Raw genomic sequence first — 144179 nt, forward strand, 5'->3', positions numbered from 1 at the left:
AATGAATTCTCATATTTTATTGAATTCAAGATGTCATCAAATTTATGAGATAACAGTATTTTATATTGTATCAAAAAACCTTATAGTGGCTGATTATAATTAAAGATGCTATCAATTATGAGATAAATTCCAATATCATGAAAATATGTGCTTCTTGGAATTAATGAAATATGATATTCCATTAAATTCTGCTCTTTTCTAAATGTACTAATCTTTAGAATATTGTGCATTCCTCCCACCTACCCCCTATTTATTGGGGTACTTAGCCAGCTTACTAGATCTTCTAAATTTGATTTTCAAGTATTCTACTTCTTCTCAACTATGTATATCCATAAGTATCATGAAAGAAGAGAGGTAACTGAAAATGCCATTTAAAAGTAGTAGATTATAGGGGCACCTGGGTGCTCAGTCAGTTAAGCAGCTGCCTTCAGCTCAGGTCATGATCTCAGAGTCCTGAGATCGAGTTCTGCATTGGATTCCCTGCTCAGTGGGGAGTCTGCTTCTCCCTCTCCCTCTACCCCTCCTGCCTGCTCGTGCTTTCGCACCCTCTCTTTCTCTCTCTCTCTCTCAAATAAATAAATAAAATCTTTAAAAAAGTAGTAGATTGTAGATGACGAAGAAGACAGAGCTTTACTTGAATATGATCTTCTATAAACACCCCCAAAGACATAGAATAAAGTTAGAGAATGCACAGGCTTTAGTTTGCTTCTTGGCACAAAATAAACCACTTTGGCTTCATTCCTTTGCTTACCCTCAGCATTGATAGCCGATCTTAACAAAGTCAAGATTCCCATTCGAGTGGTTTCATTATCACTTCTCATTTGTTCATCAAAAAATTCCATCAGGTCTGCAGGGTTGGAATGGGCTGCAGGTTTAAGACATACTGGAGTCATAAGAACTCATTTTCACCTTAGGTAAAATACTTGTGAATGGGAAAAGCAGAATTCCATGAAGATTGTCAAAGTCACTCTTTGGTTGGTAACTAGATTTTATTACATCGATGTATCTTTAGTATCATGGAATTAAGCAGTTTGGTCACTAAGAGAGATTTATATACCGCATTTGTTCATACCTGTGAATATGACTTTATTTAGAAATTAGGTGTTTTTTTGTTTGTTTGTTTGTTTTTTACAGATGGAATTGAATTAAGGTAACATTATTAGGGTGGGCCCTAATTCAGTATGAGATGAGAAAAGGAGAGGAGATAAGGGGAGAATACCTTATGAACATGGAGGCAGAGATTGGAATGATGCTTCCCCAGCTGTGGAGCTAGAGAGCTACAAGAGTAAGTCAGGGAGCAAGGAAGAAAGAGAAAAGGTGATTGGAGTAAAGCGGTTTGGGTTTGAAATTATTAGAGATAGAGTGAAGTAGTTAATTAGGTCGGGCATAGAACAGAGGAAAGAATAGAAACAGAGGGACCAGTTAGTGGAGAACTAGAAATAATAGAAAGGTAATGCAGTGAAGTAGTAGAAATGACATATTTGGGAGAGGGTGGAGGTGGAGGTATGGGAGGTATGGGATTGCTCTTGTCCTTACTTTTCAGGGTCTATGTTGGAACATAATTTGTATACTGACTCTGAGAACTTGGTGCCTCCTCTACCACCTGCACCAGGTATTCTAACCAGACAATGGGTGGGACTGTGATGTGAGAGCAAGAAAGAAGGGGAAAGAGTGAAGGAGAGAGAGAGAGAAAAAAGGAATAGATATTAAGAAATGACCAGGGAGAAAAAAGCATGACTTTGGGTTTGACACAGTCTCAAATAATCTCAAATACCAAGAAAAAAAGCATTTCCTATCCCTAGGATTACCAACTCACCTTGGTGTGCCTAGAAATAAATCCATCCATATGTGGCCAATTAATTTTTGACAAAGGAGCCAAAAATATATAATAGGGAAAGGATAGTCTCTTCAATAAATGGTGTTGGGAAAATGGACAGCCACATGCAAAAGAATGAAACCAGATCCCTACCTTATACCATATACAAAAATCAAATCAAAATAAAGACATGAATGTAAGACCTGAAACCATAAAACTCCTGGAAGAAAACATAGGCAGTGAGCTCCTTGACATTGGTCTTGGCAATGATTTTGTTGGATCTGACAACAAGAGCAGAAGCAACAAAGGCAAAAATAAATAAGCGGTACTATATCAAACCAAAAATCTTCTGCTCAACAGAAAAAAAAACACAAAACCATTAACAAAATGAAAAAGCAACAGATGGAATGGGAAAAATATTTGCCAACCATATATCTGATAAGGGGGTTAATTCCCAAAATATATCAGAAATTTTCTGGTTTTAGAACTGAAAGTTCTACCCCTGCAAGTCCATTAGTTCCAGGCAAACCAGGATGATTGGTTGCCCTACCTGTTGCGCTTCTCTTGGGAATGGGAGGATAGGGAGAGGCACAGGATACCATGAGTTGAAGGTATAGTGTGTGTGTGTGTGTGTGTGTGTGTGTGTGTGAAATAACTAATATGATAGTTTGCACAGCCTTCATCACTGTTGTCATCATCACTGGGAGACATTTTTATTAAAAACCCTCTGGATGCTGGATCCTACCTAGAATGAGGAAACAGCTTGAAGCTTCAATTTCATTTTCCTTTACTGGAGGCTCTGGAACTCTGCACACCTGAATGAGCAAGAAGAATCAGGTGGGAGATGTAAAAAACAGAAAACCGGTGGAAATGAAACAATCAGATCTGACAGCAGGGTTTTCTTACCTGGTGGAGTAAATTGATAAAGATGGTTTTTCTCAAGCCCTTTGGAAGGGCCGTGTCATAAAGGACCACCGCGGTCAGTATTTGTTTTAGACTCTAGAATGGAAGTTCTCAAAGGTTAGTTGGAGGCTGCCCGTGAAGCAGCAGGCACAGGATGTGGAAGACAAATAATTATGTTTTTTGTGAGGAGAACAAATCCATAGCCTTCCTGCGGTTACCAGTTTTCTTTAGTGATTCTGGGCCCCCGGCCTTAGTCAGTGCCTCAGTAGTTTGAAAAGAAAATTCTTAACCCCTTTTTTGGAATTACATCCCCCAGCTGTGCCAACCTCTTCTCTACCTCATGTTTCTCAAAAAGTATTTAAGTTTAGATGCCCAAACCAGTATCTCAGTTCTTTAGGACCTCTGGAGACTTACTGTCTTCCAGGCTGGTTGCAGACAGAGTCTATGAATCGGTTCCTTGAGGGTGTGGCTCTTACCTGAGTGACGTGAAAATCAATCTCTTTGTCTTTATACTGGTTCAGGAGCCAGGGTACCTGGTCCAGGGCATAGTCACAGAGGTCTTCCCGATGGAGCAGCAGGCTCACTGTGGGGCCGTGTGCCTTAACAATGGCCAAAGTCTGCAGAGGCAGCCAACAAATACCACTTCTAATACTTCATTGTGCTTTTTGTGCAGTTCTCAGAATACCTGGAGCTTTAGACACCCCCAAACAACTTTCCGCACTGCTTCCAACCAAGAGAGAATTCTTTAAAAAATGTTTAGGTTAAGATCATTGCATGAGGCAGTTATACTTATGTTTGTGTTTTCAGCTCTATCTACATTTATATCTATACTGATACTCATTTCAGTATTTGCCCCTCTTCCTATTTCTTTAACCTTTCTCTACTAGTCGCTTTCTTTCAATATACTAATAAATTGAAAATTTCCCTCATATTAAAAAAAATTCTTCGATTCTATATCACTTTGACCCCAATTCTGTTTTTTTCCTTTCTCCAAAAAAAGTACATGGTGAATCACTAAATTCTCTTCATGAATTTAAATAAAAGCTTGAAATAAACAAAAAGCAAAGCTTTCTGAAAGAGAGGTCTACGTTTGCTATCTCCACTTCCCACCTCTCATTTACTCTTCAATCCACTCTGGCTTCTGTTGACATAAAAAATGAATAAGTATAAAATATAAATGTAAATAGGTTGATTGTAAAAATTTAGAAATCACAAAAGTTACAAAGAAGAAAACACAGTATTTGCATTGCTGACAGTATCTATAGATAATCACTGTTTGGTGTATTTTAATATTTTTTGAATTTATTTGACTTATTCTTTCCCATATTTCCTCTATATGTTTTAATTTTTAAAAAACTAGTGCCATTCTTTAATATATAGTTCTACGTTCTGCTTTTTCTACCTAATATTATGTGATGAATTTTTTTTTTCCTGTCAGCTAAGTTTTGTTGTCTACCAAACCATCTCAAAACTTAGTGGCTCAGAATAACAACCATTTATTTCACTCAACTGTGTGTCAGCTGGATGATTCTTCTAAGCAACTGGACATTTCCAAGCAATGGTGTCTTTCAAGATTATTCTCGGTTGAGCACTGTAACAATAGACTCCATAGATCTCCCTTTACTTCTTGAAAATTATTCTTTTCTTAGTTTCTAAGATCTCATTCTCCTTGCTTAGAACCCTTCCAAGGTTTCTTATTTCCTATTAAAAAAAGTCCAAACTCCTGTGTAGCATTCAAGGCTCTTAATTTGGCCAAGACCAAAACCTTTTCTGGTTTTATTTGTTTCTGCTTCTTTATATCTCCTTTCTCTTCTCCTCTTCCTTTTCTCCCACCAGACTCACTCAAGTGTGCATGTTATCTTGTCTCCAGCCTCTGCTTCAGCAGCTTTTATTGCATCTTTAGGGAATGCCTCTTGCTTGGGTGAATGTCTTTATAGGCTGCAAGCTCAGTTTCAATGTCACAGCCTTTCCATTACACACCACAGGAGTTAAGTGCTTCTCTCTCTCTGTTCCCTCATTACTGTGTGCACCTTCTTGTCACTTGTCTAACTCTTTCTGTGGGAAACTAGGAAAGTACTTGTACTGAATTGTGTTTTTCAGGTGCTTTGAAGAAAAGACTTCTACAGGATATTTTAAAAGTTCCATGTTTGCTAACGATTTAACTACCCCAGCATGTTAAAAAAAATAAATAAATGCTTTGGTAGCTTAAAGCATAGAAAAGAAACTGAACTAGAGAGGGCTAAGAGTTACATCTTTTATAATATAGAAATAAAAGACCTAAATAGGATGTAATTTAGCCCCCATTTAAGTATTATACCGATTAAGCAAGATAGGCATAGGATTCCATGTGCACACACTTTGTAATCTCTTCTGCACGAGGCATTATGATCTTTTGAAGCTCCATGCACATCCTTTAGATGTTATTTTATTTCACTGTCATCTTCATAAACATGGGAAACTTTTGTGGGCTGTTGTTTTTTCTAATCAGTGACTCAACCCAAATATGGGTTATAAGACACGAAATAACAAATTTCTGTATATTTTACTCATCTTCATTTAGTTATTGTTCTTTCCACACGCTGGAATGTCAGTTCCATGAGAGTGGGGATTTTGGTCTGTTCAATCCTTGCTGTCTTCCCAGCATGGGGAACAGTGTCTGGCATGTCATGGGGACTCAATAAATATTAGTTCAAGAATGAATAAATAGTGATTTGAAATAGGAAAAACAAAAGCATTGATAAACCTGATAAAACACAGTCATAGCTTTCCAAAACAACTGAGATTAATGATTACGTCAGAGAGTGGAGGAAGTTCAAGCCGCATGGAAGGAGAGCTAGCTTGGGCATGCTGAGGCCCCCACTCACTTGCATGGGCGAGGTAACGGGGGCCCACTTCTCCATTATATACCGGAACAGCATGAAGATCTTGTCAGATAGTCGGTTGGCATCCAATCTTGGATAGGGGAAGTCTCTCCAGTGGTTGACATACTTGTAAATGGCCTTGCTGAATTTCTCAAGGGCTGCATTTTAAAAACAACCACAGACTGAGAAAAATATAAAGATGGGAGGGACCATAAAATAATTTGAGACGAGTGTACCGATGATTAGCAAATGTGTGATAGTTTCTATAAAATGTTATGACGGTACCAAATAAACATATAAAAAGTATTCAGTCACGTTAGTGAAATGTAAATTAAAACCATAATGAGATAATACAACAAACCGTCTAGAACTGTTAAAATTTCAGACAATGTCAAACTTTGGTAAGACTAAGGTGCAGCTGGAGTTTTCATGTACTGCTGTGGGGAGCATGAATTGATACAAACACTTTAGAAAACTGATACTATTTACCAAAGTTGAATATGTGTTCTCTATGACCCAGAAATTCCACTCCTAAGTATGCAGCAGTTAGATACACAAATAGATAGGCACTAAAAAACTTGCACAAGAATGTTCATATTCACTTTCTTTTTGGGTCATAGCCTTAAACAGAAAACAGAAAATGCCTGTCAGCAGGTACAATGGACGAACTGTAGTATAGACATGTAATAGGATACAGAAGTGAACACGGACTGAGCTTCACACAACAACATGTATGAATCTCACAAATAGGTGAAACTAATCTATGGTGTTGGAAGTCAGGCTTGTGGTTATCCTTGGAAAGGATGGAGATGATAATGATTGGCCAGAAAGATGAGGTGGGATTCTGGGGTATTAGTAATGTCCCACTCCTTGACCTGGGTGGTGGTCAAATGAGAAAGTTCATTTTGTGACAACTCATCAACCTGTACACTTCTGATTTGTATGTTTTTCCATGGGTCTGTTTCAGTTCAACAAAATAAAAAAATGTTGGGCCTGCAAAAATATTTTGGACCACGAACCCATATATATTTGCATCAAATGCATTAAATAATATTATTTGTTCCTTCAGCCCTCATGTTTCACTAGATGATGAAGAAAATTCATAGTTTACTCCTCAATGATACTTCACATGTAAAGAATACTCTGGAAAGATCCCGAGTATCTTAGTGCTGGCCATGTATTGGCTCATTCACATTCCCTTTAGGCTGATAATCTCCTGCTATACTTTGTCATAATCTTGTGTGTGTGTGTTTGTCTTGCACTGGCCGAAAGCAACATGAGGGAAAGGATGTCTTATCTATTGATGGTATCTGAAGCAATGAGCACAATGTCTGCTTATTGGCTGATTGATTCAATGAATAACTAGATGGACAGATGGACGACTATGTAATTTTATACTGTTCTTTAGTGGCAGTCAGGCAAAAGTTGCTTTAGGACCAAAGGGCACTAGATAACTTTATAACACAAAGACAGAGAATCCCTTATTCAATGCCATGATGATTTCTAATTTTATTTCCTTTCCCCTGTTGGGTTGTTGATATTGCAGGTAGAAATGCTATTATAAGCACCAAAGTTTATTTGCAAGAACACAGTGTTAGCTGTGATAGTAAGTGGGGAAAATAAAAAGTATTGAAAAGTGGGCTGATCTAGTATAATTGCTCAAGTTCCTGAGCCAGACTCTCATAGTTCAAATCTTGGCTCTGCCACACACTAGCTATATGACTGCAGGCAAGCTGTTAACTTTCTAGGCCTCCATTTTCTCATCTGTAAAACGAAGGAAAAATGTTACTTACCAAATGGGGTTGCTGTGAGGTTAAAGGAAATGATAATCTTAAAATGCCCAAGGCAGTATTCAGGCACACAGTAAATTCTCAGTATATACCAGATACAGATATTGCTTCCATTGAGGACAGAAAAGAGAAAGTGACCAAAACAGAACAGAAAAGACTTGGTTGAGAGGTAAAGATGACATTCCTGACAGCATGGGCTTTTAAATATTACAAAATAGTAGTGTTGGGGGGTGTTGGGGTGGGGGAGAGGGATCCTAGCAATCACTTTATTTAATGTGTTTAGAGGTGAAAATGAGATGGAGAGAGGGCAGAATCACCTGATGGTTCAGTGGATGATCACGGAGAAGAGTCGAGGTCTCCAGACTCATCCAAGAAGCCTCTCACTGTGCTGTATATGCTGTTTCCTGGAAATTCCAGGGTATTTTCTTCTCTGTAGACTCTTGATTACTCTAGATATATTTCGGTTTGGGGGTAGAGGGAATTTGTGACCCATAGTTTGTTTACCTATTTTCCTTAATTTTATGATTGCTTGTACTTTGATTAGATTGATTACTTATCATTATTACAATATTGCATTATGAAGCGATGCCAACATTTAGCCTACTGCTAAGAGCTGGTGAGCTCCCAGAACCACTGTGGGGGAAGTGTGATCCAACTAAAGAAGGAGGCTCATAGACATGGAGGCTATTTAGGGTAATGGAAAGTGTATAGACCACAGTCACATAGACTTGAACACCACCTCTCCATTTCATTGACTGTCACCACTTTAAGGAAATTGCTTAATTTCCATGACCCTCAGTTTCTTATCTGTAAAATGGGGGGAGGGAGGTAATAGTACTTACCTTGCTTTGAGGATTGAGACAGAGAGAATTATAATTGCTTTGAGGACTGAGAGAGATCAGTCCCTGCAGAGAAACTTCCATGTGGTAGGCACTCAATAAATGGTAGTTATTATTATTAGAAAGAACAGAACTAGAGTAAAAGGAAAAATAAAACATTTGCACAATTCATAGTCTGGTCTTAACAAAGAGGAAACCATAGGGATACCCACCAACACAGAAAACTCTCTTCATCCTCTCCTCTTCGGCCAGCCTGAGCATGGTTTGCATGGTTAGCAGGGTCATCATCATGAAGGGAATACTCTGGGACACTGCCAAGAGGGGCACAAGAGAAGAAAAGCATTATCCTCACACTGGGGAGTTCTGCTCTTCTCTGCATCAGCAAGAAGCATGTCAAGGCTGTGTCGGGGAGACAGATGAGGTGCAGCAGGAAGATACTCTCCTCTACCCCTCTTTTGCCATAATGCCCAGCTGTAGTTTGAGAATCAAGGAGTGGTTGGTTTCAAATAAGGTGATAGCTGCAAAGTCACCCATACCTGTTGTTTGTAGCAATGGCCTATTTGGATAATTGTTTGATTAATGTCCATCTCTCTCACCAGAACTTGGCTGCATCCCCAGGGCTTAGCCCAGGTAATAGATGCTCAATAAAAATCAATCAATCAATAAATATCTGTTAAATAAAGTGTAGAAAAACAATCATAACAAACTCTTACTTCATGTAAGTGTTCAGTCGTTTGCAGAACATGCCTTGTGGAAAAAGGGCTTTTGCAAACACAAAGCCAGATGGAAGGGACAGTGAGGGTGGGAGAGTCCAGCCAAATCCAGAGCAGCATGGACTAATGCCCATCTACGCTCAGAAAGGACTGCCTAAATCCCACTATCGATACTCTTTAGTAGGGCGGAAGGGAAGTATGGTCTCCTTTCTGCTGTCTGCACCATCTGGTTTTAGACGGTGAGTCAGGGTGGATGTTTCCCAGGCAAATGTGGAGATGCTCTCTCCATACCGTAGCTGGCTGCCAGTTCAGCCAGAGCAAGCACGACGAATTCATCTGGTAGTTCCAGGATCCTGAAGTTACTTTGTACTTCATACATCACAGAGTTGAAATCATGTGCAGCAAGAGACACCAAAACCTCACCAGCCAGCATCCTGGTTTCTCTGAGGATCTGAGGAAGAAACAACAATAACAATTAGAGGAAGAACAGGGGGAGTTTTCAGAGAGGTAATGGTCTAGATAATATTCTAAGTTCCCCTGGCTTTGGAATAGAGAGAGACCAAGCTGTTACAAGCCCAGGGGGGAAAAGCCTCTAGAGTGGGGGTCAGTAGCTGCTAAGCAGAGGTAACTTTAATGAACTGTAAAACCAGGTTTTAATAAGGTTCTTGTAAACTTGAGGTTAATACACATTTTCTTGCTAATTGATTAAGCACTATGAACAGAGGATCTATGTTTTATGTGTAAGTGATGAATCACTGTAGTTGAAAGACTGAAGAGAATGGTGAAAGGGAAATGGGACCAGGAGTCTAGACTTTTGGGTTTTAATATTGTCCTGATCTAGTTATCTTTGATACTGGAGGTACTTGGAGGGACTTCTGCTTTTGGTCATGCTGAACTAGGTAAATTTGATCAACTCTCCTGCTGAGGAAAATAAAAAGACCTGGACAAGGTATTAGAAAATATACTCAGAAAAACATCACAATATAGGGTGGAATGAATTACTAAGTTGAGACCTGGAAAAGATTGGGAATCCAGAGAGGTAAGTCCTATATTTGAGGCTACTTTACAGTATTTTGGGAGAATAGACAGAATTTAGGACCAACAAATGGTGACACTCTGGTCGTCTGACTTCTTATCTTTTGGCCTAAGACTCCAAAAGGCTGCATTTAAATGAAAGGTGCACTTGGCCCTCCATGGACTGTAGTCCAACTTGGAATCACAGAAGTGCCCCCACCCCCCCAGATCTCAAGTCCTGAAATTAATCATAGATTGTTAGTACCCTTGGCAGGTAAAAATCCTTTCTGGAAGAAAACACCTTAAAACTCAAATTATTTCTACAAATAATTTTTTCAGATACAGTGCCTAGCATAGGTAGCTAAGTAGGCACATGAAGAGATAATAATTCATATGGAAAGCAAGAAAACTGGGTTCTAGTTACTTGTTCTGTCAATAGATAGCTGTGTTATTTTCAAAAAAATCTCTTCAAGCATCAACATGTTCATCTAAAAGTGGAATGGATAATATTATCTCTAAAGTCTTTTTTTTTTTTTAGCTTTGCCTCAGTTTCCTTATCTGTGAAGGGATAAATAATTGGTACTGTAATAATATCCAAGTTATCATGAAGGAACAAATGAAAGTGATTTGCAATTCAGGCAGCAATGTAGGAAAAGCTTAAAAATGTCTACATAGTTGCATTTGGGTCACTTAAAGACCAGTTACAACCCTGACATTGATTATCATTAAGAATCAAACTTACATTGTTGTCTCTCATGTCCTTAGAGGCATAATAAATCAACCGTTGGACGATTGCATCATCCAAGATGTCACTATTCTGAATAACAGAAGTGAGATGACTATAAAAGTCTTCCTGTGAACATACAAGTTTATACGCAGAATTTGAGTTGCAAAACTAAGGAATCAAAGTGCAAATAAATAACACCTTCAAATTGAGCAATGTATTTCTACCTCACAATGGATTTTATACATCTTTTTTAAAATTTTAAATTCAATCAGCCGGCTTATATAACATGATTAGTTTCATCTGTAGTGTTCAATAATTTATCAGTTTCATATTATAACACCCAGTGCTCATCACATCAGATGCCATCCTTATTGGGGGATTTTATATATCTTAATTGGGGCTTCCTGAACATAATATGCAAACTTAGGAGACAAAAGCTTATATATAAAGCAAAGTTCTTTCTGAAAACTATTTTAACCTGACTACATTACTATGACAAAATCTAATTGAAGGTGGAGGCAGGCTACCTAACATATCAAAGTCTTGAAAGACACTGGAGTAGGGCACTCAGGGGAATGGAAATGCTCATTACCCAAACCATTGCTCCTACCACCAAGAAGTGACTATGGTATTAAGAAACTCACTGTGATTCCCAAAGAGGCTGATAAGCTGCAAAACTGGATCCTAAGGGAGATTTATAAGTCCTTAGCTTTATTCATGCCTTATAGAAAGAAAGTTCTGAATTCTTTTGGACAGAGCTGCAGCCTCGGAATCATGGGGCTTGACCAGGTGCTGTGTGAGAGAGCTCTTCTCAATCTCTTAGGTGGCTACATGGTCTCTGATAGATGAGAGACTGGGGTCCTGAAATGCCCAGCAGCCTCAAGCATGTTGCCTTCAAGGTATCGTGCCCATGTTGAAGGTGGGAAGTAACTCCCTCTACATAAAGGTTTCTAACCTGCAGTCAGGGTTGAGAACCACTAGATTAGGAGATGAAGGTGTAGACCCCGTCCTTCACAGGGAGGCTGCACTGGATCATGCCTAGGAGCATTGTTTTGGAGTCAGACAGGCTTGTGTTCTGGTCATGTACCTGCTCTGGGTCTCCCTCCTCTTAGCTGTGAAATGGAAACGGCCATGCCTACCTCATAAAGTTGTGAGGGGTGACTATAATACAAGTCACCATGTTTGGAAAGCATCTTGGGTGCTGCTTCCTAGATAAGTGTCCCTGGAGGTAACTGCTGTTATTTTACAAAAGGTTGCTGGAGCCAGAAAAGCCTTCGCATCCCAGAGAAATAAATCTCCAATTGTGGAATAGCATCACAAATGAGTAGGGGAGACCTTTGGGGATTTTTATAGAACTCTCAGCTTCTACAGGAGGAGACTCTCATCTGCATGGTTGTAGGTCTGGCCTCCCCCTCTTTCCACATCTGCCTATATAGAAAGGGGGTTCTTTAGCTAGCTTCCAGAATTGGATACTCTGATTCCTCAAAAGCCAAATATTATTTAAACATTACAATGACTTCCCTTATAACTCTACTTTTTGAAAGATTGAATGTTGTGTATGAAGCCAGAGAGAAAAGAAAAAGTCAAGGGAAAGAAGGAGGTATATGAAATGTTGCAATAATTGCATTAGGAAAAGTAAATGCAAAAGAGATTTTTCTCCATTTTCCTTACCTTACTAATATTATCTTCCATGTTCAGCATGCCTAGAGTGAGGTTAATATCTCCAAAAGTCTCTAAAATGTACAGAAAAAAAAGAATTAAGTCTCTGCTGGAATGTTCTTCTATTAATTCTTATGCAAGAGTTATAGAAATTTTATTTCTCTTGACTTCTCTCTCTTTTTCCTTTGCCCCTGATCCCTTTTCTTCTTGACTGTCAGCTCTTTGATGACAGGAGCTGTGTTTTATTCATATTTCATATACTTGACATACTTGCAAATAACAGATACTTAGTATTTTTTTCAAAACCTGAATTAAAGGTGAAGGGGAAGATAAAAGATGCTACATTCTGGGGCACCTGGGTGGGTCAGTCGGTAAAGCGTCTGCCTTCGGCTCAGGTCATGACTCTGGGGTCCTGGGATGGAGCCCCACATCAGGCTCCCTGCTCAGCAGGGAGTCCGTTTCTCTCTCTACCTCTGCCCCCCACCCCCCCCAACTTGTGCTCTTTCTCTCTCTCAAACAAATAAATCTTTTTTAAAAAGATGCTACATTCCTATTTATCCCTCTTGTCATGTAGGTATCACCCTATATATCCTCTCTATCAAGGCACAGCTCTCAGATACCATGAGTTGAAACCCTTCCACCCTACTTGAGCACAAGAAGGCAATGGTGTGATATAGCTGTTTACTTTCATTTCCCTCTCAGCACCTCCTCCATGTCCTTTTCCACACTCTGTCTACCTCTGTTTCCTCTGTCTAACCTTCTGGCCCCAAGTTCATGGAACCTTCGTTTTCTGATAATGATCTAAATTAGTTTGACTTGCACTTTCCAGACATATCTATATTTGAATAAAGCTCATTGGAAAACTGAAAAAAAATATGTGATTCAAAAGAATAGAGCAATTCAGACCACATGGCATATTGGTCAGAGAGAAACCTTTGGAGGTGAGTCTCCAAATCAAGCCACAGACCCCTTTAGCACACTCTTTTTTGGCAAAGCAGTTAGGCAACCATGCTTGAAAATTAGGGGAAAATATTTCCAAAGGACTCTTCCAGTATTTAAGGTTAAATAAAAGACTGTCCTTCTTTGTGTTGTAGGCACTTTCTCCTCAGGTAGACTATATATATATTTTTAAAGATTTTATTTATTTATTTACTTGAGAGAGAGAGAGAGAGAAACAGCATGAGAGGGGAGAGGGTCAGAGGGAGAAGCAGGCTCCCCGCTGAGCCGGAAGCCCGATGTGGGACTCGATCCCAGGACTCTGGGATCCTGACCTGAGCCGAAGGCAGTCGCTTAACCAACTGAGCCACCCAGGCGCCCTAGACTATATATTTTTTAAAGAAGGTAAGGCACCATCATCTCTCAGGCTCCTAGTCTATCATCCCCCCTTTACAATCAATGTGGTTTATTATTTTGGAATAAAAGGAGAGTAGAGAGAAATAATCTTACTTTAGCATACTTTTCATAACACTTTTAAGTTGTACAGACCCTCCACAATGACTCACACCATCCCCCATCCCACATAAACTTATGATCGCACAGACACAAGACACTTAGCTCCTCAGGATCCCATGATGCTCACCTACAGTTTCCTCCATGTCCTGAGTCATGTCTTAGCTGTTTCAGGCTCTCTAAGAGACAGCACCTAAGTATCAGAAATAGTAAGGCTAAAAAATTGAACAAGCAAGTTGGCAAGTTTCTCACAAAAGTTTCACATAAGGTTCTCTAAAGGAAAGTCCCTCCTCCACTTGATTGGCACAATGATCTGGAAGCTTCCAGCGATGGGCTGCTACTGAGGAGGATGATGCTGTATTCTACCACTATGACATTTTCTTGCTTCTGAGCTCCTGTTGACCAACAAAATGGCTGCATCTCACCAAATATTGTCCCTTGGATGGAGAGCAGAGTGTCTGAGAAGGAAGAAATTAGAGACTGGGACTCAAAGCATTTTTGTAGACCAAAGGAGTTCCTCTTCCTAAACTTGGGTCCATTGATCACAAATTTGGGAATGTTTCTCAGTGGTCACTTTACTGGCCTGGTGTTGGTAAAGCCTTTACGGTGATCTTGTTGATTGTTCTACTTGGTGAAAGTCAGTCACACAAACTGGGCATGCTCAGTGGACCGGAATGCCCACCAGGGGCAGTTGAATGGAATGTCCAACTGACAGCAGCCAAGCAAAAGCCTTCTCTGCCTCCCCTTCCTGTTCCCCACTCCCCCTCCACCATTCACTCAGTCTGGGTCTTGGCCTCACTCCAGGGTCAGGCTTTTTTCTTTGATTCCATTCTCTCTTCCTGTTTTCAAATCATTTTTTATCACACCTCTTGGCTATAATGCTTTCAGCTTTACTAGTACAGACCTAAATCTGGTCCCAATGCCCCCAACCCTAAATCTATATGACCACAATTTTCAATGTATGCCCAGACTGACTGGATATTAATGAGGCAGGTGTTAGGGAAGAGGGTGCTAGGAGTCTATAGGTCTGGATGTGAATGGGGCCATGAGAAGGGGCTCATGACAATTCTCATCTTTGACTGCTTCTCCAGTCATTTTCCCTTCATTGGTGAAGTTTATTTCAGATTCATAGGTCAAATCCTTCCAACTAAATCTTTGAATTCATCATTCTTTTTCCAGACAGATTATTTTGCATTGTGTTTCTTATAGAGGACCTCAGCAGGCTTCTGGTTAAGAATATTTTGAGCTTCCCAAGTTAGCATCACTATTTCCCAGATTGTGTCCATAAGTGCTTGGTAAAGGGAATCACCTGTCCTGGTGTCCTTATTTAAAATGTTCATCCCCAGGTCCACCTCAGGCCTCGTAAATTAGAATGAGGGGCAGAAATCTGTATTTTTAATGAGCACCCCTAGTGATTCTTGGGCTTTACTCAAGTTTGAGAAATAAAGTCTGAGAAACACTGTCTGAGCTCATTGCCCCATTACCCACTAGGGGATAATTGAAAATTTAGCAGTTATTTGAAGGGTGTTCATTGTGGTTGGGCAAGAAGAGCAGCTGCTCATCTCCAGTGCCATGACTTGCTCACCCTTGTAAAATAGGGTGAGAATTGGTGGGTCCAAGAGGTACCGAGGCAGCCTGAAATGCTTAACATCTTGTAGGGAAAAATGACATGGCAAATTACATGCTCTTAGAATCTTAAAGAACAATGTGCAATAGAATCAATAATAAGAAAGCTAGCTATTTAGATAATTGCTATAATCAATTTCTTACTCTTTTTGTGAATGGTAACAAATGATTTTTCTAAATGTCTGTATATCAAGGTTTCCTTGATTTCATAGAGATTAGGGAGGTTAGGAGATGATTGATTTATATTGACTTTGTAATTTATTGGGGCAATCAAAACACATCTTTTTGCCAAATATTCTTTCAGATAAAGCAAATCCACCCATCGATCTCTCTTTTTATAAAGCAATATTGCAGATAGATTTTAAAAAGTCAAACTTCAAAACAACAAATTTGCTATCATTTTGATTCCATTTTCCTGGGGACATCTTGTTTCATTTCCCCATTATTTCCTATTTTTCTCTCTACACTAGGTTAACACAATATGGGTTTGATGTCTCCTAAACCCTAGGAGCACTGATTCTCAAAGTTAATAGGATGGCATGTGCTAACTAATGGAATATTGTTTCTAGATATCTGTTCGCAAGGGAGTTCAAGTTCAGCTTGCTAAAGAACTGAAGAATCTCCCTGGGTGTATGGTAACCATTCCCTTTCAGTCTAACTTGACAAGTGATACTACCTAATCCCAGAACTACTGTGCTCCCAAGTGAGGTGTTACCAGACAGGAACATTAATAAGGCAGTAAAGGCAAAATATAAAGCTAGGGGGCAATAGCTATCTATCAATGTAATATCAAAATTTATAGAAATTTACATTTTTGTGGTTTTAGAGCACAATCCCTTTGAATTTTGACATGAATCCTTTTATTCTTTAAATGAAGTATTAGATTCATAAAATATATTTAAAATGAAATTAGGCCCTGCTTTTTTTTTTCAGTCTTTTAAGACATAAGCCTAATCCCTTACACTCTGGTGTATAAAAGGCAAGTAATAGTAGATGATAATTTTTTTTAAAGATTTTTATTTACTTATTGAGAGAGAGAGAGAATGATAGAGAGAGAGCATGTGAGGAAGGAGGGTCAGAGGGAGAAGCAGACTCCCTGCTGAGCAGGGAGCCTGATGCAGGACTCGATCCTGGGACTCCAGGATCATGACCTGAGCCGAAGGCAGTGGCTTAACCAACTGAGCCACCCAGGCGCCCTGGTAGATGATAATTTTACACAGAGCTAATATGGTAGATGATAATTTTACACAGAGCTAATATTCCTGTGCTGTTAGTCGCCTCTTATTTCCTCCCTTCCCTCACTTCCCCTCCTTTCTCCTTCCTGTCCACTCTCTCCTGTCCTCTTCTCTCCTCTCCTTTTCTCTGGTGTCTCTTCCCTTCTTTGCTTTCTCTACTTGTAGTAATTTTACTAAGCATGCTGCATTTTTAAATTGAGAATATGGTTTTAAAGTCATCCCTTCAAGGGACACCTGGGTAGCTCAGTCAGTTAAGCATCTGCATTTGGCTCAGGTCATGATCTTTGGGTCCTGGGATCGAGCTCCTGCTCAGTGGGGAGCCTGCTTCTCCCTCTCCCACTCTCCCTGCTTGTGTTCCCTCTCTTGCTGTCTCTCTCTCTGTGTCAAATAAATAAATAAAATCTTTTTTAAAAATAAAAAAATAATAAAATCATCCCTTCTGGAATTCAGAAGGAGTTTAAGAATTTAAGGTAGAGAGGGAATTTTCAGATAGATTTATAAAAGGGTTTCATTCTCAAGTGATAGATAATTGAAGCCCTTGCAGACAAGTAATTTTCCAGCAAAGTGTTTCCCAAATACCTCTCATGTTAGGCATTTCTAGCTTTGTTACCAACAGGGGTTGGGAGAAGAACACAGACTGGCTTCATAATTTGAGTAGTGAGAGAAAAAACGGGAGCCCTTGACCTCTGAAGACCTTCCCTAGTGGTCTGGCATCCCAGGAATTAGCTTTCTGTGTTCTGGAGCTCATTCAGCCTTTCTCAGAGCTTTTGGAAGGTCTAGGTTTTAACTGTCAGTTACCTCTTAGATGCTCAGGTCATGTTACTATGAAAGTCATCTTTTTGATTGAGGAATTCAGCTTTAATGGCTGCTAGGTAATACAAAGTAGGATACATTCATTCTCTCAGCTTTTCATAATAAATTACTTGGGCCCCATAAGTGCCTAAAGAAATAAATTTTAGAAGAAATAGCCATCTGTATTATATTTTTAAGGATTAAAAGACAATTTTATTACCTCTAGGTGATTATCTTACATTTAGAAAGAAAAATTTTTTACTTTTTTTTTTAAAGAAAGAAAGGTTTCTCTGTTGTCTTTTGATTACTCTTATGATATTAAAAATGCATTTCTAACTCATGATTTTGGTGGTTTCGATGGCCTCTAGATGTGCCATAAAAATATGAGTATTTTCATGTTACTCTTAGAGATTTTTAGAATCCTCCATGTTCAATGAGTTTTATAAAAACTGATTAAATGAAATTGTTCGAAAGCATTTTAGTCAAGAAGTGTTGGTAAAATATTAGGTGAAGTTTCAAATAATAAAATTTCCGGTTACCGTAGCACTCAAATATGAGCTGGGATTTTTGTTGGGAAGGAGGCAAATCATAAGACCATAATTTGGATCAAGGATTGAAAAACAAAACATGACTTTGATGATTGGTCCTAGTGTTAATGTATGTGATCCTTCATCTGCTTCCATAGTGTACAGAGGAGAGCACAGAAGTTCAAGAAGATGAAACTGGAGCCCATGCCAACATTTTGTGCTTACTACAGCAGAAAAGTAGATATAAATACTAGAGATGTTTAGCAATAAAGTTACTTCCTCTAAGCCTCAGTTCCCTCTTGCCTTCTGTAAAATGGTTAGTTGCACAGGGACATGCGAAGGAAGGTGTTGTACCAAGTTTTCACTAAATTATTGTTATCTGTTGTTTTGTTTGTATTGCTCTTGTTCTTTTTTTTTCTTTTAAGATTTTATTTATTTATTTGAGAGAGAGAGAGAATGAGAAAGAGCACATGAGAGGGGGGAAGGTCAGAGGGAGAAGCAGACTCCCCGCCCAGCAGGGAGCCCGATGCGGGACTCGATCCAGGGACTCCAGGATCATGACTTGAGCCGAAGGCAGTCGCTTAACCAACTGAGCCACCCAGGCGCCCTATTGCTCTTGTTCTTGTTGCATTTACAGCTTAACCAAAAAATAGACTAACTAGACCAAATTATTCCAGCAGCATCCTGTCTATCATGGTCTTAAGAGCGTGGTTTCTGGGGCACGTGGGTGGCTCAGTCGGTTAAGCATCTGACTTCGGCTCACATCATGATCCTGGGGTCTTGGGATTGAGCCTGCATCGGGCTCCCTGCTCAGCGGGGAGCCTGCTTCTCCCTCTCCCTCTGCTGCTTCCCCTGCTGGTGTTCTCTCTCTTAAATAAATGAAAAAATCTTAAAAAAAAAAAAAAGATCATGGTTTCTGATTTTAAGAGAAAGTGTTCTTCCGGGACTCTTTTTTTTTTTTTTTTTAAGATTTTATTTATTTATTTGAGAGAGTGAGTGAGAGAGAGGGAGAGAGAGAAAGAAAGAGCACAAGCGGGGGGAGAGGCAGAAGGACAAGCTGAGTCCCCACTGTGTAGGGAGCTGGTCTCGGGTCTCCATCCCAGGACCCTGAGATCATGACCTGGAAGGCAGATGCTTAACCTATTGAGTCACCCAGGCGCCCCCTTCCAAGACTCTTTATGAAATAATCATACTGATGATAATCTAATTGTTAGTTACTCAATTGTTAATTACCCACATGTTAATTACTTCTTAAGCATTTTCTCTCTTTTGTATTATATTTCATAAAATGATATTCTCTAAATCCTCTCTGCTTCTTGGTAGTATATTAATTTTGTAAAAGCAAATATACTGATTGTGTTTCTTTGCTGTTCACAACCTAAAGTATGTAATTTCTAAGTCTGTTTCTATTTATTGATTCTTTCTATTCCTCTCATTGGTTGTTTTCCTGCTTCTTTGAATTTTTTTTTCATTGGATGTCAGACATTGTAAATTATGTTTTGTTGGGTGTTGAATATTTTTGAGCTTTGTTCTGTGACACAGCTAAGTTACTGGGGAACAGCTCGATTCTTTCCAAGCTTTCTCTTGTGTCTTGTGAAGTATAAGGACCAGACAACCTTAATGAAGGGCTACTTGGGTCCTACTACTGAGGTGAAGTTCTTCTGAGTACCATCTTCTGTCCCATGAGTTTTGGCATTTTCCGCTCTGGCTGGTTGAAAATATTGATTATTCCTAGGCCTGGGTAGGCTTTGGGGATCATTACTTTTGTTCTTTTGCATGGTTTTGTTCCCCAGTCTCTGTTCTCCCCACATGTGTGCCTTATTCAGCGCTCAGCTGCAGACTGGAGGGGAATACTCAGCAGATCCCCAGAGCTTTTTCTATTGGCAGCTGCCGCCCCCATCCCCAGCCCTCCCCCCACCACTGCCAACCCCTCCGTGGTCTGCCATAATGACTCTATCCACGCTGCCCTGCCTGGACTCCTAGCTCTGTATCTAGAAGCTTTCTCCAGGAACTAAGGCTGGGCAATCACTGGAACTAACTTCATATTTTCCCCCTCTCTTAGAGACCAATGTCCTGCATGAACTGGTGTTCAGTGTCTGAAATCTGTTGTATCTTATATTATGTCTGTACTTTTACTTATTTGAGGTGGAAATGTAAATCCAATCCCTGTCACTTCATCTTTGCCAGGAGCAGAAGTCTGCCAACATTCTTACATATATTTATGTTATTTCTGTATTGTGAACGGCTGCCAGGCACTTGCTCCCAGGAACGCAAGTGTGTAAGTTAGGAATATGTTTCCTTGCAAAACAAACAAATAAACCAACAAAACAGAAACCCAGGAAACCCTCTTAACCTTAGCTTAAATATACAACATTTTGTTGTTCGTATATGGAAATCCATCTGGAGACAGGAAGCCAGAACTAAAGCAGCTGTTCAGCAATGTTCTGGGTCTAGGTTCTTTCTTTTTCCTGCTATACTATCTGTAGCGTGTGTTTTTGATCTCTGAGTTGCAAGATGGCCTTGCTATACCTCTAGACCTCATGTTTGCATTCCAGGAACAAAGAAGGTAGGAGAGTACAAAGCTTTCTCCATATAAGACTTCACATTTTAAATTTGAGAAGAGAAGGCATTCACAGTGACTCCCATTCACATTTTTTAAAATTATGTTATATTAATCACCATACATTACATCATTAGTTTTTGATGTGGTGTTCCATGATTCATTGTTTGCGTCTAACACCCAGTGGTCCATTCAGTACATGCCCTCTTTAATATCCATCACCAGGCTAACCCATCCCCCCACCCCCCTCCCCTCTAGAACCCTTAGTTTGTTTCTCAGAGTCCATAGTCTATCATGGTTCGTCTCCCCCTCTGATCTCCCCCCGTCATTCTTCCCCTCCTGCTATCTTCTTCTTCCTTTTTTTTTTTTTAACATATAATGTATTATTTGTTTCAGAGGTACAGATCTGTGATTCAACAGTCTTACACAATTCATAGCCCAAAGAAGACATCCCATTCACATTTTGATTGGCAAGAATTTGGCCATTCTTCACTGCAGTGGAGTCTGGGAAGTTATGTATTTTAGCTTCCATGCCTCTCAATAGAGGAAGACAGGGAAGAAAAGGGTTATGAGGATCTTTTGGATAGATAGTCCAGAGTGTCTGCCAGAACAAAAATCAACAACAACAAAAAATATGTTTCCAATATTTAAGGGTAGACGATATTGCCATAAACCCCTATATGACTAGAGATCTGTGGGAGCCAGACAGAGCCATTTATTTCTTATGTTTGATAACATTTTCCTTCTGTGTTTGTGAGCTGGCTTTATGTAAATCATAAATAGTGAATAAAAGTGAAGGCAAGATGATAAAATTAGTTTAGGGTATAACAGATACATTCAAATGGAGACTATACCTCATATTATTGTCCTCATTTGTTTGGTTTAGTCCATTTGTCCTTGTTTATTATTTAATTTAATTTATTTCAGAAACTCGAAATCATTAATTTTTCCACTCTCACTGACGTAGGCTTTTGTGCCTCTTGAGCACACATGAAGAGATAAACGTGCGCACACATGCACGCACACACACATGAATTTTAATACTGTTGAGATGAAATTTATGGTAATACAGTTTCTTTGTTTAAAAAATTCCAGTGTAATGATATACAAGGAGAATTGCAATTAGATTATATGATTAAACAGATGTTTTGGCCTGAACCCAAGATCTCAAGAGGTAGACTCTGAGCATAATTAATAATCTTTAATGTGTTCTTTAAAGGGCTGGGCGTGGTTAGCTTCAAGGCTTTTGTTTTTCTGTTTGAGAGTTGAATTGCTTAGAGAGAAATAGGAAAATCTGATAGCTGGTAGTTGAAGAAGGACTTCGCAGAGAAAAAAGAAATGTCTAAATAGATTTGTTTTTATTTTAAAAATATAGAAAATATCAGACATTTATAAAAGTAGAAACAATTGTATAATGATGCTCATGTATGTTTTCATCAGTGATTTAAATATCAAGTCAGGGGCGCCTGGGTGGCTCTGTCGTTAAGCGTCTGCCTTCGGCTCAGGTCATGATCCCAGGGTCCTGGGATCAAGTCCCACATCGGGCTCCCTGCTCAGCAGGAGGCCTGCTTCTCCCTCTCCCACTCCCCCTGCTTGTGTTCCTGCTCTCGCTGTGTCTCTCTCTGTCAAATAAATAAATAAAATCTTAAAAAAAAAATTAAAAATAAATAAATAAATAAATAAATAAATAAATAAATATCAAGTCAGACTTCATCTTCTTTCCTCTATATCCTCTTCTGTTTCACCATTCATGGATTGTTTAGAAGCAAATCCCAGACATTGCATGATTTCATTCACAAATATTTTAGAATTCTTTTCTAAAAACTAAAGATTCAAGAGTCTTTAAAGAAAAATAGCACAATACCATCATTATACTTAAAAAATTAACAATAATTTCCTGATGTCATCAAATATTCAGAGTTTAATTTCCTCATAGTATCATTTTATTTTTTGAGTTCATTTGCTTTAGTATGAACCAGTTATGGTCTATCCATTGTAATTAGTTGATATCCTCTTAAGTTTCTTTTAATCTCCAGGTTTTAATTGGGATTTTATAAATTTGATTTCTGTGTAAAGAATGATGTATCCTAACTAAATCCTTTCTGTATCCTAACTGAACAGTCAATAAAATCTGTATAGTTGACTCATGCTATCTGGAATAGATTTGCTTTTGGTGCAATGAAATAAATGTTAAATATGGTCTTTTGTTCTGACATGGGTGTGTGTGTGTGTGTGTGGTGGGGTGGGGCGCTTCCCCACACCAGCAAGCGGTTCTTGGCCACTAGCAGAGTCCGAGAATTCAACTCAATTTTAACACTATCTACCCAGACATAGCATCTGATTTCACAGGTAAAGGGCTCAGTCCCAGAAGACCCTGCTCCCCGACCCCCAACTTCAGAGGTCAGTCACAAGCTGGAGTTATATCACCTGCACTTCTGACCAACTGGCTACAGATCTGCTCTAGATCAGAGGTTTCCACAAGCTCTTCTCAGGTTCCATTAATTTCCTAGAGTGGTTCACAGAACTCAGAGAAATATTTTACTTACTAGATCACTGGTTTCTTATAAAAAGCTATAACTCAGGAACAGCCAGATGGAAGAGATGCATAGGGCAGGGCATGGGGAAAGGGCCCAGAACTTCCACGTCGTCTTCAGGCACACCATTCCCCCGGCATCTCTGTGTGTGCCCCAACCCAGAAGCTCTCCCAGCCCTGGCTTTTTAGATTTCTAGGAGTTTTCATTACATCGGCATGGTTGATTAAATCATTTATCACTGGTGATTGGACTCAATCTCCAGCCTCTCTCCCTTCTCTGGAAGTCTTGGGGCTGGGATAGAGAATTCCAACACTCTAATCACATGGTTGACTGTACTGGCAACCAGTCCCCCCACCCCAAGTCACCTCATTAACATAGCAAAATCACCTTTATGACTCTCAACACCTAGGAAATTCCAAGGGTTTTGGGAGCTGTGAACTAAGAACGATGGATGAAGACCAGATGTATATGACAAATATATTTCGGTCATCCAAATGGTCATGCAATTATTATATTGCATATGGTTTTAAGGTTAACACAAAGCAAAATCTACTACCTACCATGGCTTAACAACATGTGGGCTCTATTAGAGTAATTAAATTTACCCCTATTTACAAAATATTGATGTAGTAGAAAAAATGGTACTAAGGAAAAGATAAGAAAGTATGGTTAAAAACAGCAATTCCATACCATTTCAGCTATAAACACTTGCCTTAGAAAGGCAAAGTTACACACGATAAGGAAAAATATTTTAAAGAGCATGTGTGTGCGTATCATATTTGCATTATATATTGGCAAATCTCATTTACAAGTTATAGTATTTAGACAGATTTGTGGTTCTGAAGTTGGCACTTAAATATTTCCCTTGCCTGTCAGGAAGTGTCACTTTTTAAGATTTATTAAATGAGTACCATATGCACACTTAGACAGTTTTATTTTAGTGATTGAATTAACAATTTTCACAAGGGCCATTTTGTCTCAATTTGTGCCGACTGCACTGAGGAGTATCAGGCTTGTCTGAACAGTTTTCTAATGCCTGTGAAACATCCCTCTTTCCTTTGGAAAGTGGTGGAGTAATATGGATGTACGACAGAATCTTCCAGTTGGAGACGCTGTCAGGTGGTCCTATAGGCTGATATGCGCTCTACTATAGACTCCCCCACCCCGCTCCTCACCCTCCTTCCAGTTCTTAGCAGGTGGCAACTTGACCTCTGCTGGAAAACTTCCAGGGGCAGGGACTCTACCGCTTTCACATAGACTCTTCCATTCTGACACAATTCAAATTGTTAGAAGTTAGGTAATTAGGTAATTGATGGAATTAGTGCCCTTATAAAAGAGACTCCAGAGAGTTCTCTCTTCCTACTTCTGCCATGGGAGCATACAAGAAGTTGGCTGTCTGCAACCTGGAAGAGGGTCTTCACCAAAACCTGATCGTGCTGGCAACTTGATGTCGGATTTCCCAGCTTCCAGAATTGTGAGAAATAAAATTTCTTCTGTCTGTAAGCCACCCAGTCTATTGTACTTTGTGAGAGCAGCCCAAACTAAGACAGTGAGTAAAAGAATGCTTTCCCCCCAGAAATGGAGACTAAGGAACTGATCTCTGGGGAGTAGCACTAGAATTTTCACTCAATTTCAAGTTCCCATATTCTGGGTAAGGGAAGTTTTCAATGTATATTTTGCTTCATCATATTGGGAGGACGTGGAGAGTCAGTTTCTAGGGATGGGACAGACAAGGGCAAGAAAGATCAAGCAGGGGTTGAAATCTGTAGCCGGACTCTAGATTATTCTGTCCTTACTGACATTGAGGAACCAGCTATTTGAGCATTGATCCTCAATAAGTCTAGAGATTTTTCTGTAAGTACCCATCACATAGTGCTCTCTCTTGACTACACCACTGAAAGGGTTTTTGTTAAGTGCTCAGTCAAAATAAAAACACACCCTTTATGGTACTCCTAATGAGTCTAAGAATCATATCAATCAAGGCCATTCAGAGAGATTCAGAAAAATTCTTGGCAATCATATCTTTCTTTTCCAAGAGCTTATTAATTATATATTTACTAATCCACCTTAAAAATTTTGGGGGGTATTAAATTATAGTTCTCAGGATCCACCTGAAAATTAAGACTTTTTCTCTCTGCAGTATTTGTGTTGTTTTGCATTTCTCTCATTCTTTCAAAATTCTTAAACACTGAGGGTAAGTTCAGAACCACAACTGCAATTTCTTCCAGCGCACTGACGTGAATCATTCTGCCTTATCCCTTTTGCTTGATAACCTTGAACCTTCCACCAGCAGTTGGATGACTTTCCTGTATCTGCTTCCTTCCTTCCAGCATAGCCCTGAAAGTTCTGTGTTCTTTCATGCGTGCATGCCTTATCACCTTCAAGTTCTGAATATTTCTACACAACGTTTAGGGTCCCTTGCTTCTTCTTTTCTTTGTTTTCTCCTTTATTACATGAACCATGTACATGAACTTTCTAGTTCCCAAATAAGGAGGAAAAAATCCCACCAAAGGGAGAATTTAAATGTTGCTTTCTCCCCTTTATGCTAATTCTTCCTTCTGCACCCCTAATAAAAACCTCAAACAGTAAATTTTCACAGGTAGTACAAGGGGAGGAAAGTATTTATTGAGTATGTGCTCAATAAAATTTAAGACACTGTATCTTATTGCTTTTCATTATTTTAGTATCTAATCCTTCAACAGAACTATAAGGTGAGCATTACTATTCTCATTTCACAAATAAGGAAACTGAGCCTCATAGAAGATATGATGAAAGGGATGTGGAAAGAAAGTTAGTTTTTATATACAAACTTGGTTCTTCTTGTCTAGTTTAAGTCATGTGGTTTAAGTAGATGAAATTTCTCTATACTACTTGCCTCCACATTTCCCATTTGGAACCAATCCTAATTTCTTTCCTCCTGTGTTCTACCCAAGTGCATAAATAGTTCGTTTCAGTTCGAACTTGAATTTTCTCTCTTCAGTCCAAATTTACTCATGTTGTATTTCATTCTCTAAGGTATCATATCCATTTGGCAAGAACAAAATGGAATATTCTGATAACCTTCTCCCTGGGCCTACCCTTGAGGTTCAGTTGTTACCAATACTGGGTAGATCTGTGTATTGCCAGAGGGACTTTTGGAGACCCAATACTCAATCTAAAAGAACAACATTGCAAGTGCAAACTTCTTGATCATGATAAACTAGGTTATATTGAGATTTGAGGGAGGAATATAGTTAAGAACACAACAAGATCTTCAGAGTCTTTAAGACATCTCACATCCTGTGTGTTCAGGAGACATTCCTATTCTCTCACCTTTGGCTTATAGAGTGTTGTCATCTTCGAAATGTTTTCATATACTCCATCTTATCAAAGCCCCACAAGGTAAAGGAGGCCAGCTATTCTTAACTCTATTTTACTGTTGATGAGACCATGTCTTCCACAGACCTAACAACTTCATTTCCTGACTTCAGGAATAATCCCCTTTGCTATTTTTCTTATTAAAACCAGCAAGTGCTCGTGCATTAGAAAATTGAATTATTGAGTATTTTAAAAATTGCGTTATTTTTGCTGAACACTGAGGAGTAGAACAAGAACAGGGTACTTCTGGGGGCTTGAAGGCAGAGCTGAGAATTGAGTGAGTGCTATCCTGGAGTATCTGGATGTGGTGGAAGAGGCAGCCGTGAGCCAAGGGGGCAATTAAGAGGCGGGGGATCTTGAGTGGGACTTTGTAAAATGAGTAGTCACAAGATAGTAACAATAAAATTTAAAAAATCTGTGTGTATAATGAAACTAGAAACCACAGCTCTCTAAAAAATCATGAATAATAGATAATCCAGAGGTGTTACTTTATTTTGTACCTTAATCTCCTGTCAGGGAAAACCTGACTCTTTTCATTTAGACCTAGCAGCTTGGCACAACAATGACAATTTTCCAGTATCCTCCTCAATTTCTGCTGAGCCCTGACTGTTGGGATGTTTTTAGTGAGGTCAATTATCATTTTGGCAACTCAACAAGACTTCCACGAGAGAAGCTGAGAGTATGGTTTGAGACAAACACATCCCTGAGCTGTTTTCTATTATTCACACAGGTTACGTGGATTCTTTGGTCGAAAACTAGAAAATTAATTGCTCTATCAACAGAGCGCTCTGAGAGGTGTCACTGTGGTGCCTGGAAGCTAATGAGCTACCTTTCTGGGTAGCATATTTGTGGGGAATCCCTTAGGTCTCTCCTCAAAACGAAAGATACACAAAGAGAAATGGAGTTGGTACAAGAATGTGAAAGGAGAAGTTTCCTGTGTTCCCCAAGGGCTTGTTTATCTTCATGTCCCCATGGCCAGGGTACTGCCCCACACTCTGTGTCAACTTTGATTGCTCTTCCATCCATTTGTAATTGTGCTTCTATTTGTGTGTTTGCGTGACTGATGTCTGTCTTCTCTTCGTGAAGACAAGGACCATGCGTGCTTCGCTATCCATTTCCATCCTCCATGCTTAGCCAAGTGCCTTGCCATGGCCCCTCACTAGATAACCACTAACCACTTAATGAATAAATACGGGTCATCTGCCTGAGTATCACGTGTGAAGTTCACCCCCTTTCATTTCAAAATGAAGTTTACCCAATACTAATCATGTGGTAAGCAAGGAAAAGGCTAGATCAAATCCTTTGGCCATTTCAGGCGGTCTAAAATTATGGTCTTGTTTTAAATTTTTTTCCCTAAATATCTTTCTTCAATATTTACTGAATAGAAGTAAGGGTGGGAGTGGTTTTTATTAAAGAAGTGTACGTAGAGACAGATTTACTTATAAAATCACATGCACTGACTACAGTGGATCAATTTTTTAAAACTTGTCAAAGTGTTTCCCTTCTAGCTCCATATTACAGAGACTCTGAGTTGTCTCTCCAATTCATCTCTTCTTCTGGAGTATATAGCAATAGGTGTTTAAAGAATACATTCACCAGGGGCGCGTGGGTGGCTCAGTCAGTTAAGCATCTGCCTTCCGCACAGGTCATGATCCCAGGGTCCTGGGATTGAGTCCCACACTGGGCTCCCTGCTCAGCGGGGAGTCTGCTTCTCCCTCTCCCTTTGCCTGTCTCTCCCCCTGCTTGTGCTCTCTCTCTGTCAAATAAATAAATAAATAACCTAAAAAAAAAAAAAAATACATTCCCCAGCTTTCTCTGCCACTAAGGAATCACATGACAATGCTCTGGGCAGTAGGATGTGAGCAGAGGGGCTGATAAAGGAAATTTTCAACTTTTAACGTCTGTGGGCCCTGCTCCTAGGCTCCCAGGGAAGCTATACTTTTACCAAGGTCAGAGTGACTTATCGAACTTCAAAGTAGGGGCTCTATTCCTGCCCTCACTCAGCACACATTGCACATCTGCTTCGTTAGCAAATGAACTAAAAGAAACATTTCAGATTAAAGATAGAAGTCTCCCTAAGTTCTGTTCTCGTACCTCTGAAGCCTGCGACCTGGCACATACTAAAAGCATAAGATAAAGTCTGTAATTTTCTAAAATGTCCTTAGTAGTGGTGATTCTAACTCTTGATGTAGCAAAAAACCTATACAACTCTGTATTGGACATTCCTTCTCTGGAGCTCTGGAGCACTATCTGTGAAGACGGTATATCCTCGGCAGCTGTCCTCGCTTGGGCTCATCCTTCTTCTACTTTTTTTTTTACTTTTAGAAATTCTAAAAGGTTTGTTTATTTTGCAGCGACAATGCTCTGTACAACTTCTTGGTCATGCCTTTAGAAGGGAAGGAGGCAGACCTCTGTTTCCGTTCTCCTCCCTGGAAGCTGGAATGTGGGGATGGTGGTGACTCACGTTTGTCTTGAGAAGAAGGGATCTAGGGATTGTAGAAGAGCCTGTCACAGATGTTGGTGAGCCTTTGTACCAACCAGGACAGCCAAACAAAACCTATACGGACAGAAATAAACTCTGGGCATAACATCTTTACTTATCCAGATTTAACAATCTGGATCAACTTGTTGCTAAATGAGACTGCTCCTGTTTGGTGCAGACAACCCAAAAGTTAAGCCAATGCTGGGAGTAGTGTTTTCAAATTTCTCCTCAAGGGTGCTATCTATTTTTGTTTGTTTGTTTTAAAGATTTTATTATTTATTTGACAGAGAGAGACACAGCGAGAGAGGGAACACAAGCAGGGGGGGCGGGAGAGGGAGAAGCAGGCTTCCTGCGGAGCAGGGAGCCCAATGTGGGGCTCGATCCCAGGACCCTGGGATCATGACCTAAGCCAAAGGCAGAACCTTAACAACTGAGCCACCCAGGAGCCCCGATGCTATCTATTTTTTAGGGTTTATATATGGAATGAGATGTGGAAATGTGAGTTAGCTTATCCTAATGATGACTCAGCAGACTTTACAGATTGACCTTTCCATAATCTGACTCTGGACAAGAGGTTTTTTCCCTAAGAAGAAGAGATTTGATATAAATGGCAGATTATTATCAAGTGAAAAATTAGGTTTTTTACCCTGTGATAGATGGTATTAGACGTTGTCATCATGGGGAACAGGAAATTCAAATGGAAGCACACTCACTATGAATGCCCCTCAAAAAATGCCCAGTAATGAAGGTTGTAACCTACAGACCTGTGAGCCAAACTTAGTTATCAGAGGGTTTTGTGCTTTCTTTTTTTCTTTTTAAGATTTTATTTATTTGTCAGAGAGTGTGAGCGCAAGCAGGAGGAGCATCAGGCAGAGGGAGAAGCAGGCTCTCCGCTGAGCAAGGAACCTGATGCGGGACTCGATCCCAGGACCCTGGGATCATGACCTGTGCTGAAGGCAGACGCTTAACCGACTGAGCCACCCAGGCGTCCCCGTGCTTTAATTTTTTCTTTAAATTTATGGCCAAATGTCTTATTCAGATTTCAGATACAATAATGCTATATAAAATACAACTCCAGAAATCTCTGGGGCATGCAACAACAAACATCTATTTTTCTTGCTCATGGATCTGCAGGTTAGCTGGGGTGGCTCTGCTTCAGGCTGCAGGTCAGGGTTGGGGTCTGCTCTGTGTATCTGTCATTTGGGGATCGGAGGTTTTAGTGACACATTGAAAGGTCTGGTTAGACATGAAATACAACCATCACTTATTGAAGCAAGTCACGTAGCCAAGCCCTTCCTTCGTGGGGTGGGGGATGGTATTCTGCCTCAATGCTGCAGGTATGTAATTCAGAACAATAATGAAATCTCTGTCACAGCAGGATTTAAAAAGGGAGATTTCATATAAAGTTGGGAAATTTTACATAAGAATCTGGATTCTCAAATCTTAAAAACTGGAAGACTTATCACCTCTGAGCCTATATTCCCCTATTGGAAAACTGTTAGGTGGATCTGAGGACAGCTTTCTTTCTTCAGATGGGATATGCTCTTTCAGTTAGCCAGATTCTCCATTCCCCATGGTCACCATTTGTCAGCCCTCTTTCCCCAGCCTTACCCCTCTGACCTTTGGAGACAGTTCACTTTACGACTTGTTGCTTAGCAGATGGGTCAAAATGCACAAATATACCTCAAAACCCAACTGGAAAGTGTTGAGGTAACTTTTTTTTTAAAGTACAAATAAATTTCCAGGAGAGAACTGTGGGGCAGAGATCATTTTGGGCTGGTGGCAAGTCATTAGGATAGAAAGAAAAGTTTATGGAGCTTTTTATTGAAGAGCAAGAATTGGAGCTGAGCCTCTCAGCATGGGTAAAAGTTTGTTATATAGTAAACAAGTCTTATTCAAACAAGTGGACTGCAGGCTCTAAAGAATGGGTGAGACAGAAACATGTTCTGAGTGTTAGAACAAGGTCATAACAAGCAACACGGGAAGATGAACTTATAACTGATCAGTTTATTTTCATGCCGTCCTTTTTTCCTCTTGTAAATGAGCATTAAGTTCTTTGGGGGAAGAGAGATTCTCTATGAAATTGTAGGAATAAAAGATAAAAACTAGTCAAACTTTATCTGTTATGTTTTTTTTGCATCTATCAGTTATTTATTTATTTTTTTAAAGATTTTATTTATTTGACAGAGAGAGACACAGCGAGAGAAGGAACACAAGCAGGGGGAGTGGGAGAGGGAGAAGCAGTCTCCCCACTGAGCAGGGAGCCCGATGCAGGACTCGATCCCAGGACCCTGGGACCATGACCTGAGTCGAAGGCAGCTGCTTAACGACTGAGCCACCCAGGCGCCCCTGCATCCATCAGTTATTTTAAAGTGTAATTTTCATAGGTCGAAATTTTTATATGTCGTCTCCTTTCAGAGTGACAGCTTGCCCCTGTCTCTTAAAAGCACGTCCCCTTTGTCACTGGAATGTGATTACCTCCTCTGAAGTCAACCAGCTGGTGATCCGCGCACTTAAATGCTACTTCAGTGTGTACTGTGGCTGATATTTTAATATTTCAAGAGCTCTTACAGAATATTTCTAGGATTACTTCTTTGACCAAAAGGTTTTCCTTCATTGTGCATAGAAGCAATATTCAGTCTTTTGTAGGTTTCACAACTGTAGGATTGAAAAGAAAAACACAACCCGATTCCTGTTCCGTGCTGGGACAGGGTGTGGGGTGGGGGTAGATTGGTCAGCTACTGCCACAAAACTGTTGTGTAACAAATCATCCCATAGCTCAGTGGTTTAAAACAACAGGTTTACTTGCATAGATCTGAGAATTGGCTACGGGTAGCTGAACTCGGCAGGGAGTGACTGGACTTGGCAGGGCATTCTGCTGTTCTTGGCTATATTCACTCATGTGCCCGCAATTTGCTGGGTTCAGCTGATCCCGGTGGGGTGGATTTGTTTTGTGGGTTTCTTCCTCCTCCCCTGGGCCAGCGAGTCTTTCTCATGGTGCTGGGAAGGTGAAAGAGGCCAAGCTCAATCAAGTAAATGCTTTCAAGCAAATGCTTTCCACCCCCTGCTTGTATTCTATTCATATCCCATTGGCCAAAGCAGGTCACATGGGTTGAGACTGGACTTGAGATATGGGGGTTACGTTGCCTACAGCCAGAGAACTCTAGAAGGGTACATGGCAAAGGGTGTGTATGCAGGAAGCAGTGACAAATCGGGGACCTTAATGCAATCTACCACTAAAAGCTCGATCATACTCTCATTCAACATGTGCACTACAAAAATGAATGGTTTTGAAATTTAAACAGATTTGGATTCACATCTTGGCTCTGCTCTTTATTTTCTCAGTTTTGTCAACTCTAAAATGGGGATAGTAGGGGCACCTGGGCGGCTGAATCTGTTAAGCGTCTGCCTTTGGCTCAGGTCATGATCTTGGGGTCCTGTGATTGAGCCCCACATGTGCTCCCTGCTCAGCAGGGAGTCTGCTTCTCCCTCTGCCTCTGCCCCTCCCCCCAACTCTTGCTCTCTCAAGTGAATAAATAAAATATTTAAAAAATAAATAAAATGGGGATAGTAGCAATACCTACTTCCTGTGTTGCAGGAAGTACTTGGAACCTGGTGGGCACTTAATGAATGTTAGTCCCTTTCTCTTCAAACATGCTTTCTTTCAAATATCTTTTCATTTTGCTTTATGTGGCTGTGATTTATCAGAAGCATTTCGGAATCTCTATCTTTAAAGAAACCCTCACTTGATATTGTTTGGTGGCATAAATCAAATACCTTTTAATCCTGCCCGAGGGATAGAGATGAACATATTCCACCCTCATCATACCTCCCCAGGAAGAGTTCCTTCAATTATTTTTCAAAGCCTGCGCATCGAAACTCTCCTGGCACGAACATTTTTGTCAGAACAAGGGTCTAAACTGGGTTAAGATGGATTTGTGATTTCTAATGAAAGTCGCATAACTCTAAAAATAAACATGAATTACAGACAAACCACAGTGTTCTCTGAGCCTACAGCAGATTGAAGTTTAGAATAACAGAGATGCTGCATGCTGAGAGTGCATGAGGTGATATGTTTGAAACCAAATTGACATCACAGAACTGGATGGAAACAAATTTGTTGTCATGGCAGAATTGTCAAGGCTGTATCAAATTCCCCTTAAACAAACAAACAAACAAAATACCAGAAGGAATACTTTCAGTGCTAAAGAATATAGGCTTTGGCTAGGAAAGGATGCCAGTTTGTGTTATTGAGGCAGAATGGAAGGATGAGCCCAAATGGAAGTTCTACTCAAACTGAAAAAAATAACTCTGGGAATATATCTCCTCTCTACCAGGATCATCAGCCCATTTATCACATTTCCCTTTCTTCAGGCTCTGAAATATTTATTTCCTCCAAGCTGAGTAGAACTGATACAAGCACTTTTATTATATTAGAGATGAAAATTATCCATGATATTTTGTTTAATCTCATCAGCCATTGGAGTATATTTATGAGTATGGAATGGAGGTCACCTGACTTTAAGCAGATTATAGCTATTATCTGGTTAAAGTCAGAATGAGCTCTTCACGGCTTTTTTTTTTTTGGTAATATCAAAGTTAAGCACAAAGATGAGAGTAGAATTTCAGCAACATCCACTAAAAGGGATTAGTATTTATTAATGTGCATATACAATATTATATAAAATTGAAAGCTGTGGAATAAGGAGAGTGCATGTGCATCCACAGACCTGTTTTAGTCTTAGCCATATAAATTAATAACTAATTGGTTTTGGACAAGTTACTAATGAGAATATCTGTCCTACCCTTTCTACAGTTGTTTTGAATATTAAAGGAAACAATACATGAGAAAGTTCTTTTAAAATGTTCAAGTGAAGTACCTATGTCTTTTAGCTGCCATGAAAACGCTCATTCTGGTGTGCTCTTATATTTTTAGGACTTTCGGGTCTTTGGGGTTCCTTGTTTATTTTTTTCAAGTCAACTCAATTTAAAAAGTTACCAAGATTAAACAGTGTATACCGAGGGCTTTAGCATCATTCATCCTTGCGTGACCTAGTCCTGATTTCATAAATAAACAATAAAACAAAGTTCTCATCACAGTGATATTTGTAAAATAAAAATATTTTCAAAATATATATTTTTTAAACCCCAGTTTTGGGAGGGGCACCTGGGTGGCTCACTCGACTAAGCATCCAACTCTTGATTTTCACTCAGGTCATGATCCTGGGGTGGTGAGATAGAGCCCCACATCGGGCTCCTGGCTCAGTAGGGAGTCTGCTTGAGATTCTCTCTCTCTTCCTCTGCCCCTGCCCCTGCTCACTCTCTCTCTCTCTCAGATAAATAAAAGCTTAAAAAAAAAAACACCGGTTTTTCAATAAGGAGATAATTGAATAAATTATGGCATAATCACAACATGGGCATTATAATAATTAAAAAAAACTAATGCCATGGCATAATAGGAGTATTTAACTGGTGTGGCACAAGTGCTAATATGTACAATTGGATGCACTAAGCTAGCTTGGAGTTTCTGGAAGCCTCTTTTAGTGTCATGCATATTCCTCTAGTTTCTGAAATGTGAGGGCGTCTAAGGGCCCCAGGGGTGGAAGCCAAGGCAAATTCAGGAGGGATATATGGAAGGCTTGGGGCAGCAACCATTTCTAACCACCATGGAAATATTTCAATATTTTAGTAACTGAAGTGGCTGGACTGTACTTTCCGGCTTAATATTAGCCCATATGTGAACTCAAAAGGATAGAATGTAAAAGTGTATGTATAGTATTATTGTATTAAATGGTATTTATATATAGGAAAAACACTGAATATGATGTAATTATATTTTCTTCTTTAGTTTTGTCATATTATCCAAATTTTCTACAATGAATTTTTTTTTTTTTGGCAATCTGGCTATTTTCATTTTTTTGCTATGACAAGCTAGAAATGACACGAACTTTTCCCATGTCCTCATGTAAAATGTGCAAGAATTTCTCCCAGTTATACTCTTAGATGTAGAATTGCTAGATAGTAGGGTATCTGGCTGCTCAACTATACAATATAATTCCACAGTATTTCCCCAAGTCTCTTAATTATACCCCATCAGCTGCATATAAATGATCCCACTGACAGCTATTCCCTTAAAGTCGGTATTGTCAGATTTAATTTTTCCTAACAATATGAGGTACGTTTGTTTTTCATTGTGCTCTTGATTTGCATTTTCTCATACATTTATGAATGCCCCTTTCTGTAACCTTATACAGGCAGATGTGGAAAGAGGGGGAGGCCAGACCTACAACCATGCAGATGAGTCTCCTCCTGTAGAAGCTGAGAGTTCCTACGAAAATCCCCAAAGGTCTCCCCTACTCATCTGTGATGCTATTCCACAATTAGAGATTTATTTCTCTGGGTTGTGAAGGCTTTTCTGGCCACAACAACCTTTTGTAAAATAACAGCAGCTACCTCCAAGGGACACTTATCTAGGAAGCAGCACCCAAGATGCTTTCTAAACATGGTGACTTGTATTATAGTCACCCCTCACAACTTTATGAGGTAGGCATGGCTGTTTCCATTTCACAGCTAAGAGGAGGGAGACCCAGAGCAGGTACATGACCAGAACACAAGCCTGTCTGACTCCAAAACAATGCTCCTAGGCATGATCCAATGCAGCCTCCCTGTGAAGGACGGGGTCTACACCTTCATCTCCTAATCTGGGGGTTCTCAACCTGACTACGTGTTAGAAACCTTTATGTAGAGGGAGTTACTTCCCACCTTCAACATGGGCACGGTACCTTGAAGGCAACATGCTTGAGGCTGTTGGGCATTTCAAGACCCCAGTCTCTCATCTATCAGAGGCCATGTAGCCACCTAAGAGATTGAGAAGAGCTCTCTCACACAGCACCTGGTCAAGCCCCATGATTCCGAGGCTGTAGTCCTGTCCAAAAGGAAATGTTAGATGGGGCGGGGGGGTTTAAGTGACAGTTAAGGTCTGAATCCCCACCAGCCCCTATTCTATGTAAGATTCACCTTCCTGCCTCTCTCCTTCTTCCCCCCTCTTTCTCTTCCTCCTCCTCTCACGTTGTCCAACCCCATTACATTTAAACGTTCCTTTCTATCTTCCATAAAAAAATAAAAAGGTGTTGTCACCTTGAAACCCCAAAGGAAAATAAAAGATCTGGAGCTCTCTAATTTCCTTTTGGTGTTTATCTTTTTTATTGAAGTTTTCAAATATACACACAAAGAAGAGAATATGTAATAAGAAACACACACATACCCTATGAGTCTATCAATCAGCTTCAGTTCTTGTGTTTTTTGTTTTTTTTTTAAAGTAATCTCTACAGCCAACATGGGGCTCGAACCTTAAAACCCCGGGATCAAGAGTCGCACGCTCTACCTACTGAGCCAGCCAGATGCCCCTAGCTTTGGTTCTTACCAACATTCTGGCATTCTAATTTCATCAAGCCCTCTCCACATATAACATTTGATTTTACTTTTTTTGTTTGAATATTTAAAGAAAATCACAGATATCATATCATTTCAGCTGTAAATATTTTAGTTTGTATCCAAAGTCTTCTAAAAAGTTTTCAAGCGTTATTCCTTAGGGTATTTGATCTAGTGGTTGGAATGTGAGATAACAGAAGCAAGAACTCAGTGGTTTAGGAGAGCTTTCTCAAACATGGAATTTAACACCCTGGCAAGAACCCCAGGGAATCGGGCAATTTAACTGCCGTGGTGGTAGTTAGAAGCCCACACTGAATGAAACTGAAATGCTTGAGTTGCTAAGGCAGTTTCTAGAGAAAGCAAAAAGGTTGAGGGAAGTGAACATCTCAGAATAGATATATTATGTGAGGTCAGTAGACCCACTGGAATATTGTATTATGTGGGACACCCCATTCATTAAGACCACCAATTATGGCCAAGAAGGGCAGCCATTGAGAATGTTGTTTACAGCCACCATCAGAAGAGGGTAAGAATAGAGGAGCAAGAGGCTGGGGACAGTTGCCCAATAAAATGTCATCATGATCCCTTGCTCAGCCAATTTTTCCTTGCTGAACCAATTTTCAGATCCGGAATTCAATGAGTCACAGGGGGCCAGGTCAAAAGGAAGGACCTTACAATGCCACAGCAAATATATACTGTAAAAATACCTCCAGTCCTTCCCTAGTGGGACTGAGAGCCGTTCACCTGGGTTACTATGCACTGGGGAAATAAGAATGTCAAAATATTTTGAGGATTATGGGACACAGAGTCCGAGTTGACATAGAGCCTCATTGGAGCCCCTCTGTGAGAGTGGAGACATAGGAGCTAGGTAATAACTGAGTCCTGGCCCAAGCCTGCCCCACAGTGGGTCTTTTCCTTGTCACTGAGTATATAATTGGAGTTGACACACTTGGCAGATGGAGTAATCCTCACATTGAGTTCTTGGCCTGTGGGTTAAGAGCTACAATGATGGGGAAGGACAAATGTAAGACTCGAAACTGTGTTAAATTGCAGACAAGATATTATATATAAGACAATCCTGGGGAATGGGGTATAGATATTAGTGTCAAACTTAAAGATCTAAATATCCATGGGTAGTGGTTCCTATCATATCCCTTTAATTAGTCAACCTGGCCCTTGTAGAAACATGATGGATGCTAGTCAGTGTAGACTTGTTCACTCTCATCCAGGGAGCAGTTCCTGTTGCAGCTGCCAACCAGATGTGGTATCTTTGGGAGAGCAGAGTAATAATGTCTCAGGTATATACTGTGTGGCCTTTTATTTGGCAAATGTGTTCTCGTCCATTCTCAGTAAAATAGAAATAATTTGCATCCATGTGGACAGCAGTTCATTCCAAGTTTTGGCCCAGGACCATGTTAACTCTCCTGTCTTCCATCATCACTTACATCAGAGATCTTGACCACCTGGATCATGTGGATATCACCAGAACACCACACTAATCCATGACACTGATGATATGCTGCTTGGGCAGGATGCGCAAGAGGTAACTGCCCTATGAGAGACCCAGGTTCTCCAGCAGGTGAGAGAGAAATATATGTTTGCAGGGATCAGACACCTCAGTAAAGTCTGTAGAGGTTGTAGTCAGGGATATGTCAGAATATCCCAAAGTAAAAGACACATTGCTGCACAATGGCTGATGGTCCTCCTCAGCTTCGGGAGGCAGTGTGTTTGATACCTCGTAATTGTGCTTCAGCCCATATACGGTAACATGGAAGGCTATTAGCTTGGACACAAACAACCTTGCCCCTTGGGCCAAATGATCCAGCCAACACCATGTCCTTGAAATGTATGTCTGAAGTGAAAAAAGATTCATTATGGAGTTTGCAAGCCTCAGTGGAAGAATTACAATGCAGGCCTTTGGTGTGGTGGAGCAAGACTGAGCCACTCGCGTTGGAGAATTATACACTTTTTGAGAAAAAGCTCCTGGAGAGTGACTGAGTCCTGGTGGAAGACTTGACCATGGGTACCAAGTGACTGTGCACCCCTCATTTCCTACTATGATCCGGGTTCTGTGAGATCTGCTGCATCTAAAGCCAGAAGGGCCAATAGTCGGTCAGAAGATGGAAATGGTACATGGAGCATTGAGACTGTAGAGCTCAAAGTGAGACATCCAGGATAGATTAGGTGGGGTGATTTTATTCTGTGGGGGCAGGAGAAATACAGGCAGGATGCAAGGGATCCACCTGGGTCTGGTTTTTATTCCCTTACCCATTATAGTTGTGAGTAGACAAATGCAGCAACACTGTCCTTAAGTCCATAGAGTGTAATGTAAATTAATACATTTACCTGTTGAGGAGGGTCTGATTACCAGGGTCTCAGGTCTCTCAGGAATGGGTAATATTAGCAAGTGAGCACTAAAACCTGCATATGATCGCTGAGGGGGAGGGGAATTGAAAATGGATGGTGAGGGGGCAACTGGCTGGCTCCATTAAGCCTCTGACTCTTGATCTCAGCTCAGGTCTTGATGTTGGGGTTGTGAGTTTAAGCCCCACGTTTGGCTCCATGCTAGGTGAATGGATGGTGAAGGAGGAAGGAGGAAGGCAATGAGCACAAGTTGTGGCCCCAGATTAATGGTAAGGACAGAGGCTGCCTGGTCCTTCTTCATGTTTACCTCAGGAATAAAGGCCCACAGGAGCTGCTCTTTGAACACGTGGGGAGATGTGGATTGATACACGACGAACGGTGGACTGTGGCATCTCAGAGGTAAGTTGCTCAGATCTTTCTTTACGAGAGAAGCTGCTGCAAGGAGCGTAGTTAGCAGACAACCCCCAACCGCTTTGGGATGGGTCACTGCATTTAGCCTAAGGTCGTTCTTTGGCTGGGCCACTCCCAGCCACAGGTACTCGAGGCAGGGGTACAAAGAGCCAAGCCTCTTTTGTCCACGGTGTGACTAGGGGAATGGGCAGTGTGCCCTGGGCCCCACCTCAGCCCGGCTCAGACCTTCTCAGAGCCGCTTTGCAGTCGGAGGGTCTTCCTGTGCATCCTCCTTCCTTTGGGGTATGTCTTCACAAGTGTGAAGGCTTTAAAATTTATCTTGTGATTAGCCTTCTAGTTGTCCTTGTCTTTATTCTTGATTCGTTTTTGCTCCTTTTGACTGCCTCTACATTATATCTTTAATCATTGCACCTCCATTACCTTGTTAGTTATATGCTTTTTTTTTTTTTACTATTAATTAGTCAGTATAGATTTAGAGGTTACAATCTGTATCCTTAAATCGTTAAAGTATAATATAAATTAATACCTTTACCACTCTCTGGACACTGCAAGGACCTTAGGACATTTTAACCTCATTTATCCACCTCTCAAATTATGTAATGGTGTTTTCATATATCTTCTCTCCGTTTTTCTTCATATTTTATTTTAATCCTCACGCAAATGATTATGTAGGCCATATTCATTTACCCACATATTAGCCTTGCCACCTCAATCATGTTCTTTCTAGCTAAAGAAAACATTTCTTTCAAGGCACATCTGCTAATGCTGAATTCTTGGAAAATATTTTTATATCACCTTTATTTTCAGAAGATATTTTTGCCGTAGAATTCTAGATTAGCAGGTGTTTTCTTCCTGTCCTTTCAGAATATAATTCTTATAACATTGGCTTCCCTTATTTCTGTTTAGGAGTCAACTCGAAGGTTAATTGTTGCTCCTGAAGGTTTTTTTTTTTCTTCTTAACAGCATTTAAGATTTTTTTCTGTCTCTGATTTTTAGTCTCTTGACCATGATGGACCTCCATGTGGTCTAATTCAGCATTATTCTTAGGGTGTAGCTCTTAAAAGCTCAACCAAAATCTGGGATATTTATCAGGGCCCCTCTTTTCGTGTGGTCTCAGAACTCAACTTGTGGTAACCTCCCTAACTGCTATAAGGTTTTGCTCAGCTTCTCAACCTGTCAGCTGTTATTTTCAGAGCTGGCAAGTACCTCAAAAAGAGGAGCTCACTTCTCTGTGCCTCTCTCCTCTGCCTGGATTTGGGTACCATAGATCCCCATTCTCTTTCGGAGCTCCCTGATGCTTTTATACAAATTTTATGAACAAATCATCCAGATGTCCTAAGTGTTATCAGTTGGAAGTTTCGTCTGAAAAAAACCCCACTGCCATTGCCGGAAGCAGAGCTCCCACGAGAGACCCTCAGAGTAGTGTGCGGAGCTGTGGAAATATCACTCTTAAAAGCTTCTAGGTATGGGCTTGTTTTGGTTTGTTCTGTTGTGGATGACAAGTTTTCTTTCTGAAAATTCCCGTCTTACTTTAACTCAGGAAAATCATTAGCCATGTTCTCCATTCTTTAATTTTAGAAGAATTATTAGGTATATGTTGGAGCTTCTCATCTATTTTTTTAAAAGATTTTATTTATTTATTTTTTCTATGGAGATTTTAAAGTCCTTAGAAGAATGTTTTAATATTTGATATTATTTTGGATAACATCAAAGCGATATCTCCTGTTTGTGAGCTTTATGATATTTATTTTTCTCACGTGTGCTTTTTATTTTATTTTATTTTTTACCAAGGATGTATTTACGTTGACATTTAATCACCCCAATCTACCCAATTTACCTTAGAGTCTCCTTGGTGTTGTACATTCTATGGGTTTGGACAAATGTGTGATGGCACGTACCCATCATTATAATACCATACAGAGTATTTTTTACTTCTCTAAAAATGTGCTCTTCCTGTTCATCTACCTTCTCACTCCCCCCATCCCAGCAGCCACTGATCCTTTTATTGTCTCTATAGTTTTGTCCTTTCCAGAATGTCATGTTGTTGGAAAATATACAGTGTGGAGTCTTTTCAGATTGGCTTCTTTCACCTCTTTCACTTCTTTTATTTGTCAATTTGCCTACTGAAGGACATCTCAGTTGCTTCCAAGTTTTGGCAATTATGCATAAAGCTGCTATAAACACCTGTGTGCAGAATTTTGCATGGACATAAGTTTTTAACTCCTTTGAGTAAATACCAAGGAGTGAGATTGCTGGATTGTGGATAGGAAGCATATGTTTAGCTGTGTAATAAACTGACAAACCATCTTTCCAAGTGGCTTTGCTAATTTGTATTCCCACCAGCAGTGAATGAGAGTTCCTCTTGCTCTATATCCTTGCCAGCATTTGATGTCATCAGTGTTCCGGATTTTGGCCATTCTAATAGGTATGTAGTGGTATCTTGTTTTAATTTGCATTTCCTTGATGATATATTATGTGGAGCATCTTTTCATATGCTTATTTGTCATCTGCATATCTTCTTTTTTTTTTTTTTACTAGATTTTCCAGATTTTTTTTAAAAGATTTATTTATTTGACAGAGAGAGACACAGCAAGGGAGGGAACACAAGCAGGGGGAGTGGGAGAGGGAGAAGCAGGCTCCCGGTGGAGCAGGGAACCCTATGTGGGGCTCAATCCCAGGACCCTGGAATCATGACCTGAGCCGAAGGCAGACGCTTAATGACTGAGCCACCCAGGCGCCCTTAGTTTTTCCAGATTTTTATTTAAATTCATGTTAGTTAACATATAGCATAGTATTGGTTTCAGGAGTAGAATTTAGTGATTCATCACTTACATACAGCACCCAGTGCTCATCACAAGCGCCCTTCTTAATGCCCATCATCTATTTAGCCCATCCTCTGCCTACCTCCCCTCCATCAATCCTCAGTTTGTTCTCTCTAGTTAAGGGTCTCTTATGGTTTGCCTCCCTCTCTGTTTTTATCTTATTTTATTTTTCCTTCCCTTCCTCTGTGTTCATCTGTTTTGTTTCTTAAATTCCACATATGAGTGAAATCATACAGTATTTGTCTTTCTCTGACTTATTTCACTTAGCATAATACCCTCTAGTTCCATCCATGTCATTGCAAATGGCAAGATTTCATTCTTTTTGATGGTTAAGTAATATTCCAGTGTGTGTGTGTGTGTGTGTGTGTGTGTGTGTGTACCACATCTTCTTTATCCATTCATCAATTGGTGGACATTTGGGCTCTTTCCATAATTTGGCTATTGTTGATAATGCTGTTATAAACATTGGGGTGCATGTGCCCCTTCGAATCAGTATTTTTGTATCCTTTGGATAAATCCCTCATAATGTAATTGCTGGGTCATAGGGTCATATTTTTAACTTTTTGAGGATCCTCTCTACTGTTTTCCAGAGTGGCTGTGCCAGTTCGCATTCCCAATCAACAGTGTAAGATAGTTCCCCTTTCTCCATATCCTCTCATGTGCTTTGGAAATTTTTATTTGAAAGTTTCTCTTGTGTAGGATTTATGCGTATGGGTGCATGCATTTGTATGTGTTTTCTTTCTCTTTTGCTATACACATGTCTCTGTGTTAGTATTTTACAGTTGGCTTTACCCAGTATGCTGGAGTCCTCATTGTGGAACCAGACCTTATCTTGGTAACATGGATCTATTATACTGGGAGAATATCAAAGATTTATTTTCTAAACCAGCAGGTTAGCTTGACCCAAGTTTGGGATCTCAAATGCAGTTGCTCTCTCTAGATAGGATGAGCTTTTTATTTTTATTTTTTTAAAGATTTTATTTATTTATTTGACAGAGAGAGACACAGCGAGAGAGGGAACACAAGCAGGAGGGAGTGGGAGAGGGAGAAGCAGGTCTCCTGCTGAGCAGGGAGCCCGATGTGGCGCTCGATCCCAGGACCCTGGGATCATGACTTGAGCCAAAGGCAGATGCTTAACGACTGAACCACCCGGGCACCCCTAGGATGAGCTTTTTAAAAAAAGATTTTCCTCATGGCAAGACATCTCTGCTCATCTCTGTATTCATTTAGACCCTAGTTGTCTAAAATATATGTAGCATTATAGTTTTTAATCAGCCACATTCTGATTTTATCCTGAAGCTCAGTAGGTCTTCGGTCCTAACCCAAATTTAATTATCTTTTTGGTTCATAAATATCTGGTTAAGATCACTTTAAGTACAAATATAACTTTAAAAATATATGCAAATAATTTGTTTATCACTGTTATGCATTTATAATGAAGTTTTTTATTTAATGGGTAATCTTATAATACTACTTTGATTAGAATGAAGTGTTATTATTATCAATGGTAACACTAGTAACTGCAGAAATGGAGTAATGATTACAGTGTTGGCTCACCATTAAGCTTGCCATCACCTAAAAGCCTCAGATTTTTTCATATGAACTGTTGCAAAGTCAGTAATTGATTTTCTACATGCACAACAATATTTTTGATGTCCATTTTTTTGTAAGCAGATGGAAGAAAACAGTCATGTTCATGTGAACTCATTAAAGCTATTGTTTATAACAAAATGGGGGGGGGAATAGATTAACCAAATTGTCCACTTTTATTAAGAAGTAGGGAAGTAAATTAAGTCACAACAGACACCTTGAGAGCCAAAAGTGAATAAATAAATAAAATGTTATGAAAACCATAGATACAAAAATGATAGTAAAAATTCTGAGATATTAACTTAATGATTGTCCTGTGGGTCATATGCTTTCAAGATATTGCATTGTTATTTAATTATTTTGTTTTGTGGGTTACGTAATGGATGGATTTTTATCCTTTCATTAAATACATTTTCAAAAATTAAGCATATAAAAGACATCGGGCATTTTGTCAAAAGCACACTACATTGATATCCTGCCAAATTTGATTCTATATTAATGCATTTATAAATTACAAAACTGGCAAGAAACATTTAAGCTGAATGGCTTCCCAGCTGAAACATAAACAAAATAAATATTTTCTTTAAGCTTTAAGCAATTTCAGGAAACAGATACAAAATAGTTCTTTCTACGCAACAGTTTTTTCCCATGGGTTTTTTGTTGAATACCCACATATTCATACATCACTGGCAGCTTCTACTTTGTGATCATCCTTTTCTTCCTCTTTCTGTTGTCTGTTTCTTAGGTGATGAGGTTAAGGGTTCCTGTCATGTATCTCAAGGGAACAATAAATGTATCAGCCAAGATAATCCAATTAATTTATTTGGATTTTAGTTGTAAAAGGTTGAATTAACCATAATTTCCAGATCACAGTACATTATCATCATTGGTTTAGGCATGGCCTTCCTGTTTTGTTTTGTTTTTAAAGAGAGTGCACATGTGAGTAGGGGGGAGGTGAGTGTGAGGGAGGGGCAGAGGGAGAGGGAGAGAAGGAGACAGAGAATCTCAAGCAGGCTCCATGCCCAGCTCGGAGGCTGACCCCGGGCTCCATCTCATGACCCTGAGATCACAACCCTGAGATCATGACCTGTGCTGAAATCAAGAGTCGGGAGCTCAATCGTCTGAGCCAGCCAGGAGTCCCTAAGCATGGACTTCTTTTAGCCCCCCCCCCTTTTTTTTCTTGTTTATGGAATAAAATTTTCATTTCTATTTCACATACAAATATTTTTGGGATTAGAATGTCATTTCCACTAAGTGGCTGAACAACAGTAGAGTCCTTGAACTGGCTTACTTCTCTTTTGGTTATGCTCAAAGGCCAAATAAGGTATGTTAAAGAACAAAATTTCAACAAGTATGTTTAAAGATCTAATTGGCTTTATTCAAAGATTCATGGTTCAGGCAGCATCCCGTCTGACAAATAAAAAGGTTGTGCAAAATGGAAGGCTTTTATAGGCAGAAGTGGTACAGGATGAGAGAGTTATTAGCAAAAGAAAAATGACTCTATTTGGGGCCTGTTGTTTCTTTTTAATGGATGTTAGCAAACATATTTGCATCTCATTAGCAGGAGTTGGTACACTGCATATAAATGTGTTCTAATTGGCAGGCAAGCGATTAAAAATATTTTTAAAATCAACTCTGAATACCTTTAGGGTTGATGAACCCTGTGAGTGCATCAGAAGAGCCCTTCTTCCCATTCTCTGTGATCATAAAGCTTGAGCTTCACCCATCTTTCGCTTCCTGGCTTTGAAGGCATTTGCATTTGCTGCCCATGTTTAAAGCCTCAAAATTAGTATTTGACTGCTCCTGAAAATTGGACTCCTAAACACAAATATGTCTATGTAATGTCTGTGTGATTCAGACAGATGTAATACTATTGACAAGAATTCCTAAAGGAAAGTTAACTTAGTATGGTAGAGTACTGGAATGAGCATCAGGAGACTTGGATTCTAGTCCTTGTTTTGCTACTAATGAGTTGGTAACCTCAGGAAAGCCTCTTAACTTCAGTGAGACTTCCCTCAACTCCCTAACCCACTCTGCTATCATTCTACCCAATTTTGCTCAAGTCAGAACCTGAGGACCATCTTTGGTGTCTTTCTCTGATCAATTACATTCAAACTATCAGCAAGTCCTAATGATTCTACCTCCAAGTCCTAATGATTCTACCTCCAAGTCCTAATGATTCTACCTTGAATCTAGCTACTTCTCTCCATATTTTCTACCACAATTCCAGTCTGTGCTTTGAGAGAGGAAGTGGCCATGTGCCTGAGGCCATTCACTTCTCCAATTTTATCACCAGCGTCCTGCACAACCCAAAGATCCCACAGATTTCTCTTTCCCGCAGTAGTGGTCCCTGCCTGTGTCTAGCCCCGACTCTTGGCCTCTCTCTAGCTGATGTGCAAGATCAGCATGTGCTCCCAGGAACAGAGGCAGAAGCTTAGCTCACCTCTGTAAGATTTCCTTCTCTGAAACATTATCCTCTTTGGTCCTTGTTATTTCTACAGTCCTTTTATGCCTCAATATATGATTTTTAAATGTGTTCGGTTTTTCTTTTGGTTTTCAGCAGCGTCTTCGTCTCCAACCTCCTTGAAAGTAGAGGTCAAATGAGCCTCCTTTTTTGGAGAAGCTCCAGACTCTTTCTCAGCTCACCTCCAGGCTCTCAGCTCACCTCTTTACACGGGCGTTCACACTGTCTGCTCTTTTCTCCCTAAGACTTCACGTGTCCTTGGCTTCTTACAGCTTCTCAGTTCTCGTCGCAGTCTGTAATAACTTATTTATTAGTAATTCATAATTTAGCTTTTGTCCCTTTCATGATAATCTATGCTCCGTGAGAATCAGAATCATGTTTGTCCCTAATAATGCTTTTAGTAAGCTCTCAATTGAATGAATAAATAAGTACTGAAATGAATTAGTGAATGAATAATTCAAAAATTAAATTGGGCTTTGTTCTCTTAGGGAAATTATTTACTTAGTTTTTTTTTTGTCCTTGGTAGATGACTCCCAAATTTATGCCTCTAATCCAATATTTTCTTTATCTCTCTTATGCTTTTATTTTAAACAATTAAATGTATTTTGATCACTCGCTGTGCAAATAGCTCTGTGCCAATTATTTTTAGGTATATTAAGGTTTTTGACATAGCTCCTTTCCTCATGTATATTGTGATCAATTTTAGTAGACATAATTAGTAAAGCTTATAATATCCTTTAGATAAGATGCTTAAGCATACAGTAAATGCTTAGTAAATGTCAAATATATTATTATTACCTCTGCTGCTGTTGTTATTTAAACAAGCACCCCAGGTCAGGAATACCTAAAGTGCCTTCTGGGAACTGATTTTGGCTGGTTTTCATGGGACAAGGAGCCTATGACAGATGTGATGAACTTTGTCACTAATTTCATTGCTTGATTTAGCCTACATTTTTAGTTGTTGTAGCAGGACTTTGTGGATGAAGGAAGCAACTTGTTGATTTACACTCTGGTGTCAGCTCCTCATCTTCTAGAAACCACAATGAATAATTGACAGACACTTAGCGTGGCACTCTGTGAGCCAATTTCGGTACAGGTGGTGGTGGCACCATCTCGGGGATCTTGGGATCCACTGCCCACCCTTTCCCATGGCACGTTCTTCTCTCTCTCACTCCAGTCTGTCAGGACTCTTGTTTTTCTCTCTTTATTTTTCCTCCATTTCTCACTGTTCAAGAGCAGTAAACAGTTTCAATATAATGGGTAGGAGTGAAACACTTCACTTAACCAGTAGCTGTGGATTTCCGCAATTCCTGAGCTTGCAGCTACAGTGCGGTCGACCAAGCTGGAGGACGTGGGCACCGTGTCTAAAGGAGCAAATGTGCAGGAGAAGTGCAGGTGGCCATGGGGTCTGATTGTAGGGCACGGGCCTGGGAATGGTACGGAGGCTTTCAAGCCCATAGAAGCAAAGCGGTGACGGACAGGGTCCGGACCAGGGCCAGTGTTCAAGGACTCAGAGCGAGCACTATGATTCCTGATTTCAATTGCTTGCCTCAGCTCCAACCTGAAACTGTTCACCTGATTGGGTTTTTATTGAGTGTGTGCTACCATCTAAGTTCTGGAGATTATAGTTTAGCAGGTCTGGTTGGAACTTAGGAATTAATATTTTATTTTATTAAATGTTTTAAAGTTTGAGTATAGATGACACAGAAAGTTATATTAGTTTCAGGTATGTAACAGTGATTTAACATCTCTCTACATTATGCTGTGCTCAGCACAAGCATACCTATTACAATATCTGGGAATCAATATTTTTAAAAAGATAGCCAAAAGATTTTTTTTTTAAAGATTTTATTTATTTATTTGAGAGAGAATGAGAGAGAGCACATGAGAGGGAGGAGGGTCAGAAGGAGAACTGGACTCCCCGCCGAGCAGAGAGCCTGATGCGGGACTCGATCCAGGGACTCCAGGATCATGACCTGAGCCGAAGGCAGTAGCCCAACCAACTGAGCCACCCAGGCGCCCCAATATCCAAAAGATTTTGATGATTCCCACGTTTGGGAATCACTACCAGGGAATCTCTTATTGTTTCAACAATGTCTCCACTATCTGAAGGAGGTGTCATTACTTTATTCCTTTATGCTTCCGTGTGTATTTCCTGAGAACAGAGACATTCCCTCCCATAACTACTTTGGTTGTCGATTCCTGCACAACAAACCAGCCCCAACTTCATGGTATAAAATAACCGCCACTGTGTCTTGCTTACGGCTTCTGTGGGTCAGGAATTTGGAGTGAGAACAATGGAGATGGCTTGCCTCTGTTTTATGCTGTCTGAAGCCTCGAGTGGGAAGACTCAACATTCTTTATTCACGTCTGGTGTCTGGACTGGGATATATCAAATCTGGGCTCAGTTGTAACTGTTGCCCAGGGCCCCTCTACGTGGACTCTTCACGTGTCATGTGTTTCCTCACAGGATGGTGGCCTTAGTGTCATCGGCTTCTATCACGGCAGGTCAGGGCACTAAGAGGAACTGTTTTTGTGAATCAAGTAAAAGCTTCAAGCTTTCTTTTAGGGCAGTCTCAGAAGGTACATAATGTCACTTTTGCTCTACTTCATTAGTGGAAGCAGTCAGAAGCCTGCCAGAATTCAGGGGTATGAAATTAGAACCGACATTCCAATGGAAGAATGTCAGATAAGATGCAGCCATCTTTATAATTTCCACAATAACCAGAGTATAATTAGAAAATCAACAAATCTAGCATCGATACAGCTCAGCCTGCTCCTGGGTTCTTAAGTTAGTCTGGCTAGGTGTGACATCTGTCTGCCTTTTACAAGGTGTATGAAATTTGGCAAGTATCTCTGGTCTCTGATCCTTAATTTCCTCATCTCTAAATGAGGCCAATAACACCTATGTCTCTTAGAGTTTCTGGGAAGACTAAATAAAAATAGGTTGATGAGTCTGGCACCTACTAGTGGCTTAATAAGCTTTAGATCTGCCTTTCCCCTCAGAGAATTAAACATGACATCAGGTGCTCAATAGGTCTACAATTAATTATTGTTAACTTGGGAAGCTTTAGAGGTGATTTTGGCTTTTTAAGAAATAATGACGAGATTCATTATGAACTTAAATTGTCGCCTTACTAGGTTCCATTTCTGAAGGTTCATCTTTCCTTTGTTAGATGCACACTAAGTATATTCAACTAAGAGAGGATACATTCCTTTTAAAAAAAACAAACAAATTTTAATCATTTTAAAATAAAAACCTATGCTACCAATCTATCAATATCACTAAAGTACAAACCTCAAGAACATGATTAATTTCTGAATCAGGATACCTTTGGCTAAAGGTAGCAGAAAACACAACTCAAGTCACAAAACAGCTTAAACAGTAGAGAAAATTTATTGTTTTATAACAAGAAGACCAGAAGCATGGACACTCCTTAGTTAGGTAATTCAATGGCTCAATGATTTCACAAAGGATCCACAAATGGTTCTTTCTATGTCTCTACTGGCGCCTCTTCCGTATGTTGGCCGAGACTACAAATGAAAATCCACTCATGGTGCCCAGATGGCTACAGTAGTTCCAAGCATCATGTTCAGACATGGCAACCTTCAGAAGAGACCATTTCTTCCTGTGAGCTCCTGAAGCGTGGGCCACTCCTTCTCTGAAACCCTGTGGAAGATGCTCCTTCATCAGCCTTGCATCACCTGCACGTGTCTAAACCTCACGGGATGGGAAAGCGAGCCCCAGTGACGGACTTACACCAAGTGTGGTATACTTTTTGGGTCTGGTGTTAGGACTAGAACCAGCCTTCTCTGAAATACTGGCTGTTGGCAGGAGGCTGAGTAGATTTTTGTGGGGAGAGGGACAATAAATAATACCTGCTACTATATACTAGTTAGATTTTTTTTTTAAAGATTTTATTTATTTATATGATAGAGAGAGACAGCGAGAACAGGAACACAAGCAGGGGGAGCAGGAGAGGGAGAAGCAGGCTCCCCGCGGAGCAGGGAGCCCAATGTGGGACTCGATCCCAGGACCCTGGGATCATGACCTGAGCCGAAGGCAGACGCTTAACGACTGAGCCACCCAGGCACCCTATACTAGTTAGATTTTAAGATATGTCCAAGCATTGGAAATTGGAATGAAGGATCCATTTTTGTATATCTGCATCATTAGTAAATGCTCAAGGTTATTTAGCATGCAGTTTTGATAAGCAATTGGTGTGAAATATAATAGGAATGATTTGGTAATCAAGAAATATAAAGCAGATTTAATTAACTTTGAATAGCTCTTTAAAATAGCAAATGTTTCAAAAAACTAATTACCATTTCGAAGATTCTAAAAAATTTCCCCAAATATAGTAAGGAGTTTCTTATAAGAGTATTCACCATTTTTGCATTTTTATTTCTTTTTAGTCCTAGCAGGTAAACTCTCTATGGAAGAATGGATTTTCTTTGTAACTTTTTCTCCTAATCAATTTCTCTATAAAATGATGGATGCAATTAAGAATGTATTTAAGAACTAAATATCATCACTCCCCTTTCCTAATTTTAGTTTGTTTCTGTATTTTTCCCCAAGCAAAATAGTAATAATAGGCTATATTCAAAGCCATAGTAATCCCTACTTGCCCAGCTATTTACTACTAATTACCATAGTGATTTCTATTTGCCTTCTATGGCACATAGAAAACTGAATGTTCTGGAATGCAATTTAGGGGGTGAAAGAGATCAGCTTCTAATGTCCTCATGTCATTTGTTACAGTTAATATCAGACAGGTAAGCTAGGTAATGAAGTAACAAACACCCCTCACTCTCCAATCTCAGGTAAGTTTATATTTTGCTCATGCCACATACCCATAGAAGTTTGATGAAGTATAGAAGACGCTGCTCATGTTAATGACTCAAGCACTCAGGCTGATGGAGCAGCCACCATTTCAAATGTGCTACAGGGAAAGGGGAGCTCTCGGGGGGGAATGACAGCAATTACATGTTTTGTCCAGAAGCTACACATGGCACCAATTATATAGCACCCCGACCCATGGGGATCAGGTAGTATGATCCTACCATGTCCCTAGGGAGATGAAGAGCCTGCAACACTGGCGAGCAGTAATTCTGAAAACTGCAAAGATGTACCAGTGTGTATCACTGCCTTTCACAAGAAGGGAAGACACGCCCCAAGGCAACAATTAGTTTTCAGTTATAAACAAAATGGAAATGCTTCAGTTAGGGTGGTACTCTATATCCTGGCCTTGTTACCAATACAGCTTCATGAAAGACAACTAATTCTGGTCTTGGGGCTTTACCCTCATGTTAAGGATAACATTTTTAGGTTTTCCAAATCTCTACTATGTCACTGCATACTAGGAGGGTGGATCAAGTGAGTAATCCATGGAGTCTACTTCTAGCTACCCAGTCTAATTTCCTCTTCACATTCTATTCCTGGGTCTTCTGTTCACAATGCTTTGATATTGTAGATTGTTGGGTTTTCAACTACAAACACCAGGCCATCTCCATTTATTTGGCATGAAGTGTGATTCATTCTAAAGAGAACCAAAACCTTTATCATTGATGTTGATTATCATAGTCATGCCTGCATGAGCACAGTGAACAAGCACCTATCATGAGCTTAGTCAGATATGGAGTCTGAATACTCCAGCCATTTCTCTTTTCTGAGCACTCTAAGGAAGCCAGTGGCTCCTTTGTAAATCAGGCTTCATGGCAAGATTGGCAACAGAAGAAATGACTCATATGATAAGAAATAAAGGGTGAAGTTCAGCCACTCTTTTCCATTGGTGTTTAATAATAATAATAATAATATCACCCAAGTAGTTAAACACACATTTCATTCTGGACTCTTTAATAGTTGTTTTATGTGTGTGTGTGTGTGTGTGTGTAAACTACAGTGAGTTGTCTGTTATTGTCCCTATTTTCACATGAAGATACTGAGTCTCAGAGGTTTGTCCAAGTTCAAGTGGCTACTCGGTGTCTCCAACTGTTATCAGACTTTGAAAAGTTAGGCCTGACTTTATTTTATTAACTTTCCAGTTTTTTTTAATTCCATGATGTTATCTGTACCTGTAACTTTTTAGTACTAACTCATTGCTTTCTATTTTGTATAATACTGGTGTAAGTACACCTTTAAAATCTTCCCAGTCTACCGTAAGTACCTCCAAAAATCTCTGCATGATTGCTGACCTAAGTCTCAGGAGTAGAAAATGTTTGTGAGTGAATGAACGAATGAATGAATGAATGCGTGTGAGGCTCACATGTCTAGTTGAAAGCCAACACCCACCTCCTATGGGCAAGTCCAGACGCGTGGCGCTGGCTCAAACTCCAAAGCCCGTTTGCCACCAGTATGTCTATACAAACAGAATTAACTATCTTTTCACCTAAGTAGAAGAGAAAATTTTTAGAATGACTTTCATGCCCAATTATAAAAGAAAATACATGCTGGTTGTAGAAGATCTAGAAAATGCAGAAAAATATAAATAAGAAAATAAAAATAACTCCATATTCTAGAGGTTTGTTTTCCCAATCACTGTTTTTAAAGACATTTATACACACACAATTTATATAGCTGGAATCATATGTAGTATTGTAGCCCTGTTTGTCACTTTCCAGTATGTCCTTTAAGATCTTTTTCAAAAGATACTTGTCTGTGGTCTCAGGCTGTTCCATCCTATGGAGGGGCCATAATTTATTACTAGACATTCAGGCGCTGTCATTTTTTGCTATTATAAATAATGTTGTTATGAACATCTTTCTATATAAATCTTTGTGAGCACGGCCATCTGTCCGTTGGAGTCCCTTGATTGGTGACACATACCTGTGCTAACTGACATTCGACACGGGGAACTGAAGCTGTGCTCTATAACCTGTCAAGAAGACAAATAGGGTAACAGTGGCCTGTCTCACTTTTATAAAATGACATGGATACAACTATAATTTTGCAGGCCATTTGTTTGGTTAGAAGCTTGATGCCTCATTGATTCCATATGCAATGTATTCCAAAAGAATGAAGGTGACCTTAGAGACAGCCAGCCATTTAGTATCCAATTAATCAAGCTTCAGGATGTTTGGTGCCCAACACCAACCAGAGACATCATGATCCATCAGATGCTTGTGACTCAGAATTAGAATTTAGAAAGGGCTGTGGATTAGGTCTAGCTTGTGGGTGCCCTTCTGGAAAGAACAGAAGAGCTCAGTCTTTAAAACTAAAGGAATGTCCATTGCGGGAGGCTTTTGTAAAAAAGAGGAAAAACAGTAACATATTCTCAAATTTAGTGAACTTTACTGAAGACTGTCAAAAGGGGAAATCTTTAGTTAAGCTTGAATGTCACCCCACCAGAGGACTGGAGTTTTAAAATCACAGTCTTAGAATTCTGCTTCCAGGACATCTGAGAGATATAGCATGTCAATTTATAAAGTTCTTTAAACTGGGGTTTTATTTATTTTGTCAATTTCTTGCAGAATCAACAAAAATTAAAATCCAAATATATAAAAAAAGGACCCAGTTAGGTTTCCAGTTATGGAAGCTACAAGCATGAATGCTTAGTATTCATCTCCAATAGTCTAAGAGGATAAGCTTTTACCTTTGATCAGGAATTTATTTAATCTCCTAGGACAGTGTTGGACATTCTAGGTCCAAATTCCAGGTATTTAATATGCTTCAGTTTTGCTCTCTGCTTCATGATGACAATTTAATCTCCAGCTCTTAACATTGTACTAAATTGCTATATTAATATTAATATCAGAGTGTGAAAAATTCAACTGGTAAATGGTATGCAAATTAGCCTAATGCAAACTTTAGTGCACTCAAAAAATCCTTTGAAACAAAGGTAACTAAAGTGGTAAAAAGATCAACTAATCATCATTAAAGGGAAGATTGTTACAAGTAAAAGTAACATACTTCAAAGCAAACATGACTGATTTTAATCAAGCTGGTACAAACCTTTGATTATATTGTGGGGTGTAAACAGGAAACATTCCACCCCAGTCACGGTGCTATGGGTTGAATTGTATCTGCAAAAAAAAAAAAGATATGTAGAAATCCGAGCCTCTGGTAGCTGCGAATGTGACCATATTTAGAGAAATATGGTCTTTGCAGATGTAATCCAATGAAGATGAGTTTGTTAGAGTGGGCTTCACCCAGCATGATTGCTGTCCTCAGAAGACAATACAGATTTGGGCAGATGGAAATGCACGGAAGGAAGACAATGAAGACAGCCTTGTCCTGATGGAGGCAGGAACTGGAGTGATGTGCCTTCAAGCCTAGGAACACCAAGGATTTCTGGCAAACACCAACAGCCAGAAGAGGCAAGGAAGAATTCTCTCCTCTGGGTTTCAGAGGGAACATGGCCCTACTGACACAGTGATTTCAGATTTCTGGCCTCTGGAACTGTGAGACAACTTATTTCTCTTGTTTTATGTCACCCAGTTTGTGGTACTTTGTTACGGCGGCCCTAGCAGACTAATACTCCTAGCTTTCACTTTGCTCTGCCAAATTCCATTTTTCTTTTTCTCTTGCCTTAATTAAATCTGGGAAAGATCACATAGATTTCTGGTCAGTTTCTCTTTTTAAAAGTTAGTCCAGTTTAAGTCTCCAATCTCCTATCCAATTGACATCTCGCCTCCTTCCCTGTCTCCAGTCAGCCAGGCTCACGCATCAGAGGGCTTGGGGTGGGGAAGGCAGGCGGGTTGCTCTGGCACCTTTCCAACCCCTCCTAGAGGTGATGGGGAAAGGCAGGTCTCATTCTGGGACATGCCCTCCATTTGCTGGGGCTGGGTCTCTGGTGCTGGAAGCAAGGAAGTGGACTAGGATAAATGGCAAGGGTTGTTTGCTGTAACAGTCAATGATGGGGTGTCACCTTTGACTCGTTCTTTCTGTGTCAAGGCGACCTCTATGTTTCCTTCATTTGGTGTTTTGCTTTACTCCTACCTGCTCAGGTCCCCAGAACTTCCCATGAGCTAGAGTCTACCATGTCTCCTTTTGGTGCTTTCCACAGAATCGTGTCCAAGATGCAGAATGGCCTCAGAGTGACTGTCGTTCCTCTTCTCTGTGTCCTTCCTGAGGATCCACGAGAACCACCAACATCCTCTAATCTCTATGTCTTGGGACTCCGATGGAGAAACCTAGTCATGCCCTCTGTGAAAATGGTGAGGGCCTCTATCAACAACACCCTGCCTTCAGCACCCTCTAGGCAGGAAGTGGTCTCATGCTCAGGAAGGGAGAACCCTCCACACCCACCCTCATCAGGATGCACACCTGCTAGAGACTCCTCCTGCAACCTGCTCACAGGCGTCAGCTCGAAGACTGCACAAGCATCCCACCAGCCAGCCGGGGGCAGCACCCGTATACTTGTTGCTGGTGCCCCACACCCTACAGAAGATTCTCCCGGGGCTTCAGTTGCCTGGCTTTGGTGGATACTTTCTGCATCCTCCTCCTTCTCACTGAGGGGAGGGAAAGGACTTAGGCAGAGAATAGGACTCTCTCTATGAACACTGAACACTTGGCTGTGGGTTCCCATGGCCTCCCTCCCTCTTCCCCTGGCCCCCCAGAAAGATGTGGGGCAGGTGTGAGATCTGGGGAGAGAAGCTCCAACTCAGTCCTGAGGAAAGATTCTTGATTCAGTTGAGGACATGGGAGTACTGAATGTCTCTTTGCTCTCAGATTTGAATTACTAACTGATCTCAAAACCTTAACCAGCCAATCTCCAAGCCTGTGAGTGGAAGGAGATTTCCTTCCTCTAAAACTCAATGGGATTCCCACCTAGTGGAAGGGGCCGTGCCTCTTTGCCCTCACACTTTGTCTTGGGAGTGCTGCAGGCATGATGCTGACAAGATGGTACCACTTTTGTGAGATGGGAGGGGATGGCATGACCGGAAAAGATGGGTTACTGACTCCTGGGAAAATAAAAATTCCCATTCAATTGTTGTTACACCAGGAAAATGTTTCTGTTCCTAGGTTTTTTCCTTCCTCTTACTTCTCCTTTGATATTGCAAGATGTTTTAGATTTTGCTAACATGTTATGATGAATGAGATGGAGGAGGAGTGACATTTAATGTGTCCACACCTGATGAGGGTGCTGCAGGTGGCTGTGCGTCACCGCCCCCTTCTACTGAGTGGGATTCCATTGAGTTTTAGAGGAAGGAAATCTCCTTCCACTCGCAGGCTTGGAGATTGGCTGGCTAAGGTTTTGAGATCAGTTAGTGAATCAAACAGAATGAGCTGTTGGATGACTCCATTTCTAAACTCTTTTCAAAATGTGACACTCCTGATGATCAGTACTACCTGGAAAGTTGTTAGAAATTCTCAGGCCCCGCCCCAGACCTACTGAACCAGAAACTGGGGGCAGCTTGCAGGCATGTGTATTAATTAGCAAGCACTCCAGGTGAGTCTGATGTACATCAGTATTGAGAACTGCTGTTCCAGAGATGTTTCTCTTCACCAATAAAATGGCACCCTAGCCTCTCTAAGAAATGAGTGTCTACTTGGTATGGCCTAACACAGAAGACATAATTTAATTTAAAAATTATTCCTTCACAATTTTCTGATGATTTTTTTTTAAAGATTTTATTTATTTATTTGAGAGAGAGAGAGTGAGAGACAGAGAGCATGAGAAGGAGGAAGGTCAGAGGGAGAAGCAGACTCCCCGCTGAGCAGGGAGCCCGATGCGGGACTCGATCCCGGGACTCCAGGATCATGACCTGAGCCGAAGGCAGTCGCTTAACCAACTGAGCCACCCAGGCGCCCTTTTCTGATGATTTTATTTTCCATCCATCACATACTTCAGCTCAAAAGCTTTGGGATGCGCTTTAGCTGAGGCAAGGAGAATCTTTTTTCCTAAGAGTATGGAACTCCAGAAGTTTAGTAACTGCCTTAAGGGAAGCAATTTCCACTTGTTTCCAATCATCCTTGCTGTGATGTTTATTACTATGAAGGGTTTCCTGGCATAAGATGATGGGACTCACCTCTTCTTGCCTTATTTTCTCCATAGCAATTATCATCATCAAACATACTATATATTTTATATGCTTATTTTATTTTTTGAATGTCTTCCTCCACGTGAATGTGGGCTTCATGAAGGCAAAGGATTTTGTCTTTTTATTCACTGCTAATTCCCCAGCATCTTAAACAGTACTTGGCACATTGTAGACATTCAGAATTATCTGTTGAATGAGTGCATGAAGAAAGGATGGGTTTCAAGAATGTGTTTTACAAGTTGTTGTAGGTTTCTGTTTATTGATTAATTGAAGACAGTTACGGTTTTTGTTCTTAATTCTATTTGTGAGAATGCTTAATATTATAGGCTTCATAAGGTCCTCAGAAGCCCCATCATCTTAGAGCAATGTGAACAGAAGAATTTACTGGATTGATGTGAAAGAGTTGTTACCTGGGTGTACACTACAGAACCTCATGGGTTGGAACTGGATAGGAAAGGCTAAGGCAGGAGAGGCAGGGTGAATAATTATATGAAAGTAACACAAAAGAATTCATGTCTAACCTCTGGGCACGCCAGTCTGCTGTTTATAGGAGGATGCCCTTTTGTAGGAATTATTTTTGGACAGTAAATCTGTTTATCAGTAATTGTTTTAGGCTGAACACCTGCCAGGATACAGTATTTCCACTTTCCTGTTGGCACATCGTATAGCTCCTACTTCACAGATGCTCGCTGTTTTCTCACTCGATCCCATTTTGACGCAGTAGAGTTGGCTTCTACCCTTGGAGCACTGGGGAGGCAACAGGCAGACACATTTGGAAACAGAGGCTGAAACGAGAGGGAGGCAGTGTGACTCACCACAGTACTTCGGGGTTTGATTTTACCTAGTTTGTCCCCAGAGCAGCAGGCACTTTGGTGGCAATGTATTAGAAAGCTGGAAAAAAGGCAATGACCCAAAAGATCCAACTGTGGTCGAATGGAGTCATCTGGATGGAAGATACTAGAATGCACTGGTAAGCCAGTAAGATTCAGCAGTTGGGCTGTCTCTGACACCTCCCTCTTACTCACTGCCCACATCCAATCAGTCACTACGCCCCGTCAATCCCTTTCTGCAATGTCTTCTGTCTGTCCTTGCTGTTATTTCTCATTGGCACCAACCGAGAACATTTAGTTACCTTCTGTTGAGAAGATGCTATGAAGCCACATAATAAGCCAAGTGCTTTACATGCTTTATTTCATTTGATCCTCATAACAAACATACAAACTCTATGTTATCATGCTCATTCTATACATGCGCTTATGAGTGAGCTTTAGTGATTGGCTCATGGTTCCACAATTAGTAAGTGGTAGAGGCAGGTTTTAGATCATAAATGACTCATAGGCCTTAATTCTTTAACATAACTCTACACCACAGTTACTGATTTCTTTCTAGAATATTTCTGGGTGGGTGATTCTTTTATGAGGCCTGGTTTCAAAACCACCCCGTCACTTCATAATTCATATAAATCTTGCATTCATGAAATCATTTTAAAATGATTACTTGAGATAAACTTACCAAAGCCAAGAATATTAAATAAATTCTGAGTAAAGGGATATGGGCTCATTTATACACATATATATTTTAATCAAAGGTCAAGGTCCTCTACAGTTTGACCTCAAAATCCCTTTGCAATGTTGTCTTTGTCTGCTTTGTCTGCTTTCTCCATTCCAGGTAGAGTAAGTCTCTCTCTGCTTCCCAAACAAGACCTCAATGATGTTCTAGTTTTTGTCCTCTTGCCCATGCTATCCCCTTCTTTTGCCACGCTGATGTGCTCCCTCCTACTTTCCCCCACATGTCCAGTTTCTATAGGTCTTACGTCCTCCATGAAACATTTCATAGAAACTTATCCCCATACCAACTAAACTTTAACTAAAGTTTTAATTAAACTTTAATAGTGTAAATTTGTTAGTACTATATCTGACGTTTTTATACTTTCTTGTTAGTTAGCTTTTCATATATGTCTTTCTCTCAAGACAGTTATAAGTGGTTTGTTTGAGAGCTCATTCATCTCTATGTCCCATTTACCTCTTAAAGAGGTGCTCAATTAATTCAGCTTCATCAATTGATTTTTTAAAAGATTTTATTTATTTATTTGAGAGAGAGAGAGAATGAAAGAGAGAGAGAGAGCATGAGAGGAGGGAGGGTCAGAGGGAAAAGCGGACTCCCCGCTGAGGAGGGAGCCCGATGTGGGACTTGATCCCGGGACTCCAGGATCATGACCTGAGCCAAAGGCAGTTGCTTAACCAACTGAGCCACCCACGCACCTCATCAGTTGATTTCAATTCTGAATTTCGGATATAGGTGTAAGTATTCAAAAAGAAATGTATTGATAGATCTGGGATAAGTCTTATTGCCAAAATATCTGAGTCAGACTGAGAATCAGCAACGATGTCATGAAGAAATAGCTTCTTTAGGCAGATATCAGTTCTTTCCCATGTGTCTCAACCAATGGGAGAAAATAGGGAAAAGAAGTGGGAGATACTCATAGGCATGTGGACTTCCTGTCTTTGGTAGAAAACATTTCATGAAAGAGCATGCATTCCCTTGTAAGCCCTCTGTCAACAGCTAGAGAAGATGCTAGTTGTGGAAGGTCTTGCTCATTGTTGTAAACAACAGAGTTTAGTGAAGGACACAAGATTGTTCCACCTCTGGAGAGGATGTCCACTCCCTGGGCTTTTGGAAAGGCCATGGTCACCATTCTTTTAGGATGGTTATGGCTTAAATGCTCTTAGCAAGATTATTTTTAGACTACCAGCACCAAAAGGCCCTTCCCACCACCTCTACTAATGCATCCTTCAGCACTCAATTCTCATGCTACCATCCTTATGAAACCCTTCCAGGCCAGAAGATTTTTATCTCTCTCACAGTTCTTATTACATACTGGCTTGTATTAAAGTTATTCATGCAATTATCATGAAAAGTTACTCCTTCAGTTACTATGAACAATTGGAAGGTACACATCTCCTTTATCTTCAGAGTCTTCATCATACCTTGTACAGTGACTTCCACATCTTGGATACTAAATGGATGTGTGCTGAATAAATTTCCCCCTTCTATTAGTTGACGGTGGATATTTTTGAAATTTAGGCAAAGCATTCAGTGTCCATAAAAATAGGCTCCTTAAGAAGCCATTCGTGTTCTAACTTTTGAAAAGTGAACTTAATGTTATTTTGAAGTTCCATTTTAAACTTTCTCTTATTTCATTTTAGATAGAGAAGGAAAAGAGTATAAAGTACGCAATGTAATCAAGAACACAGTTTAACCAAGGTGACCTTCAATTCAGCTCAAAATTAATAATATCCCAACTTGCCATGAGTGGGTTGGGTACAAAATTCATTTCTAGCTTTCTCTTTCTTCATAAATGCTGTGATTTGTACACTGATGCTCTTCTGTAGTGCTACTGAACAGACTTCTCTGTGACATTGACTTTTGCTCACCAATTAGAGAAGACTGGCCCAGGCAGACCATACCTTTAGGGGCAAAAATGCTTTCAGTGTTCTGATTGTGTGCAGGATCAAAGAATCTTTTAAATGACTTAAATCTCTTATTACAAAATGTTCACATATTAGTTTGACTACCCCAAGACATTCTGCTAACTTGAGCAATATTGATTAAATATTCAGACTTTTCAGTGTTCTTTTTTAAGACAAACTTAGACTCCTGGAGACTGTAGGATTTAGATATATGTACAGCAAAGAGCTAATAGTAAAGGCAGATTTTGATGAAATTGTAAGCTAGAAATTATTTGCTACTCAGACAGATCTGAAAAGAATAACTTGTGGAAAAATAGCGAAAAAAACTCTTTGCTATAGAAGGTTCCATGAAGATCTTTTCTCCATGATAAATATGGAAGGATGGAAACTAAAACTAAATACATCCCCAAATACCTGATCTACCTATTATAGCACAGACAGGGACCATTTTATCCTGTTTCCTTTTATCTTCTGTGTGCATTTTTGACAATAATGTTCCTACACTACAATTTTCAAAGAAAAAATTTATATTTTAAATACAAAATGATATTCCATAATACTTTCAGCTCTTTTCTACCACAAATATTCTTTCTTTTTTTTTTAAAAGATTTTATTTATTTATTTGAGAGAGAGAATGAGATAGAGAGAGCATGAGAGGGGGGAGGGTCAGAGGGAGAAGCAGGCTCCCCGCTGAGCAGGGAGCCCAATGCGGGACTCGATCCCGAGACTCCAGGATCAGGACCTGAGCCGAAGGCAGTCACTTAACCAACTGAGCCACCCAGGTGCCCCCCACAAATATTATTTCTAAGAGACATGTCAGTTGGGTAATGGTGTTGGTCCGGCAACAAAAAATGAGTAGTAGAGTTTAGCTATAAGATGATTTGATACTGATCAGAATTGGGCAACTTACAGAAAATAGAAATGTAATGCCACTTCCTGAGTATCAAATTGACAGAGAAATAAAGGAGTAACTACTCCAAGCATTGGTGAAAGTATGGAAGGCAGTTTTAATTATACATTGTAGATAGGAAATATAATATGGTAAAAACATTTCTAGAAAGCAAGTTGATACACAGTACCAACAAAGACTTTATATTTGGAAATAATATTTACCTAGAAATTTCATTTTCTAAGGTATATCCTAAGGAAATAATCTTAGATTAAAGATTTATGTGTGATAGATTTGTCTATTACAGCACTGTTTGTAATAGCAAAATATTGGGAAAAATCTAAACACTTAATAGACGATTAGTGAAATAAATTACAGAATGTCCAATAGGCTTTGGCAGACATTGAAAATTATGTAGCAGAGTAATATATAATGACATGAAAATAGTTTCATGATATATTAAGTGAAAACAGCAATATGTAAAATAAGATGTAAAGGATAATACTTTTTTTAAAAAAAATTGTAATATAATCAGGGCCACCCCTGAGATATATAAGACCCTGGAAAATTTTTTTTTTTAATGAGATACCTCTCTATATAAACAAGTACAGTCACTCTGAATTAGAGTGTCAGCACCATACTAGCAGTCCAATCTCAAGCAATCTTGGCAAAGAATACCCTGCTGGCTGGTGGCTCACCAGGCTGCTTTCTGGGAATGAGGGTCTGGCTCTGAGCCATGGATGACTCTACAGGCATGAGACCCGGAGCTCTTTGGAACAGTTTGTTGACCCCATGCATGGTGAAAGAGAAGGAGTATAAGGTCAGAGAATGTTCCACAAGGGAGAAACAGTGCCTGAGCCCATGAGAAACCCCAGTCTGGGCTCAGAGTATCCTACCTGATTAACACTGCCAGCCTTGGCTAGTCCCAGGCACTGCAAGAGGACTTAAAAAATTTTGAAGAAGATGCTTCTGGCAATTAGTATCCATGAGGAATTCAGTTTAGGCTCAGGGCACTCTAGCTACATTGTCCTAGCCAGTCCCAAATGCCAGAGGAAAACTTAGACAATTCTGATGAAGGCCCTCCAAAGCTGGGGGTGGGGAATGGTGCCTGAAGTATGAGACTGGGACAGGTGATTTTCTACTGGAGTCTAAGGCTAGTACTGATTGTATATGCATTGAAAAATAATTAGGAAGATTCACCCTAAAATTATGAAAGTAGTTATTTCTAACAGTGAGTGGGTTATGTTTTTTCCTTTCTATTTAAATAACTTTATAAAATTTTTTACGATGTAAAGGAATTATTTTTGATTAAGGTTTTTGTTTTATTTTGTTTTTAGAAAGAGTATAAATGCAAATAAGATGAACTAGCTGCGATGAAGGTTATGTGTGAGCATTTCTAGTACGTGGTCACCACTGGAGCTTACCTGAACATTTTTCCCAGTCGTAGCAGGTATCATAGCCACAGGATTCTTTCTTTGTGCTATTGGATGAAAGTTTTCTCCTCTCAAGACCCCATTCTAGCTGTGGACCATCTTGGCAGGAGCCAATATGTAGAAAATGGAGTTGCTGATTATTTAAACATTTCTCTGCCAAAAACTTACAAGCAGATGAAGTAAAGTAATGGCTCGTGTCTGTATCAAACACACAGAGATCTTCTGAATAATGGCTGCCCAAGAGAGGAAAGCAAATATTTATATATGAAGACTAGAAAAAAAGAGATGGCAGGCAGTCAATATAATATGTAAACTTACCACCCAGTTTTCTTCCCCCGCTCCCCCCTGCCCCCAGCTTCTCTTCTTTCAGTTCTTCATCTCATTTTACATGCTCTGCAGTTCATGTTTCTAAAATTTCATCTTAATCTTGGTCTTTCCCAATTGTCTTTGAATCAAAGTCTGAATTCTAAAATTCTGGTAATCAAGATCCTCCACAATTTGACTCCAATTAACTTTCCTTTCTAGAATTATTTCCCTTTCCTTCCTAATCTCTATCACCTGACAACTGTATTAATAATTTTTGAAAATTATAAGATTACTTCTCCTTTGCTGGCATCCCATGCTCTACTCAATCATCTTTGCATTGTCTTTCTTCTCTGCCTATGTGTGTCCAGTTCAATTCCTGGCTACACTTTGAAGCTAACCCCTGGTCAAACTGGTCCATGTAGTCTGTACTGCCTCAGAACTCTGTAATACTCAGTAATCGCAACACTAGAGTCTTATATCATTACATAGCTTTGCAAATGTACTGTGATTGAGTGCATGAGCTTTTATGTCATTCCCTGGGTAACTTGCTTAATCTCCCTAAGTAGATGATGGGTCCTGCTCCCAAGAGGTAACCAGTGGCCACAGTCCTTCTTTTGCTGAGAGGATAAAAGGTCCTTGATTATTCTAAATTTGAGTTTCTTCTCAGATGTCAGTTTTAGAGTTCACAATCAGGGCATCAGTGTGTAAATTTATCTCCAGGAAGTGAAGGCCTCTCTCTATGTGCAGAGAACTTAAGCCGTGGGGCCAGTTGCTTCTCACAAACACCTTCAATGCTGTGTAAAGGAGAACTGAGGACTACAGAAAGAGGCTAGAGAGGTAGGGAAGAGCTGAAACTCAGTTCCAGAGGACAGTCTGCATTCTCACAATTTGGTACTGCAAAGATAAAGGTTCCCTCTGCGTTAAATGGGCACTATGAGAGTTGCACGTATTCCCCAGAAGGCCTGGATGAGGAGACTCCAGCAGCAAGAAGTTTCACGGAGGACCACTTCTGGTGAAGACTGAGGGGTGTAGAGAGGACCACCTTTGTGCTGAATTATATTTGTGGAATTATACGGAAAAATACCCTAGAGTTTTCCTAAATAAGTAAGAAGTCCCTATAAGTGTTTGTTCCCCTGCAGCACGGAGGAACATGAGAGCTACTTAGTGTTAAAAGTGAAGGGTAACAACTGGGCACAGTCTGTTGTCTTCCTATCCCAATGTTCAGTCTTTCTCCTCCTCAGTCATAGGACTCTAACTTTATTCATAGGGCCTATGCATCCAGCCAAAGAACTGCACTTCATAGCCTCCCTTGAAAGTACATGTGGCCTTATGGATAAGCAAAGGTTAATGAGATGGAAGTGAGTGAAGGGTCTTACAAGAATTTGCCTTAAAAAGAGGGAAAATGTCCATTGTTGATCTTCTCCCTTCCTGCTCCTGCAGCGCGATCTCGGACCATGAAATAACTTTAAGGACGGTAGAACAAGAGCAGTAATGAGCCTCAGTCCTACCTGCAATGAGAGAGTCGCCATACTAGCCCTAGATTGCCTACCTCTGCATTTATTTTGTGAGATAGAGAAACAAAATTTTATCTTCAGCTAACACTGTTTTGAATTAAATTCAATTGCAAGTAGCCCTTAAATTAAGAAGCACCCTTGACTGTCCTCAGTTTGTTCACATAAAGAAAATGCAGTTAGGGGCGCCTGGCTGGCTCAGTCAGAAGAACATGTGACTCTTGATCTCGGGGTTGTGAGTTTGATCCCCACATTGGGTGTAGAGATTACTTAAAAAAATATAAGGCAGTTAGAACAACAAAAAGGAGATAGCTGTCTAGTCATGGCAGTCACAGGGGGATGTATCATTTTCATTCTTCATTCTCTCTACCCCAGCATGAAAAAATAAACTGACAAAGGGGTGTGTATATGTGTGAAGTCTGTGCTCATACTGCTGTCTCTATTCTAAGCTTTTGGAGTCATAACCTTGCCCTGTGTGTAGGGGGAAGAGGAAGGCTTTGAGATAATGGGTTCAGAACCCATTATGGACAGGAATAGGTCTTCATGAACAAAACTGAAAGTTTCTTGATAAACAAATGCCATGCAAACTTAGGGAATGGGGCTGAGAGATAATTAAGAAAGCTTGCTACCCTGTGGGGAAGAAATCAACACAGCACAGGGGGTATTAGTTATGTGAAAAATTAATATGTTTCGTGTTTGTGCTCCAAGAAGCTCAGCTCCTCTGTCAAGCTGGTTACACTAGACTGGTTTTCCCATTTTCCAAATACAGTCCATAGAGCATCTCTCACCTACAGTCTTCTTCTGGAGACATGCAAATGCATTCAGATCCCAACTGTTTTTGTCCTGGTTGACAACGGCCCTTTAATTTTGTCAAAACATCTGAAACGAAAGAAAAGGGGTAAAGAAGAGTGCACAGCATGTATTCCAAGTGGCAAGTTTGGACTTAGGAGGAAAGGCAGTGGTGAAAAGTTCTCACTTATCACCTGCAGTCCGGGCATTCATTTTGCCTTTTCCAAATATGCTGTCATGAAGTATTCCATCTGAAAAGTCCTTTCTAGCTCTCATGAGCTGTCATTTTCCAACCTAAAATTGCTGTTAAGTTCAGAGAACTGAAGAGAATGGGATTGGTGAAATTTCTGTTCATTTGTTCTTCAAATATTTACTGGGCGACTAAGATACTCTCAGCACTGTGTTAGGTTCTGGAAATAGTGGATTGAGTAAAATTTCACCCAGATTCTATGCTCACAGAGCTCAGAGTTTTGTAAGGGCAGAGTGACATTAATCAAACACACGCATACAAATAGAATTGCTCATGTTATTCGTGCTATTAGAGAGAAAGCATATAATCAAGAAAACTGACGTCGTGAGGAAGGCTAGGACTGGGAAAATGGAAAGAAGAAAGGGAAAATGTTTGCAGCAGAGGAACCATCAGGCGTGGAAGTTCAAAAGAGAGGCAGCATGTGATTTTCCTGGAACTGCAAGAAGGCCCGTGTGGTTTAAGTGCAGAAAAACAAGAGCATGGAACAAGATGAGGCCAGAGAGGTGAGTGTGTGTCAGGCTGTGTGGGGGCTTACAGCGCTTTTGAAAGATTTTTGCCTTTATTTTATAAACAATGAAAAGTCTTCAGTGGGTTTTAAACAGGGGGTCATAGGACAAAATCAGGTCTGGATTCTGAAAAAGAAATTAATTCTGGCTTCTGTGTGGAGAATGGATTTGCTGAAGAGGCACGGTGGCCAAGAAGGCTATGGGTAGACAATCTATGAGATGATTATAGTAGTTCAGGTGAGAGAGGATGGTAATTTGGACCAAAATGTTGAGTTGGAAATGGAGAGAAGTAGATAAGGCTGACATATTTAGCAGGTTAAATGGATGAAATTGCATATTGTGGGTAAGCTGTGAGAGCTGCAAAGTATGATTCTTAGGTTTCTGGCTTGCATTAGACAATAGACTTTGGTGCCTTAACTGAAATAGAAAATATTATAAGATGCTTAGTTTTAGGGAGGCAAGGGTAATGACTCAAGAGTTCTTCTCTGCATATGTTAAATTTATGGTATCTTTAATTTCTTTTTTAAAAAAGATTTTATTTAATTAATTAATTTATTTGAGAGACAGAGTGCACAAACAGGGGGAGCAGCAGGTAGAGGGAGAAGTAGGCTCTTTGCTACGAAAGGAGCCCACTGTGGGACTTGATCATGGGATCATGACCTGAGCGGAAGGCAGAGCTTAACTGACTGAGCCACCCAGGCATTCCTAAATTTATGGTATCTTGAAGACACTCAAACAAACTAGATCAAAACAGATACATAAAAATGTGGCTATTTGGGTTTAAGCTCAGCGGAGAAGTCTGTGCTAATGAATTAAATTTGTTATTATTCTTTGGGGACTCCTTGACGCCATGGGTGTGGGTGAGATTCCCCAGCAGGAAAATGTAGCATAAGGTGAGGGGACAGATATGAGCCTGAAGAACTCCAACATTTAACGTCCAAGCACAGGCAGGAGGCTGCCAAAAACAGAGAGCAACAGCCAGAGAGGTGGAAGCTAAACAAGATGATGTCGTATACTGGGAGCCACAGAAAGAATAGGAAGAGGAAGGTCAGCACTGTTGGATGTTCCTAAGAGGTCAAAGGAGATGAGGATAAAATAATATCCATTACTTTTAGCAGTACAGATGTCAGTGACGATGGTGAAAATTGTTCTTTTGGGCTAATGCCTCGAAAGTCAGATTTTCTTACAAGAAGAATCCATGGAGTAATGCAACTCCTAAATGGAGCTGTTTATCCCTGCATGATATTCTAGGCACTAGTATGTTATGGTGGGAAAAAAAACATAGAAAGAATGAAAACAAGAGTGGTCCCTTGTTTTGCATGAATGTAAAGGACATTGTGAAAACAGACATCAATCAAATAATCATAGTAATGGTTTTTTTTTTTTTTTTTAAGATTTTATTTATTTGACAGAGAGAGACACAGCGAGAGACGGAACACAAGCAGGGGGAGTGGGAGAGGGAGAAGCAGGCTCCCGGTGGAGCAGGGAGCCCAATGCGGGGCTCGATCCCAGGACCCTGGGATCATGACCTGAGCCGAAGGCAGACGCCCAACGACTGAGCCACCCAGGGGCCCCAGTAGTAATGGTTTTATACATAAAGGCCATGATAGGTATTTTGAAGAAAGGGAACATGGTTCCAGAGACTATATAACAAAAGACCCCAACTGAGAAATATGAGGAAAGATCCACGAGGAAATGAGGCTTGATCTAAGACAAGCAACTCAATAGTGTGTATGTGAGCAACGGAGATTAAAGTAGAGGGAGTAACACTTGGGTATATTATATGGATGGGGAAGTCTTGGTTGTCTTGGCTTACATGAAGATCCATCCAGAGGACATTTAGACTGGTTGAACTGGACCTAGAGCTGACTTCCTGAGCCTATTGCATGAAACAAACTTCCCAGGACTGAATCTGACTAATCCACAGAATCACAATGGGCTTCCGGAAGCAAGTAATCATCGAAGGATGGCAGTAGGCAGCTATAGCTAGATATTCTGCCACGTTAAATGGCTGAACAGGAGGCCAAGCTCACGGTTGCTCCTTTTAGCCTACCAGGCAGAAGGTTTGATGAGGGAAGGAGGTTTATGTTAGAGGCAAAAATAACGATTTTAAAAATTGGCAGGTTTTCTTCATAGCAATGAATTCCATAGCATTTCCTACTCTCATTCTCTGTCAGGAACCTTATTCCTTCTGGCGAAATCGGGCCCATAACTTTCCTGAACATGGAGACCTACAGCTGCTGGGAAGGCCTCAGATACTAAGCTTTTCCACTGACATGGGATTATTTTCCTTTGTTGTAGAGCTATACCTCTTTGCGCTTCGGAAATAAATCCACACTTAGGTCAGGGAAGGACCCCCAGCTGTACATTGTTTCCAAAGAGAACCAACTTTCAAGCACTTGGCACTACTGATGGGAAGTTGTCAATGATCACATGCAAGGAGCCTGCCCCCTCCAGTGTGTCAGGTGGAAGTCAGAACCGGCTGTCAGCTGCCCATACCACCCGGCACAGTCAGTGAAGGACATGGAAATGAGAACATTGTGATCTTTGGAGTGCTGGGGTCGAGGGGATCTTCGGGAGGTGTCAGTTTCTCGGAGGAGGAAAAAGTAACCATGGAGGCATGTACCATCTCATCTCCTCAGGAAGCCAGACCTTTTTCATGTTGAAATAATTAAAAATCTTTTCCTAACTAAGGATGGCCTGAAAGCCTCTTTGTCTGTCTCACAGCTCCCACACACTGAGAGGAAAGAGTGGTCAGTTTTATTGATGATTTTCTCTCTCTTTCTGACTCCCCTCATTGATCTTTTTGCCAATGTTGTTGGAGAGAAAATATATGAGATAGGATGTTTATTTACTCTATCTGGATATAGAACATCTCATTCTCTTTCAGATTGGATTATAATTTCAATTTCTTCTCCAAACAAAATCATGGGTGTGTGTGTGTGTGTGTGTGTGTGTGTGTGTGTGTGTGTGTGGACAGTGCTGTTATTTGTATAGAGAAGATACTACCTAAGATGCCCAGAGTATTTTAACTGACAGGAGCTTGTGGTTCCCACCCCCCACCGCCCCAATCAGGGGTCAAGTGAAATCCAGCCACAATATCAACTTGAAATTGTCACAAATTTCCATGATACCTCTTTATCAAGAGTTTTAAGGTTATTTTAATAGGTTAAAATTTTCCCCTTTTCTTCATGCATTATGATAGCCTAGAAGAGGGTATGGAAGGCCAGATGGCAGTGAACTTGGGGAAGGAGTACAGCTGTTGTTCAGTGTTCTCGTTGACCCAAACTGCCCGACCTTGGGTTTAACTTAGGCTCTCTATACCTTCTGCTTTTGCAGAAGCAAAATGGGCCTAATCATATCTGATCTCAGACACATCTCCCAGGATTCTCTCAATAAAAATGAGACCTGCCTTGAAAAAGCATGCTGAAAAAGTTGGAAGATATGAATTAGTGGAAGCCCTTAACTGTCTTCCAAGTTACTGACTCGCCAGACTGTTTTCTCCAGCCTCTCTATGGCAGTTGCCTGATGTTGACCTTCCAGGTTTGTGGGCTCCTCTGGTTAGAGTAGGCAGTGAGACAGTAATGAGCAGGACAGGGATGGAGGAGAAAGGCACCTGTTAGGCATCAAAGGGGAGTGAGGTGTTGTTGTGGTGAGGAAATCCTAGGGCAACAGCAAGCTGAGGTTATGCGGTATCTTCAGATGACTTTTCTCTCATTATACCATTTACATTGTAGTTTTGAAAGATCTTGGCCCCTAAAATCACCGTGACAGTTCTGATCAATCCAAATAAGGAAAGGAAAGGGGTGGTACCTGGATTCCTGGAAAAAGCAGGCTGCCACCCAGAAAGATCCCACCTACTGCAATGAATATTCCTCCTCCAATTACTCAAAATACAATACAAGCTTGTAAACAGAAGAAATCCAGGGCAGTTGCTCGCTGGAGTCTGCCCGTTCTTCCTCTGAGAGTGGACTTTCGCTTTAATAAACTTGCCCACACCGCTCATCTGCTCCTCTGGTCTGTCCTTGAATTCTTTCTTGTGATGAGACCAAGAGACCAAGAAGAGACCAAGAGGCTCTTGCAGTCTCTTTTGGCAACACTCTCTTTTACAGCCTCACGTTTCTGCCCCCACCAGCAGAGCTACAGGTTTATCAGTGCGTGTGTCTCCTAATCTATATATGCTGGTTGTTACTGTAACTGTGAAAATTGAATAACTACAGCAAGTGATAAAATAAAGGAAGAAAGAAGGAGTTCTTTTTATAGAAAGTTGAGAATTTTGAACAATTAAAAGTGATTTGCAAAAATTTTGCTTTAACTGGGGATAAGACTACTGTAAAAGATTATGAAGTATATAATATGAAATATATATGTGATAAAATGTATATGTGATAAATATATATATTATATAATATATAAATATAATATAATATAATTTTATATAATATATATTATATATAAATATATAATATGAAATATATATGTGATAAAAATATATATATTTCATATATATGAAATATATAATATATATATATAAATTTAGAAGCCTTCTCTAGTCAACTTGTTTCAAAAGTGCCTTTAAGTTTTTACCTCTCTTCAAAACAATGGTTCTCAACTCTGCATGCATTCTGGTTAGCTAGAAGAGATTTTAAACAAACACCAAATACCAGGCCCTCCCCAGCTCAATGACATCAGAATTGCGGGATGGGACCTAAGCAGAGGTGATTTTTAAAAGAAGTGCCCCATCTGGAGTTAAAAAAATATTGTTTTAGAGGAACTGATATGGGATAACATAGATGATGAATTATGCATTTGTTTTATTTGAGGAAGAAGTCTTGGAACTCAAACAGAAGACTCTTTAGAAAATAAGAGCTTGGTCCTACATTGGAAAATGAGTGAATAATCGTGCATTTCTATATTTTAAGTTAAAACAAAATGCTTAGGTAGTTAAAAACTAGTATGCATTACTCTTTTTATGGCTCTCCACTTTAACCACATTTTCAGTTTACCATTAATTCTGATTTTATTAGGGCGCCTGGGTGACTCAGTCGGTTAAGTGCCTGCCTTTGGCTCAGGTCATGATCCCAGGGTCCTGGGATGAAGCCCTACGTGGGGCTCCCTGCTCAGTGGAAGTCTACTTCTCCCTCTCTCTCTGCCTGCCGCTCCCCTTGCTTGTGCTCGCTCTCTCTTCTTCTCTATCAAATAAATAAATAAGATCTTTTAAAAAAATTCTCATTTTGTTAGATGTTAAATTCAAATATTGAAGCATCTATTAAAAAAGAAAATTGACCTCACTCTCTAAAGTTTGAAGATATCTACCTGACCAATAACTTCTTATTTGCTATCTGACCTCATCATGACACAGGTTGAAATATAAAACCCAGCCCTTAGTGGAATCTTCTGCTTTCTCCTCCCAAAACACACTCAGGAAATAGCACCACTGTGGATGCTATGCCACCAATCTTGGGGGGCACCATCTTAGCAGACCCCAGAATCCTGAGCTGCTACTCACCTTTCTCACAGGTGAGTGAGTTTGAAATGGGCGGTGTCCAGGAGTCCTCACTGCATGTGTACCTTGATGGCCCAGCAACAGCAAAGCCTTTGGGGCAGGTTAGCTCAATGGATTCACCAATTCCATATGATCTCTGAAATGGTGAGATCGTTAGAACTTCCTGCACAACCGGCTTGAGGCACTGGGTCTCTGGAGGCAGAGAAACATTTTGGATTTGCTTAGTGGAGCAGAATACTCAACATATATAAGCAGACTTTAGGCAGCCCAAGAGGTGATTTTAATGCGACTTACTGCATGGGTGAAGCTTTAATGCCACGTTTTGATCAGAAAACTGGGGGTGGGGGGGTAGAGTTATCCCAGGCTTCCCCTGAGAGACTCCTCCACTGTGACACTCCCTTTAGTTCCATTATCTGAGGTTCCCTTGCTAAGGAAGTCACTCCAGAAACTTCCCACTTTCATTACATTATTGGGACTTTTTCCTTTCAGGACATATTTTTTCCCCTCTTCTCCCTAGTGTGTGTTCCCAAGAGCAAGCCACCACAATGTGGATGACCAGAGGCAGACGTCCTAATTGACACTGGTCTCAACTCTGCTTCATGGGGCTCCCTAATAACTCTTTGGGGTCCCTACTTGAGCCTTCTGGGAATCTTATTTTGACTTTACTGTAGCCTACAAATGGATCTGTGTGGAGCCTACAAACTTCTCCTCTCTTCCTTAGTAAAGGATGTGAACACGCTCTAAGGAGAAAGCTGCATTTCACATAAAATCCCATTTCTGATTCATAAAGAGTGTAAGTATCATTTTCTTGGGACTCATCAATTTGCATGAATTTGGACACCAGGCAAGGCAGAGGTCTGAGGTTCGATGTAGTTAGCTGACTTTTGGGATTTCTTTGTAAGCACATGCTTTGTAGTCCTGCGTCTATGAAGCTAAGATACAGGGGCATGAGAACTGAAATAGGAAGACATTTTGAAATTGAATTTTACCAGATGAATCCTATTCTGCTTCGCTAGACCTTTTCACCAGAGTTACGAAAAAATCATACAAAGTAGTGATCTGAGGGTGGGATTTTGCTCTAGTTATATGGGGCACATTCATTCTTTAGAGCAGTCATGCAAAAAGTCTGCCCGCGTCTCACGTTGGCATTCCACATCTCCTCGCCTCCAGGTCCTGTCTGGTAAACATCTGAAGTACTGGTATCCAATAGTTGTGAATCCAGTAAAGCATGAGATTTCAACTTCTTCCCCAACTGAGTACAGTTTCTTCTCATTCTAGAATTAAAGCAGAAACCAACAAATTATCAATGCCACAAACGATATCCCTAAACACCTCGGGGTAGTCCTGGATTCTTCCCATTCCTTCACTCCTGGATCTACTCAGTCACAGGGCTCCTCTCAATTTCTACTTCTAAACATCACTCAAAGTTCTCTCTTTTCCTTTGCCATCATCACTGCCTTTGTTCATGGCATTTATGATCTCTTACAAGCACAACTTTCTAACTGGGCCCTCTTCTAATCCACCTTCCATATTGCTGCTCTAAATTGATTAAGATTTTTTGTTTGTTTGTTTTTGTTTTTGCTTAGAAACTTCCTCCCCACTGGATATGGCATGGCCTATTACTGCAAAAATTAAAAACCTATATACTTCCCCTATAGTGGTTATAAACTGATAAAATAATGTATTCTATATATGCAGAAAATACAGGGATTTGCTGTGGGGCTAATTGACTACAAATCATTTAAAAGTGTTACTCAAACTATGGACTCTGAGAAACAGACTGAGGGTTCTAGAGGGGAGGGGGGTGGGGGGATGGGTTAGCCCAGTGATAGGTATTAAAGAGGGCAGGTATTGAATGGATGTTATACGCAAACAATGAATCACGGAACACTACATCAAAAACTAATGATGTAATGTATGGTAATTAACATAATATAATAAAATTTTAAAAAAATGTTACTCAATTCCTAGTAACCCAGGGGTCATTATATATTTTCCCAGTTATGTGTAATTAAAGTATAACTACTGTCATGTAGGAGTTCACTAAAATCTTCAAGATAAAATGGGTTTCACACTTCTTAGTGTGGAGTATTAGAGTTAACCCATTTTACCATCCTCACCTCTCACCATTTGCTCCTGTAAAACCTACCCCTCACAGAACAAAACCATCTGCCATTCTTTGAACGTAATATTCTCGCTCATGCCATCATGTCTTTATCGGGTTGTTCCCTCTATGCTCCACACCTTCTGTCTTCCCTTCTCTCAGGACCCAACTCAAATAGAATTTCCTCTGTGAGAACCTTCACTTCCCCAGCTTCCTGAGATGCACCATTCTCTCAGTTCTGGGGGAAACTGGTACAAAGCCCTATTTTTATAATGTGTGCTACCCTGCAGTTTCATTCCCCACCCATGAGTGGCACCACCACTGGAAGATTTCTGCCTCACACATCTTTACAAAGGCTTAATAACTCTGTTGAAAGAATGCAAAACACTATCCTTCTTAGGGGGCAGTAATATAACAGTCTTTTTCCTTACTGAGTGGAAGAAAATTGCAAAGAATTGACTAGGAAGTTATTCTCTGTGAACCGAAATCACAAATTTTGAGGGAGGTGGAAAAAAAAAAACAACTCGATTGTCAACTTTTGTTATTACTTGGCCACACAGTTCAGCTTGTCTCCTGGAAGATGATTAATTTCCTGACTACAGAAAGATTATTCTACGATTGGTTATTACGGCTGTGGCTTTGTTTCTAAGGGAAATGGACTAATGAGTAGCATTAACGATTTCGATGTTTTATTCAAAGGCTGCACATTTCTTCTTGCATTCCTCCCCAAATAAATGATGTTCCTAAGCTTCTGCTTCTATTTATCTTATGAGGCTGTAACCTGTAAGTGCACGTTGCAACCATCACGCTTCCACCAACACATCTGCTAGACTGACCGAGCAAGGAAACTTTACCTAAAGTCACTGTTGCTTGCCAACAGGGATGGACAAGTACCTTCCTGGGCAATGACACGGTTGCTCTAGCCTAGAATGAGGCATAGCTGCCTCGGTCTGGGAACAAGGGGTATTTTGCTACTTGCAATCCCAGAAGGTGCTCATTAGGAAAGATCCAAGTTGTATCACTTGTGAGTAAAAACTACTGTCAGTAGAGATTAGGTCTTTAATAAAGAAGCAAAAGAGAACAAAAAGTAAACTTATTCATAGGAAGGGAAACAGATCATCTAATTTTATAAAAAAGAGTCATTCGAATAATGAATCACTGCTTAAACCCTTTGTGTGCTTTTAAAATTAGAATGTTGATCATTTTAACAGTTTTTGTGAAACTGCCGGCAAAAACAGGTTAAAAAATTACTTGGACCTGACCAAATGTGATTTTGAGGATTATGCTCTAGGCCAGGGACTAGCACAGCTCCTCTATAAGGGGCCTCCGTAGCCCAGAGCTGTGACCCCTCACCTCCGCCACCATAGATAATACGTAAGTAAATGAGTGTGATTGTATTCCAATGAGACTTTGTTAAAAAAAGAAGGAAAGAAAGGAAAACAGATGGCAGGCCAGATTTGGCCTGTGGGCCATAGTTTGCTGACCCCTCTTCTAAAGGACTCTTTCCCACAGCGCGGCTCTGGACCAAGCAGCAACAGTATGACCTGGGAACGCGTTAGATAGGGCAGTTTCCGGACCCTGCCCAGGACTTGTTGGATCAGAAACTCCTGGCATGAGACCCAGCAATCCGTGTTTTAACAAGCCCTCCAGTGCACTGTAGAGTTTGGGAATCTCTGTTCTAAGGACTAAATGACATTACCTCACTCCAAAATATTTCCTCCCCTTAAAATCTTTAGGCAGAAGACGAATACGGAAGGGACATTAGCCCGGACTATGCTCCATAGATACTAATTTACTGGCATTGGAGAATTGAGGGTTATTGATCTTTGATCATAAATATGATACAGTTGAAAAAGATTAATTTAAAGGCTTCACTGAGTTAAAGAACGCTAAAAAAAATTTTTTTAAAGGTAAAATTGATTAGAAGCCTGCCTTCTGTGATCAATTTTAAATATTATATGTCTCTAATTTATATCTAAAACCACTGACCTGTCTGACAAACATATTTAGTTATTGTAAATCATAGAAACATTGTGGCTCAATGAAAAAAGATAAAATTAAAAGGTATTAAAACCACACTGACTGCTTAAGAATTCTACAGGTTTCTAACCTAAGGCATTACAGACTCCACACCTCCTGTGACTAGGTTGCTTCTCTGAAAACATGCTCAGACTCAGAAATAAACCATCAGATCTTCAGATTCTCACAAGTCATCCGAAACTATATTGTGGCCAAGCTCCACTTTCCACTCACATAAGTGGACCCTTAGCTTAGGAACCGGTAGCACCAAGAAATGCAGGCAACCTGCTGTCTTTGGTCTAACAACCAGGTGTGAAGACCTCTCCAGGGAATTCAAGACAGAGGCGTGGTAGAGAGTTTTTAAGTATTAATTTTTAAGTCAACGGAAGATGATTAAACTGGGAAAACAATAACCTTAAATAAAAGAAAATGCATACTTTTTAAATTCTATCTTTTGGATTCCAAACTTGAAGTGAAGGTCAGGATGCCTACCCGGATAAATCCATTTTCCGGAGGAACTGGCCGAGGACACCCGGAATCTGATTCTGTCTCAGGGAGGTCTATTTCTCTCACTTCTTCATCATCACTGACACATGGCTGTCCACTAAAAGGGAAAAGTAAATATGTGTGTATAATGTAACAAATGTGTGTGTGTGTATATATACAAACCATTTACATGTGTATGTGTATGCATATATATACAAGTGAGAAAACATTAGAGAGGAATGGGTAGCACCAGATCCACCAATACCCCACTAATACACTGTGTTGGAATAGGTAAAATTCTGATTCTTTACTCAGCAGTAAGAAAATAAACATTCCCCATCACGCATCCCTACTCGTTCTCCATGATTGAAAACGTGCAGTGCTCCTCTTGCCGCTTCTCGCCCTCACAGGGTTTCCCTCCTTGCTGGGGGGCAGGGTTGTTGCATTCTCGGGTTCTGGATCTCCTATAAGTAACATCACACGTGCTCCAGGAAGACCAGCAGCTCCAGCTCCCATCCACCGCATCTGGAACACAGGAAGCATCCCCGCCCATCCCGGTGCAGCTGAGAGAGTGTGGGGGCGGGGGAGGGGGGTGGAGCCAGGCCGCCTTGGTCTCCTTGCTTTTTAGCTTTGTGATTCTTTGAGGAATATCACAGGGCTATTGTGAGGATTAAAAGAAATTACCTGTGACAAGGGCCTGACACCTTGCCTGATTCCCCTTTCCTGTTCCCACAGCCTGAATAAAATGGCAACAATTATGAATCATTTTCAACTATCTGCAACGTATCACACACACATATATAAATATGCATGCACATAGGTATAAAGACGAACTTCTTCTGAATATATATATCAGATTACTTCCTTAAATGTAATAGAATACATTCCTACCCCCAGGACACATCCCCTTTCTGAGCAGGATTACAGGTAGCCATGAAGATTACTTAACCCCGTATGAAAACTTTGGTGGGGGCTTAACTTATCTCCACTTACAAAGAGATCGTCATTCTACATTATACTACAGAAGAGACTTATAACAAGAGTATCACATACTTTATTTTATAGTATGGTTTATTATTTTATTTATTTTATGTTACAGGCATTGTGTTGCCTATTCTCTCTCTCTCTATATATATATCTATATCTATATCTATATATAAAAACTTCAGGTACATACTGGCATTGTCCCCATTTGATGGATGAACGGATTGAGGCATAGAGGGGTTGGGTGACTTTCCCAGGGTTACACAGCTGGTGGGTTACAGCGGAGCCTCACTCTCACCAGGGCTGTTTGACTTTAGGGTCTAATTTTTCACAGGCTTCTTTTCCTTGTGAGTTTGCATAAGGTGGAAAATAAAACTTTTGTTTTCCTCGACCAACCTAGAACACCTTCTGGAGGGGAAAAGGGGCCTCCCCCCAGGAAGTCACGGATACTCACTGGATTTATAGTCGGGCGAGCGTCTCTCACAGTTGTCTCCGTAGGTGCCGCTCTGGCAAACACACAGACACTCGGTCCCCGAGAGCGTGGCGCGGCCATTATTAGGGCACGGAGCGCACCGGCAAGGGTCAAACCTGGCCGCGTAGTCTCGAAAAGCTTTCCTGAGGTTGCTCCGTCTTGTCACCGCACAGGGGATGTTTCTCACCAAGTCCGTGATGGGAGCAAGCTAAGAGCAGATGGTAGAGAGGAGGTGTGGGCCACCACATCCCTTGGGCATTTGTTGCCATCACTGCTCAAATCTCATGGACGGAGAGGAAAGGTCTGGAAAATCCCACACTTCAAAGGGATTATTGTACAATATAGCATATTTGCCTATTGAGCCAGCGGAGAAAAACCCTCTGCATGAGGGCAGGGAGTTTCTTTTCTTTCCCTTCTAGAGAGGGCAGAGCAGCTATCTGCAGGATTAGCTGGCTTCTCTTGTCCCTAATGTGATGTCTCTGGAGCTTACCTTCCCTGGAATTCTGGTAGGAAGGAAGCCTCACGGGAGGTGTCGCTAACTTGGACTTACATCACGTTATTCAGTAAGCATCAAATGCATGCCTCAAGTCACTGAGAGGGGTGACCAGGAATCAGGCGGCTCATGCACGCTCTGCCAAAACCTCATTAGGTTTGATTCAAGCAGAAAAATCCAGAGAGGGCGAAGAGAGGCTTTCTGTGTTCTTTTTTTCCAGGAACAGGATTGGCTTTTGGTGAGACCAGATGAGAAAATACGGAGTGGGAGAGATGAACTTGCCCGTAGGATGAATGGAAGAATTACAGTAACACATAATGGAGCTAACGCAAAATCAGAGCTCATTTTATTAACATTTTAAAACCTCCAAGGAATGACTATGTAGTGAAGTGTATGAGTCACAGGTGTCCAGATGGGTGGCCAGATCTCATTTTCCCATCATAGCCTGTAGAGCTCAATGTATCTTCATGTTGCATGTAAATTATTCTACTTCATAATAATCGAACTCCTTTATCTTCATTTAAATGAAATGAGCAGAATAGCTTCTTTGAAGGCCTTAAACATGTGCTTGTTTTAGTCGAAACTGGTTCTAAATGGCATATGACAGATATGTGGGCAAAGTACTCCATAAATAATAAAAATTACCTTTTTATGTAATCACAACAAATACAGGACAGGTAATTTTAATCAATGGTGATAGAAACAGAGAGCCAAATGGGTCTAAGATCCCATTTATCCCACAGAGCTATAAATGAAGATTTAGGCGTGCTCATGAAATAAAAAGTTGTAAGAAAAGTACACAAATCAGATTTATTGTATAGATGGGGAGCTGAAGAGCACTACTTAAGGCAAGTTTGAAGAATTGTATTTACTAAATTCCCCTTCCTGAGGGTGCCTGTGTGGCTCAGTCGGTTAAGCATCTGTCTTTGGCTCAGGTCAGGATGCCAGGGTTCTGGGTTCGAGTCCCGCATCGGGCTCCCCACTAGGTGGAGAGCCTGCTTCTCCCTCTCCCTCTGCCTGCCACTCCCCCTGCTTGTGCTCTCTCTCTCTCTCTGTCAAATAAATAAATAAAATCTTAAAAAAAAAAAAAATTCTCCTTCCTGGTATTTTATGTATGCTAAGATTTCTAAATACTGTACCAGAGGATGCTCATTTGAATAGCAAATGCAATCGATGTGTAATTTAACATTTTTAAAAAGGTACATTGTGCACGCACACTAAAGAAAGACTTTTCCTTTATCATCTGCGAGGAAAACGGAAAAGGAATTGCATGGTGCGCAATTTGGGCTGCTAGAGAACCACTTTAGCTCTCTTACCCATAATATTTCTTTCTTTTTTTTTTTTTTAAAGATTTTATTTATTTATTTGAGAGAGAATGAGAGAGAGAGAACACATGAGAGGGGATAGGGTCAGAGGACGAAGCAGACTCCCTGCCGAGCAGGGAGCCCGATGCGGGACTTGATCCAGGGACTCCAGGATCATGACCTGAGCCGAAGGCAGTCGCTTAACCAACTGAGCCACCCAGGCGCCCCTACCCATAATATTTCTGACTCTTACCTCAAAGTCAATCACAGCAGGATTCTCCTTTACTGATTCTAACCACTCGGAAAATTCCTTCTCCGCAGGACCAGAGTTCCCCTTCTCCCACACCAAGGCGGCGGCGTACTTACTCCTCCCGCCTCGAGTCAGGGATATGGATTTCTCTGCTCCCTGCAAAACCGAACCTGCAAGGTATTTCAAGAAAATGACTCCTTTAGCTTTACTGCACATTCAGACTTTAAAGAAAAGCCTATTCGCACAGGAGGAGAAGTAGATGGTAGTCATGTAGCTCCATTAAATAAGTTAGTGAAAAGCAAGAGAACACTCCTCCTCATCCCTACAGGGAGTTTAGTAATAGAAATGATAACAGTGTTAGCAGTTACCTTTTTTTAAGCAACTTGTATATGCTAGGCACTTTGCACTGATTGCCTTAAGTTATTCTCACAACAATCTTGAGAAGTAGGTATTATAAACACGGGCACTGAAGCTAGAGGTAATTTAGCCTGGAACACATGCACAGTTAACTGGGGGTGTGGTGGGGAGCAGCCTGGGGTGTAAATGCAGCCCAAGTCCAGGCTACTCAGCTCCCTGCTCTTGGATGCCAAAGCTCCCGCTTTTGATGTATATCAGCATATGTCTTGGGCTTTCAGAATAACACAGATCACCTGGTTTCTGATATCCAATCAGTTGACTGCCAGGCTGGAGATTTCCATTTAGAGCAGAAAGTTGATAGAATGCTTTTAAGCTTAAAGACAGGTGCAAAAGCACAACTAACCAAAGAGAAAGAAAAAGTTAAACCTCAGGTTAAGAGTTGGCACAATGTTTCTTTAGAAGCAATGACATTTACCGTACACAGCACAGATCTTTTATACAAAATTTCAAAAAAGAAATTCCTATGAACTAATGATGTCTTTAACTAGTAAGGGTAGAAGCTGAGTAATAGGAACATAGTGAGAAATAAAAGCAAATGAAGAGGAGGCTAGTGATATGGGTGAGAGTTAATGGCATTAATTTGGTGTTTATTCTGCAGTACGGATTAGCCATGCCTCCACTGTTTAGAAATTCTATAGTAAGAGTCTAGAATGATCAGCACAATGGGTGAAATACTCTCTCTGTGAAGAAAGTAGTATAATCCCGTTCAAAGTAAGGTTGCATAAGATAACACAGAGGGGTATAAGGAAACATTTTAGAGGTTTTTGTATTTATTTTTCATGTAAAAAAGGAGAGAAATTAGTGTTTGCCAATATATCATGTACCAATGGTCAGTAGCTCTGACACGCTATTCACATTTGGCTTGATACCATGTATTTCATGAATGGGTTGACACGTACGAGTTAATATGATAAGCATGGGATCCTGAAAAAGGAGTGAGCAGTAAGTCCATTTACCGCTGGAACAGAACTAACTTTTTTTTTTTTAATTTTATTATGTTATGTTAGTCACCATACAATACATCATTGGTTTTTGATGTGGTGATCCACGATCCATTGTTTTCGTATAACACCCAGTGCTCCATGCAGTACGTGCCCTCCTTAATACCCATCACCGGGCTAACCAATTCCCCCTCCCCCCTCCCCTCTAAAACCCTGTTTGTTTCTCAGAGTCCATAGTCTCTCATGGTTCATCTCTCCCTCCCGATTTCCCTCCCTTCATTTTTCCCTTCCTTCTCCTAATGTCCTCCATGCTATTCCTTATGTTCCACAAATAAGTGAAACCATATGATAATTGACTTTCTCTGCTTGACTTATTTCACTTAGCATAATCTCCTCATACAGCAATTCAGTAATGTGGCAGGATACAAAATCAATGCACAGAAATCAGTTGCTTTCTTATACACTAATAATGCAACTGTAGAAAGAGAAATTAGAGAAACAATTCCATTTACAATAGCACCAAAAACCGTAAGATACCTCGGAATAAACCTAACCAAAGAGGTAAAAGATCTATACTCTAGGAACTGCAAAACACTCATGAAAGAAATTGAAGAAGACACAAAAAGATGGAAAAACATTCCATGCTCATGGATTGGAAGAATAAACATTGTTAAAATGTCTATGCTACCCAGAGCAATCTATACCTTCAATGCCATCCCGATCAAAATTCCAATGACATTTTTTAAAGTGCTGGAACAAACAATCCTAAAATTTATATGGAATCAGAAAAGACCCTGAATCGCCAAGGAAATGTTGAAAAAGAAAAACAAAGCTGGGGGCATCATGTTACCTGATTTCAAGCTATATTACAAAGCTGTGATCGCCAAGACAGCATGGTCCCGGCACAAAAACAGACATATAGACCAATGGAACAGAATAGAGAACCCAGGTATGGACCCTCAACTCTGTGGTCAAATAATCTTTGACAAAGCAGGAGAAAACATGCAATGGAAAAAAGACAGTTTCTTCAATAAATAGTGCTGGGAAAATTGGACAGCCACATGCAGAAGAATGAAACTCGACCATTCTCTAACACCATTCACAAAGATAAACTCAAAGTGGATGAAAGACCTCAATGTGAGACAGGAATCCATCCAAATCCTAGAGGAGAACATAGGCAGTAACCTCTTTGACATCGCCCACAGCAACTTCTTTCAAGATACATCTCCAAAAGCGAGTGAAGCAAAAGCAAAAATGACCTTTTGGGACTTTATCAAGATAAAAAGCTTCTGCACAGCAAAGGAAACAGTGAACAAAACAAAGAGGCAACCCACAGAATGGGAGAAGATATTTGCAAATGACACTACAGATAAAGGGCTGGTACCCAAGATCTATAAAGAACTTCTCAAACTCAACACCCAAAAAACAAATAATCCAGTGGAACAGAACTAACTCTTGCAAGTGAACAAGTGGTTTAAAAAGATTCCAGGAAGGGGCGCCTGGGTGGCTCAGTTGGTTAAGCAACTGCCTTCGGCTCAGGTCATGATCCTGGAGTCCCGGGATCGAGTCCCGCATCGGGCTCACTGCTCGGCAGGGAGTCTGCTTCTCCCTCTGACCCTCCTCCCTCTCATGTTCTCATTCTCTCTGTCTCAAATAAATAAGTAAAATCTTTAAAAAAAAAAAAAGATTCCAGGAAGAAAATGCATATTGAAGATGATACCAATAGTGCAAACATAAGCAAAACCAACTAGTAGAAGGAAGAACAGATGTTTCTACTTCTTACACAAGCTTCTCGTAAGCCACTACGTGAGACTGACACCAAAGCTGCCCAAAACATATCAAAAATTTCAAGGAGTTTTTAATGAAATATTAATTTTTCATTATAATATGAGCAAGACAATGAAAAATTCTGTTTATTTCATATAGGCTATCTTTCAAAATTTTCTCTTTTCCACAGTTGTATATATTTTTGTGCATAATATATTTTTAGAATACTACATTTATAAAGTTCGTTAGTATTTTTTTAGTAAGTATATTAGGGATATATAGTAAAAAATTTTAATGATATCATTATAGATTTAAAAAGTTTGGAGTCCAGTGATTTAATCAAATGAGCTCAGGATTAGACATAGACAAATTATGTTTTTGTGTGTGTTTTACTCTTAAATGTGCTTTGATTTTAGGCAAATTTTCATCATGATTAATAAACATTTGTTGAGAATCTGCTATATGCCAGGTTGAAGACTGAGAGAAATGTAAAATATGCCTTTTGTATTTGAAGGACTTAGACTCTCAATAAGGAGACAAAATAGGTACATAACTAATATTAGCAAAACTATAGAGAAATAAGAAAGGAAGGAAAGAAAGAAGGAAGGAAGGAAGATAAGAAGGGTGGGTAGGGAAGGGAAAGAAATGTGCACAAAAAGACCATCAAAACAGTTTGGCTTAGTGTTACAGAGTGGTACAGCAATTCAGGATTCCTGAGTTAGGTCCATGGAAGAATTCTGCGATCTTAGGCACTTAGGGAGGGACTATGAAAGGACTCTGAGGCAAAGCTAAGATATGGTAGGGGACAATGCCTTCCCAGAATGGGCAAAGACCTGGAATGAGGGGCGGATGGTGCCATGTTCTGGAGACAGTGCCCATGGACATCTGCTTGAGTTGAAGTTGAAGGTTCAGGTAGGCAAAGAGCACAAAACAGAGAGGATCTGGATGGAAAGTCAAGGAGATTGGACTTCATTCTCTGGGTTTAGAAATGACTACATTCCTTAGAACATTTCATTTTGAGTTGGAGAGTTCACACAATTCAGGAGTATTAGCAATGTGTCACCTGGGTAGCAATGGATAATTGATAAACCAGTGTAGAGACCATTGTAATAGTTTCTGATTTTGCAGTGTCCTCACCTTATTCCTACAAGCTGAAAACTGTGGGTCCATATTTGACATTTTCTCATCTCTTTGTTGGATGAATTTTGTAATTGATAATTGAGCAGGTTTTTTTTTCAGTAAGTACTCAAGAATGTATATTCTCAGAATTCTCTCATGTTTTGAGATGTCTTCCTGTTACCTTTATATAGGAAATTACTTTTTTTTCCTCTCTCAGAAACTTGTGGACTTTATTGTCTTATAGCATTGAATTTAGTTATGGAGAAGTCTAAGGACAGACAGATTTTGTCATTTTTGTTGTTCTGTGGGAGACTTGTTCTTTCAGTCAAGATAATTGAAGAATTCATTTTTAAAATCTTTGTATTTAGTAAATTAATTAGGTTTTGTCTTGAAGTTATATATTTGAACAATATTTCTGATGCATATAATCAAAACAAATTTGTTCCTTTATTTTAGGGATATATTCATACATAGTTGTGTATTTTTTTTCTTAACAGTTTTCCTCTTTGATTTTTTTGGGGATTTCTATTTCAGGAACAAAAATTCCCACAGATTAAGTTATATTTGTCATTTCATTTCCATTAGATTTTCCTTAATAACTGTTAATACCTAAATTTTTCTCTGCATTTATTATCAATTACTTTAAATCCTTCATATATGTGATTAACTTTCTTGGTTTTATTTTCAGGCGATTATACTTTGTTCTTGCAGCATCTAATTTATTTAGAACTATAATGGTGATATTTTTGAATGTTTGTTTGTCTTTGTACCTTGCTTTGAAATTTGCCTTTTCAATTAATTCTCAAAATCTTTTTGTCTCTGAGCACTTGATTTATTGAATTCACATTGTTGTTTAATTTATTGCATGAAAAACTGGTATAGGGCTGGGTGATAGACATTGGGGAGGGTATGGTCTATGATGAGCTCGTGAATTGCATAAGGCTGTTGAATCACAGACCTGTACCTCTGAAACAAAGAATACATTATATGTTAAAAAAAGAAGAAGAAAATAGCAAGAAGGGAAAAATGAAGGGGGGAAATCGGTGGGGGAGACGAACCATGAGAGACGATGGACTCTGAGAAACAAACTGAGGGTTCTAAAGGGGAGGGGAGTGGGGGGATCGGTTAGCCTGGTGATGGGTATTAAAGAGGGCACGTACTACATGGAGCACTGGGTGTTATAAGCAAACAATGAACCATGGAACACTACATCAAAAACTAATGATATAATGTATGGTGATTAACATAACATAATAAAATTTAAAAAAAAGAATCTATATCCATTCTTTGGTTTTATATTACTAGATTATTCATCTGTTTTGCATGTTCTTTTTTTCCTTTTTTCTTTTTTTGCTATAATATGAACGCATAGTTGTCAAACCAATGCTTATTTTGCTTCTGCTTAACATGGGCATATACATGTAGATCATCTATATGGTCTGATATTCAAAATTATCTGTTTATTGTTATAGTAAATATTTTTATCTGTTCCTTGTCTGTCTCCCTAGGAGAATATAAGCTTCATATTTTAGGAGTTTCTGTGATTCTGCACAACCCATCGTTGTTAGCAGGATGAGCAGCCATCAGTCAGGCAAAGTCAGGGAACAAGAGAACTTTACACAGAGGAAGGAGTTGTTTATAATGGCAAGGCACAAGAGAAAGCATGACTTATTTAGGAGACTATATAGTTTAGCTAGGCAGAGAGGGAGAGAGAGAGAGGCAGGAATTTATCTTTAAGGTTTTGTGAAACCATGACATGTTTAAGGCATGAGAACTGCATGATAAGGTTTGCCTTGGAAAAGTTTCCCGTCACAGGAAATGTGTAGAATAGATTGGCAGAAGGCATCAGGAGAGGCAAGGGGACCAGTTAGGAGGCTTCCACGGTAATCCGGGTTGGAATAATGAACAGAGTGCATGCCCATGGAAATGAAGAGATGGGGGTAACTGGGAGAAATATCAAGGATGTAGAGTGATTACTTATTGGATATGGAGGCTAGAAAGAGGGCGAAATTAAGCCAACACTCAGGTTTCTGGTGTGGTTGCTGGAGCCTTATTTACATACTTTTCTTAGACACTTTTTTTTTTAAAGATTTTATTTATTTATTTGACAGAGAGAGACAGCGAGAGAGGGAACACAAGCAGGCGGAGTGGGAGAGGGAGAAGCAGGCTTCCCACTGAGCAGGGAGCCCGATGCGGGGCTCGATCCCAGGACCCTGGGATCATGACCTGAGCTGAAGGCAGACACTTAACGACTGAGCCACCCAGGCGCCCCTTCTCTGAGACTCTTATCAATCTGTATTTTTAATGGTTGTTTATATGTGTAGTTTGTAAGCTCCTTGATAGGAAGGCCTGCTTGACACCCATCTTTACATTACAATGTCTAATATTGAGTTCGGTCCATGGGAAGAATCGATAAATGTTAAACAACCTAAGTATAAGATCAAGAAAACCTTAACTATTTCCCTTGCAAGTAGTGCTAATGATATTTTATTTTCACCCTCCCCCCCCGCCCCGCCCCCCACACAGAGGGCCCTGAGGTAGATAAATGAAATAAAGGAAAGTTAAAAATAGCAGTCAAGTGTCCTTTGGTACTCCGATCACAGCCACCTGTGGACAGGTAAGCTGCTAGGAGAGAGTAAGTACTCTTACCTTCGTATTTCTCAGACATCTTGTTAGTGGTACACCGGTGTTCCACTTTTGTTTTCTTAAAACCAAACCTGCGTTTCTTTGTTTCAATCCGGACACAGTTTCGGATTTCTTCCTCTGTTAAACCTAGGAAATGGAGTACAGACAAAACATCCCGAGAATGCACCACTGACAATTCAGAGAAGAGGGGCGTGAGGCTCTGGGCACTGGGGAGCTACAGATACTCTGTATCAGCTTCTATCTTCTCCAGTTCCTGTAAGCTGGAATGATTAACACTGAGGTTAACAATGTTGTTAACATGACCTTCGGCTCAGGTCATGATCCCAGGGTCCTGGGATCGAGCCCCGCATCGGGCTCCCTGCTCAGCGGGGAGCCTGCTTCTCCCTCTCCCACTCCGCCTGCTTGTGTTCCCTCTCTTGCTGTCTCTCTCTGTCAAATAAATAAATAAAATCTTTAAAAAAACAAAAAAAAAGAGTCTAAGAGAAATATGTAAATAAGGCTCCTGTGTTAACAATGAGGTGAAAGCCCTCCAGATTCAGTGCTTCACAGGCCCTGGGATGATCCGGAACAGAGGAAGTATTTAAGAGTCCCTGCTGTCTCTCCCTTCAGCACTGGCCCTAAGAAGCAAATATAAGGTGGCTGTTTCCCATCCCATGGGGCTCATGTGGGCCTCTCCCTGTTGCCTACACACAAGGAGCCTCAAAGCTTGCCTGTCCTACTGGCCGCAGCCACTCTCTCACCCTGCAAATGAAGAGATGAACACATGTTCTGTGTGGTGCCCCTGTCAGGCCTTCTTTCTGGGCCACAGCTGATTCTGTGAGGCCTGAGTCCACCTCATTTATTCCCCGGTCATCACTTAAAATGGAAATCTTGTTGCTCAGCCCTCCTTCCCTGAACACTCATCCTCATACTTGTCTCCCCTGACTCAGCTGCTCATTCCACCTGTACCTCCAAAACCCTTTTATTTTCTCTCAGAAATTCTGACTTGCTGACCTATGAACTCTTCTCAGTGTCCTCACTGACTATTCTCTTCCTTATCTTCATTCAAGCCTGTACTCCTTGTTTCTCCTGTTGTCTGCGAGGAAGGCGGACACTGCTTCATTCCCAGCCCCGGAGAGCTGGCGTTGATGTCCTCCTAGGTTCCCAGTGCTGCCACAGGATGGGAAGTCTTGTCAAAACCCTGGTACTCCAAGGCTCAGGCCATTCGGCTCTAATGTCTTTAGTCCTCATTGTTCTTGCTTTTTACCAAATCTCCAAGCGTCATTTGTTGAAGAATTTGGCCTCTGAGTTGCTCTTTCCCACTCCCACCCTTGCCTGTATTCTCAATGACTTCAAAATTGAGGCGACACGGTGCAGGGAAACAGGTCTGGCTATTTGTAGGCTGAGTTGGTGCCGCCTATCCGGGGTAATTTGAAGAGAATCAATGTTTCCTTTTTCTTTTTTTTAAAGATTTTATTTATTCATTTGAGACACAGAGATACAGAGAGAGAGAGAGCATGAGCAGTGGGAGAGGCAGAGGGAGAGGAAGAAGCAGACTCCCCGCTGAGTCAGGAGCCCGATGTGGGACTTGATCCCAGGACCCCGGGATCATGACCTGAGCCGAAGGCAGACGCTTAACCATCTGAGCCACACAGGCGCCCCATCCTTTTTCTTAACAGCTTCCTAGGCCTCCTGACCTGCTACCTCAAACACCAAAATTAGAATCCAGATTTTGGTTTTTGTTTTTAATGAAATTTATTTAAATAGAAGTATAGTTGACACAAGAGTTCAGTTTTTTGATTGTTACTTAAAAACTGCCTTGCAAAACACAAGCACACAAGAGATAGAGCTGTATCAGCGCCTAAAGTAACCTTAAAGCAAAGTAGTTCCTCAAATCCTGATATTTAGGGGTGTAGATTACAATCAGCAGAGGAGTGTTTTTAGAGCTTGAGGCACAGCTTGGGTGTGATGTTGAAATTGAATTCTAAAGGCACATTCCACTGAGAAATGAGGCCAAGTAGAAGGGGATGGGGTCTGCCTACTTCATGGTATTTTCAATAGTTTGACACATTTGAAGAGATGCAGTATAACTTGGCAGTGAAAAATTCTTAGTTTAAAGTCCTCATATTTACAAGTTTACCATGCATTTGTAACTCTAACCAAAAAAAAAAAGAAAAGGTCTGGTTTTCTTTTTTGGGGAGGCTGAATAAATGAGTCATTTTCTTCTGGTAATGTTCTAACAAGTATGTCAGTCCACTGTTTAGGCCAGGTTAGGAATTTAAGGCATCGTTCCCATCCTTTTTAAATTTTTTCAGTAGGTTTTTATTTTTTATAAATGAAAATTAAATTTTATGTGTCCAATTTATTAACTATAACATAATTAATTGACTATCAACTTAGTTAATTTCATTTTCTGAGGGCTAATGGAGAATCTTGGAAGATTTGAATGATGAATCCCTCTTATGAGCCACAGTGTCAGTCATGCAGTGATTAAAATATGAAGGCTTCATCGGTGAATTTCTGTATAAGTCTTTCTTCCCCTGCATTTCCTGTAGCTTGCTCTCTGACCTCTACCCAGTTGCTGGATGCTGCAGCACTTGGCCTCTCAGACCTGAGTGTCCCTCTGATGTAGCACAGGGACAAGTATTTCAGAAATGTCCTCAGCTACTCTGATGGGGCGAAGGTCAACAGCGTTAGTCAAAAATGTCATACAGATAAATGGTGGGGCCTGTAATTGTTCTCTAGTTTAGAGTAAGAAATGACTTCTCAACAAAAGGAGTTTAAAATTACCATCTTGTATATTACGATATTTTAATTGTTTAATGTTTTTGCTGTATTTCTGAAATTCTTTTCACCTAGCACACTGAAGCAATGTCAACTTTTATTCAAGCTTTTAAATTGATTATGGGACATCGAACAATAGAGGAATAAATGAAGGATGCAAATAAAAAAGCAATTTAATTTTGTTTTCCTCTTCTTGAGGGAGAAAAGGTACTATGAAATAGTCAGGTCATGTTTTTGAAATTAATGACAAGGGATACAATTCTTATTGAATAAAGCAAATAAAACCTAAGCCTATACTCTAGTTCTATCTTACGGTTAAACAAAGAAAGAAGAAATGGAAAAGAGAGAGGAGGAGGCCAGAATATATATTCACCTAGAGACTGGGCAAAAACAGGTAAGCATACCCACCAGAGAATTCCATTTTATTAAGATTTGTTTCTTTTTTTTTTTTTTTTTAAGATTTTTATTTATTTATTTATTTGAGACAGAGAGAATGAGAGACAGCATGAGAGGGAGGAGGGTCAGAGGGAGAAGCAGACTCCCCGCCGAGCAGGGAGCCCGATGCGGGACTCGATCCAGGGACTCCAGGATCATGACCTGAGCCAAAGACAGTCGCTCAACCAACTGAGCCACCCAGGCGCCCTTAAGATTTGTTTCTGTCTGGGTGTGCTTCACCTTAACCACAATTAAAACTGTGTACCAGTATTATTATTGTGACACAGAGAAATATATATGTGCGTATATATATATATATATATATGTATATATATACTTATTGAATATAAGAACATATATTACATATACAAATATTAAATATAGAAATATATTTAATTGAATATACATATATACACTACAAAGTGTATATAAGTGTTTTATATATATATGTATATGTATGTGTGTATATGAGTATGTAGGTATCTATGGTCATATATTTCCAGTTTCCTATCACATCTCAAACTCCCTTCTTTTCCTTATTATGTGCACCTGTTTCTACCTCTATTTACAGAGAAAGACATGGAAGGTGAGAATATTTCAATAGGAAAGGATAGCTCCTCACTTCATTTTGGTCATGGGTCTTTAACTATTAAAACCCTGGATGGCTGATTAAAGATTCACATAGTCCTTTAACTGACCTGATCGCTAAGCCTTTAGAGGCTTTGCTCTGAATCCATGATGAGTATAGCTGATCAAGTGAGAAACTATTCTCTGGGCTACAGCAGCAAGTGACCAAAATAATTTCATCCCAGGGGTGAGATGAAAACAATCAAGGGTTTTCCCCCCAACCATTTTTGCTCAGTATTAATGTGGTATTCTCATGGCAGAAGATACTAAATTCATCATACAAACATTGCTCCAATGGAACATTAGGGTTAGGCAATGTGGAAAGCCCAGCACAGCATAAATCTTTTGGATTTCAGTAACTCTGTCAGGTAAAAATTTTTTAGGCTCTCTTACTGAAAGTCCTTCTCAAAGACACTTATCCCATCTTCTCTCTTAGGAAAGTAGACCATGAGGGATATCTAGTCACTTAAAATTTGGAATAACTGAGGGCAGCCACATGAAACATTACTATTTGCCATTATGAGATGTAAGAAAGGGATTGACACTCTCTTGACCCCAGGGTGGGACTGATGTTGTCTTTTTAAATAAATTCCTGATCTCTCTCTCTTTTTTTAAAAGATTTATTTATTTATTTATTTACTTATTTATTTGAGAGAGAAAGAAAGCACGGGGAGGGCCAGAGGGAGAGAAAGAGAATCTTGAAGCAGACTCCAGGCTGAGTGTGGAGCCGGTCGCAGGGCTCAATCCCAGGACCCTGAGATCATGACCTGAACCCAAACCACGAGTCAGCCAGTCGACCAACTGTACCACCGAGGCACCCCCTGATTTCTATTGTATAAAAGTCACATGATCAAGAATTCTTATTTATCTGGGGTAATTGGTCAGTTGAGTTCTGGTTACCATACAGTTTCCTAAGCATGTCCTTAAGAGACACATGATAGAATCATCACAAGGGCCCTGTGTCATTTCACAAAGGAGTCTGAAAACAAATTTATCTAAAGGTGCTTAAGCTGTATTAATAATTAGAATTGGCAATTTAAGGTAACAGTTAAGAAACCAAGATTTATTTATAAACCAAGGCTTATATTGTTATTTTACATGTAAGCAGAAAAATATCCCTGATTATATCCCAAAGTATAAAGTTGCAAACTTTCCTCAAAAACTTTCTCATCTGGCTTCAAGTTTTATCACCAGTAGGTACCTATCTAGCCCATGTTAACTTAGTCCCTGGTCAAATCCTTAATTGTTCTTTTATCTTACGCCCTTGGCTTTTACTGAAAAATCATTAGAAGACTGCTAGTGAATTTCCTATAATTATTTTTCTATAAAATTATCTCCTATAAAAATGCTATAAGTAAATTGTCTTTTAGAGTTTAATTCCAGGACAAATTTCATTTTTTCTTGAGATAATAGCATGCATCTCTCTTTTAGGTTACCACTACTGTGTAGCTTATGATGTTCCCAGGTAACAGGAAATTCAGAAACAAACCTAATGTCCAATCAAAGAGGTCAAGTATATTTATTTTTCCTTCTTTTTTGTTCTAATTTTCTATTTTTATTTTATTTGCTTGAGTGTATACCTTTTGGTTGTTCTTCATATCATTTTGGAAATAAAGCAGAGCCTAAAAGTCGATAAGGAAGAATTAAAATAATAGAGTAAGAGAAAAATGAATTGCAGGCAATCGAATCAAGTTGATAAAAAAAAGGGAGGGCTGCAAAAAGCTTACCTGAGTTCCTGAGTTCCTCGACGCTAAACTGGTAGAGGAGGTCATACACGCCACCCAGGGAGCCAGAGGTGAAATAGTGAGTCCCAAAGTCATCGAATATCCGGCTATACAAAGCAAAGTTGTATTCTAGAGGCAGGTGGTTAAGTGCTTTCAAAAAGACATCAGAGAGCTGCAGATCTTTAGTTTTCATTGTGAAATTTAAGACTTTTATCACTTTATGGATCCTAGTAAAACTAGAATCCTAAATGGAAGAGGAGAAAAGAAGAAAAAAAGAAAAGAAAAGAAAACCCAAGATGATTAAAGGTAATGAAGGTTTGAAGTGTCAAGCTTTTAAATGTCATCTATTTATCACCAGCTTCATCCTAACCATAGCGTGCTAACAACTTTAACTCTCCGTGGCATGCTCTCACACACAAAATTAGAATTTTTGTTGTATTTCCCAGGACTTTTTCCTGAGACGTTCACAGTGCTGAACAGATAAGATTATCTCAGGAACGTGAACTGTGTGACCGAGGCCTAGGTTTTGTAGACACATCTACCAAAAAGAGATCAATGATTGGAAAAGTAAATCTTTCACTCTTGAGTGTCAATCATGATTGTGTCCCTACTGAGTGTTTATTTCGAAAGCCTTGCTAATGCAAAACATTGAAAAAGGATTGCACAAATTTTTAATTGAAAGCTATGCAACTGAGATTCAAGTCACGGCTTTGTCCCAAACTGGGAAAAGGCATTTATATTTCTGAGGCTTGAGGTGTCTGTGAAATGTCATCTGGGGCACAGGTGAGGGCTGTGCAGTGGGTGACACACCACACCGCTTTTCAACTCCAAAATGTTATGATTCAAAATTACTTAGGGTTAAAATTAAACAACATTATTTATATTCTCTCTCCTCTACCCATAAATAGGAATATCTGTGTGAGGGTTTTTGGGTTTTCTTTTTTTTTTTTTTAATCATTTCTTGTTCTGTCAGGTTAATTTATGATTTGGTGGTTGGTATTATACCCAAATCTCATTCCATTAAATTGTCCTTCTATATATCCACTGAGTTTTATGAGTATACCCACATATACTGTTCTTTTAAAAAAATTTATATCCTTTATCTACCTCTCAATTTTAGCAAATTGTAGTGTTTGAGTAATAGTAGAGAGAGGAGCATATTTTAGCAAAAGAACTTTATCGTAGCTGTAAATTATTAAATAGCTATTTTCCTGTGTGCTATAATTACAGCATAAAATGGCTGCTAACACAAAAGACAAGAAATAATCACAAGGATTGAAAAGAGTCACCATTCACACTTCTCCTTCTCTCTTCCTTTCTCTCTCCCCTACCTTTTCCCACCCCTGTCCCCTTCTTGCCTTTAACACATTTATTGCTCAGCTACCTCAGATGCTGTGGAAACAGACGTGAACAAGGTAGACAAAGTTCATCCCTCTGAGGAGCTTACATTTTCAGTGTCCGTTAATTCTTTTTCAAGTTTAATACTTGAATTTTTAGAACCATGGCTTTGGAAAGATGGATGGATATTCTACTTTTAGTAAGAAGCACACTCACTTCCAGAGTATCTGAAATGCCTGTTTGGACACGGGCATTGAAATGGATGGCTCAAAATTTCCAGGTTGTTTACAAACTAAATTGTAAAAAATACAAGTAAAACCTTGGTAACTCAACTCAGCACATGTACACACATTGATCAAGTGCATGATGGCTAAAACTGGCTATTTTAGACTAAAAATGACATGACAGTAGGTTTTTAACCATGTATGATCTGTTTCAACATTCTGTGAGATCTTGCTTTATTTTCACCACCTTTTTGTGGGTTCAACGTCATAAAGTAATTCAGAAAAGCATTGAATCTTACCAAGAAAACTAGTATTTTGACTTTGAAATAGATTATCTGCCCAAAAAATGTTTAGTCAGATCTGAAATTGACATAATAAATAAATAAAGCATTAAGCTCCACTGAAGGACTTGGATTGATGTTCAAGTGTGGGGTGCCTTGTTTTCACTATTTGAAGACTAAGAAAGGTTGCAGCAGCATTTTTTACTTAACCTGAGATTTCCTTATTCTGTGGAGATCTGATCAAAAATGTTGGAGATCTGATCAAAAATGTTGAAGATCAACCTGATGAAGTTGACAATTTCGTAAGTAAAAAAATGGTTGTATATCAGCAGTTTCATAAGTTCCAACAGATACTGTGAATAGCCTAAAATGTTTCCACTTTGGGGCAGACTATTAGAGGGTCAAATAACAGCTGTTTATCCACAGATAAGGGTTTTACGAGTGATCTCTAGCATGTCTGAAATATTTATAAACCATTTGTGAAGCAAATCTTAACATTGAAACTGATGTATATATCTATGTCTCTTTGAACATCTCCATTTCCCTGCTCATTATAGACTATATTTTTAAGCAGTTGTTTCCAATCCTGAATGTGACATTAGAGAAAGCTAGGGGACTTAAAAAAAAAAACCAGAATCACATGCCCAACCACAGATATTCAGAATCAGTAAGTGAAGAGAAGGGCCATGGGATGTATATGTTTACTTCCTAGTAATTCTGATTCCAACTTGTTTTAAGCATATAATTTGTGGGGCGGGGGGAATGGGCTAAATGGGTGATGGACATTAAGGAGGGCATATGTTGTGATGAGCATTGGATATTATATGTAAGTGATGACTCACTATATTCTACTCTCGAAGCCAATACTATACTATATGTTAACTAACTTGAATTTAAATGAAATCTTGGAAGAGAAAAAATACAATTTACATTACTCAACCATAAAAAAGAATGAAATCTTGCCATTTGCAATGACATGGAAGGAACTAGAAGAGTATAATGCTAAGTGAAATAAGTCAGTCAGAGGAAGACAAATACCATATGATTTCACTCATATGTGAAATTTAAGAAATGAAACAAATGAGCAAAGGGAAAAAAGAGACAAATTAAAAATTAGACTCTTAATTATAGAGAACAAACTTATGGTCGTGGGGGATGGGATGGGTAGGTGGGGGCGATGGGTGAAATGGGTGACAGGGATGAAGGAGGGCACTTGTGATGAGCACCGGGTAATGTATGGAAATGTTGAATCACTATATTGTACACCTGAAACAAATATAACAGTGTATGTTAACTAACCGGAATTAAAATAAAAACTTAAAAGGAAAAAGAATGTAATTTGGTAAGTTTGAGCGACACTATGCTACCTATAGCCCATTCTAAAGCGCACTAATAATTTATGTTATAAAAGGAATCTATTTTATTCTCTCTTCTTTTATGTGTTCATATCACCAGAGCTTTACTCTTTTCACAGTTTGTTGAAATTATGGATAAATGAATGAATGAATAAACAGATAGCTTGAAGTGTAATGTAGTAGATACGAACAGTGGGCAAAAATCAGACAAACTGATTTCAATGCCCAACTCTGGCATTTACTCACTGTAAGATCACAGGAACCACCTAGCTTCATGGACTTTAGTGTAGTACTTAACACATGGTAGATACCAGATAAATATTTCTTGCATTAAAAATAAATGTATGGGCTTCAATTTACTCATCTGTAAAATGTTATTAAAAATATCTACTCTGATTCCCTCTTAGCGGTCTTTTGAAGATATATGAAATGCCTAGGAAAATTATCGATAAAGTGCTATAAAATCTCTTATTTATGTAAGTGTATGAATGGGTGAATAAATAAAAATATGAGAGGCACTATGGTAAAGGCAGGAAGAACCACAAAATGGTGCCCGCCAGCTGCTGGTCCCATCTGCTCCAGTGTTGGCAACTCTCTTCACCTCTCCCCTCAGGTTCTATGATTCAGGGCTCAGTCTTCCCATTTATCTCTTTGGAAAAAACAAATAGTACACAGTGGTGGTTGTAGTGAGGAATAGATACTCTTTTAAAAGAGATTTGTAAATGTCTAAAAATGTCTAATAGAAATCTATCCCCTTAATTGGAAAACATGTCCCAGGAGTTTTCATATACGAATAATAAAAGAAAAAGGAACAGAAGAAGAAAGGTTAATGGATAAAGATGTATCTTTACATATTGAAAGAATTTCACTGGATCCTGGCAAGATTAATGGAAGAAGTCTAATACTTGGATACAACCTAAATTCTAAACAATAACAATAAAGTTATAAATTTCCAGACAGAGAAAATAAAAGAAAGAAAATCAGCTCTGCATGTGATTTTTCCTATGCAACAATGAAAAGTAGAAGATAGTGGAATAACATCCATCAACTACCAAGAAAAGAAGACTATGATCCAATATTCCTATATTTGGCCAAGATATTCCTTTATTGCTCAGGGAAAACGTAGGCATTTTAGATATATAAGGATTTAGGGAGTAAATGTATACACACACACACACACACACACATAATATATAAAATATAACACAAATGTAAAATATAGACTATGAACTTGGAATTTGTAAGTGTTATGTGAGGAATCTTTAAACAGAGAAGACAAGAGTCAGAATAAAATACAAACTAACATGCGTAATATAAAAATGAACACAAAAGAATCCTAAGGAAGGGAACACAAAGGTTTTGAACTATCTCAGTAAAACTGAGGTTTTGGAGGCCTGTAATGATAGTGGTGGGGGGCCAGAAAGGTAGGTACGTTCTCAAGGAGATAGTAGGGGTGAGGTATAGAGAAGTAAAACATCTTTTGGGGCCTATAGATATTAGCCCCCATCATGTGATAAAAGAAAAACATAGGTTTAATTATGCTTGTTAATTAAAGAAAGATAACCACAAGCAGAATTTAAAAGTTTAGTAGCACTTCCAAAATGACCAAAAGGACAAAAAGCAGTAAACAGAAATGTGACAAAGACAGCAAAAGTAAAGAAATAGGAAACAGCAAGAAAATAAAATGAGTAAGAAAAATTAAAAATGGAAGAAATATGATCAAGTATTTCAGTGGGTATATTAAATCAAAGAAGGCAAAATTTCCCTAGCAAAGGCCTGTCAGATTATGTTTAAAAAGCAAAGGTCTGTTACATGTGATTTATAAAAAATACACCTAAAACAGTAAGACAAAGAAAACTTAAAGAGAACACAACCATAAATACAGCCAAATATATGCATCATTATATGTATTACCTCTATAACTTCTGAAATTGGATATAACAAGGTCAATCTATTTAAATTGGTGTTAGAAATCCTACTGATTTGATGTAAAAAAACCTCTCCCCTTCTCATTGCATGATTGCTGGACTTGGCATTAATTTTTCAAAAAGAATAAACAGATTGGGAGCCATTTTGATTACCTTTCTGTGGGAGGCTTCAATGGCTTGTTTGAAGGCACGGTTATGGGTGGTGCTTTGAGTTTTCCTTGAGGAATAAAAAATTGGTATACGAAAACTGCTGTGCCCTTCCCTCGAAAATAAATCTTGTTGATTGTCTTTCTCTGTAAGATGAATTAAGTCCTTGTAGAAATCTGTTTCCAAATCATCTTCTTCAGTTTTTACCTGGAGAAAAATCCATATGAAATAAGACATAACTTAGGAAATATTAGAGCTACTTGTTAAGATCTAATGCAATGATCCTTCATGCCTTTATGCATTCAATAAATATTTGTTGAAGACCCATTTTGCTAGGTATAAAGGAAAAAATTAGTCCCTGTCCTCAGGGAGTCAATAGCTTAGCTAGGGAGAAAAACAATCACCGACATTTAATTCAATGTGGGAAGTGTTGTGCTGCTAATGGGATTGGCATAAATAACCAGTAAAACCCAGAGGCCACTCCAGGTTAAGTCTTCATCAAGGAAACGACTCCTAAACTGAGACTGAACAGGGTCATAAGCAACAAGGGCTATTTTTAGTCTGCTTGTGAATTTGACGTTCTTTGCAACTAATTGAAGGTATCTTCCAGAAAACTGAGGCCTATAAAAGGGGAGGACAGATCCTGTCCTAGCCTGTCCTGGTTCCATTCCCACCCACTTAGCCTCCTCTAGATATTGGACATCGGCACTCTACTGGCTATGTCTGTGGGACAGACAAATAATCGATTGCTTCTGCCTGGCAAGTGGTTATCAGCCTTCACTGAAGGGGCCTGGGAAGAGGAGAAAAACAACCAGTGGAGCTTGACTTGAACTAGGAGTGGAGCAGGATAAGTACAAGTTAAATCCCTGTTATGGTTATGCTGGTAAAAAGAGACAATGGATGAATTAAAAAAAAAGAAGTTGCAAAGTAAATTTATTGAAGAGTACTTTATGTTAAAGATGCTTGTCTGGTTTGCAATGGGGAAATTTCTTGTTTTAAAATATTCAGTATTAAAATGCACTGTGAGGCAAACTGCATGCCACAGTCAAATAGCTTGTACTATTTGACTCAGTGAAGGAAAGACAAAATAACCCAGCTGCAGAAGAGTCTTGCTCAACAGTAAGATACAGTCAAAAGTTCAGTGTTACTTTCAGATACTACAGTGCTAGTTAGCATTTAAAGGGCCCACAAACGAAGCTCCTCGGTTAGCAATGAAGCAATAGGATCATATTTAAGTATAGCTGCTGACATTTCGTTACCATTTCTCTCAAAAGCTCAAACTACAAATATTTTGTTTTATGAATTAGCTCTCACACAAGAAAAGCTGTGTCAGCTTAAAGGAAAAAAAATATTAGCATGGAAGGAAGAGGGCTCAGGTATCCTGGGCAGAAGCTCAGAGAAAATCTGCCCATGTATATTAACTTGGTGGAGGAACAGGTTTATGGGTGAGCAGGGCTGAAAAATTAGACTGAACTGGGAAACTGGGGCGGGGCCTTGCATACCCTGAGAAAGTATTTGGATTGACATCTAAAGGAAGATTTTGCATGTAATAGGTTCCTTAAAAATACTAATTGAATGAAAAATCGAGAGTGTTGCCATCATTTTTGTGTTTTGCAAAGATCACGTTAACTAGAGTTAATAAAGTGGAGGCGAGGAGAGCGGTTACAAAAACTGTTGCAATAAGCCACATGAGACAGAATAATGGCCAGGTCCAGGGGAGTGGTGGTTGGATAGAGAGAAACCAGGGCATTTGAAAGATATTTAGGAAGTAAGTTCACAGAAGTTGTTGGCTGAGCAGATATGGGGAAGGGAGAGGGAGGGAGAGAGGGAAAGAGAGAGATGATGGGAATGCTGTTCCATGATAGAAAGCCAAGGCAACTTTTGAAAGTATAGATTTTCCCAGGAAGAGATGTTAACCAAACTCTGGGGAAACGGTTTTAATCCTCATTTACATATCATTACATACATCGCTGAGCCCATCCATCCTCACTGTCTGTAGATCCAGTGGGCTGATGACCTATGACTCGATGTGCATTGACACTTTTACTTTTGGAGTTTAAAGAAAGGAGATGGGTTTGTAGAAAGGAGCAGAGGCGAGATAGAGGGACTGGGGGGTTGGAGAGGACTCGGTGGCACCTGGTTTCCTGTGCTGTGTGGGTTAGAGACACTACCTGAAGTTGTGGATTTCACAAGGGATTTGGGGAGGATTTGAGGGATTGCAGAGCTATGAAGGTTTTCATAGCTTTGGGTTGCAGCAAGAGGCCATGTCTAGGTAGGTCAGTGTCTTGCTAAGAATCAAAGTCTAGTGGTAACCACACTCTGCACTTTGCGGCTGACAGCAAATGCTTAGCACACAGCCAGAAGCAAAGCAGCACCACCTAGAAAAAGAGAGGTGTATTCCTAAGTGGTACAACTCTGGGGGCTGATGCAGGAATCATATGGTGATTGAGCTCTGCAGTTAGCAGCTGGGGGATCCCTGAGGGGTGGAATTCTTCCTATAGTCTTCTAATCTGACTTCCTATCCAGTGCCTTCCTTCCCTGCCCTTCCTTTCAAGAGCCTCTCATCTTTCTGTACCAGCCAGCCCATTATTTCATCTGCCTTAATGAACTGCAATACTATAGGAGAAGGGAAGTCAGATGCCTGCTGAATTTCTCCTCCTCTGTTTTCATTAAGGTACAGCTTAGATTTGCATGGCTGCCTGCTAACAGCATGAACAAAATAATATGGAGATCAGTGAAAAGTCAACCAGTCTCTTGTGACCTTGGATCTGGTTATTCACCTTCCTCAGCACTTGAATATTACCTAAAACTCAACAACATATAGTTAGAGATCAACTCAGGTAGCTTCTTACGGTTCGACAAATTTTGATCAACATTGATAATGAAAGGGGTCTCTTTTATTCTGAATGAGGATTTTTGGGCTGTATTTCCTGATCTACCTAGCCACCCAGACTTGGGTTACCAAGTTATGTGGGTGGATCCAGTGGTCTGCTAGTAAATGTTTACAAACCAATCTCTGGGAGGGGGATAACCTGTGATTTACTATAGCACTTGCCCTTGGTTATGGTGTATCTATTCCTACCATAGCTGATTCAAGCTACTTGTGTGGCGCCTTTTAATTCAAACTTGGAAAGAGATGTATGGTAGCAAATTTTTACAAAGCATTTTCGTAACATAGATACAATAGATGTAAGTAACCTCAAGCGCATAGATGGGAAAATGTAGCAAAATAACGGAGAATTGATAATTTTGAATAATTATCACCTATGTTTTTAGTATTTTTACTTAGTTAAAAGATTATATATTTAATATTTAGTAATGGCTATGTTTATAAACTGGCTCGCAAAGTTCCTGAAAATTTAACAAGTGACTCTTGTAAGCTGGAAGAGCGAGCTCTAGCACCCCATTGGTGAATCTCACAGGTAATACCTTTTAAACGACAGTTTAGGAAAGGCACGTGGGGCACGTGGGGCACGGTTGTTAATGTCTTTCTTGCTATTACTGTCAAGGTCTTATCTAGCTCAAGCAGCCCTGCAGCAGGAGCCAGGAGTTCTAATTCTGATGTGCCATTTACTTGTTGCATAACTCCGAGGAAGTTGTCTAACTTGGATCTTCCTTTGGTACGATGGATATAAACAATCTTCTATTTTTCTGGGAAGGTTGTTATGGGAATTGAGTGAAACAATATAAGCAAGTACTTTCAAAACTGTTAAGTATAAAATGTTTAGATAACAAATTTGCCCAAATCTGCCCTCATCCCATGAGCTGAGTTTAAGATGTTAAAGTTGTAAAACTATGTGAAATAGATGCTTGCTGAGAATATAGGCAGTATTTAGTGGGTTGGGGGGGGCTGGTGGTGGAGGATTATTGTATTTTAAAATAAGTGTATGGGTTGGTTGTTTAGGTGCTAGCTAGAAGATATCCTCCAACATAACTGTATTATATGTAAATGTTTGGGTGTTAGCTCTGTCTCCAAAGTTTATTCAATACATCTCAAGAGTAATGCTATTATTGGCAGAATTACTATTTCTTTGGAACAATGTAATACTGAGTTCCTATTTAGCATACCAATGAGACCTTTTCCACCTCCCTTGGTGGTGGTGGGCCCTCTGGAATTAGCATCTGGATCTGTGGGGAGATAGTGGGGAGTTTCTTTACTTGGTCAGAGGTCAATTATTACCCTTGTCACTTCTATCTGCAACACCTCCCAGAAGGTGTTTGAATTTGGCAGTTGGGCCCCAAGGGCATTCCCTATGCCCATTAATACATATTAGATGGCTTTAAATTGAGATGATCAAATTGGAAAACTGATTATATTCATATATATATATGTAAAAGGTTTTCTAAAGGAAGGATTGAATGACTTTTGCTGAAGTTATACTATTAATAAAGCAGGCTCAGAAATCATTGGACTCCCTGAAATTCTCTCTAGCATGTCAAATTTGCATGCCTGGATGTTACTATTAAAATCCTGTCTTTCCTGTTTCTCTTATCATAAATGGAAAGAAATCGATTGTTTACTTTAGTTGAACAGTTTTGGAGCACTTATCGTGTGTAAGGCACTGGGCTAGATTTTGGGAGTATGTAGTATAGCGCTCATTACACTTAGGAAAACAAACAGAAAACCAAATCAACTAATAAAATAGGAGGAAAGGTAAGAAGTACTACCCCTGTAACCCTTAGCTTCATCTTGATGTTTTAAGAAGCTCTTTTATGTCTAACTGTTTAAGAAGCTCTTTTACGTCTAACTATTGTGGTTACCTGAGAGAACTAGCTATGGTAGGAGGATATTTGGAATCAAGCAAACTATTTATCTGTGTGGGGGAAGGTACAGCTAAATGTTCACTGGAGAAAGCATGGACTCTGGAGTTTGGGAAGCCTGACCTTGAATCTCTAATCCCTGACTTACAAGCTGTTCGACTATGGGCAAATTGGTTACATTTGTTTTTTCATCTGTAAAGGGATGATAATAACACTGACCTCACTGGTTGTGGAAGGATTAAACAACAACCCATAATAGGTGATTTAAAATGCTCATTACCTTTGTATTCTGTCCCTTCATTCATCAATAATTTTTCATTGGAAATTTAGTTTATAATCACTATCAGCATTGGAGGGCCGCCAGGATAGGCTGTCATACCTCAAAGTTGACATTCTCCAAATTGGCTGGAACACGGTATGGATTACTTGCTTTACTGCTTTTGACAGTTTTACATATTCCTCCAGTGAAAGAGTTATCAAGGATCTCTCCTCTGGGCTCTCCTGCTAGAAAATGATACCTGCAAACAAAGTAATTTTCAAGAATTCAATAGATGTAGAGCAATCTTTAAAATTTACCATACTTATATGAAAGAAACTCCTGTCTTAGACATTTTTGACTCATGACAAATGACTTGAAGAAAAGCCCATTTTTTTCTAGCTTATGGTGAGGCAGCTGGAAAGGGCTGGAAGTCAAAACTCAGCCCCTCTGGCTCTGTTAGATTCTCTGTATTCCACTCACTTAATTGTTCTGGATTTTCAGCATGAAATAAAATTTAGGTTTATTTTTATTTCATGACTTACCACACCAGTACAAACTTTGGAAGCAGATTATAAAATAAATTATTACATAATTAGTGCTATTCTGGGTTCACTTCCTTCAGTGTGATACAGTAAAGGAATTCTTATAGAGAGCTAATAAATAGTAATAGCAGTATTTTAATAAAATTGTAATGATATTGTTTTTATTAATAACTAATATTTAAATTTATTTAACAAATGCTTACATACTGTTTACTATATGTATTTTTATATAAATATTTAATATATGTATATTTATATACATTACATATGTATAATATACATATTTACTATCTGTATATATATAGTAAATATACACATATATTTATACATATATGCATATGTCACATTTATACATATACATATCAAGCTGATCTATATTTAATGTTACTATTATAGTTATTTAATATTTATGATAACCATGTGATACAGTTATAGATACAATTATTTCACCTATTTTACAAATGATGAAACTGAAGGACATTAGCTTAGCACAAGTCAAATATTGAAGAAATTATGGAAATTAAGAAATTGTTTTGTGGTAGATGAAAAACTTCTCCAAGATGCTCCAATAGATTTCTAAATTCTTATAGATATGAATATGTATTCTGTGAAAAAAGTTTTGTGGAAAGTTTGATAATGCTGGCTTATATATGATAAGATAATAGAAAATATATATAATGGTCTGTGCTCCCCAGCTCCTGGCACAGAGTCCTAAAACCCTTGTAGCTGCCTAAGTGATAAGAGCACTAAGGACATCTTTTGTTATAATATTTGGTCTTTGACCCTAGTTTCTGACACAGAGCTCCTAAATCCCTTGGAATTTCCTGGGTGATAGGAGTGTCTTTTGTTCGAATGAGTTGACTCTTGGTAGGCTCCTGTGTGGGGGCTGGTCATCAGAAAGACCAACCCATGTTTAGAAGCTTAGAATATTCAGCCTTATCTCCCATCTCCAGAGAAGGGAGAGGGGCTGGAAATGGAATCAATGATCAATCATCCCTACATGATGGAGCCTCCATAAAAATCATACAACTGTGGGGTTCAGATTGCTTCTGAGTTGGTAAACACATGGAATGGTGTGCCTGGGGGTGGGCATGGAAGCTCCACGCCCCTTCCCACATACCTTGCCTTACTTAATCTCTCCCATCTGGAAGTTCATCTGTATTCTTTTTTACATCATTTTATAGTAAACTGGTAAACAGTATTTAAAAAAAGAAAGAAATAACAAAATGGAGTCACTTGGGCTAAGCTTCATGTCAGCAAGCCTAATGCCTCACCTAATTGCAGTTCTTAATTGCCTCTTCCAAGAATGTGACCTTTAAACAGCAATGTGGAATTATCTGGTCAGCACTAGTGAGGTAATCTGCCTGATCAACCCCTGCCTTCCCTCAAAGGAAGGTGACCTTGCCTGACAGAATCCACTCTTCGCAGAAATTTCCTTGCTCTGCTTCATTCTGCCCATAAAAGTCTTCCATTTTGTATAGCTCCTCGGAGCTCTTTTCTATCTGCCTGATTCACGAATCGTTGAATAAAGCCAATTAGATCTTCATTTACTCCGTTGAATTTTGTTTTTTAACAACAGTAAGTAAATTGTTTTACTGAGTTCTGTGAGCCGTTCTATCAAATAAAGCAAAGAGGAGGGGGTCCTGAAAACCTCCTAGGTGTCAGAATCACAGGTGACAATTTGGACTTGTGATTAGCATCAGAGGGGGGCTGGTCTTGTGGGACCGAGCCCTTCACCTGTGGCATCTGACACTACCTTAAGGTAGAAAGTGTCAGAATTGAGTCCAACTGTAGGACACCCAGTTGGTGTCACAGAGATTGACTTGGGGGACCCCCCTACTTCTGGTGTCAGAGCATTGTGAGAAGGGTGATCATGTGAGAGGAAAAGAGGTACCTAGGAGGAGAACTGGTATGTGAATTATACCTCAATAAAGCTTTTTTTTTTTTTTTTTTAAGGCCTGATTCCTGTGGTTTTTGTAACATGGATCTCATACTCAAATAGCTGCAAGCACAATTTGATGTTTGTTCTCATCCATATTTGAATTTTTATCAATGGATAGTTGACGGAGAAAGTATGAGGAATTGGTCTGGGAAAAAACGTTCCAGACTACTTATGGGAGCCTGACAAACACAGGTGTTTTAAGACTCATTCATTTTTGTTTTCCGAGTTGAGAGGGATCAATGAGGTAAAAAACTGTTGACCTTGTACTGTCTTATACAATGTACTTATGAGTTTGTCACAAACAAGAAAGGGCTTGAGAAAAAATGGCTCCCAGGTCATGAGGAATCTCTGAAGGTAGCAGGGAGCCTGAAGATAGTTTTCTGGAGGTGGTTCTATCAGGGCATGCCTGAGGAGTCTTTTAGGAGTTAAGTCAACTATGTTGCAATTTTCGGCTTTGTTCTTTCTCCTCCCCTCCTTGGTATTTAAGTTGACCTTAAATATTTTGCTCTTTCAAATACATCATGGTCTTTCATATTTTAAGTTTTTAAAGTGGTTTTTTAATCTAATTTGGCTTTATGTGTCATATTTTATAACTTTAAAAATTCCATTAAAAATTACACACACACACACACACACATTCGCAGGTGTGTACCTGTGTATCCGTGTGTGTATGCATTTGTACCTTGGTTGAGCCTGAGAAAAAACAAAGAGCATGCTATTATTGCCTGATTCTTGCTTTAGGTTTAAGACCTGGTGACTGGCGCTGGCAATGTAGGAATGTTGGTATGTCTTGTTAAATTCTTCCTTGGAGAGATGCACTTAAAAAGAGGGACAGCAAACCAGAAGGCTACCTTTTTTGGGTAGAAATGTGCTAGAGAAGGGGCAGAGATTCTAAGGCCAGCAGATTAGAAAGGGATTCCAGTAAGCAGCTCTTAAAATTCTCAGTCCCTGGAGAGGCGGGGAGAGGACTGGCTGTCCCCGAGCCAGCAGGTTTTGCTCATTTCTGAGAAACCTTGGGATAACAGCTCTGGTTGGCAGAGGGCCACATGGTCCTTCTGCCAAAGTACACATAGCATGTGGTCCTCCCCATCTGTAACTCTAGAGTCTAGATCAACTGAACAAGAGGTGAATTTGTAATGTCACCCCTCATCAATCAGAACCTTAGGAAATGTGATTATCCAGTGGGAATTTTGGGCTGAGGTTTTCTTCCAGGGAAAGGAAAAGAAGGAAACCATTTCTGCACATTGATAAGATGAGATTGAAGCACTCTCACAGAAATCAACTCGAATTAGGAATTCTTAGGACAGAACTTCAAATCGGTTTGTAGTCATCCAACATACAGATGAGGAAACTGTGCTTTTCTGATTGGTTACTCACCCATTCAAGACCTAGCCCCAGGAATGAATCCACCCTGGCACCAGTTTGCCTGATTCACCCCAGAGCTGTCAGAAGGATAGATGAGAATGGAAACAAACCATGTTTATGAACCACCCCTAGCATTGCCTGGTACAGACTGAGGGTGAAAATGGGAGTGAGGATCATGGCCACACACTGCCTGAGCAGGGCAGCCACGTGTGGGAGACAGGGCTGGTGGGAGTAATAAGAGGGTAATGGGGAAGGTGGACAATCATGTGTCTCATCGCTTCACTGCTGCTTCCAGCTCATTCCTCCTGAGATGCCTTTACTCCCGCAAACGAAGAGACACTACTTACCCAGCGCCCATCAGCTGTACACTGGGGATGGGAATATGCTGCTTCTTCCCCAGGCACACTGCTTTCGTTCTTCCACAGTTCCTTTCATCCGAGTTGTCCCCACAGTCATTTTCTCCGTTGCATTCTAACTTGCTGGCAATGCAGCGGCCTGGTCAAGAAAAGCAAACGACATTAACAACACATGATTGTTTGAGAAGATATTTAAGATTTGAAACGAGTGAGTGCTTTAAATTTCAAGGGAGAGTGGTGAGGGAAAGTTTTCATTATTTTTGATACAGATTTAGGAAATACGGAAATGGATGCCAAACTGATATTTTCCCCTTATTTTTGTAGGATTACAAGAATCATTGTAGAATTATTTAGTCACCATTGGGCTGATTGTCTTAAATAAGAGAAGTAATTCTAGAATCCTATTCCCATTCCAGTGAGCTTGCTGCAGAAATCATGTTCTGTAGGAGAAAATCAACAGTAGGTTCAGACTTTTGTTTTGATTCAGAACAACAAACTCAAGGTCACTGTTTTTATTTTTTTAAAAAACCCTATAATTGAATACCCACATACATACACATACACACACACACACACACACGTACAGATGATTCTGTCATTGTATCTCTAAAATTTTCGGTTAAGTAAAAGGAGCCAGACACCTAAGAGTAATGCTATGTGATTTTTTTTTTTATCTTACGTTTAAGAACATAAAATTTATTATATCTAGTTGTTTTTTGAACAAGTTAAAAAGACAATTTTTTTTTAACCACTAGGTACTAGTGTAGGTAGCAGGTTAAGTGAGTGAATTTATAAAACAGTGCCAACCCGTTACTTGGATAATTCCCTTCCTCTTTAAATTTGCTGAATTTCATAAGGATCCTTAGAATCAATGGAAATCGATATATTACAGAAATCGAGATGACTTACGTACAATGACAGCCCCTCTCCTGTCCCCCAGCCTCTCATCTGTAATCAGAGATGCTGGCATCTGTACAATGATGTACAGGTCTCACTGACAAGGAGATTGAGTTAAATGTTTTACTCAAGATTATCTGGTTAAGTACTTTAAGTTGTGGTCAGCATCTCACTGCAGCTATGCAGAACTATTTTGACTAACTGAAATGCTTGGGGATATTGGGTATCTGTTGAATTACATTTTTTTAATTAATAGAAAGTTTCCCAGAAAGCAGTTAGTTTCAACTCTTTTGGTAAATAATCTTCAATAAGAAGGTAGAGAAAAATTAAAGTAATTAAGGCTCCTTCTTTGATTATTCAAAATGTTGTATTGTATCTGGACCTTGATTATAAAGAATTACAGTTATGAGCACCATAATCAAACAAGATTGAATATATTGAGGGAATTGGATGTCTGTGAGTCCAAAGATATAACCTGAAAGATGCTCTGTTTTTAAAATAGCACATCTCTAGTGTTTTGTTTGCTTTTTTCAGGGCAGAAAAGAATGTGTAATTTAGTTTGAAATATAGATGCTTTTTCCATTGGAAAAAAAGAACAAATATTACATTTTTAAAAAGTTTTGAAACTCGCACTTATAAATTGGAGCAAATATAAGTTTTGATATAGTTACACTAAAAAAAAAAAGGAAATCCCATTTTATTAGGCAGAGGTAGGGACATATGTGCAGGGTATAGTTCTCATTAGCCTAGCTTTGTGAGCAAGGTACCAGATACGTTTGAATATAAGAAATTCTATGCATTTAGTACTTCTGGGGATATTGAAGAGGACCTATTAGCAAAGGGAGGGATGAAAGCAAGAGGACATCTTCTGAGTGATGTTTAGGAATGTGTGGCAGGAGTGATATAGGTCCGATAGGACACAGCTGAGAATGGTTCCAGGCCACAGAAACTCAACGGAATAGGAAACACAAGGGGAGAGATGTTGCAAGCTATAAATATATCCCATACCAAAGAAGGAACAGGAAAGGTGAAGGGCAGTTTGGATAGTGGAGGATTTACAGAAGTCAGCATGCTTTAGCCAATGCATGCATCTATATATGTATATCTGGAGCTATGTATCATTTAGAAATTGTACATGTTTTTCCTATTTACTTGAGCTGATTTGTGTTACTGCAATAGTTTAGTATATGTATAACGAGCCACAAATTCTCTAGTCTTTATGCTTAAAACTAGGACTTTTGAGAGAGGAATTGGCATAGTGCATGTGGGGATTATTAGCCTTATGGATAATTCTCAAAGATCCATGTATGCATTAAAATCATATATTTAGTTTTGGGGGAACTAGAACAGCAATCATGAAGGAGGAAAGGGAAGAGGGAAACTCTCTTTAGGATAAATGGTTCTTTGTTAATTGAGGGCCAAACATCCTACTGAGTCAAATAATGGTCCATCCAAACTTTGATTCCTTTTGAGAGTGGCATTAATGGGTGATTTTAGAAGAGCAAAGTAGTATATAATCTTCAGTATTTAACAATAATATTTAACAATTGGTAGGCCATGGCACCACCTGATCAAAATGGATACCGACCACATCTGTGCCAGGGATCGGCCACTTAGTGCCTGGATCATGGGAGGATCTAGGGATTCCTGGTGAAGGGATCTGGTCACTAGGAGAGCTCAGGGTAGCAGGTGCTTACCAAACATTGCATATACGTTTCAATAGTCAGGTTTTGTTTTTTTTTTTAATCACTTTCTGTGGATATATTGCTGATGAACTAGAGATCACCTGTCCTTACACACTAGCTTTCCTGAAATCGCTCATTATGGATCAGTGGGCCATGGATGTATCTAAAGCCTTCTCAAACTTGTGAATATTTTTGGCCAAAGAAAACCCTTCTGTAGTAAATTTCACAGATTTAACATCCATTGTATAAAGGAGTTCTTTCTGGTAATTGGTTCCAAAACTGTTCTTCAAGCTTCAAATAGTTGCCCCTCAATTCTAAACCTTTATCTTAATATTCTGGATTTAATGCCTACATCTGTATTCTACTCAGCCATTGCCAGCAAGATTGTTTTCATATTCTCTCTTTTGTCAGCTTGTGATATGACCTTATGCATGTAGCCATGAAGTATATCTCCCTACCCATATGCCACCATATTGCAGGTGTGGGGGCCACCAAGGGAAAATCCTGACACCAGCATTCCTGTCCGACTTTCAGAAAAGGTCAGCAAAGCTGAAGACAGGAAGCAAGGACCAAGAGGAGAGAAACATTAGATCTAAAGTCTGGGGTCAATTTTCTATGGAATTTGAGATCTACTATTTAGCTATAAATACTCTACTTTTCATTGTATTCCAGAGTACACAAAAATGATATGGATTTTATTCATCTGAAATTCCAATTTTAACATCAAGTTGACTATTTAGAGAAGAGGTCAGTGAACTGTGGCTGAAGGCAGGAAGCAGGGTCCAAACTCACCTGCTGCCTGTCTTCATAAGTAAAATTTGGTTGGAACACAACCATGCCCCCTTCTTGATATACCACGTATGGCAGCTGTGATGCTGTAGAGCCAAAGTTGAGTAGTTGCAACAAAGAACATATGGCCAAAAAGCCTAAAATATTTACTGTCTGGACCTTTACTGAAAAAGTGTGCAGAAATCAGATTTAGAGAGTTCAAAATGGTGGTGTTGAAGAGCTATTAAGTAGCAAGAGCATACATACGACTAAGTAGTATATTCAAGTATATTCATTCTTAATCTAATGAAACTTAAATATCTGAATGAGTAATGGACTTGAAGGGAGCGTTGCTACTGTTTAAAGCATTTTCAGTCTTCCCTTTGGAATTACCTTTGGAACCATTCAACGGACCACCCAAGAAAATCTGTCACATTATCTCTAGTCATCTCCCTGACATAATATCTTAATCTTAATCTTAATATACTTATCTTAATAAACTACACTGAAGATCTTTTAAATCTGTCACTCCCTTTCAGCTGCTGGTTCTGATTGTAGATTTGTACTTATTAATAGCCAATGCTTATGAGTATCTGCCTTGTCTTCCTTTTCCTCCTGCTTTGTCTTCATCCTTCTTTATCACAGTGTAAGGACCTGGGCACCAGTACTTGAAGAGTAAATGGATCAGGTACATGGTCAAGATGATCATAGCTTCAAAGCTATAATTTCATACATGAATGGCTTGACAGTTGGTACCATAACACCCCTGTCTCCCCATACTTAACATATGGTGGGACTTCTCTGTTATGGCTTTTACTAGTAGTCAACTGGAATGACTTTATTTAGTCAAGTCATTTTTAGTGGAGACTGAACATCTTCTAGTGTACATTACCACTGTCACAGCGGAACTTATTCTTGCAGTCAACCTCTTCAATTTTGCAGAGCTTAGATGGAATGCATGGTTGAAAGGTCACCAGGGGCTCAGTACATGGTTGTCCTCCAAACTGACTGGGGCGCAAGATGGATCTAACCTTAAACTGAAAGGAAAGGAGAGAAAGGTGAGGAACTTGGAGGCAGGGTCAAAGCCAAAATGTATCTAAGAAAACTGGGCTTCTTAATCACCACAGTGATTCTTCCTCCAGTGATGTTTCCTAAATTAACTAATGAGTTTTCCAATTCCATTACTCTGTGCCCTTAGAGAAGTCAGCACCTCTCTGGGCCTCAGTTTTCCAAACTATAAAATGAGAAAGCAGGACAATGGATTTCTAAAACTTCCAGTTCTGAAACCATATGAAAATAAATCAAATGCACAAATATTTACTGAGTATCTTGATGCAGTATATCTTCCAGGTAGTAACAATAGCACTTTTAAAGATTTATTTATTTATTTTAGAGAGAGAGAAAGAGAGAGAGCACAAGCGTAAAGAGCAGAGGGAGAGGGAGAGAGAATTTCAAGCAGACACTGTGAGTGCAGAGCCTGACGTGGGGCTGGAGCCCACGACCCTGAGATCGTGACCTGAGCTGAAACCAAGAGTCAGAGACTTAAATGCACCACCCAGGTGCCCCACAACAGCACTTTCATATCTCAAAGGTAGTGTGGTCAATTTGAGAGGATTTGGGGGTTCTTCCGCATGAGGAAGTCAGCATGGAAACCAAGGTAGACACATTCTCCACATTTTAAAGGATTTTAAATTGTGAATAGAAAAACAGGGAGTCAGGGAAGGATAGGAATAGGACAGGATCAAAAAGTACTGACTTTGAAGTCAGAAAAATCCAAGTTAAAAATATAGCACCTCTATTTATCAGAGGTATATTCTTGGGAAAATTACTTACTCCCCAATAAGCTATAACTTCCTCATCTGTAAACAGGGTAGGAAAACACACTCTGATGTGAAGTTTGAGTAAGATGATGTAAGTAAAGGGGCTAGAGCAGTTTTCCTCAGAGAGTGGATGCTCCATAAATAAGTTCCTTTTTTTCCCCTCGTGTGTGAATGCTCAGCACTGCTGTAACTGGGGTTTATGTGGGCCAATGCCCTTACAGGAATGAGCTAGTGTGGGTAAATACTACAGCTTGGAACAATAAACAAATCGAGGGACTTTCCTGGGGGAGAGGGAAATTAGAGGTAGGGCCAAGAGTCAGTCTTTTGATTAACGTCCCTCCTTTCTGTCTGATTTTAGACCTTGGACTGAAATCCCCATTTTCTAGCATCTGTTTTTACTTTCTGAGCTCTCAAAGGGAACTTTCTGAGCTCTCAGAGGCAATGGAATTTGGAACTCAGTAAGTACAATGTCAGTATTAGGGCAGAAGTTCCTTTTGGTGCTCATATGATAGTAAAACATGTAAATGAGTTCTCCTCCCCCTGCCCTCGCAAAAAAAAAAAAAAAAAAAAATTGCTAAATGGAATTTTCCCTCAGTGGAAGCTGGGATGGTTTATTTTCAGAAATTGAGCACTTCTGCTAAGTTAGCCAAGTCTTTCATTGTGATTCAGATTTCCTGAAGATGCCCATGGGTCACCTACCTGTTTTTCAACACAAGGGTCACAGTCTGACCATGGTCCATAATCTCCCAGGAGGCAGTTGATAGGACAGCGTTGCCAGTTACATTCCCTGGTCTCCGGCTTGTTGCAAAGCTGGTCACAAAAGTTATGCAGATAGTACTGATCAACCACTATTTTTCTGTAATAGTGAGGAGAAAGCTGTTTAGAATGAATATATTCACTGTGGTTCCAGCCCCATAAGAAAAATATCATTGAACATGAATCACAATGAATAAAAGGCAAGATTTTCATGGAAAATCAGGACGTTGGCATCTGTGCAGTTCTTACCACTTAATGGAAGTCGGGACTGGATTCATAATTTGTGGGGCCCAGGGCAAAATGAAAACAAGGGGCCCCTTATTAAAAAATTATTAAGAATTTTAAGACACTAATGGCAGAGCATTAAGCCAAGCAAGCATGGAATCCTTCTCAGTGTGGTCCTGTGTGACTGTGTAGGTCACACATCCATGAAGCTGGCCCTCAGGGAATTCCTGGAGGGGACTAGATGGAAAAGAGAAGAAAAAAGAAAGTTGCTGCAAATTCCTTAAAATATGACAACATAATTTGATAAGTATCATGATTGAGACAGAGTCAGAGTGCTGTGGGGCCAAAGATTCAAAGGGAAAATAATAGATACATCTTGAAAAATTGATGTGACTCCCCCAGGCATCAAAGGGAAGGGCATGTGGAAGGAAAGGCATATGCCAAGATTAGAGGCGGAGGAGCATGACATGTCCCTGGTGGAGCTTGTGGGATGGGCTTGGGCAGTGCTGGCTGAGAGGGACCGTATGGATTGTTGTGCTTTATTTGGTAGGCAGTGGAGAGCTACGGAGGGACTCTTGAGTGAAGGAGTCTGAAAAGCTTTAACATCCTTGGTGGATGGTTTATTGAGGAAGTCAGTTGGTGATTTTAATGAGACTCACAATGCGCATGTAAAAATCGTTTTCTAACATAGGTCTCTAAAAAGCTATAATAATTAAAACACATTAAATATATGCCTTTCTTCCCAAGTTATGTGAGCATCTCCATGGAATAGAAACATCTAACAGATTTAAAGAAACTGTGGGGGTAGGTAGTCTGAATCGGTGAGAAGACTGAATTATTAAATGTTATCAAGTAAACACAGTTTTCTTGCCTTCTCGTACTTGCCAACGATCAAGCTAATAGCTAATAGTGCTGCTCAATTGAGGTCCTGTTAGACTCAGTTTAATGAGTAGAAAATTCTCTATAATTAACTCACTAACTGTAGGCAAGTGGAGTTACACACTGATTGAAAAAAGCCTTGAGAAGTGATTCTTAGTAAGTTAAATAGTCAACAGAAGATATTGCACATATTCTTATTTAAATTTCTTTGACACTCCTTGATTTTACGAAGAGAACAAATGTAGACTTCATTTCAACCTTACGTGGAAAAGACTGCAAATTACAGCCAAATCAAATTCTATGATTTCTTACTTTGAGATACACACACACACACACACATATATTTCCCCTTGCACCTCATTGCTTAGTGTGGCATTTTTTATATTGCTAAGTCTGTGAGGTTTCCCATGGCACAAAGACAAGCTACATAGCTCACACCCACCTCTGTCTGCTCTGAGTTCCAGAATTGCAGCTTTTTGAGCAGGTAGACCACTGACCCCATGGGTAATGATCACAGAAACAGGGTTGGCACTTGTCAATCAGAGCACTCAGGAGGATGAAATACAAGATGGAGTGTCTGGCCATGCCTTGAAAGCCTCTAAGCCCTGAAGAGGAATGTTATACACATCAAATGCTTGTTGGGAGTAAAACTTTACAAGTCATTCTCAGTTACAAAATCAGATATGATGTTAGGAATCATTTGCATCTCCCTGCCTTCCTTAAGGCTAGTTAACACCTATAAATTTACATCCTCATGACTACAAATCCTACTTTTAAATATTTTTAGAGTGGATATTCCTAGAGTTACAACTTCCAGTTCTAGTACGTTTCTCCCAACTGTTGGTGATAGGCTGTAAGACAAAGTACTGTTGTATACATTTGTAGAATATTTCATTCCAAAATGGAAATTCTTAAATAATCTCATACTTTTCTTTTTTTAAAAAAAAGATTTATTTATTTGAGAGAGAGAGAGAGCATGCAAGTGGGGTGAGGAGCACAGAGGGAGGGAGAGGGGCAAGCAGACTCCATGCTGACATGGAGCCTATCACCAGGCTCCACGTGAGGCTCCATGTGAGGCTTGACCTCATGACCTGAGATCATGACCTGAGCCAAAATCTAGAGTTGGATGCTCAACTGACTGAGACACCCAGGCACCCTAATCTTACACTTTTCAAAACAACTGCTCATTTTGTGTGGGCAATACATTCAATTACATGGCATTTTTTCATAGTTTTCAGGGGCTGGGGAAGGAATTTCGAGCATTTTTCTGGAAGCTCTATTTAGTTTCCTGGTATCCTAGAAGCCTGCTAAAGAGAGAGTTCAATGCCCAACTATCTCCACCTATGGAGTCATAGAAGTTAGAGCTGAAATGAATCTTTGAAGTCTCCAAGTTAAACCCCCTCATTTTATGGATGAGGAAACTGGGGCTTAAGGAGGGGCAGTAATGTTGAGACTGCATGACAACTAAGTGCCCAGGACTCCTCATTCTTGGATGAGGTGCATCCCTTCATTGGATTTCTGATCACACTAATGATTGTGTTGCTGGAGTATCTAGATGCTTTGAACTCTACCACCCAGGCCACAAGAGCGCTTATCCAGATGTAGCTGAATGCCAGAGAAAACTTTGACCAGTGACTCCCCTCTGTGTGCTGTGGAGCCTTGAGGATCTGTGAGTTGTTGAAAGGAATTTGCAAAACAACCTCTGCCCACAGTGTTGCTATTTTGATCTTTATATCTCTAACAAAACATGCAACATGATTAAATATATACAGAAAATGATGCTGTAATAAATATAGTAGCTTTCATTTAAAGAGATAAAGTGCCATTCACTTAATTTTTTTTTTTTTAAGATTTATTTACTTATTTTAGAGTGGTGGGAGGGGCTGAGGGAGAGGGACAAGCAGACACGGGGCTGGATCCCACAACCCTGAGATCATGACCTGAGCTGAAACCAAGAGTTGGACACTTAACTGACCGAGGCACCCAGAAGGCCTGCCATTCACTTAATTTCTGTGCCTCAGTTTCATTATCTATAAAACAGCAATTACACTCTACCTTCTTCGTAAGACTTTTGTTAGGATTCAGTAAGAAAATTCATGCAAAGTGCTTAGAACAATCCTTGGCATGGAATCATCACTCAATAAAAATTAGTTTTACAAGTTAGTAATAACATTTAAGAGTGTTACAAATTTAATTGTAGCTTTTGCTCACGCATATTTCAAAATTAGGGGCTCCTCAATTGAAGCAAGGATCATGTGAAAGCCAAAAATATGTTTTGGTATTAAATAAGGCTATTCACATTCAAAACGATTTAGAAATATGGCTTTAGTTACTTTTCATCTTACAATTAAAATCAGATCTCTGACCATTTTATTTGAAATTGCAGTTTCCCACCAGTGTTTCCTATGCCCCTTCACTGCTTTATTTTTCTTTGTTATACATCCCCTCTTGATATATAAATTATTACTTAAGTTTACATAAGTATCTCCTCTTCCCTCTTTCCTTCTTTATTAGAATGTAAACATGGTGGTGCTTGATCTCTTTTGTCTGTTTTATTCATTTCAGCATTTAGACGAATGAGAGCAAGCATAACATATAATGAATAAATTTGAATTGAGTCTAGGAAATAGTTTAGAAATGGATTTTCATGAAATATGAGTATCATAATTTGAGTCCATAATTACAGCCACTTTTGTAATACTATTCTTAAAATTTCTGCCAAATTAAGGATATTTCATAGACTTTAGAAATGAACTTGTCTGTTTAATTGTCTTCCATTGTTTTAGCAAGACTGATAGTTTGTAGCGTAACTGCTTTATCTCAGCTTTGTTGTAATAGTTGATTGAAATAAAAAACTACACCTTTTGAGATTCTGATTTCTTTTTAAAACACTTGTAATTTAGTTAGTCCACCTCTTATTTCTTTGATAACGTTTATTGAGTTCTAAATTGTATCAAGATACACAAAGAAGAAAATTAAGATGACTTATAATGTAATCAACCAGAAAATTTCTGCTGACATTCAAAAGAAGTAAAAATAACACATGCCTATATTTGAAAATTTTAAACAGAACAGAAAGAAAAATATAAGGCTGGAGTTCTCTTCTACCTGTAACCAGAACCTCTTCCCACACATAATCACATAATCAGCATAATACACTTTGAAGATGTTTCTGTATTGAGAGATGCATATCTACTTCATCCTTTTAATGCCTGTATTGTTTTGTACCATATGGATGTATTACATTGGATTTAACTATTATCCTAATTTAAACATTTAGTATACACACACACTGCAATAAACATCTTTGTATTGTATCTTAGTATACTTTCGTTGTATATCCATGGGATCGGTGGGTGTGTTCCTAGCAGTAGATGGCTTAGTCAAATGACATGAAATTTAAAATACTAATAGGTATTGCCAAATTGCCCTACTGAAATATGGCTCCCTCAAATGTTTCAGAGGGTACGTTTCTGATTATATTTTAATGTGGTCATTTTATGTTTCATATTTGTGGTAAAAAAAAAAATACTTCAGCAAAAAAAAAAAAAATCTTCATTCAAACCAAGAGTATGAGATCAGATACAAAAATTATTTCTCTAATATGCTCAAACTTGACAGCATTTCTTCTTAATAAATCAGTAAAATTTTTGAACTTCCCTACAAACTCAGAGAAAAATGCTAGAATCAAAGCAACCAAAATCATTGACATATGACTGAATGTCCTTCAATTTAAAATGGAATTGACATACATTTGAGTATCCATTGTGAACTGCTAGGTATTGAGTGAGATACAAAGAATAGAATCTATTATCACTGTCTGGGAAGGGTAGACAGAAACTGAAGATTCTTCCCATGTTTTTTTATCCAAGCTTTTTTTGTGCAACTCATAGATAAGCTGCTACTTATCTATAAGCTGCTACTGCCCTGATCTATTTGAATCATAAAAATTAAAAGATCCCGCTGCACTTGCCTGCTGATTTTTGTTCACTGGTAAGTAACTCACCTTTCCTGGTTTTCCTGAGCAGCACAGAACCATAGGACAGTGAGACAAAGAGTGTCCAGACAGAATTTAGCCTGTAATCAGACAGAATAGTGTGTCTTTAACATCAGACCCAAACTCCAGATCGGGTGGTATTTCACTGGCTTCAGGGCTGGTTCAGGAGCTGAGGTTCCTGAACAATGTGAAGTTTCCCTGGTAACCAGCCACTAGACCAACCACCTCCCTACCCTCCAGCCCCCCAAATTGGGATCTTCTCATATAAGAACTGCTTCAACAAGGAAGCCTACACAGGAGAGGATGTTGTTGTTGTTGTTGTTCATTTATTTTTCTTATTAGATTTTGAAGAGATCGTTTTCTTCCAGAATAGTTCCTTCAATTGTAGAAAAAACAAATTCTTAAAGTATTTTGCTGAATCAGCATGTAGATGATTGGGGGAAGTTGAATTACAAGAGATTACCAGTTCTCAGTTTTCAGCAAACAGTATCTGTTTCCACTTCCAAGAGCTTGAAAAGCATAGATGGACTTTATTCCAGCTAACAGCAAAAACCTCAAGAACAGAACCCTTATAAAATTATTCTGATTTCTTCTCTGGCTATTCTTCTCCACCTATTCTGAGGCGATTTGGAAAATGCTATAAATTAAGATGGTAATGTCAAAGCTTCTTATTTGAGGAGATGCTAATAAAAGAACTAATTGGTATTGTCTCCTTTTATAACATTTGATTGTTACGAGGAAAAATCATTTTATGTTAAAAGGATAATTTTTGATCAAATAGTTATTTCTCTAATTTTGTTATTACCATGACCCTGCTATAATAGCAAATGTTTCCTTATTTATTAATTTTTAACATCTCTAGGCTTTTTGGAAATATCTACAATGACATGTGGGCATTTTACCCATTACCGTACAATTTTCATAGAAACATGGAACAAAATAGGAAGAATCTTCGGCCGGGGTGCCATCATGGAAGAGAAGCCATTGTGTAGCTCTCTTGGACTCTAAAAATCAGTAATCCCACCGAACCACTGAAGATGGCTTTGTGAGAATTTAGAGAATTCTAGTGTAGAGGGAAGTCCACCTCATGCTGATCTGTCACCTTCTGATATACTTGCCTCACAGGAACCATCCGTCTGTAAGGCAGTTCGGAGTAGCTTACCCGACAGTTCAGAGGGTGCTCTCGTTTGCCTCCAGCTGCAGGTTCTTCCTTTCCATCTCCTTGTACATTTTTTCAGTCTCTTTATTTCATATTTTTTTCTTCTACGCATGCCCCAGAGTCTCAAGAAATGATATTTACCTTTGCTAGGACAGGCTGGGGCATCCAGGCACATGACTCATCTTTTGGTTAAAGGGTATGTTTGCTTTACTTTTTAACTCTAGTTTAACTCAGAAAAACTTGATCTCAACAAGGTAGTTCCCTGGAAGGATAGTTCTTTAAGAAACATGAACCTTTAGTTCTTTTGAGATTTAAGCAAAATAGTTATTTCTTATTTTAAAAGAAAGGCAAATAAATGGCTATAATCTGAGTTATGTATTTTCATGCACGAAAGGGTAAGTTTGTTGGAAACATGATCCACAACTTTGAAATATTAAGATTATGAATGAAATCATTATATCAGTCACCTTTAAACAGAGTCTTTGCTGCAAGTGGGTGAAAAAACAATAGGTCCCTCCTCACAATGAAAACGGTTTACATGGTAATCCAAACAAGCTTTCCCCTTCCTATTGCTAACTAACACACAGCCCTACCCCAGAGATCTAACAATACCTAGAGTGTTGTCAAAATAAACACTCTGTGGAAACTCTGAATTTTGCAAATGATTACTTCAATCAGCAGTAACCCTGAAACTCTGAGTGAGATATTACACAGGGTCCTGAATTTTCAATGATTTTCCCATTGTAATAGGTATTGCTCTTGAAAAGAAAAGAAATCTCTGACTCCATTTAAAAAAAAATATATAGAATAAATTGCTTAAAATTGCCTTCCCCTTTAGGAATGCATCCCGTTAATTAAAATATGTATTGATTCTTTCTTTCTTTTTTTTTTTTTTTTGAGAGAGAGAAGGAGAAAGAGAGGGGTTGGGGGGCAGAGGGGGAGAGAGAGAGAATCTTAAGCAGGTTCTATGCCCAATGTAGGCCCTGAGATCATGATCTGAGCCAAAGTCAAGAGTCGGACACTTAACCGACTGAGCCACCCAAATGCCCCAAAAGATGTATTGATTCTTATTTTTTTCTGATTATAGAATATTTATTGAGGAAGATTTAGAAAATAAGGAAAAGTGTGAAGAGGAAGATTAAAATCATTTTTAATAACCAGACAAAAGTCACTCCAATATTTGGAGTAAATACTCCCAGTCATATATATATGTATGTGTGTTGTCTCTCTATGTAAGTACATTCATGCACAAGAACATACATACATATATAATTTTGTAAGTGACAGCACATATTTTTTAAAGATTTAAATGTACTGAAGAGATCACATTCCACAGTTTATAGAACCTTACCATCATTGGTCTGTGCAAGATCTTTTACTTATTTCATGATTTCCCCCCATGATCTTGTTTCTTTTCCCAGATTAGTTACCTGTGTTAATGTATTTGGTGGTGGTTCTTATATAGGATTATTTAGATATATGTGTATCCTTCAAAAACACAAAGTCTTATTTTCCATGTATATTTTTGTATTTTATAGAAATGGTACTTAGCTAAAAGTTTTATTTGATTTCTTACTTTTTTCATTCAACATTATACTTAGGAGCCTCATTCAAGATAAATCCACTGGAGCATAGACATTCATTGTATCAACCACATTTTACTTATCCACTCTCTTAGTGCCTACTTTTGTTGACTTTGACTCTCTGCAACTATAAGCACAAGGTACTTTTCATTGTGAATCTGGGAGAAAATTCCTAGAAGCTCCCAGGTACTCTTCAGAAAAACTATACACATTAACACTCTTAGTAGTATAGTCCAAGAGAGCAAAAATAAATATTCCTCAAACAACTTATATTTTCACCATGTAGTGGGAAATGATTATCTGAGCAGGTCTAAAGCTTCTTTGAAGTACAGCGGGGAGACCACTGCTCCAAGGTAACGTGCTTTAACATGCATGCTAGTAACTTACCCAAGACCAGGGTAAGTCAGAACCAGAGTACAGGTACCTGGTGCATAGTCTGTTTTTTTTCTCCTGTGCTGTGTTGAGACTTTAACGATTGAGATTTCAGGCTAAGAAGGAAAACAGAGTGGTGTGCCGTAGACCTCTGTTGAAGACACTTTGGGAGTGTGGTACAGGAGTTTCACCTTCAGTATCTGAGAAGATAAATAGAAGAAAAAAATATATGGTGACTGGGCAAGAAAATACATCATTTTAGTGTATACACTTCTTTTTCTAGTTGGTTCTTTGAGGCCCTAAAATTAAATACGTTTTTCCTATGGTCATGGTATTTGGAGCAAAGAGCAAATTCTAGCAGTCCTAACCTAGAGAGATAAAAGTCAGAAGCCAATAGGATGAGCCTAAGTAGGTTTGTTAAGTAACATGGGCTATGAGGAGGACAGAGAAATGAGAAGGTCATGTGCCATGGTGCAGGAAAAACACAGGTGGTGAGAGTTAAATGTGGCATGGAGGAATTCTTGAGATGGAATGCAAATGTCTGTGATTCAAATCCTAGAACTGACCTGGCATCAACTGAGAAACTAGGATCTTTTCAATGATGTATATGGGTTCTCCATCTTGAGTCTCTATGGATGGCTAAATGACACATCCCACTCGAGGTCTTTTTCTAGAGCGGTGATTGGCAAACTACAGCCAGGGGGCAAATCTAGCTTGCTACCTGTTTTGCAAATAAAGTTTTATTGGAATAAAATCACACCATTAGTCATTGTTTATAGCTTCTTTTGCACTACAACAGTAGAGGTGAGTTGTTGCAAAAGAGACTATGTAGCCTGCAAAGCCTGAAGTATTTACTATGTGGCCCTTTACAGAAAAAAGTCTTCTGAACCCTGAAACCCAGAGGGAGAGCTTTCTGGTCTGATCAATGCAACAACAGTGTCCAATTGGCTTTGAGAAGTAGAAGTAGAAATAGTTTTCTTTTTTTTTAACTCACGAATGGGTGATTGTTCTAGCGCTACGAACTGAATGTGTGCAGTGATGCTCAGGTATGTCTCTGTGCGAGAATACAAGTGCTCTCTAAATGATACTTGGACACATGCTGCTGAGAAACAAAGCATACTATGAAATTCGCCAGCCGAACTGTTTCAGCCACCGCAGGCCTTCTAAAGTGTTGGCAGGTGACACAGAATACCTTTTTCAATTAAATGCTCTATATCTGTATAAAGCAGAAAGTTGCTTGTGAGCTTAACTGTGTAGACTGACCAGCAGAAAAAGCCTCTATTGTAGAGGAACAGAAGAGTGTAGAGGAAATTAGAGCCAGGACATGGAAAGTTAAAATGGAGTAATTATAATTTTTCCACAAGGAGAATATGTATTCTGTTAAAAATCTTTATTCCTTTCTTAATGATGATAGATTCACAGCCAAATGATATTTTCTGCCAAGAAAATAACCCCAAAACATAAGATAATGAACAGTGGAAGCTGCTGACTATCTGAGGGCTTTTTCATATGCTAAGTACTCACATGCCAACTTATCATTACAGGAAAAATACTATAATTTCTCATTAGAGCCAAGGCTAATGACCCCATCTATTTTCCTGGCCCTTTCGAGTGTACTTTGTCAGTCAATGTGTGAGTAGGTCAAGTAAAATTACAAATTGAATTATTTCACTCAGAGAATCAGAGATCAAAACTCTCAAATGGAGGAAAGAGAAGTTTGCTTTGGACCTCAGGCTACCACCTTCTTTTTGTCTTTTCCTTTACTACTAAAATTATTTCAGGGATAGTCTAAATAGACTATATTTAATTTCTTAATGGCTATTCTTCATTAACATCACTCTTTGCAATCGGAGTTACAAATACAACAGCCTACACCAGTTGTTCTCTCAGTGACCACCAGGAACTTCCTAACTGTCAAACTGAAGGACCACCTGCTTCAATCTGCTATTGACTTCTGGGATATCTTACGATCCATGTTTTTCTCAGGAAATTCCTCTCTTTCTTCTTAGGATTCTCTTCTTACTCCTCTCTGGAATTCTATCCTCAGCCTCTTTTCTTTCATCAGATTTTTCTGATGAAAGGGCTTATCCTTTACCTTTTTGTCGATTGCTTCCTAGCCCACCAGTCTCTGTACACTTGACCCTTGAACGACATGGGAATTAGGTGTGCGGATCTCCCATGCAGTCAAAAGTCCATGTATAACTTCTGAGTCCCTAAGCTTAACTACTAAGAGCCTACTGTTGACTGGAAGCCTTACTGATAACACCAAAACTCAATGAACACGTATTTTGTATGTTATATGTATTATATACTGTATTCTTACAATGAAGTAAGCTAGAGAAAAAATGTTATTAACAAAATCATAAGGAAGAGAAAGTACATTTACAGTACTGTACTGTAAAAAATCCGCGTATAATGGACCCATGCAGTTCAAACCCATGCTGTTTAAGGGTTAACTATACTCACATGTTCACTAATAGTATCCAAAATCCAAATAGAACACGACATCATAGCAATGGCATCCTTTCGCCCCAACTTCCTGTATTCTACTAGATGCTAAATCCCATGCTGTGCTCTCTGAAGTATCACTTGTCTATGCACTTTCATCTTTTCTATCTCTTCCCCATGTCTGTAGCTATAGCTCCACTTTTAGCCCCGAGGAACTCACAACTAGAAGATCCCTTCAGTGGCTTAAGTGGTGCTATCATTCCTCCTAAACTACTTTTCCTGGTTAGTCATTCTAGAGCTCACCTCTCAGTGGCACAACTCTACTCAAAATGTCAATGCTGCTCTTTTCTGAAGACCACCGAATTAGGAACAGAGTCCTAATGCCTAATATTTGAAACCCTGAACAATTTGATTCCGTATTACCCCTTTAGACTTATTTTCTCTCCTCCTTTTGCATACTCCATTAGCCAGTCAAATTGGACAATTTGCTCAAAATGGGCTATAGCATCTCCTGACATTGTTCTTCTTTCTTGAAACTTTTTCTTCCCCAATTTCGTATTCTGAAATATTGTGTATTATGTATCTGTTCTTCAAGGCCCATTCCAAATGTGTTTCCTTCTTAAACCTTTCTGTATTTCACACTTTCAATCTTATGATCAGAAACTACATGATTCCTCCATCCTTTAAGCTTACATAGCTCTTTTTTTACCTCTTGTATGGAAGGTATTATTGCCAGGCATTATGATAATTTGTTTGCTGTATTACCACCTACTGTCTCTTACTCCATATGATATGTTCGAATTTCCTTAATAACAGGGCCTGAATAATATATTCAGTTTATAACTGAGTAAAAAAGAAGTTAAATAAATTTTGATCAAATTGAGTTGTCTACACACAATGAATTTGCAAGAAAATTGCTGAATTTTACATTATGTCTATACATACATGCCCTTAGCTAAAATTCCACTATGCAGGTTCTCATTGATCTGGCTTAAGAGGCAACAATCTTTTTTATAGCAGAAGGCTTCAAAAATTGTTTTTACTTACATACTTACTGACTTGTTGAGCAATGCATAATGATGATATTAAATTGAATAAACCCTTTGGCGATTCTTTGGAATGCAAAGAAAATGAACTGCTACTTAGACTCTTAATTGAAAACTGGCTTAATATAGATAGGAATAGAAATATAGTTTGAGATAAAACAAGTCAAACCTCTGCAAGTATTTTTGTCCCTCCTAGGGTTATAGAGAAATCTGGATTCAATTTTAATTCAGGGTTTTGGGGGAAAAGGCAAGAAAAAAAGGTGACTGAGGTCAAAGGAGTCTTGTCCGAACTCTCGAATTGGCTTCCCAGTTTGCTCTGTGACCTACAGTTGTCCCATGCATCTTGAACACTGTTTCCAAGTTTTCTGTCTTTATCTGTTCTGGCTGCTGAAACAAAAATGCCATGGACTGAGTGGCTATCAACAACAGAGATTTATTATTCACAGTTGTGGAGGCTGGGAAGTCCAAGGTCAGGGTGCTGGCAGATGTGCAGTCTGGCGAGGGCCCACTTCCTGGTTCATAGATGGCCGTCTTCATGTTATAATTTCACATGGCAGAAGGAGCAAGAGAGCTTGCCCTTTTAAGGCACTAATCCCATTCATCGGGCTCCATTCTTGTAGCCTAATCGTCACCCAAATCCCCACCTCCAAATACCATCACACTGGGGATTGGGTTTCACCATATGAATTTGGGGGGATGTAAACATTCACTCTAAAGCTCCACCATGATGAAAATAACTATCTAGTATTTGGGTAGCATTTTATGGCTTGCAAAGCACTTCTCAGAGTGCCATAGGAGCAGTGATATCTATTGACCCATTCTGATCAATACTTAAATATTCTCCTAGCACCTGTTACACACCAGCCATTATGTTGGGACTTACAGAGAAAAAGATGAATAAGTTTGGTTAGTTTTTCAAGAACTTTAGTTAAAAGATATTAATAGTTGGATGGAAAAAACGAATATGAGAAGTACTGAAAATTATAAGGAGCTTATCCCAGAAATCATAACCTCTCTTGTGCATGCAACCACTTATTCTCTTTTCTTTAGCCCACATTTATTATAATTACCATTATCATTATTTAGAGCCTTTTGTTCACTCGTTCAGCAAAAATTTACTGTTAAGGCACTCTTCTAGGTGCTGGACAGGGAAAAAAATCCTGCCTTCATGGAATTTATAATCTATTGGGCAGAAGAGAGAGAAAACAAACTAAATGAGCAAATAATGTAGGTTTTTTTAAGCAGCATTTCTTTAATATTTATTAAAATATTATATCCTTCTAAAAATGCAGGTCCTTCTGTCCCTATGCTTTCTTAGAGGAAATCTGCCCAGCCCTGTCTCAGAAAATCTAATCCTGTAGGACTTGCTGCTGGTCTCATGATTCCGCCTCTTGGGCAAGGCTGATGGGCCAGGATGGGGCAGTAGTCAATTGGATTTTATGTGCCCAGGTTACCGATGGGAACTCCAGTGAGACATAATGTGAACCTTACTTCAGCCATATGCGAGGAGAAGCAGAGAACACCTCTATGCAGGGGGACAGAAGAATGAAGTGGGGACTTGAAGAAGTGTGCCCAGAGAGTATAAATGTTGTCCCTGCTGAGGTTTAGCTACACTTCCTTCCCTTGAATTCCACAAGGTACACCTGCTCCCTTTCCGTAGCCCCTAGCAGCCATTTTTCTACTCTCTGCTTCTAAGAGTTTGACTTTTTCTTTTTACTCCACATAAGTGATACCATGCAGTATTTGTCTTTATCTGGCTTATTTCACTTAGCATAATGCCATCAAGTTTCATACACGTTGTCACAAATGACAGGATTTCCTTCTTTCTCATGGCTGAATAATATTTCATCACACACAGAGACAGACCCCACTTTATTCATTTATCTGTTGATGGACACAAGTTGTTTCCATATGTTCACTATTGTGAATAATGCTGCAAAGAATATGGGGGTGGAGATATCTCTTCAAGATTCTGTTTTTGTTTCCTTTGGATATATAACCAATAGTGGAATTACTGGATCATATGGTAGTTCTACTTTTAATTTTTTGAGGAAGCTCCATACTGTTCTCCACTCTCGTTTACATTCCCACCAACAGTGCATGAGGCCTCCCTCTTCTCCACATCTTTGCCAACACCTGCCATCTCTCATCTATTTGATAATAGCCATTCTGACAGGTGTGAGCTCATTGTGGTTTGGGTTTGCATTTCCCTGATGTTGAGTGATGCTGAGCACCTTTTCATGTGTGTGTTGGCCATTTGCACAGCCCTCATTTTTATGCAGGTAAAGTATCATTAATAAAGGAGAACCTAGGTCTCTGGGTACATTAGCAATTAGCCAAGTTGATGCAACAAATAAATGGAGCACTGGGTGTTATGCACAAACAATGAATCATGGAACACTTCATCTAAAACTAATGATGTAATGTATGGGGATTAACATAAGAATAAAATAAATAAATAAAACAAACAAACAAACAAACAAACAAAACAAATAAATGGTAAAAGGGGAATTAGAGGTCTTCTGCTCTCCAGTGGAACTTGTTTCACTTCGTTTTTTATTAGCTTTCAGTACTCCCATGACACCCCAAACCATTCTGTTATACTTATTTTACTTTAATAGACTTGCTAATGTTTTGAGTGTCATCAGAAAAAAAGCCTTTTTATAAACTAGATCTAAAAAAAGAGCAAGGATCTAATAAGCATTCTTGGCAGTTTAATTTTAATATTTAAAATATTTTATTTTATTAATGTAATCTATTTATATTGTTAAAAAAACAGGATTCAAAGTTTTAAGGCAGCAAAACAATGCTACTACTTTACTCTTTCCTACTTCCTTGTCTTCTCTCCAGGACCAGTCACTTTCAAATTAGAGCTGGTTTGTTTTTCTTTTCTCTTCTTCTCTTTTTTGTTTTTTATCTTTGTATTTCTTAGTACTCGTACCCATATAACTCCATTTATCCCAGTCCCAGGTCTCTTTGTTATAGTTTTCATGTAAACTCCGTAATACACTGTTATAATTTTTGCTGTTAACTATGCATTCATAAGAGGGATAACATTGCCCTCAAGAGGATGAAAATTGATTGTTGGTGGGGGTGGTGAAAAATTCTTAGATATTACGATAGTCTGTAGCCCTGTAAAGGTTGACCCCACCCAATAGAACCTTATTCCTTAGAATTTAACTTCTCTCATTGGGTTTTTTGGGAATCATGTAAGCAGCACTGACATCAAGTTTATGGAAGAGATACAGAATGTATACAAGATCAGTGCTAAAATCCATGGTGAGCAGGTGACTTCTTTTCTTTGTTTGCTCTGCCTTGAGGCATATTGAAAGAGGAGGCATAATCATGAGATGTTGTTTATGTGAGATCCTCAGTGTTTTTATCTGTGACTTAGGCCTTGAGAATGAAATAAAAATAGTTTATACTTTTTATTCAATTCTATAAGTTATTCAGCCTATTAAGTGCTGAAAAGAAAAAATGTTGACAATATACAAATGCATATCTAGCAGTTATTTAACAGTTATTTTCTCATATCAAGCGAAAGCTAAAGGTTGAGTTCACTAAAAATAATTTTTAAGCAATTTAATTTTTAAACTACAGCCAACTCTTGAACAACATAGGTTTGAACTACATGAGTCCACTTATATGCAAATTTTTTTTGATAAGTACAGTACAGTACTACAAATGTATTTTCTCTTCCTTATGATTTTCTTAATAACATTTCCTCTTCTCTAGTTTACTTTATTGTAAGAATATAGTATATAATACATATACAAAATATCTGTTAATCAAATATTTATGTTATTGGTAAGGTTTCTGGTCAATGATAGGCTACTAGTAGTTAATTTTAGGGGAATCAAAAGTTCTCCATGGATTTTTTACTGTGCAGGGGGTCGACACCCTTGACCCTTGCACTGTTCAAGGGTCAAGTGTAAATTACTTTAAACAAAAAAAAGTTTCAAAACCTCTTATTACTGTGTATTGTGTATGTTGCTAATTTGCATATTAATTTCATACATTATAATTTATAGAACTAACTTACATTAAAATTTACTGTGCAGTCACACAGTTATGAAGTTGTTACATGACACTAGCTTTTTTACTTTTAACTTTTTAACTTTTAAAAGTGTAGTCATTCTGAAACCTGCCTTGAGTAAAAAGAGTAAACTTTGTATTTTTTTCTTTTTATGTATAAAGTACAGATATGCATACAACATATAAGCAGGTATACCATATATCATGGGTATTAAAATTTGATTGCAGGAGATGAGTGATTCGGAAAAAAAAAAGTCAAAAAATTTTCTTAGGGAGTGATAATGAAAAAAAGGTTGTAAAACGGACTTAAACTGTCATACGCATTTCAAAGAAGTTAAAAGGAAAAAATAATTGCTTCTTTATGTATATCGACAATTTTATCATTTCTAATCTTCGATCTGTATGTAAGATTTGATTTTCCAGGCCTAGTGTTTCCTGCTGGAGAAGATGGGGAGGTGGTTGCTTGTCTTGAGTGAGGTAACTTGATGCCTCCAAGTCCTTTGCCTTACAGGGTCCTACAGGTTAAAAATGACTCTTTTAGTAATCACCCCATGTGCCCTTAAGCATATAGCTTACTCTGTTCTAAGTCCAACTGCTTTCTGTCTCCCAAAGTTATTGCAATATGATGTCTACTGACGTCTCTGTTCTTCTTGTCCTTTTGGATTTACAACATTTTCTTTCTTTCGTGTTATAATGCAGATCAATGAAATAAGTTTATATGGCCAATTGCTATGTTCAGTAGAAATTCATGTAGCTTCCTAGGTGGGAATAAATATAATCTTTTAACCATATTCATTTAACCAGACACTTTCCCTATCCTCCTCCCCATCTTAAAAAATTTTAACATGCATAAATCCTTTTGAATTTCTTCTGTAAATTAAGTTTCCCAATCTGTTTTGATAACAGATATAAAGAATACAATTCATGAGACTGTGAGGGAAAGATTTATATTCAGCTCGAAGTTGAACTTGCCTGGGGGATACTATTATGATAAACAAATGCTACGGTTTTATGGTTTCTCCTAAAGCTGACATTTAGGGATTAACAGGTATTGTTACCCCACTGGGCACTGGGGAGATACATGTCAGAGGAGGCAGGAAAACAAAGAGGGTAGCAGAGAAGTAGTTACAAAACTGTGATGATTTCATTATTCTACAAGGACCAGACGGTTGAATGAAACTGTGCTTGAATAAAAGTGCTTTTTCTGCTCTTCTTTCCAGTGATACTAGAGGAAATCAGTGGGGGACAACAATTACAAAATAGACTGGGTGGGTGAGCAATCCCCCAGTGCTAGATCACCAAGCAAAACCCTCAAGATAGTGTGCACATAGCCCGACCCTGCAGGAAAAGAGACCTCAAAATACCTTTTACTGACACCATAGAATATGCCTAATTGACCTTTTGAGTGATTGCATTGGCTCTCTTTTCTAATAGGCGAGGTGAAGCAGTCTATTTGAATAAAAACAGTGTTGTCTCAGCTTAGAAGTATGAAAGAGCACAAAGATAAATCCCATTATAGGAATTTCAGTTTATCCAGTCTACTCTTTTTTTAAACCAATTTATTGAAGCATGATTGACATACAAAACGTTGTATGTATTTAATGTTTACAACTTGATGAGTTTGGAAGTAAGTATACACCTGTGGTGAAACTATCACCACAATCTATGCCATAAACATTCCCATCACATCCAAAAGCTTCTTCCCACACTCATTATTATTTCATGTGTGTGATAATAACACAGTTCTACCCTCTTAGCAAAATTTTAAGTATAGAATACAGTATTGTTCACTACGGCATTATGCTGTAGAATCTGTAGAACAGACCTCGAGGATTTATTCATCTTGTATAACTGAACCTTTGTACCCTTTGACTAAGAGCTGCCCATTACCCCCTTCCCTCAGTCCCTGACAACTACCATTCTACTCTGTTTCTATGAGTTTGTATCCAGTCTACTGTTGATCCAATACAGTTACCAAATTTAGAAGCAATTGTTATAGTGCTTTCATTTAGTACACAGTTTATATTATTCATATTTCAATATTATTGTTTCAATATTATTCTTTATTGTTTTTTTTTTTTTCTCTCCAGTACAGAATCCAGCCCAGGATCACATGTTTTGTTTAGTCATCATTGTCTCCCTTGATACAAGAACAGATTTCTGAATTTTTTTTTTTTAAGATTTTATTTATTTATTTGAGAGAAAGAATGAGAGAGAGAGAGAACATGAGAGGAGGGGGGAGGGTCAGAGGGAGAAGCAGACTCCCTGCTGAGCAGGGAGCCCAATGGGGGACTCGATCCTGGGACTCCAGGATCATGACCTGAGCCGAAGGCAGTGGCTTAACCAACTGAGCCACCCAGGCGCCCAGATTTCTGAATTTTCATTGTCATTAGTGGCATTGACAATTTTGAAGAATAAAGGACAGCTACTTTTAGAATATTCATCACTTTGGGTTTGTCTGACAATGTCACATCTAAAGATGACATCAGTTGGTTTTTGAATCTCAAATCATCATTGCATTTCGAGAATAAGTGCATTTTGGGAATACCTGCATTTGATTTGCTAGTATGTATTTAGGATTTTTGTCTCTACGTTCATGAGAAAGATAAGCTTGTAATTTTTGTTTCTTTAAATATATTTGTCAAATTTTAGTGTTAAGCTTAGGTTGGCCATATTAAACAAGTTGTTTGCCCTTTTTCTTTATTGTGGAAGAGTTTGTTTAAGATTGATGTTATTTTTAAATATTTGCCAGTAAGTCCATATGGATCTGAGTTTTTGAGGAGTAAAATATTTAATAAAATATACAATCAATTTAATAGAAATAGGACTTTATAGGCTATTTATTTCTTTAATTGTGTCATTTTTGCTAAGTTTTTTTTTCTAGTAATTTGTCCAGTTCTCTTTTTTCTTCTTTTTTTCACAAAGTTTCTCAAAGTATGCTTCTAAGGTATTTTAGATTCTGTAGCCTTTTTAGTGATATCTTTTTAAATTATTCCTGATACTAAAATTTTTATAACTAATAATTATTCTCTGTGTCTTAAGTTCTCAGTTTTATTATTTTTTCAAAGCTCTAATTCTTGGTCTGTTGATTTTCTCTTTAGCATGTTTGTTTTCTGTTTTATTGATTTTTACTCTTAACTTTATAATTTTCTTTTCATTTAGTTTAGGTTTAATTTTTTAAAAATGTTTAATAAACTTATATCACTTGTCTTTAGCCTTTTCCCCCTTAACACATACATTTTAAAGTTTTTAAATTTCCCTTTAAACACTGATTTCACTTTATTTTATAAGATTTAATATGTTGCATTTCTTATTCAAATGAATATATTTTCTGATTTCTATTTTTATTATGTCTTTGATCCATAGATAATCTAGAAGTGTATTACTTAGTTTCCAAATATTTTATTATTATTTTTCCTATTAAAAATTTATTTTCTTCTTTATGTTCAGAAACAAAGAAGTGACCTTGTCCACCCCCCCCCCCCCCGGGCCTCCTCTTGAAGGAAAAGGGAGTCAGGGTGTGTGTGGGCCGTGGCTGTTAGTATGAGGTCGCATGTGGGAGTTCTTTCTCCTTCCTTTCCCTACAGTCACTCTTCTTTTCAGAATCCCCCTCCAAAAAATATAGGTTTGGACACAGCTTGCCACCCACTGGGGTATTGGGGAGGCACAGCTGGAGACAAAATGTAATGCCCACATTCAAGAGGAGATGATTCAGTGCATGTCTGGAGGTGACTAGCGAGGGAGGGAGGGAGGTTGGCTGAGGAAGCTGCTAAGTGGAAGGAGGGCAGAGAGGCTGGGATCCTCCCTTTCCCAGCACCCCCCCATCCCCCTTCCTTGCAGCCCCCTTCTATCATAACTGATCCTCACAGTCCTCGTCCTTTATCCCCTTCAGCCACAGTTGGCCAAAGTCCTCAAACACGGTATCACCATCTGTGGCATAGTTGGTGTACTTAGGGGCATCTGTTTTAGAAGCAGCTGTCTGGGGCCCGGGAACAGTGATATGGTTGTGGGGCTTGGGGTGCATAAGAACAAAAGGCAGCTCCACGGAGACATCCCCACCATGAGACACTACCAGCTTCACCTAGACCTTGTAGGACATCAGGATTCCCAGCACCTCCTTGTTGGCACCCTCCTTCACAATGGTGCTGGAAGCCAGGTTGGTGTCCTTGTGCTTGAGCTTCCCATCGAGGGCAAGACCATGCTACTTCCGGTTGTCACTGAGCAGCAGGGTGAGTGTGTACACCTTCAGAATGGGGAACTGGGTGATACTTGGTCATTTTTTTCTATCTGAGCCACAGGACACTTATACTGGGCAGCTGAAGAGGCAGATGTTGGCATGTTGTCTCACAGAGACTTTGATCTTCTTGACGGTCTGGGTGGAGGTGTTGGTGATGTGGACATTGACACTGAGGGGCTCCCCATGATAGTTCAGCTCCTTGTCCAGGGAAGTCTCAAGGTGCAGGGACTGGTCAGAAATGAAGCGGTGGGTGGTTTCTGCTGAAGGCTGGGGTCTGGTTTCTCTGGGGCAAATTTCACCTTTCAGATCACCAGATGCATGGAGCTCTGTGGCTTTTCTCTTCTAGTGATTTGGCAGAGAAGACTCGAATCTCAACGTCTGCTCCACAGGCCTACCCTGTGTCCTCTGGGCCTGGCTGCAGTGTGACGGAGCAGGGCAGATTCTGGGGTATTATTATATCCAGGTCCTCATGGCCATAGCGGAAAGTGCAGGTGAGGGTCGCAAACACTTTGCGGTCCTTTAAGTAGTCAGGGTCCACAAGCCCCATGCCATCCACAGGGTCCACTTTGTCCTGGTGGTCTACAAAGTCCCACTTGCCAAAGTACACCTTGAGCTTGCAGTTGGGGCTCGAATTCTTGAAGACCCTAGTGCCTGCGTTCCCTTCATGGTGCACACGCCCGCTGCCCTGCCGGGTTGCTGCTGGCTGGCAGCCTCCCATCTTGTGGCCAGGTCCCTGCTCCTCCCCACACCACTGCGCATGTGCGCCCTCTGCTTCCAGCTATTTTAGAATACTTATGCATAGCTAAATTCCACTGCTGTTTGGGATTATATTTATATATCTCCATCCTTCTAAACCATTGAGACTTATATTATGGCTCAATATATGATTATTTGTATGGTAAATATTTCGCATGCCCTTGAAAATGTGTATGAAGAAGTTTTGTAGTCTTTTATCTATTTCAATTAGGCCAAATTTATTAAGAGTGTCCTTCCAATCTTCTGTGTCTTTACTGATTTTTAGTTGCTTGTTCTATCAGTTACTGTTGAGAAGTGCATTAAAATCTTCCAAGGACATTACCCATTCCTTGAGTTCTGGCTATGTTCAACATCCTCCTAGCCTTTGTCCCGCAGAGAACTGTGAAGTAGAAAAAAAGCTCTGATCTGCTGGTTTTTGTTAGGACTCTGGCCCACAGCACTCATATATCAGAAAATTCCTTAAAAGGAAAAGTGGCAGAGAATTTCTCTTACTACAGTGGATTTTTCTTTTCTCGGGTTACTTTGTTGCTAAAGTATTTCTTGCCCTTATTATTCTTTTTAATTTCAGCATTTAGAGTTGCTTTTCTAGGAGGTTTGGTTTGACAGAAAGTACTCTGCCAGAGAGAGAATCAAAGTCACAGATTCATAGTTTCTGATTGGTAAAGTAACATCTGTGTTTTGTAGAGATTTGGAAAGTCGGAAAAGTAAAAAGAGAAAATAAAAGATCTTCCAACATTTTCATCTGGCTACTTCCTAGTCATCTTTCTGTTTTCTGACCTAATTAACTTCTTCAGAGTCTAATCAACCTTCATTTATATTCAATTAGATGCTAGTCATAGCACCTTGGTTTTTTGTGTTTACACTTTTTTCACAATGTGTTATTATAGATTTATTTTTGTATTTATTTTAGTAGCATTTGTCTCTTTCACTAGATTATTAGTTCTAGTGTGGCATGGACCATGTCTGCTACTCTCTGTAAACATAGTATCTATTATAGCCTATTTGATATTTATAAAATGTGCTTTTTGAGCAGTAATTTCTTTCTTGTATGTATATATGTGTGTATTTTCAATTAATATTCTATTATGCATATAATCTTTATATGCATTTTTCCATTTTCTGTGTTTTAAAAATTCATTTGACAACATATCATAAACATTTCTCCGTATGAAGATTGTCTTCTAAGACTAGCTCAGTCACCAATTATTTGAAGTCTGGCATGTCAATTAACATTTCTAGGGCTCAGTTTCCTCATCTGTAAAATAAGGAAATGATAATTGCTCTACTCATTCGGAGAATTGTCAAAAGTAAATAAGCCCACAGATCTGCAGGAAATTATGGCATAAAAGGTACTGAGCATGAAATGGTTAAGCAATGAGGGATTAAATTGTTGCTACCATTGTTGCTTGGTTGATTGTCTACAAAAAGACCACTGGGACCATCTATGATGTGACAGACCCATGTTCACCTCAGATCTCTAAGGAAGATGTAATGCTTTCTCTTGACCACATAGACAGAGAAGCTCTTCACATGTGGAATGTTTACATCATGACAGAGGGATGAGTGTCGTAGAACAATTAGGTAAGAAAACAACATAGAGCTAAAACAAGATGCAGCTATTTCTATTACAGAAAAGTAGGCAATTAGCTTTTTGTAGAGCACTTTAGAGGGAGGCAAACATCTGCAGAAATGTAATAAACAGTTGCTTCTAAGTAAGTGCATGAGCAAAAAGAAATAATTGCAGTTATTAAATAAATAAGGGATGAGAAGGGAAAAAAGCTCTCCTGTCTTAGAAGATTTGAAAGAAAATCACTGTGAGACAAATCCAGATGAGATCAGATCATTTTTTCTAGCTATGCTGGGTTATCAGCAGGTGATATGAGAACCTTATCAATGTATACTTTTCCAGTTTAGTTAATTCTTTCATGAAATTCATTTATTTTTCTCTTTTGGTTATCATTAACATAAGGCAGCATTATCACTACTGTATATTGCTTCAATCGTTACCACAAATATTTCTGTTTTCTTGATAAAGTCTTGAGATTAAATGAAAACCTTCAAGTATTGCTATATGTGATACCTGGATGAGTAGGCTCTGCCTAGCCATTAGTCAAGGTTTTGGTAGCCAGAGTTTGCAAAACTAGGTGAACTGTATCACCTATGTAATGCTCTCTCTCAAGAATGATCCTTCCCAGGTAAACTTTGTATTATTTATTTTGAGAAATAAAGGTAAAAAAAAAAAAAACCACTGTGTAATTGCAAGGTATCAATATAGAAACACTCCAGAGTAATAGATTCTTTGTCTCCATAATAGAAATTCCACTTTCCCTTAATTTTCTCTGGGGTGGGGGGGAATTTCAGTATTTTCCCAAGAGTGAAACTTTGTAATTCTAAGTTTCTTTTGTTTGGAAAATGTTGCATTACTCTGGAACTAGAATCATTTCATCAGAGAATTTGGCAATAAATATATCTCCCAAATGCTTGTTCTTTTAAATTCTATCTGGCAAAGTGGCCATTTAATCAACAGAGTAAGAAAATAGAGATTTAGTCTAGAGCTTAATTGGACTAGGACTGAGTGTAGAAACTAGAAGAAGCTGAAAGATTCATTAGTCTGTGGTTTCTCCAATTTTATAAGTGATTATTAGTGACTAATGAAGCAATCTTCTACCTCCTCCATACCATTCGTGGAAAAAGAAGCACAGAAAATCCTCTGCTTTGACATTGCTGTACTAAGGTGATTCCATTTGTTAAAGATGCCAAGTGAATACAATTACTCCTGTTCATTAATTACTAGTTAAATCAGCTTTATTACCATGAGAAACTTGGAAAGTTATGAGAACTCAAGAATGCCAAGGTAGTAAAATATAGAAGCACATTTGCAATTGTGAATTATTCAGAACTCAAGATAGACAATTTATTACTACTTGTTGCTATAATAAATCCTCACTAATGGAACTGTATTAATTTGGAGTTTGGGATGATTTGGAGTCTTGGCTGAGGTCTGTCCTTTTATTCATTACAAAGACAGGGTTTGGAAAGCAAGTTAGTAGTCAAGCAATAAGGACAATATGTATTTTTAAAATCTAGGCTCTCTGCTGCCCTTCTTTATTAATAAATAATAAATGCCATTATTACATTTTTTGACCCAGTAAAAGAGGAAGATGCAAAAGCAGGTCTTGTCACACGTGACACGGTAGTAATAAAACCCTTAGACCACTGGAAAAAAGAGGAGAAGAAGAGATGAAAAGTGTAAGGAAGTAATGGGCAAGAGATAGTCATGAGTAGTGGTGTGCTGGTAAATGTTTAACAATTGTAGCATTTGTCAGTTTCTGTTGTGTAAATACTCACATTATGGACAATTTCAGGCTATGAATCTGATATTATTGGGTGCAGAGTTAGAAAGAAAATATACATAAGTAACTTCAAGGGTATAGGTATTAGTAAAGTCCATTTTATTAGTAAACTGCTAATAAAATTAGTAAAAATGTATTAAGATCATGAGGATGTGATGATTTGGAGTATTTATTACCTTTGTTTTTAATTAACTTAAATGCAAGTTAATATAATTTAATTTAAGATAAAGTCTGTGTTTAACAACTAGCTGGCAACCTTTCTGAACTTTCATGGGCTGGGATAAATAAGCTGGCTTGAGTACACCACTAAATCTTCTTACCACTCTCTCTCCCAGAGTTGGAAACCTAGGGGACAGCAAAACATATCCAAATAAATTGTGGGGAATCCAAAAATACTGGGCCTTGAACTCTGATGCCCTGGACTGAAAAGATTACAAAGCTTGTAGAGAAGCCCTGGATTCAGAATGGTGTCACAAACAATATGGCGGGTGAACAAGAAAGCAGCAATGTTGGAGGAAGTAAATGGGCTAGGGATAATTTTACCAGTTGTGGGAAGCCTATTTGTGGTCTCCACAGCTCTTGTGTGCCTAGAAAGAGTAAGAAGATATTAAGAAAACTGATGGAACAGAAAAGGCCTTGAGTAAATGCTATGACAAGGAACACACATTTCATACTGGGTATCTGCATAAAGCCTTAAAAGACCAAATGGAAAGACTAGTTCAAAATGAATACCAGTGGTAGACGCTGAGCAAGTCAGTACGACAAAGCCCATCACGGCGGTAGCCAGCATGGTGTGAAATGACAGTCTGTGGATTAGAGGCCCTACCCCACCACCTCTATGAGTATGAAACACAGAAGGTAGAATAGAAATCCTATGACAGAGCAAAAGACAATATTGATAGGGAATTTAAATTTTGAACTGACTGAATGTTTACCTTGAACAATAATACTAATTTGGTAATTTAAGATGTTTTCCCTCAATCGTTGAGTTAGAGGCAGAAAGTCAAGAAGAACTCACAGAAAACAAAGTTACATTTTTGAGGTACATCTGAGTTCTAGCGGGTAAATAATACTTCCTCTATAGTCAGCACACAAGTGTAAGGAGAATGTTTCCTTACTTAAGAAATTTTTCAAGAACCTCTCCGTAATCTTAAAAAAAGTCTTTCTATAATCTTTTATGTAAAATAATAATTTGTAAATTGTGTTTCATTCCCAAATACATTTCTAGCTAAGATTTTTTTTTTCTGTTTCCTTTTTGTTATTATGTTCAGCTAGCCAGCACACAGTACATCATTAGTTTTTGATGTAGTGTTCCACGATTCATTAGTTGCGTATAACACCCAGTGCTCATCCCCACACGTGCCCTCCTGAATACCCATCTAGCTAAGATTTTATATCATTTTTTTCTCATGTTTGCAAAAGCTTTCAGAAATCCCATGTTTACGTTTTCAGTCAGCTCTAGAGCAGTGTGTCTAAAGCTTCCAGTTCTCCTGACTTACCACCTTGATGTCACCATTTATTTCTTCCTTTCCGCAGACACCTATGCCCAGTCAATCAACAGGCCCTTTCAATTCTGCCTCCATAGGCTTTCTTATATCTCTCTATTCCTTCTGATTCCTCCTGTCTCAACTAGAATCCAGGCTCCTTTCCCCTCATATTTAAGTAACTATGGTCGTCTCCTAGCTGATCTCTCTACTTCAGCCTCTGCTCTTCCGTCATCCTTCTAAAAGTAATGTTGGTTTTATTTCCTAGTAACCTCTATCATATCCACACTCTGCTCTTCATCCACAATGGCTCTCTTATGTTGAGTCTAAATGCTCAGCTTGGCAGTCACTCTCTTCCATCAGCCAGCTGGTTTTTAACAGAGCATTATAATTCTTTCCTACCACAAACTGTTTTCATGGCAAGCAACATGCCTTGCTGTTCTACTCTCCAACTCCCCACTAGTCTGCTCATTTCCCTATCCTTCCCTGCCCTTGTCCTAAAATCCCTTCAACCCACTCAGGAAAAGCCTGTATTCTCTCAGCCAAATCCCATTTCCTCCCCTAAACTTTCCTGACCTCTCCAGCCCACAGGCACAAGTTCCAGAATATCTATAATGATATATCTATATCTATATCTATATCTATATCTATATCTATATCTATATCTATATATATTCTCAGAATATCTATAATGTTATGATCTGTATCACATAAAATATCATTGAGTAGACGTTTTCTTGGTCTGTTCCTGATGTCTCATAGGTCAAACTAGATTGTAAAGTACTTAAGAACAAAGTTTAGATCTTCTCCTTTTATATTCTTTATTCTTAGTATAATCTTGGGCATTTACAGTTAACACTTTAAAAATTTATTGGAAAATTATTTATTTATTTATATCCATTAAGCAAATCTTACTGCCTTGGTTTATTGCGATACACAATTGGGGAATAAAATTTAATCCCTTTAAGGATACTTCATTAATTGAAACTGGCCTTTTTTCCATCCAGTCTAAACGGAGAAGTTTACATGCAAATGACAATTTTCAAAAATAGAAATCTACACACAGGTGTTATGGATTAGTATGAAGTAGTTTATTTTTGTGATTCAGTTTTAGTCAATATACTTGATTTTATCAAAGGAAAATAAAACGACTGACCCATCACCAAACTATCAACCATCCCTTGAGTTATTTTGCAATGCAGAATTGGGTGTCAACTGGTTTATTCATTCATTTATTCAGCAAATGTAGATCAGACACTTCTTTTGTGTCGAGCATGAGTCTAGGACTCATGCTAGGTTTGTGGCAATGTACATGTGATCCCTTCTTCCAAAAGCTTAGAGTCTTTCAAGAAGATAAACAGTAATGAAAAAACAAGTTAAAATACTCTGGAGGCCGTGAAACCATGTGGGTGGAAGAGCAAATTCTGGAGTTGGGCTCCCTGAGTTGACACCGGACTGGCTTACAGCCTTCTAACCGCATAATATTGGCAAGTTTCCTAACCTTACCAAACCTCACTTTCTTCATTTGCAAACTTGGAATAAAATTAGTTATCATGAGAATCAAATTTAAAAACTTAGTGTAAATTGCTAGAACTTAGAGGGCCACCTAAAGTACTGCCAATAAATACATATAGATAAATTTGGAATTCTATTATAATCACAATCTTCACAGTGTAACAAAGGCAAGGTACAGGATGGCAGGGGCAGAGAGTCTGGAATCAGGGAGGTTTTCCTTGGGAAGTGAGAAAAGAAATGGCCTAGAAACTAATCTGTGGGATTAGAGGCTGAGTTAACCCCCAGAGGAAGATAGAAAGGCAAGAGTTGTGGTCTAGAAGAAGAAAGGAGGGGGTCAGGAGTGCAGGAGAGGAAGGACACCAACTTCTATTTCCTGACCTTTCTGGTAAACTTGGTAAGTAGCAGCTACCACTGGGGAAAGGTCAGGAGAGAGCCTGGTTTTATTAAGGACAGAAAAGAAGTGTTAAGGCTGTTATGTGGGTTTGTTTAAAGTAGAACATATTTTACCTACAACAGAAGAAGGACTAATCTTTGAGTTTAATGTATCCAAGAGTGATGGAGCAGGAAGTTGCTCAAGCTTCAGGCAAACGACTAACTAGCCTAAGTGTCATTTAAAAAAATAAATGGAAGGTGGCTCATCAGTGCAATAGGTAGGGCGTCAGTCTCATAAAAAAATAAAGGGATTGGATGGTTTTCATGTTGACACATCTTATGATTTATGGGAGCGTTGTTTTTCTCTTGGTTTGTGGCATTACAGATGTCACAAATAACTATTCACTTAGGTTAAAGAAATTTTTGTTCTTGGCCTTTTTAAGCTCGTAGGGGGCTTCATAATAATGCATTAGGCTTTTAAAATAGAAGGTCTTGACTTGACAATTGGGGATTTGGTAAAAAGATACTCACACTTTCTCTCCCCTCAGTTGGAATAAGTCTGAGATGTGCTCCACATTGTCTCTTAGAAATCTGGGGTGGAATTAAGTGTACCAGATCCTGCCTGCTCCTGTCCGAATCAGGAAGATTCCTCTGACATATCTCCCTTCTCTCTGTTAATCACCAAATTCTCTTTCCTTGTTGGATGGCTCCTATCAACACGTATGCGTGCTCCCACTTTTCCCATCTTAAAACCAAACCAAAAGAAAACAATTACCCGTATTTCAACCTCCAGCTACCCTCCCATTTCTCTGCTTATGTTTTCAGCAAAACTCAAAGTCTCCTATTTGTATGCCAGTTTTTCTTTTTTTGTCATTCAATCTTTTCTTTTTCTGTGACAGATAAAATGACTTTTTAAAAGAGAAACAAGCATAAAAACTGTCAACCTAAAAACTTTTTAATCAGATTTAAGATTTCATCTAAGAAAATATTTCACCATAGATGGTAACATCTTTTTCTACAAAGCACTGTGTTTCTACTAAATCACAAAATTCGATATGTTACAATGAAAACTTATGATGTACTATATGCTGGCTAACTGAACATAATAAAATAAATAAAATAAAAGAATAGAAATTTAAAAAAAACCCAAACCAAAAAACAAATAAAAAAATAAAATTCAATATGACTTTTAAAAAATGAAGAATAACACTAGGGATGGTTCTCACAAGCAAAAAATTAAATTGCTTTAATTCTCTTGATCACTTTAGAACACATTTATAGTATTGTCCAAATCTCGATTTAAAGTTCTCATTAATGTATTATCAAAAGAAAAGAAATGAAAGAAAGATGAAAAAAAAATAAAAGAAAATTGAAAACCATTGTTTTTACATTGCCTTGCAGAGCCCAAAGTCCCAAGAGAGACCTGTAAAGTCAAATTTTATAAATTTCTTTTTTCTACATGGAATGAAAAAGGTTTCTGACCATTATTCAAAATGTTTTTAGGTTCAAGTTTTGGTATTATAGTAGTTTCATGATTTTATTTAATGTTTTTATTAGCTAAAATATGAGGCAATCACATTTAAAATGAAAATAGGAAGAATATATTATATACTGTTATAGGAAGAGCTTCAGACTTGAAGGCTCCTTTCCAAATGTTAGACCTTGGGACCCAGTTATGTAAGTGCTCTGATGCTATAGTTTGGGAATAATAACATTGAACCTACATGGTTGTTGGGAGGATTATTTAAGAGAATGTCAAAGAGTTCTCTAACATAGAACTGAAGTGTAGTACAACTAACTGTAATGTAATAGCTTAAACGTAGCCAAAAGTCAAATGCAGCTGACCCTTGAACAACATACATTTGAATTACCTGGTCCACTTATATGCAGATTTTTTCAATAAATATATTGGAAAGTTTTTTGGAGATTTTCTCTTATGATTTTCTTAATACCATTGTCTTTTCTCTAGTTTACTTTCTTGCAAGAATATAGCATATAATATGTGTAACATAAAAAATATGTGTTAATTGACTATTTATGTTATCAGTAAGGTTTCTGGTCAATGGTCAACAGTAGGCTGTTAGTTGTTAAGTTTTTGAGGAGTCAAAAGTTATAGACAGATTTTCGACTGTGCTGGGGTTTGGCACCCCTAACTCCATGTTGTATCAAGGGTCAACTGTAATTTTTTAAAAAGATTTATTTTATTTATTTTAGAGAGAGAGAAAGAGAGAGAGACAAAGAGAGAGAGTGTGTAAGTGGGGAAAGGGGCAAAGGGAGAGGAAGAGGGAGAGAAGCAGACTCCCCACTGAGTACATGAGGCAGCTCCATCTCAGGATCCTGAGATCATGACTTACACGGAAATCAAGTTGGAAGCTTAACCTACTGAGCCATCCAGGTCCCCCAAGGGTCAACTATAATTAAAAACTATTACCTACTTTGCTTTCCAGCAATAACTCAAGAAGTTGAGAACGGAGAAATACATAACTAAAACCCAGCTGCACCATAGAAGATTAAAAAAATTTTTGAACGCTCACAAGGCATCTTCTTATATTAAACAGGTATTAAAGCTAGGGACTTGTTGCATGAAAGTAACCACATCTACACATATACAATGAGATTAACCAAGATGTTCATGGGTTTTAGTTCAATAATAAAGAACTGGAGCCAGAGTCATTATCAGCTGAGAAATTACATCTTAAAAACTTGAAAAAAAGAATGTAATAAAATGGTATTGCCTTTAGGAATATTGCTCTAATGGACTTGAAAAAATTATTTCTTTAACTTAAAAATTATTAAATCAAACATTTGATGAAATTTTTAAAAAGGTATGAATCCAACCATAGTTCTTCTTGATGGAGAAATTCCATTTGAAGGATAAAAATGTTTAGTTGGCTAGGGCTGACCTAAATACAGAGCTTATTTTATCCTGTTCTTTGGTATTTATATAGGTTTCTAGAGTTTCTAGAGTTTCTTATGTTTATTCCATCATCAATGTAAACAATGATGTCTAGGCTCTTCCCAGGTTCAACTTTAATTTTAAAACCTATTTTTCAGGTCCAAAGTGGTTAAATCTCCAATTGTCCCAATTTTGAGCACTTAAAATTACAAGAAATCTTTTGTTTTCTTAGATAATAGCACTATTTTCCCACATTAAGATTTAAACTATTTCCAGTACATTGCCACCTTACATAAAACCATCAAACCCCTTGGCACAAACATTGATTTAAATTACCAATTGCTTACAGTGAGTGTTAACTATAATTTTAGGAAGAGGAAATTTGTTTCCTAATTAGTTCATTTTACTGGCCTGAGTCTGCACTGGAAAAGAAAAAAAGAAGAGTATCCAGTCTAGTTTTCTAATATTTCCCATATATCATACCTATTAAGAATAGGGACACCCTCAGTTCTCAATAGGGGTGCTGTTGGCATTATGATGCGAGAATTCTTCATTAAGCCAGAATGTCTTGTATGCACTGAAGATTATTTGGCATCTCTGGCCTTGTACTCACTAAACACCCGGGGCTGTCCCCAGTCATTACAACAATCAACCTCCTCTAGACATTTCCAAATGTCCTCTAGGGAGCAACCCCCCCCCCAAACTTAAACCTCAGAGGAAGAACTAATTTTTTTAATGCGTCTGTTTATTATCCACTTACAGATAATGATTTCTAGGTTATTCACAAGTTATAGCCAAAGTTTTCTAGAGTTTAATTTTTTTAAAAAGTATCAGGCTAATATTTTGTTTTTATTCCACCACAAACTTAATATAAGCTCTAAAACTCAAATATATTTTATTTTATTGTAAAACTCAACTATATTTTAAATTCTCAGTCAGGGCAAATGAATTTTTTCAGGGCACGCACACACACACACACACACACACAACAGCTTTGTGACTTGGTTACATAATTTTCTGCAGGAAAAGGATACGCGGCAAATTTTTGAGAAAACTGGCCTTCAAACATAGTAACATCAAACCGCTTAATCAGTACTTTCAGACTTCCTCTTTCAGTAAATCCAGAATTGTTCACTAACACACACACAAAAAACAACCCTACAACTTCACTAGTCTTGAACACCAGTCTTTAAAGATGAGCAATATCAATAAGGGGAAACAGAATGAGCAAATGAAAA

The 144179-nt window shown here is 39.0% G+C and overlaps 2 protein-coding genes and 1 pseudogene across 2 annotated transcripts in view; all 3 read right to left on the reverse strand.

Annotated features, from left to right (window-relative positions):
• LOC118006511 (maestro heat-like repeat-containing protein family member 2B) overlaps positions 1-13929 on the reverse strand; it is a 63457-nt gene extending 49528 nt beyond the window's left edge. Inside the window, exons 1-10 of the mRNA XM_034999194.1 lie at positions 13902-13929; positions 12335-12396; positions 10679-10789; positions 9214-9373; positions 8422-8520; positions 5584-5738; positions 3196-3336; positions 2723-2815; positions 2562-2631; positions 752-865 (exon numbers count right to left, since the gene is read on the reverse strand). Coding sequence (XP_034855085.1) covers positions 752-865; positions 2562-2631; positions 2723-2815; positions 3196-3336; positions 5584-5738; positions 8422-8520; positions 9214-9373; positions 10679-10789; positions 12335-12396; positions 13902-13929 — 1033 coding nt within the window. The remainder of the gene's footprint in view (positions 1-751; positions 866-2561; positions 2632-2722; positions 2816-3195; positions 3337-5583; positions 5739-8421; positions 8521-9213; positions 9374-10678; positions 10790-12334; positions 12397-13901) is intronic.
• Positions 13930-57092: 43163 nt separating this feature from the next.
• Positions 57093-117759, reverse strand: LOC118006570 (complement component C6-like). The gene is made up of 18 exons (XM_034999290.1): positions 117695-117759; positions 114131-114293; positions 112528-112684; positions 110901-111045; positions 106650-106797; positions 102574-102712; positions 97440-97640; positions 92164-92404; positions 86615-86737; positions 79725-79891; positions 77657-77882; positions 76572-76743; positions 76225-76336; positions 72751-72883; positions 71613-71801; positions 65347-65437; positions 62733-62974; positions 57093-57734 (listed from the first exon to the last, which is right to left on the reverse strand). Exons 2-18 carry the CDS (start codon positions 114271-114273, stop codon positions 57559-57561), a joined length of 2805 nt encoding a protein of 934 aa, XP_034855181.1. The 5' UTR covers positions 114274-114293; positions 117695-117759; the 3' UTR covers positions 57093-57558.
• Positions 117760-132023: 14264 nt separating this feature from the next.
• LOC118006512 lies at positions 132024-133283 on the reverse strand (annotated as a pseudogene).
• Between the last annotated feature and the right edge of the window lie 10896 nt (positions 133284-144179).

Source organism: Mirounga leonina, unplaced genomic scaffold (assembly GCF_011800145.1).
Source record: "Mirounga leonina isolate KUSES-001 unplaced genomic scaffold, KU_Mleo_1.0 Mir_97, whole genome shotgun sequence".
NCBI lineage: Eukaryota > Metazoa > Chordata > Mammalia > Carnivora > Phocidae > Mirounga > Mirounga leonina.

Excerpts from the sequence above, each read along its gene's own strand:
- LOC118006570 (XM_034999290.1), bottom strand. The coding sequence starts at position 114,273 with ATGGCCAGACACTCCATCTTGTATTTCATCCTCCTGAGTGCTCTGATT. Across the intron at positions 112,685-114,130 it reads GGAACTCAGAGCAGACAGAG|AAAAATAGTGGTTGATCAGT; the intron begins GTGGGTGTGAGC and ends TCACTATTACAG. Across the intron at positions 86,738-92,163 it reads CGAGGAACTCAGGAACTCAG|GTTTAACAGAGGAAGAAATC; the intron begins GTAAGCTTTTTG and ends TCCATTTCCTAG.